Source organism: Bufo gargarizans, chromosome 2, assembly GCF_014858855.1.
Source record: "Bufo gargarizans isolate SCDJY-AF-19 chromosome 2, ASM1485885v1, whole genome shotgun sequence".
Lineage (NCBI taxonomy): Eukaryota > Metazoa > Chordata > Amphibia > Anura > Bufonidae > Bufo > Bufo gargarizans.
The window spans coordinates 580,994,198-581,098,081 of record NC_058081.1 but is presented as its reverse complement, the minus strand read 5'-3'; the positions used below and the strand labels follow the sequence as shown (position 1 = coordinate 581,098,081).

Genomic DNA, 103,884 nt, shown 5'->3' with positions numbered 1-103,884 from the left:
TACTGTTGAAACTCCACGCTCCATATGTTAGACCACCTATACGAGCAGAGGAAGGCAGTCAACGATTTCTTAATAATGCAGACGGACAGGTCTACTCCCCAGTAGGGTTGTCACGATAACAAAATTTTGATTCGATTTCGACATCATAAAAAAGTATTGTGATACTCAATACCATTCTATACCACGCAAAAAAAAAAAAAAAAACACCAAAAAAGCTGTGTACATTCCACATTTTATGGAACAGTTCTATCCTATTTTCTGGGGGGACAAGGTGACCAGAAAAATGGCGAATCGAGCGTCCTGGAGGGGATGGTGCTATACAGATACATTTTATTGAATAACTCAGTGGTTATACAGAATTTTTTATTACATGGAATTACAAAAGTTATCAGAATCAGATATTTTTTTCTTGGGACAACCCCTTTAAGTGATTTGGCTAAGATAGTCTAAATTAGATGGTAGCTGAAGTCTCAGCTTATGTTAAAGGGGTTCTGCAGTTTGTTTAAACTGATGATCTATCCTCTGGATAGACCATCAGCATCTGATCGGCTGGGGTCCATAATGTAGGTGAGCCTGTGATTTTGTCACGGACAGGGGTAGGGAAGTGTGCACCCCTGACTGCCACCCACGCCACTGGCCCTACCTACTTGCACGATCCGTCCTAGGTAACGGGGCGCAACTGGACAGCAGTCCCTAACTTAAGTAAGTGAAGGGGAAAACAAAAGACAGGACAAACAGAACACAAAGCAAGTCAAACTAGCCAAAGTCAAATACCAGGAAGTCAAATCAGTACAAGGGAGCAACAAGAGCGAGTCGAAACACAAGCCGGAAGTCAGTACCAGGAGATCACGACAAGCAACAGGGGATGAGGAATTCAGGATTCAGGAACACAATGCCAGGAATACAGGCGCGTATAAAGACCTTAAGCACAGGCAACCCTTGGCCTTCAGGCTGCCTGTTTAAATAGGCCTGGCTGGTGAGTCACACGACGTGGCCAGCATCACGTAACTCACAGCGGCCCAACTCAGTTGAGCACCGATCATCATTATCGGCACTCAGCTCCCCTGCTGCCATGGAGACGAGGACGCAGGATACATCCTTGCCTCTCGCCTTGCGCAAGTTGCCGGTGGTGCTGCGAAGGAAGCACGCAACACCTGCCCCTAGCCTTGGCGGGGTGCGCTGATGTGAAGGTTTAGCATTGTATTGTCGCGCCGCCTGCCCCTCGTTACAGTACCTCTCCTTCTACGAGGGGCCACTGGACCCAAAGTCATAGGATTGGGTTTCTCCGAATGAGCCAGATGAAACCTCTACACCAGTCTGGTGACCTCTCTTCTGGCCCGAAACCCTTCCAATGCACCAGATACTGGAAAGAATTCCGGACTTTTCTATCAATAATAATCCTTAAGATCTTGAATTCCAGTTGTCTGGCAACCTCCACTGGAGGCGGAGGTTCCTCTGAAGGACACATACTTCTTTAGTAAAGATTTGTGAAACACATTGTGGATGCGAAAGGAATCAGGTAGTTTTAGTTTAAATGATACAGGGTTAATAACTTTAATAATATCATAAGGACCAATAAATCGTGGAGCAAACTTATTAGATGGTACTTTAAGAGACCGATTTTTGGTAGATAGCCATACCTTCTCACCCACTACAAAATCCACCCCATGAGAGTGTCTATTATCAGCCTTGATTTTCTGAACCTCCAGAGCTTTCTTCAGGTTCGACTGAACCTGGGCCAAGACTGTGCACAGTTCTCTAACCAATTTATCTGCTTCCAGAACTTATGAAGAAGACGGTGACAATTAATTAAATCACGGATGGAACCCAAGATTACAGAAGAATGGTGACACTCCCGTGGATGAGTTCACCCGGTTATTGATAGCAAACTCAGCCAAGGGTAGATGTCGCACCCACAACAGTTGATTATCAGAAACATAACATCTTAAGAACTGTTCCATCCACTGGTTCAACCGTTCGGTTTGACCGTTAGTTTCAGGGTGAAAGGCGGAAGAAAAGGACAAATAAATATCACATTTATGACAGAAGGCTTTCCAGAACCTAGAAACAAATTGAACGCCTCTATCAGAGACAACATTCTCTGGAATCCCATGAAGAAGTACCACATGATCCACGAACAGAGAAGCCAGTTTTAGCATTAGGGAGCTTTGCCAGTGCACCATTTTACAAAGTCTATCGACCACTACCTACACCACCGACTTACCCTCGGAGACTGGCAAGTTGGTAATAAAATCCATGGAAATATGTGACCACGGTCTACTGGAAATGGGCACTTGTCATAACTCACCAGCCGGGCGAGTTCTGGGAGTTTTGGCTCTGGCACATACCTCACATGAAGACACATATACAAGTTCACATCTCTAGATAACGTGGGCCACCAGTAGGACCTGGAGATTAGTTCCTTGGTGGCATAAACACCGGGGTGTCCACATAACACTGAATTATGACACTCACCCAAAAGCCGGAGACATAAGTGAACCGGAACAAACTATTTATCATGGGAAGAATGTACCGGAGCTAGATGTTGTGCCGCCTCAATTTCGGTAGTAAGATCGGAGGACATTGAGGCCACAATGATACCAGCTGGCAAAATAGGTTCAGGAGGAGTGTCTGGAGGTTGAAAGGCATGAAAACTTTGGGACAAGGCATTGGCTTTTACAGTTTTACTTCCTGGCCTGAAAGTAATAGAAAAGTTAAAACTAATTCCAGAAACAATAGATTTTTATGATCAGTAAGAACAGTGATGCAATGCTGAGCCCCCTCCAAAAAATGTCACCATTCCTCAAAAGCCCATTTAATAACGAGCAGTTCTCAGTTCCCAATGTTGTAATTTCTCTCGGTAGGGGAGAACTTCCAGGAGAAAAACGCACATGGCCTTAAATTAGTAAGATTAGATGATCCCTGAAAGAGAACTGCTCTTACCCCATCCTCAGATGCATCGACCTCGACAATAAACAGCTTTTCTTGATCCGGCTGAACCAGGACCGGGGCATTACCGAAACATCTCTTGAGGGGTTCGAAGGCTTCTATCTCCTCAGATGACCAATTGACAAGATCTGCCCCCTTCCTGGTTAGGTCGGTCAGAGGTTTAGCGATTACCAAAAAGTTTTTTTTAAAATAAATTTTCGATAATTAGCAAACCCCAGAAAGCGTTAAGGGAAGAAGGTCTCATCCACTCTTTAATGGCTTGTACTTTCCCCAGATCCATCTTAAAAGATTTAGGGGTAGTATATAACCTAAAAGCAAAATCTTTTGGACCCCAAAAATACACTTTTCTTTCTTGACAAATAATTGATTTTCCCTAAGAACGTCCAGCACTTGCCTGGTATGGGTGACATGGGATTTCCAACTAGGTGAAAAGATCAGGATGTCATCCAAGTAAACTATCATAAATTTGCCAATAAAGTTCCTGAAAATGTCATTAACGAAGTTTTGAAATACTGCTGGCACAATACAGAGACCAAACGGCATGACCAAATTTTCGAAGTGATTCTCAGGAGTGTTAAAAGATGTATTCCACTCGTCCCCCTCCCTAATAAGAATCAAATTGTAGGCGCCTTTTAAATCAAGCTTAGAAAACCAACAGGCCCCAAGCACCTGATTGAACAGGTCTGGAATCAATGGTAGGGAATAGTGATTTTGTTTAATTCCCTATAATCAATACAGGGTCTCAAAGCTCCATCCTTTTTATCCACAAAAAAGAACCCTGCCCCCATAGGTGAAACAGAGGGTATGATATGACCTTTTAATAAACTTTCTTTGAGATACTCCTTCATATGGATTCGCTCAGGACCGGATAAATTATAAATACTGCCCTTTGGAAACTTACATCCTGCAATGAGATTAATGGCACAATCATATGGTCTGTGGGGTGACAGTTTCTCAACATCAGATGAGACTGCTGGTACCCGGGGGAAACCCAGGAATGGGGAGGGAAGGGGGAGAACCAGACCCTCAGGCTCTTTTGCTCATCAACTCGTCGAATAACCACACGGACATCTTTAACTTAATCAACTCTTTACTGGGTGATGATCGGCCACAGCTACAGATTACACGGCAATAATCGTCATACCATCCTCCCCCACCAATCATTTCTCTGCTGCGGTGTGCCAACCTCTGCTCCCAGAGTGCATGTACGCCCAATATCACTTCTTCCGATCCGTTTTGTTATAACCTTGCCGCCAGCTGTCACTTCAAAACCGCCCAAAGCCCTCGAACCTCAATAAAAGAAAGAGAACATGAACAACAAAGTACAACAACCACAATCCCGGTATACAAAGGGAGGGCGGGCGGGACCAGCACTTCCCACGCCGTCAAGAGGAAGTACCGAGGGAAGGAAGGGGTTTATAGCCACTACTTCCTCCTCCCCTTCCTGTCCCTCGGCCCTCCCTCCACTGCCTCTCTTCTGTCTCCCACTGCCTGCACTATTAACCCTTTAGCCCCCACTATCCACCTGCTGCCACAATAACCCTTCCTGCAACACGGAAACCCGGAAAAAAGGGGGCCCTAAACTACCCCATAAAAGAGAGGGGGGGACAAAAGGGGAGGGGGTGGGGGGAAACCATCAGTCCCTCATCCCCCTCCCTATACGGTCGGGGGCTCTCCAGGAAAAAACATCAATAAAGTCACTAATTTGCGGAGGGAGGCTTTTAGATTAAATCGTGATTCCAGCCCGTACAACCGGTAAACAATTGAAAAAAAACATTTAGGACTCAACTTCACCAGTAGCCCAATTAATGAAAGGGTTATAAAGGTGAAGCCATGGCATGCCCAAAAGCACTTCTACAGGTAAGTTCTCTAATACAAGAAAATAACAAATTTCGTTGTGACAAACCCCCACAGTTATAGTAACCTCAGGAGTACAAAATTTGACTGGCCCACCCACCAAAGGAGCAGAGTCAATGACAACTATGTGGATTGGGTTAGGAAGAGCCAACATAGGTATTCCCATAGAGAGAATAAATTTATAATCAACAAAAGGAGGAACACGAGTCAATAAAGGCCTCCCCAGTACCCTTACTAGAACTAAAAGAAATCATCACTGGTACTAATAGTTTTTTATTTACCACCTCTGGAAGTACTTTATCCTTGGAAACATCCAGTTTAGGTGACCTTCCGGAAGGAGGGACCTTGGGGCAATGTCGTCCCCAATGGCCGAAGTCGCCACAATAGAAGCATGTACCGAGCTGGCGACGTTGGTCTCTCCTCATCATGCCAAATTGCTTGGGCTCATCCAAAAGAGTTTCCGCCTGGACCCACACAGGAAAGAAGTCAGGTTTGGTCGTAGCCTGTGGAAAGAACAGATCCTCTGCCTGACGTTCCATAATGTGTCTGTCCATTCTCACAGCAAGAGTCATAATTTGTCCTAGAGTGTCAGGACAGGGGTAGCTAAGTAACATGTCTTTAAGACTTTCGGAGATTCCAGCCTGAGGGAACACACCACATCCGAAATTGACTGCAATATTCCAATACTGGTCGGTTTCCCTGGGTGAGAGATTTCAACTAGGACTCAGCCACGGTCACCCTATCCGGTTCATCATAGAGGATACCCAGAGCCTGAAAAAATGCTTCAACAGACATAAGACCGGGGAGTCAGTGAAAAGGGAGTATGCCCATTCCTGTGGGTCACCTTGTAACAGAGATAACAATCCCCACTTTTTGTTGTTCGGATCCAGAAGAATAGGGTCGTAAACGGAAGTACAACTTACAGCTCTCCCTAAATGCAAGGAAACATCTGCGGTCCCCTGAAATCCGATCCGGCAACTTGACATGGGGTTCCATCTGCTGTACGGCGGACCCGGTACAGGTACTGTAGGGTCTGAGCAGATTCCTGTTGCTGTAATCTTTCCCCTAATTCCTGTCCTGTAAGGTTATGGACCTGATCAGTGAGCACTTGCACAGGGTCCATAATGTAGGTGAGCCTGTGATTTTGTCACGGACAGGGGTAGGGAAGTGTGCACCCCTGACTGCCACCCACGCCACTGGCCCTACCTACTTGCACGATCCGTCCTAGGTAACGGGGCGCAACTGGACAGCAGTCCCTAACTTAAGTAAGTGAAGGGGAAAACAAAAGACAGGACAAACAGAACACAAAGCAAGTCAAACTAGCCAAAGTCAAATACCAGGAAGTCAAATCAGTACAAGGGAGCAACAAGAGCGAGTCGAAACACAAGCCGGAAGTCAGTACCAGGAGATCACGACAAGCAACAGGGGATGAGGAATTCAGGATTCAGGAACACAATGCCAGGAATACAGGCGCGTATAAAGACCTTAAGCACAGGCAACCCTTGGCCTTCAGGCTGCCTGTTTAAATAGGCCTGGCTGGTGAGTCACATGACATGGCCAGCGTCACATGACTCACAGCAGCCCAACTCAGCCGAGCACCGATCATCATTATCGGCGCTCAGCTCCCCTGCTGCCATGGAGACGAGGACGCAGGCTATGTCCTTACCCCTCTCCTTGCGCAGGCTGCCGGTGGTGCTGCGAAGGAGCACTCGACGCCTGCCCCCAGCCTTGGCGGGGTGCGCAGGCTCCGATATGTTCCTGACAGGAATATATTGGCTAAAATCTATTTTTTTTAACATCAGTGTGAGGGTTTAGCCTTGTATTGTCAGTAGCATATTAGTGTGTACTCTTATATTTTCATCCACACATTATTTCATCTTGCGTAGGATGTTTTGTGGTACATGTGGTCCGCTGCCGGCATCCTCCATTGTATGCATATGCTGGGGATTACCGTTAGCAACCGATCACATGTGGAGGATCTGCTCCCCCGGTTATAAATACGCTACAGTATTTGGGGTTTGAGCATTTCCTCCCAGTAAGGCCACTCTATTCTGTGATTTTTCTTCATATGTGATATGTATTGAATGTGCGGACACTTATCGTTGTTAACATTCTAGTGCACCTGGGAGCCTGTGTCACATGGCCTGCCATAGGTGGGGCTCGCAGCCTCCTCCCTCCTCCTATTGTATTAGTGATCCTACTTTGGAGGCATGTGGGAGTCTGGCTGTGAGTCGACCTTGGCACCTATCTGACAGTGTTCACACACTAGAGGAAGGTTAGCGGTACGTCCCGCGTTACACTGAAATACCTTGGCGGGGTACGCGGGCTCCGATATGTTCCTGACAGAAACATATTGGCTAAAATCTAATTTTTTTACATCAGTGTGAGGGTTTAGCCTTGTATTGTCAGTTGCATATTAGTGTGGTGCACCATTTGCAGTTATCTAATTTAGCGAATCAGCCAAATCTAATTTTCCATAACTTCGTTCATCTCTAAATCTTATAGACAGTCGAAAGTTGCTTTGACCGATGAACGCAGCATCTGAGGGGTTCAATGATGGGGGCAGCACAATCCCATTATTGCGCCCACTACATACAAATAATGCTCTTTGTAACAAAGTAATTAATCATGAAGCAAATTTATTTGTGAAATTCAGTGAAGCAGCTGAATCGAATTTTCCATAACTTTGCTCATCTCTAAATCTCATAGACAGTCGGAAGTTGCTCATAAGGCTGTGGTGGGTCTCCTTACCTACTACACATAAGGTATGTCCGCCCCTGACCAAGGGTGCAAAACAAAGGCTTTTTTTTTTTTGAGAACCCAACAAGTCTACAAAATGGTGACGGGTACTGTAACCAATACGACTGTCAAAGACATAAATGCCACTGTATGACAACAATGGTTTAAAAGGACTTGTTTCATTTTTCGTGACAAGCTCCTTTTCCACTTGATTCAGTAAGTTGATTTCATCTTTGCGGTACTGTCATTCTACATCCACACCCAAAAAAAAAAAAAGCTTAGTATTTCTGTAGGAAATACCTGACAGTCTTTGACTTGTAGAATTATTTCTACGTGTCACTCCATGCTGATAGCACAGACGGCTTTATACCTGCTCCTCACACGTAATGCTACGCTACAGTCCTCCGTGATTCAACCGCCGTCTTGGACTTAGTTTTCTCCTTCAGGTTCCGCAATCTAGCGTGGGGACGCTTCAGTGTAATTAACCCTGCACGTCTGGGTAGCACAGGGTTAATCTGATGTCCCTGACTTCTTTGTCAGTGTCTCCTCAGCCTCTCTCTCCCCTTTCACCCTGTCTACAAGTTCTATTCTTTCCTGAAACTGAGAAAGTCACTGCGTTTCCCTCCCCCCTCAGGTCATCTCCTTCTGCAGGAAAGAGAAACAAGCTTGAACTTAACAGGAAGCTCTCACCATTTCACACTACCGGTTTCTGAATTTTCTAGCATATTGTCTCTGTCCGGCTCCCCCTCTCCTCACAGTTGTGATTTGTAGAGGAAGGATGTGTGAGGCAATCCCACCTCTCCCCACATCTCCCACTTGCCTATGTGTCTATGAGGTTTCGCTGATCCTCAGAGCACGCTGACACCACTGTCCTGGTATGGGTTGCTGCAGTGTGACAGCGAGGGGTACCAAGGAGAATGGCGGCGATGGGCATGAGGAAGTTGAGTTGCTTCAAAGAGACGAAAGCAGGTAAGTATCCCTCTTTTTCAACCAGTTTTTTTTCCAGAGATTCACAGGCGCACGTAGAAGAGCTGTTTGTCATTTATCACAATTAATCATGCCATCACATAGGGTTGCAGGTAAACCTGTCTGAAGGCGGTTTTCTGGTTATTTTATATTGATGGTCTATAGTCAGGATAGGTCATCAATATCTGATTGGCTGCAGCTCGGGTTCTGGAACTCTGCGCTAGAACTTCACAACTCCATCCATTGTGTAGCGGACTGTAGTGGAGTCACTTCAATTGGACAGAAGTTGTCTAACTTGACTAATCTGATTAGCGGCTGTGGATGTAGTGTTCTTGGTTTTTGCAAAGGCTTTTAATAATGTCCCTCATAGATATTTAATAGGTAAAGTAAGGTCTATTGGCTTGGAAAGTATAGTCTGTAACTGGATTGAAAACTGGCTGAAGGACCGTGTCCAGAGAGTTGTGGTCAATGATTCCTATTCCGAATGGTCCCCAGTTATAAGTGGTGTACCCCAAGATTCAGTGCTGGGCCCTTTTATTATTTAATGTATTTATTAATGATATCGAGGACGGGATTAATAGCACTTTTTCTTTGTAGTATTGTGCAGTCTATGGACAATTTATATAAACTACAAGCTGACTTTGATAAAACTGGTGTAAAGTAGAACTGTCTTAGTTGCCCATAGCAACCAATCAGATTCCACCTTTCATTTTCCAAAGGAAGTGTCCAAAATTAAAGGTTCTACATTACACCAGTTTGATAAATGACCCCTGAGTATTTGGGCATTTACTTGGCTATAAGGGAAAATAATAGCATTCTGAATACAGAATGCATAGTCAAATAGCGCTGGAGGGGTTAAAAAAATAAATAAAAATTATTTAACTCACCTTAGTCCACTTGTTCGCATAGCCCGGCATCTCCTTCTGTCTCCTTTGCTGAACAGGACCTGGGGTGAGCATTAATTACATGAACAGGACCTGTGATGACGTCACTCCGGTCATCACATGTTCCATCACATGATCCATCACCATGGCAAAAGATCATGTGACGGACCATGTGATGACCGGAGTGACGTCATCACAGGTCCTTTTCATGTAATGAATGCTCACCCCAGGTCCTGTTCAGCAAAGGAGACAGAAGGAGATGCCGGCTACGCGAACAAGTGGACTGAGGTGAGTTAAATAATTTTTTTATTTTTTTAACCCCTCCAGCGCTATTTAACTATGCATTCTGTATTCAGAATGCTATTATTTTCCCTTATAACCATGTTATAAGGGAAAATAATACAATCTACAGAACACCGATCCCAAGCTCAAACTTCTGTGAAGAAGTTCCGGTTTGGGTACCAAACATGCACGATTTTTTTCACGCAAGTGCAAAACGCATTACAATGTTTTGCACTCGCACAGAAAAATCGCGGGTGTTCCCGTAACACACTCGCACATTTTCCCGCAACGCCCGTGTGAAAGAGGCCTAATAGAGATGTAGTTATGGCAGGAACCGAGCGGGCAATAACATCCACAAAAGAGGTTGCTAATACTATAAATCAGGCATGCTCAACCTGCAGCCCTGTTGCAAAACTACAAGTCCCAGCATGCCCGAACAGCCTACAGCTATCAGCCTACAGCAGGGCATTGTGGGAGTTGTAGTGCTATAAATGATATGCAATAATTGCGGAGGGGGCAGGTACTGACGTTTAGTGTTGAGCGAATCAAAGTCCACAAAGTGGACTTCGATCCAAATTTCAGGATAAATTCTGTTTGCCACAAAGCTGAATTTCCTTATGTTTTGTGGTAGCGAATCAGTTTTATTTGAAATGGTGTAAAAAAAATAATAAAAAAAATCATACTCACCTCATCCATTTACTTGCAATGGGCCAGTCGCCACCATCTTGCTTGAAGATCTCGCATGAAATCCTGTGCGCGGTGACGTGGCCAGTCACGGGCCATGTGGAATTTCGCACCAGATCTTTAAACGAGATGGCGGCAACCGACCCGTCACGAGTAAATGGATGAGGTAAGTATGATTGTTAAAGTTTTTTTAAAAAATTTAACACTCTGGTTTTACTATCAGAGGCCTCTGAGAGGTACAATTACGGGCGATGGCGCAATCGCCGCTCCCCATCATTGCACCCACTGCTTACAAAGAAATGCGCCTCGTGACAGTAATTTGTCACAAAGTGAATTTTATGTACTGTAAAATTCGGCAAATCAGCCGAATCGAATTTTGGAATACTTCGCTCATCACTACTGATATTACATCAGGTCTTAAATGGCCGCTAACTTTTCAGACAATTTATTCTTAATGATCACTTTAGGTGAATCGGAAATGTGCAAATTAAAAATGTTCATGTTATTTAACCTAGAACTCTTTTTGAAATCCCTGCCACTAGAGCTCTCCCTTCTAGAAATGTTACTGTACACTCACTGTTACTAAGTGAATGCCGTCCTTAACAGCGGAGAGACAGCTAGATGGACAGAAGTGAGTGCATCTTTCTTCTCTGGCTCACTCCTGAGCTCAGTGAAAGTCTAATTTCGTGCAGGGGCCCCTCCTCCATCCAGAGCTTAGGGCTGGAAGGCTGCCAACCTAATCATCTCAGACACTGGAGAGAAGAACTGAACTAATACACACAAACGTTGGGCTGATCCTAATATTGAAAGGCACACGAGAGAAGAAGTATACTTTATTTATGAATCTCAGCTCTCCTGAGGCTGGTTACAAGTTTGTCAAGGGAAGTCTAGACCAGTATAGTACTGGCAGACTGCCAAGCCCACCAGCTCTGAGAGGACAGCAGAATGTGCTCCTTAGAGCGAGTAGCAGCACCTGAGTGCTTGGGGAAGCTTGAATATAATCCAAATCATGTCCCCAGCCAGAACATGCATTTTTTAAAGGGTTAAAGTATGCAAGCTACAACTTTTAATATAGGTCCTAGAGTTTTGGGAATCATGCAGTTCACTAGTATATAGGCAGCTGGAAAGCTTGGATCCAGGGTACCAGGGACCCCAACAGTCACTCTCTATAACTATACTACTGGTTCTAATCCTTTACCTACTCATATAGGTTGAAGGCGCAGCCCTGCACATGGATGAACGTCCCTGCGCTATAATAAGAGAACACAGTTAAAGAGGTTGTCCAGGATTAGAATAACATGACTGCTTTCTTCCTAAAACAGCACCACCCTTGTCCATGGTGGCAATACCACACACAACCCATAGTGCTATTTTTGGAACTAAACACCCATGTTTTTCTAAGCTCGGAACACCTTTTTAAACAAATCTAAATGTAGTGCGTAATACAGAAACAAGAACATGCAACTGGGCATGTATCATGTAACTGAGGACCTTTATGATGTAAGCACAATAATCAGGATTTACGGATGGATTTTACTAGGGGCTCATTGTTGGTTTCAGCTGGCTGTACATAAGAGGAAACTAAGTTGTCGCTTGGGGACTATGCATTGCTCGAGAGAGGTATCTCTGTATATCTGGCCTGGCTATATTGCCTTGTCAAATCCCAAGGATTGTTAAACTGTCAGATCTTGACTCATAAGGAGCCAGCTCCAATAGGTGGTGCTGGTGAGATGGTTCTCTTCCTTGGGAGATACCTCTTTGCCTATTTATTTCCCATGCAGCTAATAAGTTTTAAGGAGATTCAGCACCTTGCCTAAGCCATGCTCCAGAAAGCCAAGGACCTCTTAGGGTACATATGGAGGATGCCACCCTAGAATATACATTCTGTAGGTATAATGACCATAAGGTCCTAGGAGTTGGCAAAAAAATACTTATGAGATGGTGCAGAAATATCCATCTGCAAAAGTTTTTCTCTAAATAATTTGCAATCTATAAGATGTTGATGCAACTTCGGAAACTAACTTGTTTTACTGAATAACCCAATGACACATTCTTGAATAAATATAACCTCACCGCATCTTACAGAGATAGGAAACAGTGGCAGCCCCGAACTTGTCACATGATTGAGTTAGAAGATATTTATCACCCATCATGTCACCATCAAGCTACAGTTCTTATAAAGTCCTAACAAATTGCCTTTCAGTGGTTAATCAGGGTTGAAAAAAAATACATACTGTGGGGTTTCGCTCTGGTAGACAGGATTAGCGGACGCAGTATATAGGCAACAACAAGTTCTTTGGCTCAAACAGTTCAGTGTTTTATTCACACTTTAGGCAAGTGACAAAACAAGCAGTCATATTCAAAAAAAAGTAATTTTGCGGTATCGGTAGTAATTCACACCATGCGGCAATTATGCCTCAAAGAGTCCTTGACCATAGCAGCACCAAACAGTTTTCACGCCAAACAGGTAGCAAGCCTTCATCCAGACACAAGGTTCCCAGATCCCAACACAGAGACATGGTTTCTGAGTCCAGCTGACTATTTAAGGACAGTCAGGTGCTGCCAAAACCCGGAGCAGTCGGTATTTGACCTCACCTGGCTGTAAATCAGCCCAGCAGCACATGCTGGGAGGAAGATACCTGTTTTCCCAGAGAAAACCTCTCACTGTGTCACAATACTCACCTCATCCATTTGCTCGCGTAGAGGCCATTGTGGCTATGTAGATTAAAGAAACCGTGCAAAATCTCGTGGTGTCTGATGATTTCACTGCGCCCAGCCAGCGTGCTGACGTGGTAATGTCACACGTCACGAATCAAGATGGCCACAACGGGCTCTACACGAGCAAATCGATGAGGTGAGTATGTATTTTTTTTGACCGCCATTTCAGGATAAATAGATTCATTACTATGAAGTGCAAGGAAAATTGGCTTTGTGGCAATTCAATTTTTTTTTCTGAAAGTCAATTCTTTTGACTTAGATTCACTCAACATTAGTTGTAATGAAGACTGAAAATGTTCCAAAGAGATGTTTATGGTGCTGGACCCACAAAATGACTTGTATTTTTGGACTGTCCTATTGAATTTCCCTTCCATCAACATTTTGTATCACCTATTAATAACCAATATGTGAATATTCTATGTATTATTTTTATATAAAGTGGTGGATGGTTTTATGGATGTAATTTTTTGAAGTCACTCCATGTTTTCTGCTTCTTGTCCAGAGCCTTTAAAGGTTTTTCTGTCACCTGAAAAATGCGTATTAAGGCTACTTTCACACTAGCAATCGATCGGATCCGTTCTGAACGGATCCGATCATAATAATGCAGACGGAGGCTCCGTTCAGAACGGATCCGTCTGCATTATATTAGCATATAACAGCTAAGTGTGAAAATAGCCTCGTACGGATCCGTCCAGACTTTCAATGTAAAGTCAATGGGGGACGGATCCGCTTGAAGATTGAGCCATATTGTGGCATCTTCAAACGGATCCGTCCCCATTGACTTACATTGTAAGTCTGGACGGATCCGCACGCCTCCGCACGGCCAGGCGGACACCCGAACGCTGCAAGCAGCGTTCAGCTGTCCGCCTGTCCGTGCAGAGGCGAGCGGAGCGGAGGCTGAACGCCGCCAGACTGATGCAGTCTGAGCGGATCCGCATCCATTCAGACTGCATCAGGGCTGGACGGAAGCGTTCGGGTCCGCTCGTGAGCTCCTTCAAGCTCCTTAAGCTGGCTGACATTAGCGATGTGCTAATGTCAGCTGAACATAACTATATTAGTGCCATCTCACTGCCTAACGCCTTTATTAAGAAAAACAAACTTTTATAATATGTTAATTAGCGTTGCACCTGCTCCTAGAGGCTTCATTTGCTCACCTCTTTTCACGCCCTTCTTCTCTTGATTGACAGGGCCAGGGCAGCGCTGCTCTCCTCCCGCCGGCCATCTCTGCAGTGTACCGTATTTTTCCCCCTATAAAACGCACCGGCCTATAAGACGCACCTAAGTTTTTGAGGAGGGAAATAAGAAATATTTTTTTTACCAAAAGGTGTGCTTTTGATGGGTTTTGAACTAATGGTGGTCTGTGCATGACACTATTATGGGGGATCTGTGGATGACGCACTGTCATGTGGGGGATCTGTGGATGGCACTGTTATGGGGGATCTGTGGATGGCACTGTTATGGGGGATCTGTGGATGGCACTGTTATGGGGAGGTGCATCTGTGGATGGCACTGCTATGGGGGGATCTGTGGATGGCATTGCTCACCGCAGAATTTCTAGATATTAATCCTTAACCTGTTAATAAGTTTAACTAAAGCTGCGCTCTCCCCTGTTCCCCTGTATCCGTACAGCACTTACTAACAAGCTTCCATAGCAGGCAGAGCGGACGGCAGCAGTAACGTCACTCACTGATGTCGCACGCCTGCTCCTCCTGCTTCGTTCATAAAGTGGGAGGCGGGGCCCGTTGTAAGAGTACAGTGACTGCACCGGGCCCCGCCCCTAGTTCCAGACTCTAGCCCCTCCTCTCTCCCCGCTCATACATCGCAGGCTGCGATGCTGCAGCATAGCAGACTGCGATGTAAAATGGAAGCATTCGCCCCATAAGACGCAAGGGTATTTCCCTTGCGTATTATGGGGCGAAAAATATGGTAAATCTAGCGCCATTCAGTATTCGGCGCAGTGAGGGAAGGACGCTCGGCGGCTGCTGACTTCCTCACTGCACCTGCGCCGAATACTGAACGACGCGAGATTTACACTGCAGACATGGCCGGCGGGAAGAGAGCAGCACTGCACTGGCCCTGGCAATCAAGAGAAGAAGGGCGTGAAAAGAGGTGGGCAAACGGAGCCTTTAGGAGCATATTATAAAAGTTAGTTTATCTCAATATAGGCTTTAGAGTACTTTCACACTTGCGTTTTTCTTTTCCGGCATAGAGTTCCGTCACAGGGGCTCTATAACGAAAAAGAACTGATCAGTTTTATCCCCATGCATTCTGAATGGAGAGTAATCCGTTCAGTTTGCATTAGGATGTCTTCAGTTCAGTCATTTTGACTGATCAGGCAAAAGAGAAAACCGCAGCATGCTACGGTTTTATCTCCGCCGAAAAAAACTGAAGACTTGCCTGAATGCCGGATCCGTAATTTTTTCCCATAGGAATGTATTAGAGCTGGATCCGGCATTCAGGTGAAAAAAATAAATGCCGGATCCGTTTTGCCGGATGACACCGGAAAGATGGATCTGGCATTTCAATGCTTTTTTTCGACTGATCAGGCATTTTTAAGACTGATAAGGATCCTGATCAGTCTTACTAATGCCATCAGTTAGCATACATTTTGCCTGATCCGGCAGGCAGTTTCGGCGACGGCACTGCTTGCCCGATCTCTCTGCCGCAAGTGTGAAAGTAGCCTTAGGCAGTGAAGTTGGCACTAATATGTTCAGTTGACATTAGCCCATCGCTAATGCCAGCCAGCTTAATACCCATTTTTCAGGTGACAGAAAGCCTTTAACTTCCTCTTTGTTTGGACTTTTAGCTCGGCAAACAACTTACCTCTCAGTCAGACCATTCGCTGTGACCAGAGAGCCTCCTGTAGGACTCAGTTGCACTGTGTGCACATTTGGTAGGCAAGTTATTATTTTTGAAGATTTATTTTATTATTGAACAACTACAGTGCCGTCAGTGTCTGTCAATCAAAAACATTAATAAACCTGAAGTAAAAGTGAGGATTGGTTTTCTCAGGAGAATATCTACTATATAACTAAATGAAAAAAGAAAATATTCTTATCTCACCTATTTATTTTCAGATGTTAAAATTAGAATAATAAACTAACATCTACTACAAAATCTGTCCTTAAAGAGATATCTCAGTGTTATCGGTAGTGTTACATAGGACTGCAGGTGACATCTACTACATTATCTGTTCTTGGAGAGTTATCACTGTGTTATCTGTGGTGTTACATAGGACTGCAGGTAACATGTATTACATTTTCTGTCCTTAGAGAGATGTCTCAGTGTTATTTGTGGTGTTACATAGGATTGCAGGTGACATCTACTACATTATCTGTTTTTGGAGAGTTATCACTGTGTTATCTGTGGTGTTACATAGGACTGCAGGTAACATGGATTACATTTTCTGTTCTTAGAGAGATGTCTCAGTGTTATTTTTGGTGTTACATAGGATTGCAGGTAATATCTGCTAAATTATCTGTCCTTAGAGATATATTTCAGTGTTATTTGTGGTGTTACATAGGACTGCAGGTGACATCTACTACATTATCTGTTCTTGGAGAGTTATCACTGTGTTATCTGGGGTGTTACATAAGACTGCAGGTGACATCTACTACATTATAGTTATAATCAATAAGTTCATTTATTAAACATCCATTAACAGTACATTAATAAAACACACAAAAATGCAGCAGTCAAGCACAGGCCGGACTTAAGGCTGCAAGACTGGGGGTAGGCCTGGCATGACAGGCGTTTGGAGGGAGTGAGTTGGGAGGCTTAGGGTTAAGGGGTATTGCAAGGATGGGGGGTGGGGGGACGTTAGGGGAGGAGTGTAGGGTTTAAAAAGGGCAGCGGGAGGCGGGATCAGGGTCATCTCGTGTGGGACAACAGTTTTTCAGCAGCCCCCTCCCACCCACCCGTTGGCTGCTGGTTGGGTGGGGAAGCTAGCGGCGGTCATGGTTGATGTGGTTTATGGGTGGATTTTGGTCAAGCAGGGACGGCATTGTCATAGCGGCCATGGCGGGGGTGGGTCCTTGGAGTTGGTGGTTATGGTGAGTCTGGCGTGGTGGGGAGGGAGCCAAAAGGGCTCTGGACTCCCCAGGTATTGGATGTTTGGGTGTGATATGGCGGGTATCTGCCCCACAGTTGTTGCCCATGGTTACCGGTTCTGCCTCCGACTTGGCGTTTATCGGCTGGAGGTAATTTAATTGAGGGCACGGGCTGTTACCCGTCAGGTTTTACGGGGCTCCAAGGACCCTCTCCGTGCTGGGCATGTTTCTCTGTGGTCTGGAAGTTTTTTCTTGGGCGGGGGGCCTTCAGGTGGGAAGGCCTTGGATTGGTTATGTTATATGTTATTTATGCTTAAATTATTAGTATTAATAAATAAATGGCTGCTGTGGCCAATAAAATCCACCAGTGGAGTTGTGTCTTTATTTGGGGAAGGAGGGGAGAGTGGGAGGTAAAACGACTGGACAATACGCTGGTCATGGGAACACGGCAGTGCTACAAACAAATGTATAAAAACAGAGAGAGCTCCAGACCATAAAGGACTAGTATCCCCCCCACACACAATGAAGGCAGTATCAGCTGAGTGGGGCTCGTATAGCAAGGTGCACCCAGAACATCAATAGCAATACACCGCAACCATATAAAGCGGTGTAGGCCTGCGTGCACCCCCACACAGCAGAAACTGCAAGAGGAGAAAAAAGTACAAAAATACACAGAGTGCAGCAAATCACATATCTTACTGACCCTGGTCTGAAGGAGCCGTCCGACGATCGTTTCGCTTTACGCTTCCTCTTGTAAAGCGAAACGATCGTCGGACGGCTCCTTCAGACCAGGGTCAGTAAGATATGTGATTTGCTGCACTCTGTGTATTTTTGTACTTTTTTCTCCTCTTGCAGTTTCTGCTGTGTGGGGGTGCACGCAGGCCTACACCGCTTTATATGGTTGCGGTGTATTGCTATTGATGTTCTGGGTGCACCTTGCTATACGAGCCCCACTCAGCTGATACTGCCTTCATTGTGTGTGTGTGTGTGTGTGTGGGGGGGGGGGGGGGGGTACTAGTCCCTTAATGTCTGGAGCTCTCTCTGTTTTTATACATTTGTTTGTAGCACTGCCGTGTTCCATGACTGCTGCTTTTTTGTATGTTTTTATTAATGTACTGTTAATGGATGTTTAATAAATGAACTTATTAATTATAACTATTTGTGTGGAAGCTTTTTGAGCATTTTAGGTGTTATACGAATAACTCCATGCAAGATATTTATGACAATTACTTTTTTGGTGTTTTACGAATTTTGCCTGATCTACTACATTATCTATCCTTAGAGCGATGTCTCACTGTTATTTGTGGTGTTACATAGGTCTGCATGTAACATCTACTACATTATCTATCCTTAGAGCGATGTTTCAGTGTTATCTGTGGTGTTACATAGGTCTGCATGTAACATCTACTACCATATGGGACTGCCCTTCCTAGGCGGCAGTGAGACATTGTGGCCCTCTCTGGCATCAGAACCCAGGTGTGACTGTTACCTGTGCACCCTATAGCAGTGCCCATACTTGATTGGTATTATATGGGCCTGTGCCATAAATTATGTTGTAGATATTATCACCCATTATGATGTGCTCCCAAATTATGCAAGTTCTATTAATCTAAAATCTCCAAAAGAGAAATAACATAAGGGTGAGGGGAGTCAGTACTACCTGCCATACTAATAACAGGACAATGCTAGTGGAAAATCCTCATTATGGGGGTGGAGAGGCCCAAGCGCTGCTCATGGAGGCAGCTCATTAGCCATATATAATTCTGATAACCACAGAAAGAGTTAAAAACTGTGACAGAGATTCATTGGCTAAGGACTCAACAAGAGTATGCATAAAGTGCCCAATAGCATTCAGTAGATGGCATGTGGTAGCGCCATGTTGGGTCCGGAATAAAGCAATGCAGATATGGTGAGGACCACACCCCGTTATTAGTCAGGAGGTCTTCTGGGCTTTGTAGAACTTCCACAGAAAATCATGTTCCCTTTCATTGTGGTCAACCTACGGAAAAGGAACCATAGATGGAAATCGTAATAGACAGCCTGGCCACGCCAATAATAACTATAGAGTGGAAAGACCTAAGGGTCTGGTTGAGCTGTGGCCGGCTATACGTGGAAGTCCAAGCCCACCCACTTCAGCTAATATTCACATGAAAAGTCAGTAGGTGCTGCCTGTACTGTGTGGTCGGACCATTTGACCTTAAAAGGGTTATCCAGGAATTAATAATGATGACCTATCCTCACATCGGTGGGGGTCCAAGTCCCGGCACCCCTACTGATCAGCTTTTTCAGGGAGCCGCAGACTTCACTGGAGCTCTGAAGGGCACAGCGGCTCACGGCATTTCTCCAAGCCCAGCGCCGTACATAGTATAGTGGCAGTGCTTGGCATTGCAGCTCGGTCCTATTCACTTTAATGAGATTGAGCTGCAAATGTGACCGATGTAAGGTGACGTCACTGGTCTAGGAAAAGGCCGCAGCGCTCATGGAGTGCCAGCCTCTTCTAACAGCTGATCGGCGGGGTCTAGGGGGTCCTGGATAGGTCATCAATATCAGTTCCCAGACGACCCCTTTAATCTAATAGTGAATGCAACCCCACGGCAGCCAACGAAAGCACGAGTTTGTGATTAGATTTAATCTGTAACGCCTATTGGTACACAGGGTAATAATTATGAAGACCTGGAGCCTCTTTGTAGATATCAAATTTGTTAATTTAGCATTTTTTTTTTTTTTTAATTGCCCCCACTGACTTATAATGGGGGTCTGTCATGGTTGTTTTGAGATCCTTGTAGTTTTCACAGCAAGAATCGCGTTGTATGCAAAGCTGTTTTTGCTGCCTATAGTAATATCAGGGCAGAATTAGGGGTCGTCCACCCAGGACGTAAATTGCTGCAGAGCAAATTCTTCTGCGGGATCTCTGACAAAATCTGCAAGGATTACACGTGGAATTGTCGCAGATTTTTTTGTGGATTTGCTTAGCGTTTTTCCACCTATGCATTGCACACTACTTTTTGCCCCCACAGTAGTAATAATCCCCTATGTGCGCCCAGACAATACTAGTGACTCTTCACACGAGTGGGGCTTTTCCCTTCCTGTGCCATCAGCACCTTAGAGCACAATGCTGTGACATAGCTGCACCATCTGCGCTAGGATATGACATGTCCTGAGGGCATGCGATCCAGGGCGTCAGGTCTATTATCCAGGCATGTGCCCAGTGTTAGTGATGCCCCTAATTATATTTCAGACCCAGAGATTGTTGCAGCCAGAGAAACGCTTGTGATCACGAGATGACCACATGATGCTCAAGCCTCCCACTCGTGCCTCACCAGTAGATCCTGCCGCACAGTTTGAGGAACACTGGTGTAAATCATGAATTAACAATGTGATAATGACATTTAAAGGGGTTCTCCGGCATTTTCATATTGATAGCCTATCCTCAGGATTGGTCATCAATATGAGATCAGCAGGGGTCCAACTCCTGGCACCCCTGCGGATCAGCTGTTTGAGAAAGCCACAGAGCTCAAAAAATATTAAATATACACTGAACAAAAATATAAACGCAACACTTTTGGTTTTGCTCCCATTTTGCATAAGCTGAACTCAAAGATCTGAAACATTTTCTACATACACAAAAGACCCATTACTCTCAAATATTGTTCACAAATCTGTCTAAATCTGTGTCAGTGAGCACTTCTCCTTTGCCGAGATAATCCATCCCACCTCACAGGTGTGGCATATCAAGGTGCTAATTAGACAGCATGAATATTGCACAGGTGTGCCTTAGACTGCCCACAATAAAATGCCACTCTGAAATTTGCACAGTTTTGCCTTACTGGGGGAGGTCAGAAAACCAGTCAGTATCTGGTGTGGCCACCATTTGCCTCACGCAGTGCAACACATCTCCGTCGCATAGAGTTGATGAGGTTGTTGATTGTGGCCTGTGGAATGTTGGTCCACTCCTCTTCAATAGCTGTGCGAAGTTGCAGAATATTGGCAGGAACTGGAACAAGCTGTCGTATACGCCGATCCAGAGCATCCCAAACATGCTCAATGGGTGACATGTCCGGTGAGTATGCTGGCCATGCAAGAACTGGGATGTTTTCAGCTTCCAGGAATTGTGTACAGATCCTTGCAATATGGGGCAGTGCATTATCATTCTGCAACATAAGGTGATGGTCGTGGATAGAGTTGAGCGAACACCTGGATGTTCGGGTTCGAGAAGTTCGTCCGAACATCCCGGAAATGTTCGGGTTCGGGATCCGAACCCGATCCGAACTTCGTCCCGAACCCCATTGAAGTCAATGGGGACCCGTACTTTTCGGCACTAAAAAGGCTGTAAAACAGCCCAGGAAAGAGCTAGAGGGCTGCAAAAGGCAGCAACATGTAGGTAAATCCCCTGCAAACAAATGTGGATAGGGAAATTAATAAAAATAAAAATAAAATAAATAAAAATTAACCAATATCAATTGGAGAGAGGTCCCATAGCAGAGAATCTGGCTTCACGTCACCCACCACTGTAACAGTCCATTGTCATAAATTTAGGCCCCGGCACCCAGGCAGAGGAGAGGGGTCCCATAACACAGAATCTGGCTTAATGTCAGCAGAGAATCAGTCTTCATATCATAGCAGAGAATCAGGCTTCACGTCACCCACCACTGTAACAGTCCATTGTCATAAATTTAGGCCTCGGCACCCAGGCAGAGGAGAGGGGTCCCATAACACAGAATCTGGCTTAATGTCAGCAGAGAATCAGTCTTCATATCATAGCAGAGAATCAGGCTTCACGTCACCCACCACTGTAACAGTCCATTGTCATAAATTTAGGCCCCGGCACCCAGGCAGAGGAGAGGGGTCCCATAACACATAATCTGGCTTCATGTCAGCAGAGAATCAGTCTTCATATCATAGCAGAGAATCAGGCTTCACGTCACCCACCACTGTAACAGTCCATTGTCATAAATTTAGGTCCTGGCACCCAGGCAGAGGAGAGGGGTCCCATAACACAGAATCTGGCTTCGTGTCAGCAGAGAATCAGTCTTCATATCATAGCAGAGAATCAGGCTTCACGTCACCCACCACTGTAACAGTCCATTGTCATAAATTTAGGCCCCGGCACCCAGGCAGAGGAGAGGGGTCCCATAACACAGAATCTGGCTTCATGTCAGCAGAGAATCAGTCTTCATATCATAGCAGAGAATAAGGCTTCACGTCACCCACCACTGTAACAGTCCATTGTCATAAATTTAGGCCCCGACACCAAGGCAGAGGAGAGGGGTCCCATAACACAGAATCTGGCTTCATGTCAGCAGAGAATCAGTCTTCATATCATAGCAGAGAATCAGGCTTCACGTCAGCCACCACTGTAACAGTCCATTGTCATAAATTTAGGCCCCGGCACCCAGGCAGAGGAGAGGGGTCCCATAACACAGAATCTGGCTTCATGTCAGCAGAGAATCAGTCTTCATATCATAGCAGAGAATCAGGCTTCACGTCACCCACCACTGTAACAGTCCATTGTCATAAATTTAGGTCCTGGCACCCAGGCAGAGGAGAGGGGTCCCATAACACAGAATCTGGCTTCATGTCAGCAGAGAATCAGTCTTCATATCATAGCAGAGAATCAGGCTTCACGTCACCCACCACTGTAACAGTCCATTGTCATAAATTTAGGTCCTGGCACCCAGGCAGAGGAGAAGGGTCCCATAACACAGAATCTGGCTTCATGTCAGCAGAGAATCAGTCTTCATATCATAGCAGAGAATCAGGCTTCACGTCACCCACCACTGTAACAGTCCATTGTCATAAATTTAGGCCCCGGCACCCAGGCAGAGGAGAGGGGTCCCATAACACAGAATCTGGCTTCATGTCAGCAGAGAATCAGTCTTCATATCATAGCAGAGAATCAGGCTTCACGTCAGCCACCACTGTAACAGTCCATTGTCATATATTTAGGCCCAGGCACCCAGGCAGAGGAGAGAGGTCCCGTAACAGAGAATCTGGCTTCATGTCAGCAGAGAATCAGTCTGCATGTCATAGCAGAGAATCAGGCAAGGCTTCACGTCACCCAACATTGGAACAGTCCATTGGCATATATTTAGGCCCCGGCACCCAGACAGAGGAGAGGTTCATTCAACTTTGGGTTGCCTCGCAATATAATGGTAAAATGAAAATAAAAATAGGATTGAATGAGGAAGTGCCCTGGAGTACAATAATATATGGTTACGGGGAGGTAGTTAATGTCCCTGTGGGATCCATGCCTGGTTCATTTTTATGAACGTCAGCTTGTCCACATTGGCTGTAGACAGGCGGCTGCGTTTGTCTGTAATGACGCCCCCTGCCGTGCTGAATACACGTTCAGACAAAACGCTGGCCGCCGGGCAGGCCAGCACCTCCAAGGCATAAAAGGCTAGCTCTGGCCACGTGGACAATTTAGAGACCCAGAAGTTGAATGGGGCCGAACCATCAGTCAGTACGTGGAGGGGTGTGCACACGTACTGTTCCACCATGTTAGTGAAATGCTGCCTCCTGCTAACACGTTGCGTATCAGGTGGTGGAGCAGTTAGCTGTGGCGTGTTGACAAAACTTTTCCACATCTCTGCCATGCTAACCCTGCCCTCAGAGGAGCTGGCCGTGACACAGCTGCCTTGACGACCTCTTGCTCCTCCTCTGCCTTGGGCTTCCACTTGTTCCCCTGTGACATTTGGAAATGCTCTCAGTAGCGCGTCTACCAACGTGCGCTTGTACTCGCGCATCTTCCTATCACGCTCCAGTGCAGGAAGTAAGGTGGGCACATTGTCTTTGTACCGTGGATCCAGCAGGGTGGCAACCCAGTAGTCCGCACACGTTAAAATGTGGGCAACTCTGCTGTCGTTGCGCAGGCACTGCAGCATGTAGTCGCTCATGTGTGCCAGGCTGCCCAGGGGTAAGGACAAGCTGTCCTCTGTGGGAGGCGTATCGTCATCGTCCTGCCTTTCCCCCCAGCCACGCACCAGTGATGGGCCCGAGCTGCGTTGGGTGCCACCCCGCTGTGACCATGCTTCATCCTCATCCTCCTCCACCTCCTCCTCATCCTCGTCCTCCTCGTCCTCCAGTAGTGGGCCCTGGCTGGCCACATTTGTACCTGGCCTCTGCTGTTGCAAAAAACCTCCCTCTGAGTCACTTCGAAGAGACTGGCCTGAAAGTGCTAAAAATGACCCCTCTTCCTCCTCCTCCTCCTGGGCTACCTCCTCTTCCATCATCGCCCTAAGTGTTTTCTCAAGGAGACATAGAAGTGGTATTGTAACGCTGATAACGGCGTCATCGCCACTGGCCATGTTGGTGGAGTACTCGAAACAGCGCAACAGGGCACACAGGTCTCGCATAGAGGCCCAGTCATTGGTGGTGAAGTGGTGCTGTTCCGCTGTGCGACTAACCCGTGCGTGCTGCAGCTGAAACTCCACTATGGCCTGCTGCTGCTCGCACAGTCTGTCCAGCATGTGCAAGGTGGAGTTCCACCTGGTGGGCACGTCGCATATGAGGCGGTGAGCGGGAAGGCCGAAGTTACGCTGTAGCGCAGACAGGCGAGCAGCGGCAGAATGTGAACGCCGGAAGCGCGAACAGACGGCCCGCACTTTATGCAGCAGCTCTGACATGTCGGGGTAGTTGTGAATGAACTTCTGCACCACCAAATTCAGCACATGCGCCAGGCAAGGGATGTGCGTCAAACCGGCTAGTCCCAGAGCTGCAACGAGATTTCGCCCATTATCGCACACCACCAGGCCGGGCTTGAGGCTCACTGGCAGCAACCACTCGTCGGTCTGTTGTTCTATACCACGCCACAACTCCTGTGCGGTGTGGGGCCTGTCCCCCAAACATATGAGTTTCAGAATGGCCTGCTGACGTTTACCCCGGGCTGTGCTGAAGTTGGTGGTGAAGGTGTGTGGCTGACTGGATGAGCAGGTGGAAGAAGAGGAGGAGGAAGCTGAGTAGGAGGAGGTGGCAACAGGAGGCAAAGAATGTTGCCCTACGATCCTTGGTGGCGGAAGGACGTGCGCCAAACAGCTCTCCGCCTGGGGCCCAGCTGCCACTACATTTACCCAGTGTGCAGTTAGGGAGATATAGCGTCCCTGGCCGTGCTTACTGGTCCACGTATCTGTGGTTAGGTGGACCTTGCTACAGATGGCGTTGCGCAGTGCACACTTGATTTTATCGGATACTTGGTTGTGCAGGGAAGGCACGGCTCTCTTGGAGAAGTAGTGGCGGCTGGGAACAACATACTGTGGGACAGCAAGCGACATGAGCTGTTTGAAGCTGTCTGTGTCCACCAGCCTAAATGACAGCATTTCATAGGCCAGTAGTTTAGAAATGCTGGCATTCAGGGCCAGGGATCGAGGGTGGCTAGGTGGGAATTTATGCTTTCTCTCAAATGTTTGTGAGATGGAGAGCTGAACGCTGCCGTGTGACATGGTTGAGATGCTTGGTGACGGAGGTGGTGGTGGTGTTGGTGGTACATCCCCTGTTTGCTGGGCGGCAGGTGCCAACGTTCCTCCAGAGGCGGAGGAAGAGGCCGAGGCGGCAGCAGCAGAAGAGGTAGCAGGGGGAGCCTGAGTGACTTCCTTGGTTTTAAGGTGTTTACTCCACTGCAGTTCATGCTTTGCATGCAGGTGCCTGGTCATGCAGGTTGTGCTAAGGTTCAGAACGTTAATGCCTCGCTTCAGGCTCTGATGGCACAGCGTGCAAACCACTCGGGTCTTGTCGTCAGCACATTGTTTAAAGAAGTGCCATGCCAGGGAACTCCTTGAAGCTGCCTTTGGGGTGCTCGGTCCCAGATGGCGGCGGTCAGTAGCAGGCGGAGTCTCTTGGCGGCGGGTGTTCTGCTTTTGCCCACTGCTCCCTCTTTTGCTACGCTGTTGGCTCGGTCTCACCACTGCCTCTTCCTCCGAACTGTGAAAGTCAGTGGCACGACCTTCATTCCATGTGGGGTCTAGGACCTCATCGTCCCCTGCATCGTCTTCCACCCAGTCTTGATCCCTGACCTCCTGTTCAGTCTGCACACTGCAGAAAGACGCAGCAGTTGGCACCTGTGTTTCGTCATCATCAGAGACATGCTGAGGTGGTATTCCCATGTCCTCATCATCAGGAAACATAAGTAGTTGTGCGTCAGTGCATTCTATGTCTTCCACTGCTGGGGAAGGGCTGGGTGGATGCCCTTGGGAAACCCTGTAGTATGACGCTTGTTGATTGGCTGCTTTGCAGCCTTTCAAAAAGCGCCAAGAAAGCAACGAACACCGAACCCGAACCCGGACTTATACGAAAATGTTCGGGTCCGTGTCACGGACACCCCAAAATTTGGTACGAACCCGAACTATACAGTTCAGGTTCGCTCATCCCTAGTCGTGGATGAATGGCACAACAATGGGCCTCAGGATCTCGTCTCGATATCTCTGTGCATTCAAAATGCCATCGATAAAATGCACCTGTGTTCGTTGTCCATAAAATACGCCTGACTTACCATACACCCACGGCCACCATGGGCCACTCGATCCACAACGTTGATGTCAGCAAACCGCTCACCCCCAAGACGCCACACATACTGTTCTGCCATCTACACTGAACAGTGAAAACCGAGACTCATTCTTGAACAGAACGCCTCTCCAATGTGCCAGACGCCATTGAATGTGAGCATTTGCCCACTCAAGTCGGTTACGACGACGAACTGCAGTCAGGTCCAGACCCCGATGAGGAAGACGAGCATGCAGATGAGCTTCCCTGAGACGGTTTCTGACAGTTTGTGCAGAAATTCTTTGGTTATGCAAACCGATTGTTGCTGCGGCTGTCCGGGTGGCTGGTCTCAGAACATGCTGGATATGGTAGTCCTGGGTTGGTGTGATTACACGTGGTCTGCGGTTGTGAGGCCGGTTGAATGTACTGCCAAATTTTCTGAAACGCCTTTGGAGACGGCTTATGGTAGAGAAATGAGCATTCATTGCACATGCAACAGCTCTGGTAGACATTCCTGCAGTCAGCATGCCAATTACACGCTTCCTCAAACGTTGCGACATCTGTGGCATTGTGCTGTGTGATCAAACTGCACATTTCAGAGTGGTCTTTTATTGTGGGCAGTCTAAGGCACACCTGTGCAATATTCATGCTGTCTAATCGGCACCTTGATATGCCACACCTGTGAGGTGGGATGGATTATCTCGGCAAAGGAGAAGTGCTCACTAACACAGATTTAGACAGATTTGTGAACATTATTTGAGAGTAATGGGTCTTTTGTGTATGTAGAAAAGGTTTCAGATCTTTCAGTTCAGCTCATGCAAAATGGGTGCAAAACCAAAAGTGTTGTGTTTATATTTTTGTTTAGTGTATATATTTGTTTACACCAGAAACACTAAAAATGGGTTTACACTACCTATTAACAGTCTTTGGTATGAAAATGATTTATGGAATAACCTTATTAAAGAGGTTGAGTCATGCGACATGCTCTACATTTTTCAAAAAAAGCACCTGGATCTGAATGCTTCTGTATTTGCATGTAATTAAAAAGTTGGTATAGCTAGTGAGCTATTCAATAAAATGTATGTGTATAGCGCCACCTGCTGTTTGTTATTTTCCTTATTTTTTGTCCTTCTCACTGAACTGGTCGCACATGCTCAGTTTAAATCTTCAACTGCCACCAGCCATATGTCCTGTTAGAAGCTGTGGCAGTTACAGGGAGAGAGCTGCAGCAGAAAGGACACACCCTCTCTGCTGCCAGCCTGAAGATAATCTAGCAGAGCAAATGGAGCAATTAATTGGGAGATCTCTGGACCCATGTGAGGTACAGGGCTACCTGTGGCTTTGTTAGAAAAGTATTGTCATGTCCTATATGATGTCTGATTTTCATTATTTTACATCAATCCGGGCATAACCCCTTTAAGTAGTACCGGAGAACGACTTTAAAGGCTTACAGTCATTAAAGGGAACCTGTCATCAACTTTGTCTAATGGTAGAATAAAGTAAATACAGGTGAGTTGATTTCAGCGGTCGGTCATTTAAAAGTAAGTGGTTTCCGAGAACCAACATCACAGTCATTGCAGACTGGGCCTGGAAAAGAGTCATGGCCACCTGAGAAGAGTCCTGCTCTCCTGCCCACCTGCTGATGGCTGACAGTCTTCTACTGAGTTTTCTCCCTTTCTCTCTAGGAGAGAACTGTCAATCATCAGCAGATGGGCGAGAGCAGGAGATTATGTATAACCAGGACTCTTCTCAGGTAGATTTGACTCTTTTCAAGGCCTGGGCTGCAATGATTATGATGCTGGTTCTCAGCAACCACTTACTTTTAGCTGATGAGTGACACACCGCTGACATCAGCATTTCTGTCACTACTTTATGCTGCCCTCAGTGAGATCTGCATAAAGTTGATGACAGGTTCCCATTAAAGGGATTATTCATCTCATACATTGGGGGCCTGTTGCTAGGTTATGACCCCAATGTCTGATAGTTGCGGATCCAACCTCCAGCACCTGCACCTATTTCTAAAACTGAGCCCTCAAAGAGGTGGAGAGCTGACCACGCATGGGTAGCCACCCTCTATTAATTTCTATGGGATTGCCGAAATAGCTGAGCTATTTCCATCAGCCCCATAGAAGTGAATGCCGCAGTGATCGCGATTACGCTGTGCGCTTCTCATTAATTTCTATGGAACTTCCGAAAATAACTGAGCGCGCTGCTTGGCTGTTTTCAGCACTCCCATAGAAATGAGTGGAGGGTGGATGCCGATGCCCATGGTCCTCTTTTCTTTACATTCCATTTTAGAGATAGATTCAGGTCCCAGAGGTGGGACCCGCACCTATCAGACATTGGGGGCATATCCTAGCAACATGCCCCCAATGAATGAGATAGGCCAACTCTTTTGAAAATGTGGTCATTGATAACAGGTCTACAGGATGGGGCAGGGGTTTAGTTTAAAAGGAGAAGTGTCCCTTTAAATTGATATCTCCAGGGGAAGCCTGGACAGAGGATCCTTATCTGGTTCAGTTGCTTTTCCTCCCTGTAGCTCTCAGTTATCTGTCATGTATGAAGCACAGTTGTCCTAGCTTTGATTTATGGCTCTTTATAGAAGCATTTTTCATACACGCCTAATAAAATGGTAATTAAGGTAATAAATGTAATACTAACCATCACAGCGCTCGCTCAGAAGTGATGGAAATGAAGACAGCGTTTTCTTTTTAAAATGAATTGTTATCTTTAGTGATAATTTATTTTCTTGTCCCCTCTGGGTGTTCCTGGAGTCACGGGGAAGAGCTGGAATCTCAAATTACAGACAGAAGCAAAAAGTTAACAAGAAAGATGTGGATTTTCACTTTAGTTATACAGCGTTAGAAATTTTTTGCTGATCATAACTCGAGATGAGCGAAGTTTTGAAAAATGTTATTCAGCAACTTCACCAAAGTCTGATAAGAAATATGATTCATTACTAATTAATTTGGCGCAAATATTCCTATAAATCAGCAATACCCAGGCCACCTTACCTTAGGCAGGGGTACACCTAGCCTTTCTGCTGCCTGAGGCAAAAACTGAAACAGCCCCCCCTCCCCAATGCCAATTTCTTAACCTAACCCCTTCCCTCCAGCCCTACTGGTAAAGACATACTTGGACAACATTACATACAGGATGATACAGCGCCACATACTGTGCCCACTGTGCTTCCCAATACTATACTGCAGAAAAAGATAATCCCTTTTCTGCTGCCCATCTTTTGCCCCTACGTGGTGCTGCCTGAGGCATTCGCCTCACCTCGCCTCAATGGTGGTGCATCCCTGGCTTTAGGGTACGGCCCCACATAGAGCGGCCGTGCTGTGGGGGGGGGGGGGGGGGGGGGGGGTTGTGGCCAATCTGTGGTGAGGAACTGCGCAGCCAGTGAGCCCACATCTGCCTTTTATTTAATAATGAAGACCGCACAGTACATTCCTTCTTCATTGATAATGGCTGTTGCTGGTATGGGGTTTGGCTGATAAGGTGGGGGGACAATATGCATATTATTGCTGTTCTTGCCTGCAATCTCCTGCATAACTTAGTTTATCGCTGATGTAGGAATAAGTAAATGTAGGAATCAATCAATAAATAAAACTGACACAGAATAAGTCTCCCTGCACTCTCCCTACGATCTCCCTGCACTCTCCAGGTACTCTCCCTGCACTCTCCCTGCACTCTCCCTACGATCTCCCTGCACTCTCCCTGCACTCTCCCTGTACTCTCCCTGTACTCTCCCTGCACTCTCCCTACAATCTCCCTACGATCTCCCTGCACTCTCCCTGCACTCTTTCTCTCCAATATTCTTCTATTAATCATTTTCAGCAACACTGCCCCAAGCACATGAACGCTTGCCTCTCCCTGTACTCAACTCACAGGACCAGAGGTCGCAATAACACCTGTACAAGCGTCATATACACCTGTTCAGGCCATTTGTCTAAGGCGTACCGATACGCCTTAGATTTTTCTCTGCCATTCATCAGTGCAGTGAGCGCTGCTGCCTGAAACAACTAATAACAAGGCTCCTTACAGTGAGGAGCTTTGTTATTGGTCAGTTTGAGCGATCTGCCCGAGCTTATGGCACACCGCTCTGAAGTGAGGAAGGAGGCGCGCGATCCTGACTGGCGGGGTAAGTGGCCTTGCTGTGAAATTTAGTGGGGGTCCCGGATCTGAGCGCCTCGTTTTTCTCTATAATGATGAGTCTGAAGCGCACAGCCGAGCGCTGTCTCTCCTCCCTGCTGAATGTGGTAGTGAATACGGCCTTAATAGAAGGTCTAGGGGACGGTCTTCACTACGGCGCTCAACAGTGAGGAAAAGTGGATGAGCGCTTCAGACTCCTGCTTATAGAAGTCAGTGGGGGTCCCAGCTCTGGACACGCCAACAGGAGACCTCCATACAACCTCCATAACGGACAGACCTGTCACCCGTAGACCTCTATGTCACCTGTCAGCTTTCCTATGAATCCATCAAGAATAATTTATTGAGCATGTTCCTTCAGACGCTGAACTAGAAATTGTCACGAGGGTATCGAGAACCACGCCTGACTCCGTTATACCCGGGGTCAGGAAGTCGCAGCGGTTGGCTGCACGCTCTATTTAAGATAGGGCTGTTTTCCTATGGTAGCTTTCTGGGTTTGCTTTGCAAACCCTTTTGGCTCACTCAGGGATCCGTAGCTCCTTCTCCTCAGCTGTTCCTTGTCCAGCACTCCCAAACCTCCTTATATTCCTCTCTCACACTTCTCTGGTTGCCAGAGATAGAGCTTCCTGCCTGGACATCTATTCTGACCCACTGGAGCTGTGTTGCTGCGTTCTCGGATGGTTGTTTCAGAACGCTACCCTCCGGATCCCTTTTGGACCTTTGTGGACTGCTGTGGTTGCCCACCTGGGTGTTTGTGTTTGTTTGTATTTGTCTGTCCTCTCCCTGGTGTTTCCCTCTTAGTGCAGTGGTGCGGACTAGCGATCCCACCGGCCCGTTCACTATCTAGGGCTCATTTCAGGGAAAGCCAGGGTTTAGGCACGTGATCGCCGCACGGGTGAGGAACCCGTCTAGGGACGTCAGGGCAGTCAGGTGCCAGCCGCAAGGTGAGTTAGGGGTCCCCACCTTTCCCTCTCCCTTGGGCAGGGCTTTCCCTGTTTTCCTCCCTGTGTGTGACGCCGGTCATTACAGAAATATTGTCTGCTATAAGGATTTTTTCTGTAATGCGGCGCTGCATGGCTGTACATGGTGCTACAAGGACTGCATGTGGCCATTTACAGCCTCCAAGACATATTGTACAGTCCCCCTGCCAGGCGCTGTAAGACTGTATAACCCAATAACCACAGCGGTGGTGGCAATATCTGGTGGCATGAGATAGGGCAACAGGGTCATGGAAGACAAACTCCCCTTTATAGCAACATCAAGCACAACACAAAATGGCAGCCTCTAGATCAGGGATCAGCAACCTCCAGCACTCCAGCTGTTCTAAAACTACAACTCCCAGTATCCTCCTTTCACTTCTTTAGGAGTTACAAGAACAGCTGAGCAAGTGTGCATGCTGGGTGTTGTAGTTTCACAGCAGCTGGAGTGCCGAAGGTTGCTGCACCCTAGATCTACAGGCGAGCCTGGTGGTTATCACTGTGTGATGTCATCATCCAGATCCACAACAAGTGGCACCAGAGGAATGTGCCTAGGTCTTTCGCTTGTGCCCTTGGCACCAGCATGCACCACCATCCATTGTGCCTGTGTCCTGCTCTGCCAGTGCCTCAGGTCTCTTCAGAGTCTACCAACAGCCCGGTGGCACGACATACCCACCTAAACGCTTATCTACAAGGACGGAACTTTGGTGGGCAGCAATGGCCACGTGATGGATGGCAAACCCCAGTGACCAGCGGCACAGAAACAGCAGCAACAATTTTAAGGATTGTCCCAAGATCAACACTATTTACCTATCCATACTTGACCCAGAGAATACTAGAACATGGTAATCAAGGTGGGACCCCAGCGATCATGTACTTGTTTTAGTAACGACTTGCATTTCCCATGCAATAACAATTCTGGGGAATAAATTTTTGTGACTCTATATTCTACCATTCCTCTATTATGCCTACTAGAACTTATGAACAAACTGCTAGTAGTCTGCAATAAAGGTCTAGCTGGGGGTTACCAGTTGACAGCACCGATTGAATAATATCAGGCTGTGTAGTGAAACCCCCATCTGGACCTTCACTGCAAACTGCTAGCAAGTCATTCATAACTAATAACAGGAATAACAGAGGAATTGTGCAACATAAGGTCATAAGAATAGATGCTCCAGGATTGGTATTACATGGGGGGTGCAAGCAGTTTCCAAAACAGACAAATCCGGAGAGGTGAGGGGTCCTCTTTAACGACAGGTGATAAATATTGATCTTAGGACAAACCCATTAAACCTCATAAAACCACTGCAACAGTGACCTCAGTGGTGCCGACCCCCTCAGAACAACAGTGACCTCAGTGGTGCTGACCCCCTCAGAGCAACAGTGACCTCAGTGGTGCTGACCCCCTCAGAACAACAGTGACCTCAGTGGTGCCGACCCCCTCAGAGCAACAGTGACCTCAGTGGTGCTATACAGATTCATTTTATTTAATAACTCACTGAATATACTAAATTTTTTATTGCATGAAATTACAGATACATTAAGATACAAGTGCAACGGCTGCCTCCCCCCAGGGCCCTTTAAGATGGTACAGAGACGTAGGAAATGCTGAGTGGTATAGTGCGGCCTAAAATGTCCCTTTATGTGTCACGGTGCTCCTACCTGGATACAGCTGGACCCCAGGCTTTGGCTCCTAAGCAAACAAATAGGGGGAATAATGGAGGGATTGAAGAAAGAATCGAGTCCAGACTATATAAAAAGATGAACAGCAGATTTACTTGAATAAATGTTCATCCAAGACAATCCTCAAGCATTATCTTGGTCCCAGCATGTTGCAGCATCAAAACTGGCAGGCAAACTCGTCTCTGCTACATATGTTTCTCTCTGGCTCTGCTGTACTGACAGGCTGGCTGTATGACTCTGCTTCTTCAGTAAGCTGCACAACACCTCCTGGCTCCTGAGGCTTCAAGATTTGGCCTCTATGGCCAGCAGAGCTTAGGGTGCTCTGGCTGGCGTGGCTTGGGCACGTCCAGCAGAGACGTGCCCAGCACACCCTCCCTTGGCAGAGGGTAAGCTGGAACTAACTAACTCTGGTCCCCGGCAGGAAGTAGGACTCGCTCACTCCTCCACTGAGGGGGTTTAGTATGGAAAGGAAAGCTCCATTCTACCTAACTGTAGCTCTGCCGTGTTTGCTGCCACCTGCTGGTGAACCAGGCACATTACATTTAAACACAACAGTTGCAAACATTAGAAATGCACAGTGTTTAGGACCTGAAATAAATGCACAAGATGACATACAGTAGCCCATTAAAGACAGTAGCGGGGTGAAGAAGTGGTAATACCACTCTGGGGCGTTACATAGCTGCTTGTTTGAAAAAGTAGAATTTGTTTTGTGACACAACCTCTTTAAGTGACGCTAGAGAATTTATCAGTGTATGTATGCCAGTTGGCTGGTGTATATACATACACATGTAGGATGAGCGCCATATTTTGGATGCAGCTGTTCCACGTTTTCTGACACAGAAGTCAGATACAGTGAGTGAGGCTGAGGGCAACTTTTTTTTATATTTTTAGTTTTTATTACAATTTCTTCTGTTTAATAAAAAAATTCTTCTGAAATCAGAGACGTGCTTTGCATTTCTCATTGCCTAGAAGTGTTTGGCGCACATGTATTGGGATACTGGTGTCGGAGTTGGGCGCATGCTATGTTTTGCTATGGGGCCCTATGAGATAAAAAAAATCAATCTGTATAAGCCCCTGTTATAAATGTATAACTCAATAAGACTTGACATATAATCATGAGAAATGCTAGGATCTTTTCCACCCCACTGCTAAGAAGTAAGGGATTCCACTGGAGTAGGCGTATGCGCAGAACCTGCTAGATTTCATTATGGCCTCATGCACAAGACCGTCGTTTGGGTCTGCTTCAAAAGATGAGAACAGCACTCCATGTGTTCTCTACATCCGCACGTCCGTTCCACAACGCCACAAAAAGAAACTGCATGGTGGCTCAGTGGTTAGCACTGGTGCCTTGCAGCGCTGGGGTCCTAGGTTCAAATCTGACCATGGGTAACATCTGCATGGAGTTTGTATGTCCTCTGTGGGTTCCCTCTGGGTACTCAGGAGCTTAGATTGTGAGCTCCTCTGGGGACAGTTGGATGCTAATGTCTGTAAAGCGCTGCAGAATATAGTAGCGCTATATAAGTGCAGGAAAATAAATAATAAAACATGTCATATTCTTGTCTGTATCGTGAACAAGGGCTGGATGATCCGTTCTGCAAAATGTGGAACGCACATGGCCGGTATCTGTGTTTTGTGGAGTCACAAAATGGAGATGGCCGTGTGCATGAGGCCTATTACAAGTGCAGAAAGGTTCAAATCTTGTTACATTGAAATTTAGTAGCATTTGCACATGTGTGATCCATCCAGGCAATTCTTTTCCTAACTGGTTCTTGGCGACAGTGAGCCAATATATACATTTATGGACGGAATACATCTCATTCTTGGGTGGGATAGCCACATGGGTTCATGAGAATAAGTCTTTCAAGTTCTTGTAATTATATCAATTACAATAAGGTTCTGTATGGCGCCTTGCAGACGAGAGATACGGATTAGGTCCGGATGCGTTCAGTTAAAAATGCGCGATTTCAAAAGCAAGTTCAGTCAGTTTTGTCTGCGATGTCTGCGCATTTACGCTTTTTTCACGTGCGTGATAAAAGGTTTACAAACAACATCTCTTAGCAACCATCCGTGAAAAACACATTGCATCTGCACTTGCTGGTAAACTCTTCACTTTTAACTCCAAAGGTCCTAAGGCGCGTATAGCGATGGCCGTAACCCTTTGGGTCTTTGTTTCTTTAGTGCTTTCTGGATTTATATATTTTCTGAGCTAAACTTCTAGCTGATGTCCACTAACTCTTAGCAGAGTTCTGAGCAAGATGTGGACCACTTCAGCTCAGGGCTGAAGACTCAAGATTGAGAACAACTACCCTAAAGACTGACACACCCACACTCTGCCTAACTAGGCCTGAGCTGGGCTATATATATGGGGTGTGTTGTCTCCCCCTAGTGGTGGGCTCAGCGTAATGCAATCTAACACACCTGTAGGCAGGGATCATGCATAAAGATGCACTGCAGCATAAAACAGGTTATATAAAGCATAATACTACAACTTTGCAGTACCCACGAGGGTAGTGGGACACTGCAACGCCAGTTGCATTTCAGCAGCGAGGGCATAGGGCCCCCTTTTAGTGATATGGTGGTTGGTGATAGGTACCCAGGATAGGAATGCCAGAGTGCTATAAGGGTTGCCTATAATGTCCCTTTAGGTGTGGCTTTGCACTTGTCACGGTGCTCCTACCTGAATATCCTGGAACCCCAGGAGTGGTCGTCCGCAGCAGTGCAAATGGGGTGAATGGTTGATGAAGGGGGTGATGAAAAGAATTGAGTCCAGACTTAACGTTGAACAGCAGCTTTACTTGAATAAACTTGCATCAGGGAACAATCGTCCAACTTTATCTTGGTCACCAGCAGGTTTTGGCTTTAAAACTGGCAGGCAAACACGTTTTGGCTCTGCTACATCTGTCGCTTTCTCTAGCTCTTCTGAGCTGATACGATTAAATAGAAACTTTTCCTTTCTGCTGAACTTTACTTTCTGTAGTCTGGTCTGTCTTTATCTTTATCCAGGGAACTTTGATCCTGGATTGTGAGGCATGCAGCTTGGGCCTCTATGCCCAGCAGAGATGAAGGTGTGCTCTCCTGGCTTGCACACACCCTTCCCCTTGCAGGGGGTACTCTAAACTAACTCTAACTAGCTGAACTCCTCCCTCTAAAGAGAGGGCTAGAATGGATAGAAGGTTCCATTCCAGACAAAGTATCTCTGCCATAACTACCGCCATCTGCTGGTGAACCAGGTACATTATACTTAAACAGTTAGAAAATCAGAAATACAGATTCACATTATGCAGGACCTGGCAATAAATACACATGACAACAATATATTAACAATAGCACATAGTAGAGGGGCACAAAAGGTGGTAATGCCACTCTGGGGCGCTACATATATACTTTGTAACATTGTGACTTCTTAATCATTGTTAATCAATTAAATTTTGTTACATTTCAAGTAACTTCTCCCCTCTCTCCGATGAAAGGACTTTTCCCTAAAACATGTAGTCACTTAGACTCAAAGTTATGTAGTTTTATTTTTAATGGTGGCACTCCTATCTGGAATACCTTTTAGTAGAGATGGCCTTACAGTTCGCCCGGCGGTCGTTTCGCAGCGAACTTTGCTTATTCGCCGAACATGCGAACATATGGCGATGTTCACATGCTCCATATTCTTTTGCATTGCACCCCCACCCTATAACAGATCTGGCAGCCATTTTACATTCTGTGTTTTGCCAGTGTAGGGAGAGGTTTCTGTGTGGAGCAGGGACAGGCTGTTAGGAACACTAAACGCTAGCTAATAGGGCCACAAGTCCTTTTAAGGACTGGTATAGGTGTGCTATCGATAGGTGTGATATACTGAGGGGTGTGATATACTTATAATATACTTTCTAACATAGAAAGTATATTATAGTGCATTTGTATTGTGCAGTAGTTGTGTGCGGTTCTGCTGCGATACTGCAGGTATAGAGAGGGACAAGCGTTATTGGAACAACTATTTGCAACTGGTGTGATATACCTGTTGTCCCAAAAAAACGTATTGAGGGGTGCGATATACCTGCTTCCACAAAATACTGAATGAGGGGTGTGATATACCTGCTTCCACCAAATATTGATTCAGGGGATCTATATACCTGTCTACACAAAATACTGATTAAGGGGATTGATATACCTGCTTCCACAAAATACTGATTGAGGGGTGCGATATACCTGCTTCAACAAATTCTGCTCTTCTCTTGGGACTTTGGCACAGGGTCATTTTGAAAATGACAGGCAGAGGAAGAGGCAGACCGTTTCGCAGGGGTGGTAGGTGTCGGGCAGGTGCACCAGACCAGAGCCTAAGTGTGAAGTTGGAGAAGGTGCATGCGATTACGTCAAAGGATGCACCAGGTTAGTTGAGTGGCTCACTCAGACTTCCGCTTATGCACCCTTCTCATCCTCTGTATCTGCACCCTCCTCACTCTCTGCTGTGTGCACCCCCAAAGACACCACCACCACTACTATAGCCCCTCCACTCGAGTCAGAGGAATTATTTTTCCATCCATTCCAAGACTTTACCGATGCGCAGCCTTTCTTGGCATTGGATGAGGAAGAGGAGGTAGCCATGGCCGCCACCCAGATGTCTGACGACAGTACCCAGATCAGCCCAAGGAAGGTGGTCTCCGCTGTTGCTGCGTACTCTGAGATCTCTAATGTCAGTGTTGGTGAAGGTGACGATGATGACGTGTCGATGGACTTCATGTGGGTGCCCACAAGAGAGGAAGAGGAGGGGAGTTCAGAGGGAGAGACAGAGCAGCAGATAGGGAGGAGAAGAAGGAGAAGCATGCAGAACTCGCAGTGGACAGGAGGCAAAAAGCAGACTACAAATGTATCTGGATCGAGCCATCCACCATGCACGGTCAAATCTTGCGCTCCCAGGACGCCGGCACATGGCTCCGCAGTGTGGGCTTTTTTTAATGTGTCAGCTGCTGACAATAGTGTTGCCATCTGCAGCCTGTGCTGTCAACGCATAAGTCGAGGTAAGCCCAACACTCACCTAGGGACGACCAGCTTAAAGGGAACCTGTCATGTGGATATTTGATTATAATCTAACTAATTATATACAATCATTAACTACTAAAAAGTGCCTTAGATGTATTCACTTACTGGTGTGACAGATTGTTACCTCATAATATACACACAAAGATGCCGCATGCTAATGAGCTGATTGGAGTCCAGCGTGATGTCATTGAGTCCAGCGTATATTTAATTCAGAGCTATAGCCACTCCCCTGCCCACCTGCTGCTGATTCCTACGGAAAAAAACTGTCATTCAGCAGCAGGTGGGTGGGGAGAGTCAGGAGCTCATGAATATTCAGGGGTCATCATTATCAGCTGGAGCTTTTCAATACAAGATGTTGGCAGATTGACTGGGTCAATTAAAGAAAGTGACCCAGCATTTTGCTTAGAGAATCAGTCACTTATTAATCTTGCCCTTAGTTAGGACACCATAAAACTGGTGACAGGTTCCATTTAAGAAGGCACCTGGCCATCCATCACCGAGCCCAGTGGGAGCAACGCCATCAGAACCGACAAAGCCACACTCCTGGTGCTCTACGCCCTGCCTCTTCTCCTTCTCCTCTCTCCTCCCATTTGTTCTCCACTCCACCTTCCAGCTTCGTGTTCATCTGGCACAGGGAAGGCTTCCATGGCCCAAATGCTCGATCGTAAAAAGTTGATTACGCCGGATAACCCTCTTGCCCAATGGCTGACCGCTGGCTTGTCGGAACTGCTAGCCTGCCAACTACTGCCATATAAACTGGTGGACACAGAGGCCTTTAGAAAAATGTTGTGGCCATTGGCACACCACAATGGAAGGTCCCCAGAAGGAAATATTTCTCCCAGAAGGGCATCCCAGAGCTATATGGTCCCGTTCAGCGGCAATTGAATATATCTCTGGCACACAGTGTCGGTGCCAAGATACAGCTTACAACAGACACGTGGTCTAGCAAGGTGAATGCCTAATTTTGGAGCCTGTACTCCACTAGCCTACAGTAAAATTGTTATTCAGTGACCGCCTAATATACCTCCAGGCACATAATCACTTGTACTTGTCAGGTGAATGCCTAATTTTTGGGGCCCGTACTCTCGTGGCCTAAAATACATTTTTTCTAGGCTCCAGCAGGGCACATTTGCCATTGATCCCCCTCTGGTATGTCACTGTTCATGTTGTGGGGCTATTTATGCACTTCTAGTAAGTATTTGGTGGCTGCAAATATGACCTGAAGAATTTTTAGGTTCACCTGCCATTAAAGTGAATGGGGCCCCCCACGAATGCGCGGTTTGCGAACATTTGATTGCGAACGCGCATTCACGAAACGTTCTGCCCGATGTTTGTCCATTACTACCTTTTAGTACTTCCAGTAAGAGTTGTATTTCATGGAGAATACTAGTACAGTATTTTCTAAGACAGACATGTCAAAAGAGCTAACAGATTGTCACTTTACTTTATAGGAAACCATCAGCAGTTTGCACACCTTGTACTCCATCTCCAAATGGGGGTCCTTGCTGCCTTCCTCAGGAGCTGGCTGTGAGTATTCTCACAATTATCATTTTTATTTCTTGGTTATATAGTGAATGCAGGAAAACAACCCATTTTTAAAAAGAACACGGCGGGCTAATCAACTGATTGCCAGGAGTCCAGCTTCACCTAACCACTGGTGATCAGCTATTATCACCAGGAGAAACCATGGCCAGTGCCTTTGCAGTTTAAATGTAGTATTACACGTCTGACGTTCAGATGAATGACTCACCCCATGTAATGAGTGAACTCTCCATGATGTCCAATAGGATCTTCCCTTTTATTTGTTGAAGCATCCCCTGGTGAGAATAACAGCAGTGAGCCACTTCCTGCAATTGTTAAGGGGAACCTGTCATGTTGAACATGGTTCTGAGCTGCAGACAGTATGTTATAGACCAGGAGGAGCTGAGCAGACTGTTATATAGTTGTATTGGGGGAAATGACTCAGTAAAACTTGTATTTTATTCATCTAAATGTATTTCCTTTTGATATAGCCAAGTGATATCTCCAAGTTTTAAATGGTGGGGGTCAGAGTGCTGAGACCCCCACCAATTTATAAAAATAGGAGATAGAGCGCTGAGATCAATAGAAAGTTCATGAGCCCATCTCCAATATGTCTCCAGCATTGGGGAGAGACGTTAGCTTTTATTTATCGTTCCTTCACTCCAGAATTTTGGCTTCCAAACTTTGCAAAATATGGCTCTTGTGACTTTCTTGGGGGCACTTGCACAAACATTTTGCAACTTTTTTGCATTTTTACACCAATCACTCCAGTTTAGGCCTAGTTTACATGAACGTATGGCTTTTATAGTTTTTTGTGGTCCGTTTTTCACAAATCCGTTGTTCCGTTTTTGAATTCCCTTGTGTTTCCGTTTCCTTTCCGTTTTTCCGTATGCCATGTACAGTATACAGTAATTACATAGAAAAAATTGGGCTAGCATAACATTTTCAATAGATGGTTCAGAAAAAACGGAACGTATACGGAAGACATACAGATGCATTTCCATATGTGTTCCGTTTTTTTTGGCGGACCCATTGACTTGAATGGAGCCACGGAACTTGATTTGCGGCCAAATATAGGACATGTTCTATCTTTCTTACGAAATGGAAAATCGGAAATACGGAAACGGAATGCATACGGATTACATTCCTTTTTTTTTGCGGAACCATTGAAATGAATAGTTCCGTATACGGACCGTATACGGAACACAAAAAAACGGCCTGTACACTCGCAAACAAATGTTCGTCTGAACTAGGCCTTAGAAATATGGGTGGGGAAAGTGAGCTTGTTTAGCTACGTTAATAAGCATCACTGCATTTATCACTCAGACTTTTTTTTGCATTTTTACACCACTCACTCCACCACTCACTGATTAGCTACGTTAATGAGCATCACTGCATTTATCACTGAGACTTTTTTTTGCATTTTTACACCACTCACTCCACCACTCACTGATTAGCTACGTTAATGAGCATCACTGCATTTATCACTGAGACTTTTTTTTAACAAAAAATGTATCAAACACGTGAAATTTGATAAATGTGGGTAAAAGTACGCCAACACAGACTCAAGCAAAACTTATTGCAAATATTCCCTTCATGTTAAATTCCCCTGATTGTTTCTGTCTCCTCATTTTAGTGATCAGTGGGGGTCTCAGCACTTAGATCAACAATCAAAAACCCATCAAAAGTTTTTTGTTTTTAAATACAGGTACAATTTAAATGAATACAATACAAGTGATGCTGAATCTTTTCCCACAAACCTATATATACACCCGCTGTATAACACGCTGCCTGAAAATCAGTTTCTTGAGGGGAGGAAATAACTGATGGTTTACTGTATGTATTGATACATAGCTAAACAGGTGGCCCATCCAGGGTTTAACAAGACTAAGATCTCAGATTTAGCGGAACATAAAAACACTATAGTGAATGTATTAATCCACAATGGGCTTGTGATCGTTCTCAAGCCTCGGTAATCTCACGCTTCCCCTCTTTGCTGGTCAGGAAATATAACTTGGATGGTAAACTATGGCACGATGTAAAACTTCCTTATTCCCAGTGTGACAGGCCCTCTGAGGATTACAATGCTGCGTCTGTCCCACGTCTGAATAGAGGCTTTTACACATATTTATCTAAGCCTCCTAAAGCCTAAACTTCATAAAGACCTTTGTGTAACGGGTAAACGTGTCCCGGACATAGAAAACTTCTGTTGGAGAGAAGGACACGTGGTAGCAGGAGTGATCATCATTCATCACCATTGTCCAGAGAGTGTAAACAAAGCCATTTCACCCTGATTCTAAAGTTATGTTTCTTGTAATCTTGTTCTGTTGCACAAACAGATTATTATAGTTATTTGGACTTTAGAGGGAACCAGTCACTTTTCCTCCCTAAAGTCCCACCATAGCTTTATACAGCTTATCACCATGCCCTCAGTAAACTCTTACCATTATGTAGAAAGTGATCATTTCATACTGCACATGCTATAACCAATAACACTGTCCTATCAGTGCGCTGATGGTGTCAGACTGTGTAGGGACACTGTAGATGGTTTAGAAGTGAGTTACAATGGTTTGGGGTGAGTTGTGTATCTGCAGTTATCTCCACAGTATATATATAGATATGTTATTTAGAAGTCTCTGGATGTACATGGCAATCAAGTAGTCTGAAATAATCCCATATGAGCTCTTAATAAGGTGATTTTCTTTGACATTAGGAGGCTTTAGGACCATTTAGTAAAATAACAGGATAACCTACAGTACAGACCAAAAGTTTGGACACACCTTCTCATTCAAAGAGTTTTCTTTATTTTCATGACTATGAAAATTGTAGATTCACACTGAAGGCATCAAAACTATGAATTAACACATGTGGAATTATATACATAACAAAGTGTGAAACAACTGAAAATATGTCATATTCTAGGTTCTTCAAAGTAGCCACCTTTTGCTTTGATTACTGCTTTGCACACTCTTGGCATTCTCTTGATGAGCTTCAAGAGGTAGTCACCTGAAATGGTTTTCACTTCACAGGTGTGCCCTGTCAGGTTTAATAAGTGGGATTTCTTGCCTTATAAATGGGGTTGGGATCATCAGTTGCGTTGTGGAGAAGTCAGGTGGATACACAGCTGATAGTCCTACTGAATAGACTGTTAGAATTTGTATTATGGCAAGAAAAAAGCAGCTAAGTAAAGAAAAATGAGTGGCCATCATTACTTTAAGAAATGAAGGTCAGTCAGTCCGAAAAATTGGGAAAACTTTGAAAGTAAGGGCTATTTGACCATGAAGGAGAGTGATGGGGTGCTGCGCCAGATGACCTGGCCTCCACAATAACCGGACCTGAACCCAATCGAGATGGTTTGGGGTGAGCTGGACCGCAGAGTGAAGGCAAAAGGGCCAACAAGTGCTAAGCATCTCTGGGAACTCCTTCAAGACTGTTGGAAGACCATTTCAGGTGACTACCTCTTGAAGCTCATCAAGAGAATGCCAAGAATGTGCAAAGCAGTAATCAAAGCAAAAGGTGACTACTTTAAAGAACCTAGAATATGACATATTTTCAGTTGTTTCACACGTTTTTGTTATGTATATAATACCACATATGTTAATTCATAGTTTTGATGCCTTCAGTGTGAATCTACAATTTTCATAGTCATGAAAATAAAGAAAACTCTTTGAATGAAAAGGTGTATCCAAAGTTTTGGTCTGTACTGTATATCTACAACCCAAGATGTCAATTCCTTAAATGGTCAGTCTCACTTTAGCAAGTGGCATTGATTATGTAGAGAAAGCTAATACAAGCCACTTACTAATGTATTGTGATTGTCCATATTGCTTCCTTTGCTGGCTGGATTCATTTTTCCATCACATTATGCACTGCTTGTTGCCATGGTTATGACCACACTGTAATCCATCAGTGGTGGTTATGCTTGCACACTATAAGAAAAAGCTCTGGCCTTTCCGGTGGCCGGGACCGTGGGAGTGCACATAGGCTGGTGCTTTTTCCTATAGTGTGCAAGCACAACCACGCTGCTGGATTACCGGGTGGTGGTAACCATGTAAATGAGCAGTGTATAATATTATGGAAAAATTAATCCAGGCAGCAAATGAAGCAATATGGACAATCATAATACATTAGTAAGTGCCTTCTATTAACTTTCTTTACATAATAAATGATATTTGCTGAAGTGAGACTGACCCTTTAATGTCAATCCTGGAAGGTCTTGCACTGCATTCTGCTGTAGACAGTGATGGACAGCTCTCATCTGAACCTTATCCTTCCATGCTATGTAGGAATTACTTTAAGGCCCCTTTCACCCTACCGTATGGCTATTTCAGTGTTTTGCAGTCTGTTTTTCACGGATCCGTTGTTCCGTTTTTTTTGTTTCCGTTGTGTTTCAGTTTCCTTTCCGTTTTTCTGTATGGCATATACAGTACACAGTAATTACATAGAAAAAATTGGTCTGGGCATAATATTTTTAATAAATGGTTCCGCAAAAACTGAACGGATGCATTTCCGTATGTGTTCCGTTTTTTTTGCGGACCCATTGACTTGAATGGAGCCACAGAACGTGATTTGCGGGCAATAATAGGACATGTTCTATCTTTCAACGGAACGGAAAAACGGAAATACGGAGTACATTCCGTTTTCTTTTTCGTAACCATTGAAATGAATGGTTCCGTATACAGACCGTGTACGGAAAGCAAAAAACGGCCCGCAAAACGGAAAAAATAAACGGTAGTGTGAAAGAGAACTAATAATCAGTGTTGAGCGAATCAAAGTCCACAAAGCGGACATTGATCCGAATTTTAGGAAAATTCGATTTGCCACGAAGCCTAATTTCCTTGTGCTTCGTGGTAGCGAATTGATTTTCCCTGAATGGCGGTAATAAAAAAGAATCATATTCACCTCATCCGTTTGAGTGCGAAGAGCAGTCCGCTGCCATCTTAATTGAAGATCTCTCACGAAATCCTGTGCATGGCAACGTATGACCTAATCATGCCGGGCGATGTGATGACATCATGATGGGCCGCGTGAGATTTTGTGCTAGATCTTCAATTAAGATGGCGTCACCCGGCTCTTCGCTATCAAATGGATGAGGTAAGTATGCTTTTATACATTTTTATTTTACACTGTAATATTAATGTCAGATGCCGCGATCAGCTATGAACGCGGCATCTGAGGGGTACAATGACAGGAGTGGTGTAATCGCCGCCCCCCTGTCATTGCACCAACTACTTACATGCACTTCGTGATGAAGTAATTCACCACAAAGCACATTTTTGGGTAAAATTCGGCGAAGTAGCCAAATCTAATTTTTCAATACTGCACTCATCACTATTAATAATAAATATCAGAATTTTCTTGATGAAAGATTATAATGTCTGATCATGATGCTCATCTCTCTGCAGATCCTAACCCCTGGCAAGGCCGGTATTCACACCGTGCACACACAGTTTGTGTCTAAGGTATGTTGTAATCATATAATTAGAGACTGATGTAAGAATCCATAATTAAAAGGCTTTCCAGGAGTATAATACTGATTGCCTGTCCTGAGGATAGATCAATGTAACAGGCAATGTTTCTCTATGAAAAACACAATAAGCGCACCATAGGGTAATATAGTCATATAAGAGGAATACAAATCACTCCAAAGGGAGGCTCACCTTGTTGGGTTGTGCATATCATAGGCACAACACTACTGTGGGCTTGAAAACAGGTATTGTAAACCCCAGGAATGGATGGTCATGCAGCCAGGGATACGAGCTCTTCCACGTAGGGATGCCTGGAGTCCCCAAGAAGGCAAAATGTATCCAAAATACAAAAGATAATCCCACGGCGCAAAGAGACAACCTTCGATGTCGACACAAGCTTGGTTTATTGATTGAGCAGATAGTAACATCTGCTAAATCAATAAACCAAGTTTGTGTCAACATCGATGGTTGGCTCTTTGTGCCGCGGGATTGTCCTGAGGATAGGTCATTAATATCAGATCAGTGGGGTCCAACTTCTGGATCCCCCACCAATCAGCTGTTTGAACGGCATGCAGCATTTAGACAAGTGTCCTTCAGGTCAAAAGAGGGCCAGTAGGAGCAGACTGGCCATAGACCCTACAGGGAAATTTCCCAGTGAGTCGATACCCATAGGGCAGTCTGAGCCCTCCTGACAGCCACCAGCTGGGTACATAATGCTAGGAGCACCAGGTACATATGCACCAGGCTGGTGGCCACAGGTACCACCTGAATTCAATTGTATCACAGTCCTCAGGACTGTTATACAGTTGGATACTGCAGCAGGGGCAGAAGTATCTTGTGCTGCACTGTGGTATTTGGTTCTGCTTGGGCGATATTTTGTGCTGCACTGTGGTATTTTGTTCTGCTGGGGCAGATACTGCTGGCCCCGCCTACTGCTGCTGTCCCTCCCTAATTGTGTTGCCCCACCTTCTGTCTACTATAAGTTTTTTTTTCTCCACGGCCACTTTAAGTTCCCAGTCCGCCCCTGAGAGCCCGACATCGCACCTGTCAAGCTTGCACCTGTACCATTGCCTCAGGCCAAAGTATATGCACAGAAGATCTGCTGCTTCTACCTGAGCAGTGCAAATACTCACTGCACTTCTCCAGACACCAATTTGCGGGGCTCCGTTCCCAATATATATGTGGGTCCCAGTAGTAGGACCCGCACCTATCAGACAATAGGGGCATATCCTAGCAATATGCCCCCATTGTCTGAGGTGAGACAACCCCTTTAAGCCACTAATGTCTTGGTACACCCAAAGATGGCACTTCTGCAACGGACGGGTCCAACGCTTGGGGGATCCCTTGCCCCTTATGAGGTTTCTACGAAATATTTTCCTCTTATAGAGCAAGTAAACATGACGCCAGTTGCAGTTAAGCAATGGGGACATGTAGTCCCCTTTTGTAGATGGTAATGTTGGTACCAAGTGTAGGAAGGCCAGAGTGGTGTTGATTAGGCCACAATATCTCTGGAGATGTTGTGTAGCACTTTGTCATGGTGCTCCTACCTGAAAACGGTTGGATCCCAGACGTGGTCGTCCGAAGCAGTGCAAAAGGGGATGAAGAACTTGGATAGGGTATAACAGAGTTGAGTCCAGACTTGAGTTAATGTTGAAAAGTTGCTTTTACTTGGCATAAACGGTAATCCATACAGTTTCCAGACTTTATCTTGGTTTCAAATAGGTTTCAGCCGGCAAATGGCAGACAAATACTTTCTCTGAAAAACAAACTCCTCTCTGCTGTATCCTTAGTGTCGCTCTCTCAGCTCTGCTATGTTAGCAATATTAGTCTGTCTCTTTCTGTAGGCAATCCTAGGAACTTCTTGTCCAGGCTTTGAGTACCTCAAGCTTCAGCTCAGCTTGGGTCAAGGCAATGCAAGCCCAGGTGGGGACATGCAGCCAAAATGCACTTTAGAGGCAGAGCCTCTGAGCCAACATACAACCTTTCCCCCAGGAGGGGGGTAGGCTAGACTACTCTGCAGGCTTGCCCAGGAGGGACAAGAACCTGCTGCTTCCCCATACAGGGGCTAAGCTAGACGGACTCACTGACACTAAACTCCTCCTCTCCTTCTCCCTCTAGAGGGAGAGAGAGAATGGACAATCCAGTCCATTCCCTGCAATTAGCCCTACCAAATGTTTGCTGCCACCTTGTGGTAACCAAGCACATTACATGAAACACAACAGTTACATGGAAAAAATATGCACATTATTAGAAGATAACATAAAATACATTTGATTACAGATTTTAGCACATAGGAAATAGTAAGGTGTCAAAAGGAGTGGTAATGGCAGTCTGGGTCATTACACTTCTCCATTCAAGCTGCCGCCTCCACTTCAGGGTGACATCAGTGGCGCACATTCAGTCGGTATCTGCACTGCTCAGATAGCAGCAGACACTCTGCACTTGCGCCGATGCCCAAAGCAATAGCACAGGTGCGAGATATTTAGGACTGGGCGAGATGTCTGGTCCTGTCAAGAAGGAGGGAAAGTCCCTTGACCAGCCGGGCCAGCACCTTGGAGCAGAGGCCCATCAGTGCTGATTTTGAAAACAAACTCAGCCTGTTAGAATCGATTCACTATAGATACCAGAGCTATTACTTACCTACTGTTTATCGGGAAATATGGAGTCTGCTGAAAAACATTACTTTTCCTGTTACCGCTATACAATCCTAGCAATAAACAAGTCGTAATCTCCTATGACTTTATCAAATAGATAAAAAACAAGAACCCACATTCCAATATCTGAGAGAAGATGTCACTTATCTGAAGCCATGAGGCAATGTACTTTGTAGACTGGGAAGCTCGTTTGGCCCATTAGCGTAATATGTGACAACATGATCAAAATGGTTGAAGACGACAAAGAAACTGGGAAAATCATAAATAAAATAATTGGCACCAGGAGGTATTAAATTAACTGATATGCAAATAAAGCTGTCATGACAGTGACACCAGCTTTCTTTGTAGCTTTTAGGGCTCTTCACAGGTGTTGTTCTGTGTGTTTTTCATAGATATTTTCCGAAAATAAATGAAAGAAATACACCTGTCAGTAAATCCCATCACACGAGTGACCTGTGTGTCCAGAGAAATAAGGGGTGGTGGTGATTAGCCTAGCGCCCATAAGCTGAGTTCCAGGGTTCTCCAATAAATATCTCCTGCTCTGTCACGGAGCGCCAAAGGCGCACTCGGTCTCCCATCAGCCACAGACCTGCTGCTTAGCTTTGGGAGTGAGGATCTGTGTTTGGCCTCGTTCCCAGGGTGGCTTTGCTAGCTGGGAGGCTCCCTGCTCCTAGGTCTGCCTTGAGCGCCGAGCTGATCACTCGGTGCTCGACTTGTCTGTCTGTCGGTCATGTGACGCTGGCCACGTCACATGACCCTCAAACCCCCCTATAAGTACAGGCAGCCTGCTAGCCACAGGTTGCCTGTTAATTCTAGGTTCCTGGCATTTTGTTGGACTACTGAATACTACCTGATCCTGTTCCCTGACGATCCTTTGCCTGCTCCTCCTGTACTGCGCATCTCTCCTGGTATCCTGACCCCGGCTTCCACCTGACGATTCTTTGCGGACTCCTGTTGTACTTCGTTTCTCTCCTGGTATTTTACCTCTGCTTTTCCTGACTATTTTCTGCTCATTCCTTAGTACTGCGTAGCTCTCTAGGAATTGACCCGGTCCGTTCACGTTCCGTTATTTGTCTTGTCTGTCTTCCCAGCACGTATCCTAAGTTAGGGACTGCCGTCTAGTTGTCCCCTGTCATTAGGACTTGGCAAGTAGGCAGGGGTGTGGGTGGAGCGCAGTGGTCACTATCCTTCCCCCTGTGTGTAGTGTACGTGACCTTCACATGCTCCTTGATGAGTTTGTGGCCTGCAGCCACCACTATATTACCTGGGGTGGCTACAGACAAACATCATTTTATGATTTCACTCTTTGGCTGTTTATCATTTACTATTTATTTAACTCCTTAAGGGCATGACCTAGTTTGGTAGCATAACTGTTTCAGACAATTTTTCAGAATAATCTGCCACGATGAATACCACTATTTCTGGCCATTATATAACTTGTATCTGGCATTTTTAACAGTTTTTTCCCTCTGTAAAAGATCTGAAATTCTAATTTGTTTCTGAGCTGTGTAGGGCTTTGCTCTGGTAGGCAGGGTAAGCGGATGCAATACAGAGGCAAGACCACTGTTGAAAAAACAAAAGTCCAGTGTTTATTCACACAGAAAAGGCAAAAAAGAAAAACAAAGCTTTACAGGGTCCTGGTGTTAGTTCACACAGCAAGAGTTCCCAAAATAACATAAATCACCTGGCAGACCACAGCAGGCTTTAGGGCGCCTGGCTCCCAGCAGGCGGCTCTCATGCAGCTCTCAGCCTTGCAGTATGGCGGATCTCCTCAGCTCCCAAAAAAACAGAGCTTCCACATCTCCACTATCACTTGGAGGATCATACCACACCCAGCTGAGCTGCTGGCTGGGTTTTTAAACCCCAGCCCAAAACCTGGCCTGGACATGGGGAACAGCCACCCACCCTGCTCTTTGGCTGCTCCCAATAAGAACCGGCCCGAATTGGCTTTACAGCCACACTAAGTAAAACAGTGTCAGCGAGAACCAGCTGCCTCTGACACACAAAATTACTGGTTCTTATCTCACTGAGGCCAGGAACCTCGGTGACACATACCTTCCGTAAATGACGGACCCTTGCGCATTCCTACAGCTGGTAGATGGAAACCAGCTGGTATCATGTCTCCCCATACACAGGACATGGAGAAACAGGAGAGTCTCCTCCCTAATTCTCTGTAGTACACCCTCAGAAGCAGCAGTGATGGAGGACATTACACTGTAGAACTAAGCAGTTAAAATGTGAATTGAGCAGTGAAGTTTGGTCCCTTTACATGGGTTGATATTACAATCTGCTACTCGCTGGTGGAGGAGACCAGTGCATTTACATACAGCCAGGCATGGGATTCAGCCAGTTCCCTCCAGTTCTCCAGATCTGGTTGTTAAAATTAGAACTGGATTAGAGAACTGTGTCACCGGCTGAGTCCTGATCCGTTGCTGTGACGGAAGCAGGGCAGCTGGAGATGTTTACTTCCATTGCTTCGGGCGCTGCTGATAGTTTAGCTCCTTAATTGGGTGGTATGTGTGTGTAGTGTTTACATTATATGGTGTATTTATGTATTTATGTGTACGTGTGTTAGACTTATATGCTGTATGTATATGTAAACATGTGTCGTGATGCTGCGTGTCCACTGTTGAGTAGGGAACCTGTTGTTAAAAATTTGAATCCCACTGCTGCATACAGCGATCTCCTCCAGAGTATGGGGAGGAGCGATCGATAATTTCATCTCTTAAGGACTCGTAGTTTGCCAGCAGTAGATCGTTATTAATTCGTATAATGTAGAGAGAATCTGAATCGCACATCCTCATTCCTATACTTATGACTAGAGTTGAGCGAACACCTGGATGTTCGGGTTCGAGAAGTTCGGCCGAACATCCCGGAAATGTTCGGGTTCGGGATCCGAACCCGATCCGAACTTCGTCCCGAACCCGAACCCCATTGAAGTCAATGGGGACCCGAACTTTTCGGCACTAAAACGGCTGTAAAACAGCCCAGGAAAGGGCTAGAGGGCTGCAAAAGGCAGCAACATGTAGGTAAATCCCCTGCAAACAAATGTGGATAGGGAAATTAATTAAAATAAAAATTAAATAAATAAAAATTAACCAAAATCAATTGGAGAGAGGTTCCATAGCAGAGAATCTGGCTTCCCGTCACCCACCACTGGAACAGTCCATTCTCAGATATTTAGGCCCCGGCACCCAGGCAGAGGAGAGAGGTCCCGTAACAGAGAATCTGTCTTCATGTCAGCAGAGAATTAGTCTGCATGTCATAGCAGAGAATGAGGCTTCACGTCAGCCACCACTGCAACAGTCCATTGGCATATATTTAGGCCTAGCACACAGGCAGAGGAGAGAGGTCCCGTAACAGAGAATCTGGCTTCATGTCAGCAGAGAATCAGTCTGCATGTCATAGCAGAGAATGAGGCTTCACGTCAGCCACCACTGCAACAGTCCATTGGCATATATTTAGGCCCAGCACACACACAGGCAGAGGAGAGAGGTCCCGTAACAGAGAATCTGGCTTCATGTCAGCAGAGAATCAGTCTGCATGTCATAGCAGAGAATGAGGCTTCACGTCAGCCACCACTGCAACAGTCCATTGGCATATATTTAGGCCCAGCACACACACAGGCAGAGGAGAGAGGTCCCGTAACAGAGAATCTGGCTTCATGTCAGCAGAGAATCAGTCTGCATGTCATAGCAGAGAATGAGGCTTCACGTCAGCCACCACTGCAACAGTCCATTGGCATATATTTAGGCCCAGCACACACACAGGCAGAGGAGAGAGGTCCCGTAACAGAGAATCTGGCTTCATGTCAGCAGAGAATCAGTCTGCATGTCATAGCAGAGAATGAGGCTTCACGTCAGCCACCACTGCAACAGTCCATTGGCATATATTTAGGCCTAGCACACAGGCAGAGCAGAGAGGTCCCGTAACAGACAATCTGGCTTCATGACAGCAGAGAATCAGTCTGCATGTCATAGCAGAGAATGAGGCTTCACGTCACCCACCACTGCAACAGTCCATTGGCATATATTTAGGCCTAGCACACAGGCAGAGCAGAGAGGTCCCGTAACAGACAATCTGGCTTCATGTCAGCAGAGAATCAGTCTGCATGTCATAGCAGAGAATGAGGCTTCACGTCACCCACCACTGCAACAGTCCATTGGCATATATTTAGGCCTAGCACACAGGCAGAGCAGAGAGGTCCCGTAACAGACGATCTGGCTTCATGTCAGCAGAGAATCAGTCTGCATGTCATAGCAGAGAATCAGGCTTCACGTCAGCCACCACTGCAACAGTCCATTGTCATAAATTTAGGCCCAGCACCCAGGCAGAGGAGAGAGGTCCCGTAACAGACAATCTGGCTTCATGTCAGCAGAGAATTAGTCTGCATGTCATAGCAGAGAATCAGGCTTCATGTCAGCCACCACTGCAACAGTCCATTGGCATATATTTAGGCCTAGCACACAGGCAGAGGAGAGGTTCATTCAACTTTGGGTAGCATCGCAATATAATGGTAAAATGAAAATAAAAATAGGATTGAATGAGGAAGTGCCCTGGAGTCCAATAATATATGGTTATGGGGAGGTAGTTAATGTCTAATCTGGACAAGGGACGGACAGGTCCTGTGGGATCCATGCCTGGTTCATTTTTATGAACGTCAGCTTGTCCACATTGGCTGTAGACAGGCGGCTGCGTTTGTCTGTAATGACGCCCCCTGCCGTGCTGAATACACGTTCAGACAAAACGCTGGCTGCCGGGCAGGCCAGCACCTCCAAGGCATAAAAGGCTAGCTCTGGCCACGTGGACAATTTAGAGACCCAGAAGTTGAATGGGGCCGAACCATCAGTCAGTACGTGGAGGGGTGTGCACACGTACTGTTCCACCATGTTAGTGAAATGTTGCCTCCTGCTAACACGTTGCGTATCAGGTGGTGGTGCAGTTAGCTGTGGCGTGTTGACAAAAGTTTTCCACATCTCTGCCATGCTAACCCTGCCCTCAGAGGAGCTGGCCGTGACACAGCTGCCTTGGCGACCTCTTGCTCCTCCTCTGCCTTGGCCTTGGGCTTCCACTTGTTCCCCTGTGACATTTGGGAATGCTCTCAGTAGCGCGTCTACCAACGTGCGCTTGTACTCGCGCATCTTCCTATCACGCTCCAGTGCAGGAAGTAAGGTGGGCACATTGTCTTTGTAGCGTGGATCCAGCAGGGTGGCAACCCAGTAGTCCGCACAGGTTAAAATGTGGGCAACTCTGCTGTCGTTGCGCAGGCACTGCAGCATGTAGTCGCTCATGTGTGCCAGGCTGCCCAGGGGTAAGGACAAGCTGTCCTCTGTGGGAGGCGTATCGTCATCGTCCTGCCTTTCCCCCCAGCCACGCACCAGTGATGGACCCGAGCTGCGTTGGGTGCCACCCCGCTGTGACCATGCTTCATCCTCATCCTCCTCCACCTCCTCCTCATCCTCGTCCTCCTCGTCCTCCAGTAGTGGGCCCTGGCTGGCCACATTTGTACCTGGCCTCTGCTGTTGCAAAAAACCTCCCTCTGAGTCACTTCGAAGAGACTGGCCTGAAAGTGCTAAAAATGACCCCTCTTCCTCATCCTCCTCCTCCTCCTCCTGGGCCACCTCCTGTTCCATCATCGCCCTAAGTGTTTTCTCAAGGAGACATAGAAGTGGTATTGTAACGCTGATAACGGTGTCATCGCCACTGGCCATGTTGGTGGAGTACTCGAAACAGCGCAACAGGGCACACAGGTCTCGCATGGAGGCCCAGTCATTGGTGGTGAAGTGGTGCTGTTCTGTAGTGCGACTGACCCGTGCGTGCTGCAGCTGAAACTCCACTATGGCCTGCTGCTGCTCGCACAGTCTGTCCAGCATGTGCAAGGTGGAGTTCCACCTGGTGGGCACGTCGCATATGAGGCGGTGAGCGGGAAGGCCGAAGTTACGCTGTAGCGCAGACAGGCGAGCAGCGGCAGGATGTGAACGCCGGAAGCGCGAACAGACGGCCCGCACTTTATGCAGCAGCTCTGACATGTCGGGGTAGTTGTGAATGAACTTCTGCACCACCAAATTCAGCACATGCGCCAAGCAAGGGATGTGCGTCAAATTGGCTAGTCCCAGAGCTGCAACGAGATTTCGCCCATTATCACACACCACCAGGCCGGGCTTGAGGCTCACCGGCAGCAACCACTCGTCGGTCTGTTGTTCAATACCCCGCCACAACTCCTGTGCGGTGTGGGGCCTGTCCCCCAAACATATGAGTTTCAGAATGGCCTGCTGACGTTTACCCCGGGCTGTGCTGAAGTTGGTGGTGAAGGTGTGTGGCTGACTGGATGAGCAGGTGGAAGAAGAGGAGGAGGAAGCCGAGAAGGAGGAGGTGGCAACAGGAGGCAAAGAATGTTGCCCTGCGATCCTTGGCGGCGGCAGGACGTGCGCCAAACAGCTCTCCGCCTGGGGCCCAGCTGCCACTACATTTACCCAGTGTGCAGTTAGGGAGATATAGCGTCCCTGGCCGTGCTTACTGGTCCACGTATCTGTGGTTAGGTGGACCTTGCTACAGATGGCGTTGCGCAGTGCACACTTGATTTTATCGGATACTTGGTTGTGCAGGGAAGGCACGGCTCTCTTGGAGAAGTAGTGCCGGCTGGGAACAACATACTGTGGGACAGCAAGCGACATGAGCTGTTTGAAGCTGTCTGTGTCCACCAGCCTAAATGACAGCATTTCATAGGCCAGTAGTTTAGAAATGCTGGCATTCAGGGCCAGGGATCGAGGGTGGCTAGGTGGGAATTTACGCTTTCTATCAAATGTTTGTGAGATGGAGAGCTGAACGCTGGCGTGTGACATGGTTGAGACGCTTGGTGACGGAGGTGGTGGTGGTGGTGTTGGTGGTACATCCCCTGTTTGCTGGGCGGCAGGTGCCAACGTTCCTCCAGAGGCGGAGGAAGAGGCCGAGGCGGCAGCAGCAGAATAGGCCGAGGCGGCAGCAGCAGAAGAGGTAGCAGGGGGAGCCTGAGTGACTTCCTTGGTTTTAAGGTGTTTACTCCACTGCAGTTCATGCTTTGCATGCAGGTGCCTGGTCATGCAGGTTGTGCTCAGGTTCAGAACGTTAATGCCTCGCTTCAGGCTCTGATGGCACAGCGTGCAAACCACTCGGGTCTTGTCGTCAGCACATTGTTTGAAGAAGTGCCATGCCAGGGAACTCCTTGAAGCTGCCTTTGGGGTGCTCGGTCCCAGATGGCGGCGGTCAGTAGCAGGCGGAGTCTCTTGGCGGCGGGTGTTCTGCTTTTGCCCACTGCTCCCTCTTTTGCTACGCTGTTGGCTCGGTCTCACCACTGCCTCTTCCTCCGAACTGTGAAAGTCAGTGGCACGACCTTCATTCCATGTGGGGTCTAGGACCTCATCGTCCCCTGCATCGTCTTCCACCCAGTCTTGATCCCTGACCTCCTGTTCAGTCTGCACACTGCAGAAAGACGCAGCAGTTGGCACCTGTGTTTCGTCATCATCAGAGACATGCTGAGGTGGTATTCCCATGTCCTCATCATCAGGAAACATAAGTGGTTGTGCGTCAGTGCATTCTATGTCTTTCACCGCTGGGGAAGGGCTAGGTGGATGCCCTTGGGAAACCCTGCCAGCGGAGTCTTCAAACAGCATAAGAGACTGCTGCATAACTTGAGGCTGAGACAGTTTCCCTGGTATGCATGGGGGTGATGTGACAGACTGATGGGGTTGGTTTTCAGGCGCCATCTGTGCGCTTTCTGCAGAAGACTGGGTGGGAGATAATGTGAACGTGCTGGATCCACTGTCGGCCACCCAATTGACTAATGCCTGTACCTGCTCAGGCCTTACCATCCTTAGAACGGCATTGGGCCCCACCATATATCGCTGTAAATTCTGGCGGCTACTGGGACCTGAGGTAGTTGGTACACTAGGACGTGTGGATGTGGCAGAACGGCCACGTCCTCTCCCAGCACCAGAGGGTCCACTAACACCACCACGACCATGTCCACGTCCGCGTCCCTTACTAGATGTTTTTCTCATTGTTATGGTTCACCACAACAACAAATATATTATTTGGCCCAATGTATTGTATTCAAATTCAGCGGGATATAAATTTGAGGCCTAGTATTTAGGCGCTGGGTGACCGGTATGGATTTAGTGACAGAATTAGACTTGGAAATGCACAGAAGCGTGTGTGTGAAGTTATTCTGAATGACCCAATGTGCACCTTGAATATTATATACCCTTTTGGGATAGATTTCAAATAGCTCTGATATAGCAGGAACCACTAAATTATGAAATTGCTAAATTGGGAATTGTACTTCAACCCAGAACAAAAAATGTGCTTTGACGGGCACTAAATAACTTTCCCAGCTACAACAGTACAGCGGTAACGAGAGATTTAGAGGGATTTAAATTTGAGGCCTAGTATTTAGGCGCTGGGTGACAGGTATGGGTTTAGTGACAGAATTAGACTTGGAAATACACAGTAGCGGGTGTGTGTGAAGTTATTCTGAATGACCCAATGTGCACCTTCAATATTATATACCCTTTTAGGGATAGATTTCAAATAGCTCTGATATAGCAGGAACCACTAAATTATGAAATTGCTAAATTGGGAATTGTACTTCAACCCAGAACAAAAAATGTGCTTTGACGGACACTAAATATCTTGCCCAGCAACAACAGTACAGCGGTGGGTAACGAGAGATTTAGAGGGATTTAAATTTGAGGCCTAGTATTTAGGCGCTGGGTCACCGGTATGGATTTAGTGACAGAATTAGACTTGGAAATGCACAGAAGCGTGTGTGTGAAGTTATTCTGAATGACCCTATGTGCACCTTCAATATTATATACCCTTTTAGGGATAGATTTCAAATAGCTCTGATATAGCAGAAACCACTAAATTATGAAATTGCTAAATTGGGAATTGTACTTCAACCCAGAACAAAAAATGTGCTTTGACGGACACTAAATATCTTGCCCAGCAACAACAGTACAGCGGTGGGTAACGAGAGATTTAGAGGGATTTAAATTTGAGGCCTAGTATTTAGGCGCTGGGTCACCGGTATGGATTTAGTGACAGAATTAGACTTGGAAATGCACAGTAGCGGTGTGTGTGAAGTTATTCTGAATGACCCTATGTGCACCTTCAATATTATATACCCTTTTAGGGATAGATTTCAAATAGCTCTGATATAGCAGAAACCACTAAATTATGAAATTGCTAAATTGGGAATTGTACTTCAACCCAGAACAAAAAATGTGCTTTGACGGACACTAAATATCTTGCCCAGCAACAACAGTACAGCGGTGGGTAACGAGAGATTTAGAGGGATTTAAATTTGAGGCCTAGTATTTAGGCGCTGGGTCACCGGTATGGATTTAGTGACAGAATTAGACTTGGAAATGCACAGAAGCGTGTGTGTGAAGTTATTCTGAATGACCCTATGTGCACCTTCAATATTATATACCCTTTTAGGGATAGATTTCAAATAGCTCTGATATAGCAGAAACCACTAAATTATGAAATTGCTAAATTGGGAATTGTACTTCAACCCAGAACAAAAAATGTGCTTTGACGGACACTAAATATCTTGCCCAGCAACAACAGTACAGCGGTGGGTAACGAGAGATTTAGAGGGATTTAAATTTGAGGCCTAGTATTTAGGCGCTGGGTCACCGGTATGGATTTAGTGACAGAATTAGACTTGGAAATGCACAGAAGCGTGTGTGTGAAGTTATTCTGAATGACCCTATGTGCACCTTCAATATTATATACCCTTTTAGGGATAGATTTCAAATAGCTCTGATATAGCAGAAACCACTAAATTATGAAATTGCTAAATTGGGAATTGTACTTCAACCCAGAACAAAAAATGTGCTTTGACGGACACTAAATATCTTGCCCAGCAACAACAGTACAGCGGTGGGTAACGAGAGATTTAGAGGGATTTAAATTTGAGGCCTAGTATTTAGGCGCTGGGTGCACAGGTATGGATTTAGTGACAGAATTAGACTTGGAAATAGCACAGTAAGCGGTGTGTGTGAAGTTATTCTGAATGACCCTATGTGCACCTTCAATATTATATACCCTTTTAGGGATAGATTTCAAATAGCTCTGATATAGCAGAAACCACTAAATTATGAAATTGCTAAATTGGGAATTGTACTTCAACCCAGAACAAAAAATGTGCTTTGACGGACACTAAATATCTTGCCCAGCAACAACAGTACAGCGGTGGGTAACGAGAGATTTAGAGGGATTTAAATTTGAGGCCTAGTATTTAGGCGCTGGGTCACCGGTATGGATTTAGTGACAGAATTAGACTTGGAAATGCACAGAAGCGTGTGTGTGAAGTTATTCTGAATGACCCTATGTGCACCTTCAATATTATATACCCTTTTAGGGATAGATTTCAAATAGCTCTGATATAGCAGAAACCACTAAATTATGAAATTGCTAAATTGGGAATTGTACTTCAACCCAGAACAAAAAATGTGCTTTGACGGACACTAAATATCTTGCCCAGCAACAACAGTACAGCGGTGGGTAACGAGAGATTTAGAGGGATTTAAATTTGAGGCCTAGTATTTAGGCGCTGGGTCACCGGTATGGATTTAGTGACAGAATTAGACTTGGAAATGCACAGAAGCGTGTGTGTGAAGTTATTCTGAATGACCCTATGTGCACCTTCAATATTATATACCCTTTTAGGGATAGATTTCAAATAGCTCTGATATAGCAGAAACCACTAAATTATGAAATTGCTAAATTGGGAATTGTACTTCAACCCAGAACAAAAAATGTGCTTTGACGGACACTAAATATCTTGCCCAGCAACAACAGTACAGCGGTGGGTAACGAGAGATTTAGAGGGATTTAAATTTGAGGCCTAGTATTTAGGCGCTGGGTCACCGGTATGGATTTAGTGACAGAATTAGACTTGGAAATGCACAGAAGCGTGTGTGTGAAGTTATTCTGAATGACCCTATGTGCACCTTCAATATTATATACCCTTTTAGGGATAGATTTCAAATAGCTCTGATATAGCAGAAACCACTAAATTATGAAATTGCTAAATTGGGAATTGTACTTCAACCCAGAACAAAAAATGTGCTTTGACGGACACTAAATATCTTGCCCAGCAACAACAGTACAGCGGTGGGTAACGAGAGATTTAGAGGGATTTAAATTTGAGGCCTAGTATTTAGGCGCTGGGTCACCGGTATGGATTTAGTGACAGAATTAGACTTGGAAATGCACAGAAGCGTGTGTGTGAAGTTATTCTGAATGACCCTATGTGCACCTTCAATATTATATACCCTTTTAGGGATAGATTTCAAATAGCTCTGATATAGCAGAAACCACTAAATTATGAAATTGCTAAATTGGGAATTGTACTTCAACCCAGAACAAAAAATGTGCTTTGACGGACACTAAATATCTTGCCCAGCAACAACAGTACAGCGGTGGGTAACGAGAGATTTAGAGGGATTTAAATTTGAGGCCTAGTATTTAGGCGCTGGGTGACAGGTATGGGTTTAGTGACAGAATTAGACTTGGAAATACACAGTAGCGGTGTGTGTGAAGTTATTCTGAATGACCCTATGTGCACCTTCAATATTATATACCCTTTTAGGGATAGATTTCAAATAGCTCTGATATAGCAGAAACCACTAAATTATGAAATTGCTAAATTGGGAATTGTACTTCAACCCAGAACAAAAAATGTGCTTTGACGGACACTAAATATCTTGCCCAGCAACAACAGTACAGCGGTGGGTAACGAGAGATTTAGAGGGATTTAAATTTGAGGCCTAGTATTTAGGCGCTGGGTCACCGGTATGGATTTAGTGACAGAATTAGACTTGGAAATGCACAGAAGCGGTGTGTGTGAAGTTATTCTGAATGACCCTATGTGCACCTTCAATATTATATACCCTTTTAGGGATAGATTTCAAATAGCTCTGATATAGCAGAAACCACTAAATTATGAAATTGCTAAATTGGGAATTGTACTTCAACCCAGAACAAAAAATGTGCTTTGACGGACACTAAATATCTTGCCCAGCAACAACAGTACAGCGGTGGGTAACGAGAGATTTAGAGGGATTTAAATTTGAGGCCTAGTATTTAGGCGCTGGGTCACCGGTATGGATTTAGTGACAGAATTAGACTTGGAAATGCACAGTAGCGGTGTGTGTGAAGTTATTCTGAATGACCCTATGTGCACCTTCAATATTATATACCCTTTTAGGGATAGATTTCAAATAGCTCTGATATAGCAGAAACCACTAAATTATGAAATTGCTAAATTGGGAATTGTACTTCAACCCAGAACAAAAAATGTGCTTTGACGGACACTAAATATCTTGCCCAGCAACAACAGTACAGCGGTGGGTAACGAGAGATTTAGAGGGATTTAAATTTGAGGCCTAGTATTTAGGCGCTGGGTGACAGGTATGGATTTAGTGACAGAATTAGACTTGGAAATACACAGTAGCGGGTGTGTGTGAAGTTATTCTGAATGACCCAATGTGCACCTTCAATATTATATACCCTTTTTGGGATAGATTTCAAATAGCTCTGATATAGCAGGAACCACTAAATTATGAAATTGCTAAATTGGGAATTGTATTTCAACCCAGAACAAGAAATGTGCTTGAACGGACACTAAATAACTCGCCCAGCTACAGCACTAGGGACAGATTTAGCTGGATATAAATTTGAGGCCTAGTATTTAGGCGCTGGGTGACCGGTATGGATTTAGTGACAGAATTAGACTGGGATATGGCCAAAAAATGAACAGACTATTGCTGGTTAAATGCACTTGGTGTGACAGCTTCACCCTGATGTAGGCTTTAGCCAAAAAACAACCACACCATTGAGGGTTAAATGCACTTGGTGACAGGCGCAGCTTGCCCCTGATTTTGTATATGGCCAAAAAATGAACAGACTATTGCTGGTTAAATGCACTTGGTGTGACAGCTTCACCCTGATGTAGGCTTTAGCCAAAAAACAACCACACCATTGAGGGTTAAATGCACTTGGTGACAGGCGCAGCTTGCCCCTGATTTTGTATATGGCCAAAAAATGAACAGACTATTGCTGGTTAAATGCACTTGGTGTGACAGCTTCACCCTGATGTAGGCTTTAGCCAAAAAACAACCACACCATTGAGGGTTAAATGCACTTGGTGACAGGCGCAGCTTGCCCCTGATTTTGTATATGGCCAAAAAATGAACAGACTATTGCTGGTTAAATGCACTTGGTGTGACAGCTTCACCCTGATGTAGGCTTTAGCCAAAAAACAACCACACCATTGAGGGTTAAATGCACTTGGTCGCAGCTTGTGCTGGCGCACCACAAGACACAAAATGGCCGCCGATCACCCCAGAAAAATGAGACTGACAAACGGTCTGTGCAGCCTAAAAACAGTGAGCAATTGAGGATCAGCAGCTCAATGATCCACAGCTGCAGATCGATCAGTTAATCAAGTCCTTTGGAGGAGTTAATCTGCCTAATCTCGCCCTACTGTCGCAGCCGCAACCTCTCCCTACGCTAATCAGAGCAGAGTGACGGGCGGCGCTATGTGACTCCAGCTTAAATAGAGGCTGGGTCACATGGTGCTCTGGCCAATCACAGCCATGCCAATAGTAGGCATGGCTGTGATGGCCTCTTGGGGCAAGTAGTATGACGCTTGTTGATTGGCTGCTTTGCAGCCTTTCAAAAAGCGCCAAGAAAGCGTCACAAAAGCGCGAAGAAAGCGACGAACACCGAACCCGAACCCGGACTTTTACGAAAATGTTCGGGTCCGTGTCACGGACACCCCAAAATTCGGTACGAACCCGAACTATACAGTTCGAGTTCGCTCATCCCTACTTATGACTACTGTACGTATTTTGCAGCATTTCTGTTGATAAAACATGGCTATACAGCACAAGTATCAAACATTTGCTGTGCACTAAAAGAGGCATTAGTATACAGTTTTATCAAAGAGCATAGGCCCACTTACCGCAACAAGGTTGCCTGTTGTTAAGTGGGAACCTACTCTAACCATAGTGCAGTGCCGTGCTGCGACCACCGCGCCTCCACACCAGCAGGCAATGGGATCCAGCAGCCACAATGCGGCCCCACCATGAGGCAGAGCCACCTAGGCCTCGGATCCCATCACTCCACCAGCACGGCACAGAAGCAGCGAGTGCCACCGTCCAGCGCCGCATGTGAACTGGTGCAAAGGGATCACCTGTTCACAGCTTCTCAGGAACTTCAACTGAGATGGGGTAGGAATTATTTGACTGCATGGTAAAACATTGACTGCATGGTAAAAAAGACATGTTATATTTATTATGCAGGTCAGTACGATTATAGCGATACCAAATGTATATGTGTAATTTTTTAAATGTTTTATTACATTCTTTATAAAGCCATTGCTTTGTGTCATCCTATTCTTCTGACACCCATAACTTTTTTATTTTAGTGTCAACAGAGTTGCGTGAGGGCTTTTTTTGCAGGCGATCTTTAGTTTTTATTGATACAATTTTGGGATACAAGCAACCTCTCATTGTCACGGCTGAGGATGGGGAAAACCCTCAGCCGTGCGATGCCAGAAGATGTAAACCACTGCTCGGCCAGGACGAGAGAATTAGGGAGCAGGTCACCTCCTAACGCATCCCTAATCCAACCCTAACTCCTAGCTGCATGAGCTGACCTTGAAGGTAGGAGGGCCCATGCTCAGGAACCTCGGATCCCTACTCACCCTCCGCCGGTCCCTGAACTAGGAGTGAAGGGTAAGACTACCTGTTCCTTCTGGACACGGAGGAACAGGAGTCTCACTGGCCAAGCCGCAGGGAAAAGGGGAACACAAACAGTCCTATGGATATGGCAGGTGAACTGCACTAGTTCCAGCCACCTGCCACAGCCTTGCTGACTGGATCCCTGTGCTGGCAAGCTAACGTCCACACAATACAAAATGAACTCAGCACACACACATCCACACACATCCACACACAGGAACACATAGCTGCACCAAATAACAAAGCAAAACATCACATAAACATATGACCACAAGGGTGGCCCCCACTGGCAGATGGAATACACAGGAGGATGCTCCAGCTAGCCATGGCTGAAGTACCCCATAGACAAGTGATCTTCACTGAGGCTTTATAGGCCCAAGTAGTCACACCCACACAGACACACCCAGTGTTCACACACAGAAGGGAATTAACCCTTCCAACACCAGGAAGTGTAGTGAGACCACATAAGGGGAAATACACACAAATACTCACTGCAGCTGTTACCGATGACAACGACATGTGTGGCAAACGTGTCCTGGGAGCCGGCCGAAAGGCCGAGACACTGCCACCACATGTACATCAAACCAAACGTTGCCACGGGCAGCTACAGTGAAAGGAAAATGTCAGAGTGCACACCAAACATAAAACAGAGTGCACACCAGACATTCAGAGTGCATAAATACACACACACAACTCAGGTGTAACGCATGCACTTGACAGTAAGCAACCTAGCACCAGCTCCGGCTGCTATACTGCCAAGTACAATCACATGTTGCCAGCGGCAACCACAAGTGAGGCAACAAACAAGCGGCCCTCACCTGTGGCTGAACAATAACACCCAAACCGCAGGCAACAGCATGCGGACACAGGAGTCACGACCATGACCATGGCCGTGACACTCATTGAAAAGCATTTTGTATTAATAGGCAGAATGTGGCAGGCCTGAGGGCCTTCAGAATGGCCTGACTAGCATGAAAACTACTTGGCACCCTGAAATTGCTTTTGTAGGATGCAATTTAGAGGACAGAGCGAGCTCTCTCCCCATGTATAACTGCTCAGATTCTGCATTCGCTATTGACTGCAGCATTTCAGAGATTGGAGTTATCTCCTATCCTGGAAGTGAGAGCTATACTATAATAATCCTGAATGTTAAAGCATACACTAAGTGACATCATAGTATGTCACTGAGTGAGAAGGCGTTAAGTCCTTAGATAGTGTCAACATGTTAAACAGCACTATGCAAACATAGTCATTACTCTCATCAGTTCCAGTCCCCAGTGGGGTTTATAATCTAATATTCCATCTCTTAAGTATACATCAGCACCAATTTCATAGGAAGTGTCGAAAGAAAACAGATGACTTGACAGAAACCTATACAAAGAGGAGAATATGCAAACTCTGAGCACATGTTGACCTTGGTCAGATTAAAATCCAGGACTACAGGACTGTAAAAAAAATTGCTGAGCTTTGGCATACTCAGATCTATTAGTGCCCCATGAAAATATTGCCCCTGCTGCCGCATCCAGTTTCCTGCTACACGTGCATCAATTACTCCCAAGCAACACAAGGTGCAATTCCCTAGATTTCTGATGATTTTTTTTTTATTAAGTTGAAGAATTTAAATAAATAAAGTTATAAAAAAGGATGCCTTCTATCTCACTCACCTTATCCGACTTCTATTTTGGAAAAAAAATTGTGCTTCGGAAATATTCTGAGAACCGTATTTCTCAATATATTTGCACCAAACAACTGGCATAAATGCATTGATAAATCTGCTTCCCTTCTATTACAAAGCTGTCACGGAAGGTGTACAGGAAACAAGACCATGCAAAATGAATATATGACTCACTGGATCCAAAACTAAGGAACAAAAGGGAGACCCCTGCATCAGACCTGGCTCTCTCCCTGTCTGCTCAGCCTATGCAAAAATCCCAATGGTGGATGATCGCATATCCACGTACCTCGACTATATACCACCTGAACACCCTACAATAGTGAAGGGGCACGACCACCGGCTCCCTGCACTAGACACGGAGGGAGTCAGGGGTCACCTGGGATCCAGCAAACAGAAAATCACAAATAAATGTACAGCACTTATCTTGTAGAAGGCTGGAAAATAGGATCAGCATGCACACACACTCCAGGAAGTTGTATAAGCCGCACACTAATGCATTATGGGGAGGAATTTAAAGGGATGCAATCAGTCCAACTACATGACAGCTGAGAGAGGCTAACGAGAGGAGGAACTGTAATGCAAAACAAAGAAAACTCAAGGAGGAGGTTCTGAAAGGCTTCTGTCAGAGCTTCTCAGCTGTCTGGTTGTGACAAAAGCTGGCTGCCTGCAGCCACCACTAGGGGGAGCTCACTACATAAGAATTTATACAATTATCATATGCTGGAATCTCTTGGCATTGAGCTTCCCCCAGTGACAGCTGCATCAGAAAATGCAGTGATTTATTTTCAGGAAAACCAGAAAGAGTTCAATGTCAGCCACCCCATCCCCTCGTTGCAGTTGCATGGTCTGCCTCCATTGAAGGGATGCCACTAGAGCTAAGCACCAATATGAAGGGAAGCAGGGGATCAGTGGATTTGGAACTCTTAGTCAGAAAAACCTGTACTCTGAATCCGATAAAATGAGACTTAAAATGAGACTCAAAAAATTTAGTTCTAAGGCCAAAAACCCCCACCAAATTAAAAAAAATTAAGACAACTAGCCTAATTGTAGGCTCAACTCAATCTGTGCTTGAAAACCAGAGAAAACCAGAGAAATGTTATATATATATTTTTTTTATACAAGTTAGGATGCCAGTGCACTCTGGGCAGGGCTGCGCCATCTGGAGCACTGCCACTCCCTCAGCATAAGGCAGTAACAAATAACAAAGTTATTCAGGTATGCGTCGCCATGGATGAAATTACAAAATTAAACACAATGCGACAGCACCGTGCAAACACAGAATAAATGAAATAATGCTATACCCACTATATAAATGAAGTTTGAGTTTGTATCCTCAGCCATGGTGACACGCAGCTGCGCATTCAAACTAACTTTGTCTTTTGTCTTCTGCTGTATGCATCTCGAGCTGTGGCTGTCTCCATTTTGGTCATGCACTCCTAACAAACCCATCTTTCTCACAGGCTGATTTTATATATCTATATATATATATATATATATATATATATATATATCTGAAGCCTGCTCTCTTTGAATTATTTGTCGGTTTAATGGCACTAGAAAAGGTATCAAATGGGGTAGGTTAAGTATGTATGTAGAACCTGCTTTCCTTGTGAGGCCAGTTGGCAGAAGAAGAGATATCAAATAGAGTGAGTTTCTCATTTAAAGAGGTCACCTTGCTGTGGTAGATGGGCAAAAATGATTTTGATCAGAATATATTTGCTAAGTACCTAATTTTTATTTACAGAGTGAATATAGCATTAGTTCATATATTCTGTGTTTGCAGAGTGCTTTTGCATAGTGTCTGACTTTTCTAAGGATAGGCCATCAATGTTATAAATCCTGAAGAACTTGTTTAAGCGTGTTATACTTTTTTGTCAATATCTAAATATTCATGTGATTTTATTTTTTCCCCCAGCCTATTCTGTTTTGGGGGAGAACCCGTGAAGAACTAAATAACATCATATTAATAGAGCCGATCCAAGGTTGGGAAGGGCAAAGCATCAGATCTTATGGAAACGTGGTCATGTCGTCATTGGCTGTCATGCAGATCAGTCACACTGAGGTAACCGAGTGTTTTAATTTAATTTTCTATTTAGATTTTTTTTATTTTAGCTGAATTAATGCAATTGGCTTGGTCTTACTCCCACACCCATTTGATCAGCTGTTCTGCAGTTGCGCTGGAGCCGGAAGTTAGTACTACACAGCTCTGTTCACTCTGTTCTGGATAGAGCTGGTTACTACAGCACTGCTCAATGACGTGCAGTACACCCAGAAGAGGGTACTTGCAAAATTATTCATTGTTATTTGGTTCTATTATCATCTATTGTATTGTGTCCATATACTTTTGTATATACAGTTGCAAGAAAAAGTATGTGAACCCTTTGGAATGATATGGATTTTTTGCACAAAAAATGTGATCTGATCTTCATCTAAGTCACAACAATAGACAAGCACAGTCTGCTTAAACTAACACACAAATAATTAAATGTTACCATGTTTTTATTGAACACACCATGTGTAACATTCACAGTGGAGGTGGAAAAAGTATGTGAACCCTTGGATTTAATAACTGGTTGAACCTCCTTTGGCAGCAATAACTTCAACCAAACGTTTCCTGTAGTTGCAGATCAGACGTGCACAACGGTCAGGAGTAATTCTTGACCATTCCTCTTTACAGATTTGTTTCAGTTCAGCAATATTCTTGGGATTTCTGGTGTGAATCGCTTTCTTGAGGTCATGCCACAGCATCTCAATCAGGTTGAGGTCAGGAATCTGACTGGCCCACTCCAGAAGGCGTATTTTCTTCTGTTTAAGCCATTCTGTTGTTGATTTACTTCTACTGTATGCTTTGGGTCGTTGTCCTGTTGCAATACCCATCTTCTGTTGAGCTCCAGCTGGTGGACAGATGGCCTTAAGTTCTCCTGCAAAATGTCTTAATAAACTTGGGAATTAATTTTTCCTTCGATGATAGCAATCCGTCCAGGCCCTGACGCAGCAAAGCAGCCCCAAACCATGATGCCCCCACCACCATACTTCACAGTTGGGATGAGGTTTTGATGTTGGTGTGCTGTGCCTCTTTTTCTCCACACATAGTGTTGTGTGTTTCTTCCAAACAACTCCTTTGGTTTAATCTGTCCACAGAATATTTTGCCAGTACTGCTGTGGAACATCCAGGTGCTCTTGTGCAAACTGTAAATGTGCAGCAATGTTTTTTTTTTGACAGCAGTGGCTTCCTCTGTGGTATACTCCCATGAAATCCATTCTGTTTTAGTGTTTTACGTATCGTAGATTCGGGATGTTAGCATATGCCAGAGACTTTTGTAAGTCTTTAGATGACACTCTAGGATTCTTCTTTACCTCATTGAGCAGTCTGCGTTGTGCTCTTGCAGTCATCTTTACAGGACTGCCACTCCTAGGGAGAGTAGCAGCAGTGCTGAACTTTCTCCATTTATAGACAATTTGCCTTACCGTGGACTGATGAACAGCAAGGTTTTTGGAGATACTTTTATAACCCTTTCCAGCTTTATGCAAGTCAACAATTCTTGATCATAGGTCTTCTTAGAGCTCTTTTGTGTGAGGTATCATTCACATCAGGCAATGCTTCTTGTGAAAAGCAAACCCAGAACTGGTGTGTGTTTTTATAGGGCAGGGCAGCTGTAACTAACACCTTCAATCTCATCTCATTGATTGGACTGCAGTTGGCGGACACCTCACTCCAATTAGCTCTTGGATATGTCATTAGTCTAGGGGTTCACATACTTTTTCCACCTGCACTGTGAATGTTTACAATAAAAACATGGTAACATTTAATTCTTTGTGTGTTATTAGTTTAAGCAGACTGTGATTGTCTATTGTTGTGACTTAGATGAAGATCAGATCACATTTAATGACCAATTTGTGCAGAAATCCATATAATTCCAAAGGGTTCACATACTTTTTCTTGCAACTGTATATGTCAGGTTAACTATCCTCACCTTGCCCCTGTAGGAGGCTAGGTGATGGGTCTAGGTACACCCCTGGTGTTTTTTTAAGTATTAGCTTAGGAAGAGAGAGGAGCTACATGTGGAAGGTCCTGGAAAAATTGGAAGGTCAAAAATCTTCATGGCCAAGCACTGAAGTCAGTCATTAAGCTATTTACTGCAGTGGGAGGGACATTGCTAATATACCCTTCTACATTTTGACCAGGTCCTGACCAGTTGTATCTTAATCCTGTACCTCACAGCTGGGAATTACAGACAGGCTTAACAAGAAACTTATTGCCAGCCTTAGATTCTGCATAAAGAAAGATAGAGGGAAGAAGTACTACAACCTCCATCATTGCTCATATCCATACATTGATAATAGGGAGATTTGCACTGTGAATTGTTTGGAACTGTGTTTCGATACCATTGATGTACTTCAACTACCATTGGCTATTTTCTATAGCTGACCTGGTTACTAACTCCAGCACCATTAGCCGGCCACAGCTTCTACATCTCCTGTGGTGCACCTGTACCGAACTCATAACACCAAGGGCACTCCAACTACCATCAGGCAGGAGCCGCAACATCAGGGTGTGTTCAGAGGAAAGAAAGGGTGCACAGTCCTAGGAAGCATCAGTGTGGGAATTGCCACTATGATTTATGCACATAAATGTTGCAGCCAGAGCCACTACAACTCTCATTCTCTGCTCTGCTCCTCCTGGTCAGAGACACTGCAGAAGGGAATTGGAACAGCGCTGCAGTAATCAACTCTGTCCTCTATGCAGTGGACAGAGCTGTGTAGTTCCAGTGCAGCTTCTGAGTCCAGAGCGACTGCAGAACAAGGGATCGTCAGGGATGTGGGATCCCCGCTGAACAGATATTGATGGCCTATCTTGAGGACAAACCCCTTTAAGCTAACACCTACTGTATATATGTATATCTTCTGTACAGGAGATGTCAGAATGCTTCATGGTTCTGTTTCCTCTGCACGTCTTAATTCTTTCCATGGATCACCAGGAGAGGAGATTTATTTATCAGGTAAAGAATAATTTAACAGATAAATGATCCTCGTGAACTGATTATGGTTTTATATTGGACTATTAATACTGGACTAAGACCAAGTAAAAGCCGTGTTCAAAAAGCTCAAGTTTTAGCAGCAAACAACATACAGATCTAAGCGATCTTTCAAGAACCCTGAATTGCATGTTTTTTCAGATATGCTTCCGCTGAACCATGGCCGCTACATCTAGCCTCACTTTTAGTGTCATTACTATTTAATGAAATCTTTGGTAGCAGCCAACTTCCTAGAACTTTGGAGACCCAGTAATATTTATTGATGCAGTAATACTAAGGCTATTTTCACACTTGCGGCAGTGTGATCTGGCGGGCAGTTCCGTTGTCGGAACTGCCCTCCGGACCCGTCGATTTGAATGTGACTGAAAGCATTTGTAAGACTCATTCGGATGCGTCTCACAAATGCATTGCAAGAACGGATCCGTCTCTCCGCTTGTCATGCGGATGGACGGATCCATCTTGCAGTCTTTTTCACAGTTTTCCCGGTCTGCGCATGTGCAGATTGGAAGGACGGATCCGGCATTCCGGTATTTTGAATAGTATTTCCTATGGGGAAAAATGCCAGATCAGGCATTCCGGCAAGTCTTCTGTTATTTTTCGCCGGAGATAAAACCGTAGCATGCTATGGTTTTATCTTTTGCCTGATCAGTCAAAATGACTGAACTGAAGACATCCTGATGCGTCCTGAACGGATTGCTCTCCATTCAGAATGCGTGGGGATATACCTGATCAGTTCTTTTCCGGTATAGAGCCCCTGTGATGGAACTCTATGCCGGAAAAGAAAAACGCTAATGTGAAAGTACCCTTAGCTGAACCTGCATGCTTCACTAATATTATAAATGATACTGTAGTACTAACGATTACACAACATTTAATGGGGTCTTGTTACAATAACAGCTCTTTCTGATACCAAAATCAGACAGTCAGAAACCCTTAGAAGTCAACACGTTCGGCTGCTTTTCATCGAAAGTTGGTACTGCCGCATGTTCTGTCTCAGAGGAAGCACTGTAAGGCTGGGTTCACACGGGCGTGACGGATTAGGTCCGGATGCGTCCCGTGTGTACTGCGGCGAACCCGCGCTAGTAGGTACCCAATTGCAGTCAGTTTTGACTGCGATTGCATTCCGTTGTTCAGTTTTTATTGCGCGGGTGCAATGCGTTTTGCACACACGTGATAAAAACCTGAATGAGGTACCCAGACGCGAACTTCTTCACTGAAGTTCAGGTTTGGGTTCGGTGTTGTGTAGATGTTATTATTTTCCCTTATAACATGGTTATAAGTGAAAATAATAGCATTCTTTAATACAGAATGCTTAGTAGAAGGTCAATTGAGGGTTAAAATATAGAATTAAATTAACTCACCTCCTTGAATTGATCGCGTAGCTGCCGGTCTCCTGTTCTTTATTCAGGACCTGGCAAAGGACCTGTGGTGACGTCACTGAGATCATCACATGGTCCATCACCACGGTGATGGACCATGTGATTGGACCATGTGATGTGACGTCACCACAGTTCCTTTAGCTGACAGCTCATGATTAAAGAAGTAAGAAGAGATCGGCAACTACGCGATCAAGAGGAGGAGGTGAGTTAATTATTTTTTTTTTTAACCCTCAATTGACCTTCTACTAAGCATTCTGTATTAACGAATGCTATTATTTTCCCTTATAACCATGTTATAAGGGAAAATAATACAGTGAATAGACTGTCATCTGAGCAACCATGCGTGAAAATCTAACCACATCCGCACTTGCTTGCCGATGCTTGCGATTTTCACTCAGCCCCATTCACTTCTATGGGGCCTGCTTGCGTGATAAACGCACTATATAGATCATACTGCGACTTTCACGCAACGCATAAGTGATCAACGCTCATGTGCACAGCCCCATAGAAATTAATGGGTCAGGATTCAGTGCGGGTGCAATACGTTCACCTCACACATTGCACCCGCACGGAAATCTCGCCCGTGTGAACTCAGCCTAAAAGGGTTTTCCCAGAATTAAATATTGAAGACCAATCCTCAGAAGGGATCCCAATCTAGTGTGTTCTGGAGTAACCTGGCACCGTGAATGGAGTTGTCTGCTACCGGCTAGAAACTTAACTTAATTCTGGTGGCTGTGGCTCCTGCAAAAAAATAAAATAGATTGGTGGGGTTGCCAGGTGTCAGACCCCGACCAAACTGATATTGATGACTTATCCAAAGAATAGGTCCTTAATATTGCACTCCTGGAAGCCCTGCTATGATGTGTCCTATTCAATTTTCAGGGTCTTCTTCCTCTATCGGGAATGAGTGTGGTCTGTGAACAGTCTAACACTGGATATACTTTTGAAATAAGTGGTAAGTATTTTATGCATATACATATATACGGTATATACATACATCAGGGCATGTGCGTAGAGGTTGTAAGGAAGGACACAGAGCACCTGGGGCTTCTTACTGTAGATCTGTAGTCACTCTTGTGTGCTGTCCTATGATGACGCTTTTTATGCTTGCCTAGAAGCAATCTTGCATACTGGTTATACAGTAGGTCCGATCAACCTCCCTAGCACCCAGCATCTAGGGCACATGCCCTGCCAGCCTCCATTTCCCTTCTCTCATATAAGCTATGTACGTGTGAAGGAGAGCAACATAAACACCTTTATCTGAAAATCCTCTTTAACACTTCTTCGTCTTTCCTTACATTGTGTGGAGGTCCAATGATAGAGCCACGCCAAGTGTCCTGTCTGAGCTCCAGCGAGAGGAGTCTTTGGATTTCAGCTTTACGTAAGCACATCCAGGAAGCAAATGCCCACTACTCTCCGGTCTCTCCACCCATCAGCATTTTATCATATCTGGTGAGTTCACAAATAAAGTGACTAATTAAAGTCAGCCTGTCACTGAACTGCATTAGGGTACGGCCACACAGTTAGGTTTCCTGATGCAGTTTTGGAAGCCAAGACCAGGAGTGGATAAAAACAAGGAGGAGAAGTTGTACTTGTCCTTTCTACTTTTTCTACTTTTATGATCAACCTGACAGTGTGGCCTTACCTTAAAGTGGCTGTGCAGTGATTTTTATTGATGACTTATCGTCAGGATAGGACATTAATATCTGATCGGCTCGAGTCCGACACCCGGCACTCCCGCCTTTCAGCTTGAATGGAGCGAGTGCTTGTGATTACACTACGACGCCGCTCCACAGGAGACAACTCGTGACGAAGAAGAACAATGGAAATCAATATCTCTTGTCTGAAAGCAGCCTTCGGTAAACCCTAATAATGTCTCTGTGTTTTGCCAATGAAATTCTGTATCATATTTTGTGATACAAGTGAGAACATAGGATAAACACCCTGTATTGTACTATCCAATAAATACTTAATAAGTACATGCTAATGCCACACAAATACCATAAAATCATCTATAGGTCACATGAAAGAGGGAGGCCACTACCTGTTTTAGTGATTTGCTATATAGTGGAACTATGGTGATTTTGAAGTAGTAGTTATATAGATGTGGTGTTGCGTGCTGGTCTTTCCTGTGCATGCAATGGGGATTTCTGTGGATTCTAGGTGCTGGCTCTTTGTTTTAGGCTACACTGCAGTAGCTACTGTAGTATGAGCCAAGCAATTCAAATGTTGTTCATGCAGTCCCAAGTGACTCCACTAGGTGGCAATGTTTCTCTACACTCAAATAGCCAAATTCCTGCAGACAAGATAGCCCAGGGGAAAGCTTGTAATAAACTTCAAGTGACTGATGCATCTAGTCTATAGCAAAAAAATTATTGGTTTTCTAAGAATAAAAATAATGGAATAAAAAAACGGAGTCTCCTTTATTCTTGGATAAACTTACCATTTACTATGAAGCTAATACTAGTGTCTTCCAACTAAAAAATTGCTGACAACAGCAAGTCTTAAAATGCTTTTGATACTGTATGTCATAGTGACATATCAAAGGTTTGGGTTGGTGGGGGGTCTCAGCACTTGGCCCCACTAAATCGAGAAGAAAGATGTGCTCCTCGCTGCTGGTGTCACACTCGAGACGGACTCATAGACTTCCTATTGAGCTCATCTTCAGCGACAAGGGGGGAGACATTGCTCTGTGCAAGATGATCCTCTTCTTTTAGGGAGGTCTAAGCACTCTGGTCCCCACCAAACAAAACCTTTTATATATCACTTGTTTTTTTTAAAGTAAGGGGGCACAAGGATTTATTTAGATGAACATTAGAGAACTCTGATTTTTATGGGTCAGCTTTCAGTGCTGGTGCTGTCGTGTCCAAACTCTTGTAAGGACGCCTGAAGGGCCAGTACACTACAGAGCAAATACGCGGCTGCTACCGAGCAAGCAAGGTGGATGAGCATGTCACCATGTCAATTTACATTGTGCAATGCAGTGTGAAACCTGTGGCAGGTTTGTGCCCAAGCCAGAGGATCCAAATACATGATCTTTTTTGCTTTTATTTAGCAGTGTAGCGTTTCGGGATTGAACTAGTCCTTTATTAGGCCTTGTGTTAGGCCTAATGAAGGGAATAGTCCAGTCCTGAAATACTGTGAATTGACATCTGGGTGTTACAAGTTGGGAATGTGTCCCTGAAATGTCCAATCTGTGCTACTAGCGTCAGTCTGTGTAGGGACTCACTTCTTTAACAGGAAAATGGCAACCCCTATTTATCAATGTATTTATACATTTCTAGGGGGAATAACGGATTCAATTCAGATGCATTAAAGGGGATGCAACTTAAATATAAAAAAAAGAATAAAGCCACAGATAACCTACCATTTTGTGTGTGTTTAATTTATATGCAGCAGCATCACAGTTCCCATGGAAAGCAATGATCTGTCCGTGCAGTGCATCAATGTGTTGGGACCTTCAGAGTACGGACCTTAGAGTATGTCTGCAATGGGCCCGATAAGCTATGCAGCAAATACAAATACGCACCGTAAATTGACCTGTGGTGTAGATTTGACTCTTTGGCTCTTTGTAGTCATTTTCCACTCAGGCTCACAGATAAAGATCCTGAATGGCAGATGCCCCCCCCCCCCCCATGACCTTTAAGGGGTTTTCTGATGATCTATCCTCTGGAAAACTACTTTTTGTAAACCAGAACAACTTCACATAATCAAGAATTATGCAGTCATTGTATTCACACAATTATTGTCTTCGGCCAGATTCCTTGTGATCAGTTTTGGAAGAAAAGAGAACTCATTAAGTATCTGACATCATGTCCCATCCAGAAATGGGAAGGGAAAGCCATCCAGCACATGGGCCACGTCGTCTACTTATCAGAAGTGCAAGCAGCTCATACAATAGATGGGGTAGGTACAATTTATTATGGCTGGAAGGATAGGTGCATGACACTGGATACAAAGAACTTCGAAGAAACAATACTTGAGTCACCCCTTCGGACACACACAAGAAAGAAAAAATGCTCCAGAATTGCTTAGGCTACTTTCACACTTGCGTTCGGGGGTCCGCTTGTGAGTTCCGTTTGAAGGCTCTCACAAGCGGCCCTGAACGCATCCGTACAGCCCCAATGCATTCTGAGTGGATGCGGATCCGCTCAGAATGCATCAGTCTGGCTCCGTTTTGCCTCCGTTCCGCTCAGCAGGCGGACACCCGAACGCAGCTTGCAGCGTTTTCGTGTTCGCCTGGTCGTGCGGAGCCAAACGGATCCGTCCAGACTTACAATGCAAGTCAATGGGGACGAATCCGTTTGACGTTGACACAATATGGTGCAATTGCAAACGGATCCGTCCCCCATTGACTTTCAATGTAAAGTCAGGAGTCCCTATTAATATACCATCGGATCGGAGTTTTCTCCAATCCGATGGTATATTTTAACTTGAAGCGTCCCCATCACCATGGGAACGCCTCTATGTTAGAATATACCATCGGATTTGAGTTTGATCGTGAAAAATCAGATACGGCAGTATATTCTAACACAGAGGCGTTCCCATAGTGATGGGGACGCTTCAAGTTAGAATATACTGAGAACTGTGTACATGACTGCCCCCTGCTGCCTGGCACCACCCGATCTCTTACAGGGGGCTGTGATCCTCACAATTAACCAACCCCTCAGGTGCCTGATCGGGGGCTGCCAGGCAGCAGGGGGCAGACCCCTCTCCCTCCCCAGTATTAAATTCATTGGTGGCCAGTGCGGCCCCCCTCTCCCCCCTTAATTAAAATCCCCCCCCCCCCAATCATTGGTGGCAGCGGAGAGTTCCAAATTATAGAAGCATTATACTTACCTGCGCTGTCTGTGACCGGCCGGGCGCTCCTCCTACTGGTAAGTGATAGGTCTGTGCTATAAGCAATGCGCCGCATAGACCTTTCACTTACCAGTAGGAGGAGCGCCCGGCCGGCCACAGACAGCGCAGGTAAGTATAATGCTTCTAAAATTGCTAAGTAACCATGGCAGCCATGCAAGCGTAAGCATTATAGGTGCGGATCCGTCTGTTCAGATACCAGACGGATCCGCACCGACCGCAAGTGTGAAAGTAGCCTTACATGTCAGGAGAAGTGATCCATGCTTTTTAACATAAGTATAAGAGCTTTCTGATTACATCCCATGTAATAATGTATATTATAATGTACTGTATTTCATAGGACTTTGAAAACCGCATTATGCTGTTATTCACTGAAGACTTAGTATTCCTCTCTGTTGATCCCCACAAAACATCAATAATACATCAGGTAACCCCCCTATAATCTATGACTATTATATATTATATGCCTTCACTCTTTTTATTCTCTTCAACAATTGAAGCATCCATGAGGAACCCATGGTGCAGGTTGGTGCTGTTCATTTAACTTCTCCAAGCTTTTTTCACTTGGAATACCAGTCTAAAAACGAATTCTGTACAAACATTACTGAATTTGTCAGATTCAGTTAAATCACTGTCAGATTAATTCTTGCACACATCATAAAGTAAATGTACAGTTTGTCGGTAGTTTAGTGTAAGTTTATGGAGCGGTCTTGCTCCATATGTACTAAGTGTCGGATATGTAATACAGCTGGCAACTGGCCGCAATGACAGGGATTGGAGATAACGCCAATCACGGTTGTTTAATGCTTCAGATGCTGCGATCAATAGCAACCGCTGCATCTGAATGGTTACACAGATAGAGAAGCTCAGTTGGAAAATCACGGGGCTCCAATCTGTTGCTGCCTGCAAAGCCATGTGAGAGGCACAGCCTGAAAGGCAGTCTGTGAAAATCCCATAGACTGCAATTGGACTGCCAACAGGAGATCACACATTCAAGTCCTATAAGTACTCAAGTACTAAAAATAATATAAAAAATTTAAAAAGTTTCTGAAAAATGTAAAAAAAATACAGGGAAAGATGTTTCTTTGTACTAGGAAACAGGGTGCAAAGAGTTTTCTTAGCGAAGCTCTAATTGAGCATTGCTAAGGAGAGTCTGTCTTAAGTCCTCAAATTCGAGCGCTGATGGAACCCATTTGTAATGTACAAATACTTCCAGCCTGTGTATTGTCACTACCTCAGTCCTTGACTATGTATATGTGCCCTTACTATCACTGCCCATCACCCTGCCTATCTGACTTGTTATACACAGGTGACATCAGTGCTCAGTAGAACGATTAAGACTGAAGACAGATTGTCCTAGCTCAGCTAGACCATTCCTAAGAAGACTCTTTACACCCTATTTTCTATTACAAAGAAACATCTTTTTCTAATAAAAGTGCTTTATATTACACAGTGTTTTACATCCCTACCCCTACACTAAATTAGAAACAAACTGAAACAACAGTTACACTTTAAATTTAGTCCAGATATGTCCTGGAAAGATATGTATGACACTATAGAATCTCCCATCTAGCCGCATTCAAGCTCTTTAAAGCCAATACAGCTTTAGTAATGTCAACTTTGACCTATCTAGCAAGGGGTAAATGGATGGGAGTCGGTGGTAACAAACAACCTGTTTATTGACGCCACTGCATTAGATTTAAAATTGGACCAAAAAACATCTTTTTTTGGTGGCAGATGCCGTCTTCTCTGTCTTCTGATCTGTAAAATGGTGGCTGCCATTTTGAGCAATTCTTATGGGAAGAATCACAAAACTTCTGGATTTGCTGAAATTAGAATCTTTTGGGAAATTCATAACAAATTATATTTGTCTAGAATTTATTTGCTCATCTCTAATTCTGTATTCTGTGCATTTTGGCCATCAACATCATCATGAGAGTAATTTAAAAAAAATGTTGTAGGATACCTACATAATGCAAAATACTCAAAATACCTTGATGATGAGACTATCTCTTGTCCACAGGAACTATTGTTAGAAAACAAGGGCTTAGACTCAAGAGTCATGACAGTGGGAAACAAACACAAGGATCTTTTTCTCTTGGTTCCAAAAAACAAACAAACTCAGTGACCATAACAGAGTCCAGCTTGACCTTCGCCATAGGGTCCCCCCTCTTCTATGTTTACTCCTGCATAACCCAGTATGGGCATTGCTTTCAAATGCATGTTACATATTACAATATAGGCCACCATTGTCTGGATCTTGATTTTTTTTTTTTCCTGCTGTCTATAAGCTTGGAATTATTTTTATGTCTCAAATACTTTTTTTCTTCTTAAAAGATTAAGATGATATATTATTATGTCACAGGGTACTCTGCCATTAAATGCTATTCACATTGAGGAAAGCCTAAATTGGAATGGGCACCTGGAGTTCCAGATCACAGGTAAGCTGAAGTTGACTAAGTAAAAATTCCTAAGTGCGGTTTATAGTGAAGTATCATTAGAAATAATCACAAGGAGTATTATTTATGTGGGATGCAGGGTGCCTTGGTTGGTTCTGGTCAAACAGCTTGTCCCTGCAGTGGTCCCTTAAGGCAATAAGCTCGATGTTCACTCAGTGTGAATGCCAATGGAGGAAGAGGTTACATTTTCTTTACACAAAAGACCTATTATTCCAGAAGCTTGTATTTGGTTTCAGATTCAATATAGTGATGGATAAGACTGGCCGTGGGTTTATATGTCTATTTCTTAAAGTTTTTGTCTATAGGTTATTGAGTTCATTGGAAGTAAAGGGGAACAAGATAATGTCCTCTTAATGAGCTATATTTCCAGCAAATACTTTAACAGAGAGCCCATTTTCAACTTCTCTCTTTGCTTATACAGGATATAGGTCCATGATAGAAAATTGTCCATCTGTCGCTGCAGGGGACCTGTATTATCTTACATGTGTTTCACAGATTGCTGTTTCTATTAGAAAAGGGACAGCAATGCTATAAAACATCCAGTTTGCCTATCATGAGCCCTCCATGGTTGCATAGATACAGCGAAAAAGAGGAAATACAATTTCATAGCTCTTATTAACATTAACATTACTCACGCGTTTCAGGCAACCATGTCCCTTAGTCATAGCAAGTCAGTATTACAATCCTAAAGTGGGTGCTGAAATTTCCTCTTTCATATCTTCTTATTTCCTATTTTATACATTCTTTATGTTTGTTATCTTGTAGTCTATAACAAGGTTTAATCTTAGAGTCAAGTTCAAAAGTCCTTCTAGAAGTAACCAAATATAACAAGAATTTTAAAATCTCCTTTTAGGTGACCTTATGGAACCCATATTAATTGTATGCATGACTCCTGAAGACTACACCAAATGGGTTTTCCATTTACAAAAGGTTTGTCTTTTGCATTTGTCAATACATTTTTGTATTCTCACTATGACAACAATTTATTTATTTTTTATGAGAAGCAAACGCACTGTACACTGGACCCACCCAAAATGAGTTCATGTGGCCTACATCCATAATTCCATTTATATGCAACAATATAAATTTTTATCATTGATATGTGCGGATTTTAAATGGGTTTTGCAGTAGACTCTGGCTGCAGTGGTGACCTGCTACAACCAGTAATTGACTGAAGTGGTCACAGTGCCTTTTTGTCAGAACATGTTCACTGGACCAGAATGCAGAGGGTGGTGGAGATTAGGGCAGCATTGTCATGGGAGCAGCGAGGGATCCATGAAGTACAGTATGATTGGAGTCGGGAAGGAATTTTTATTCCCCTAAAGTGAGGGAAAATTGGCTTCTACCTCACAGGGGTTTTTTGCCTTCCTCTGGATCAACTTGCAGGATGACAGGCCGAACTGGATGGACAAATATCTTTTTTCGGCCTTATATACTATGTTACTGCACAAAACCCTCAGCTGTTTAGCCCATATTTTTAAACATACATTATCTATATTTTTTTAGTACTTTGAATTTCAATTTTGGTATGCTAATTCTAACTAAACTACTGTTGTCTTGCAGCCTCATCATAACCACTGTGGTGTTACTCTGCACCCACTTCCTTTTGAGCCACCTAAATATGGAAGATAGGAAAATGTTAAAGTTTTGAAAAGTACCAAGCAGCAGATGAGGATGTCTGTGCTAAATGTCAGCATGTGGTAATACTATAGGATGAGGAACCTATAAATTCATCATACACATGAGTCATCTGGACACTGGATGTTTTGGTGGAACTTGTCTATTATGTCATTGATCAAGAACGAAATGCAAGTAATAGAACAATCCAAAAAAAGGCAAATGTGATAGAAGACTGAGTGGGAAGATGTGGAACAAAAAACAGCCCAAGAAGATCATTCATAGATTCGAACCTTGATCATGGTCATGTTCATTACTTACCATTAGTGTTGTGCGAAATTTTGAAAAATTTGATTCAGCTGCTTTGCCGAATTTTACAAAGAAATTTGCTTTCTGATAAATTACATTGTCACGAAGTACATTTCTTTGTAAGTAACGTGTACAATGACGGGGAACAGTAATTGCGCCACCTTCCATAATTGAAACCTTTAGATGCTGCGCTCATTGCCGAGCATGGCATCTGAGAATAATAGTGAGGGCTTTCAGGGGTTAATTTGGCAAAATAAAATACTCACCGTCAGTGATGGCCAGTTCGCATTGTTCGCCCGCGAACATATGCGGGCTGCCATCTTTTTTTTTCACAAGTCCAGCGAGGCACAGGTAAGTCCTTGCCTGTGCCGCGAGCTGGTCTGAAAACAAATGCGGTCACCGGGAGCAGGCAGTTCCGAGAACAGCCCGATGAAGGCCCCCGGTGGCTGTTCTTGGAACTGCCTGCTCCCGCTTACCGCACTTGTTTTCAGACCGGCTCGTGCACAGGTAAGGGATTACCTGTGCCTCGCCGGACTTGTGAAAAAAGATGGCAGCCCGCATGTGTTCGCAGGCGAATAATGCGAGCTGGCCATCACTGCTCACCGTATCCTTTTGAGCGTGAAGAGGCCGCTGCGGCCATGTTGATTGAAGACAACATGCAAAATCTCTCACGGTGCGTGATGACGTCATCTTGCTGGCCCGTGCGGTAACGTCATATGTCACCGTGCGAGATTTTGTGCAGGATCTTCAATCACGATGGCCTAGCATTCAAATGGATGAGGTTAGTTTTTTTTGGTTTTATCTCCATTTCAGGGAGAATTGATTCATAGCAAATCACATTTTTCCTGAAATTCAGATCAAAGTCCACTTCAGATATTTTGATTCACTCAACCCTACTGGTAGAAAATGAGAACCATATACATGTATGTATGAGATTTATGAACCTACTGGATGGAGGTCATATTGAAAGACTCTTCTGACTTACCTATCTACTCAAATTCATTGCAACGGAAAATTGATTTTCTTTCTAGGATGCACGGAATTTTACTGTTTTTGCTATATATCTAAATCAGGGTTGATCACTGCAATACTTTATGGGATACTCAGTGCTATCTCTGTCTTCCATCTGGGCAAAACAGAAGTTGCACACAGAGTGTCAAGCTACCCCCCAACTCCATAAGTCTTATACAACAAAGGTCACATCTGAAAGGGAGGAGCATGACAAACAAGGAATATATCCATATGCAAGTAGAGTTCTAAGACATTCTGGGCACCTGATCAACATCTCATAACACCCAGGAACATTTTATGGTGTACACCATTCTGAGTACATCTTTAAGTTGAAGAAAGAGACTCAGGGAATAAAGCTAACATTTTCCATGGGATCATCATCAGTGGAATGATGCATTATTCTTACCAAAATATCTATTCTCAGTCATTTCCTGACTCGCCTCTGACACATGATGTTAGGGAGAGAAACACTGGGCAAAGTGAATATTTTCTCCTAGTTCTTTTTGTCTTCCAGGGGATAAATCACTGCGGAAGGTGTCTGGAAGCAGAGTTCTCTTCTTCCACGAATGAATACACGTTCAGCCGAAACAAATGCGTATTATGGAGTCGGGAGGGAATCAGGAGAGATAGCTGTCAGCCAAAAGCTATTGAATGTGCCTTCAAACAAAAGGTGTTCATGCTCTTGACTTTGAAGGATTAAAGGGAACCTGTGAGGAAATTCATGATACCAGAACCATGGGCATGTTGAAATCCCAACAGGCTCACTGGCAATAAACAGCTATATTTTACTCTAAAACGATAGTGTCATACAAAACATAGTTTTACACTGAGCTGAAAATGGGCACAAAAGTCGTCTGTGTGGTTCTCTGCCTGGCTCAGCTATATTGAAAGGTCTGTCCTGTATAGAAACGGTATCAACAGATGCTAAGGAAACTGTGTATTGCCTGAAGAAGGGACAGATCCTGTCCTGAACCGCATTGCAGTTTTACATGTTGTAATTTTACACAAATAAACAGATTTACCAAGATTCCACATCCAGAAGTTCAGTTCCATCAAACAAGCAGTGCCCACAAGCAAGGCCCTTTTTCCTTTGCTTCTATTGATACTTTAATCCTGATTGGTCCGGCAGAGCAGAGCGGTCGAGTTGTTGTGTGCCTAGCACAACACCTCAAGGTGACTGCTTCTTGTACCCTGCCCCTGTTTTTTCTTTTTTTTTTTTTATCTCAGGTGGTGCTCTATTCTCCCCTTTGTGTATTTTTTTAAGACAAATTGAAGTCTGTACAGAAACAGGAAGAAACCTATTAATCAAGCCATGCCAGAATTGGGATGGGGGGGGGGGGGGCTGAGGGTGCAGTGTGGTCTTATCAGCTGGTAGCAATTTCATGCTCCTCATGATTCAGACAGCATGGAACTCTTGATAGGTTCCCACCTTTTTTGATAATTAGAGTCCTTTAAAGCGGTTGTCTGGGTTCAGAGCTGGTCTTGCATGTGTGCTGCTGTTCAAATCATCTCTATGGAACTCTATGTCCCATATAGTTGAATGGAGTTGCAGACAGAGCACATGCTTGATTTTTGTCTCTGTACATATAGGGGGCTCTTCAGGGTACAGAGCCCTGTTCTCATGATTTGTGGGGGTCCCAATGGTAGGACTCTATTAATCTAATAGTGATCCCATTGGGAAAACTTTTAATTATCAGAATACATTTTTAGGAAATAAGTAAAACGCTACTAGACCTATACTTTACCAGTGCCCTGTGATAACTGAATGACCAAACACATTAGACTGTTGACCGAATCCATTGTTCTCGGCTGGTTCGAACAACGATACACTAAGTATGGGAGCTTTTAGGTTAGACACCAGTGATCCAGATCAACAAACCATTAGAATAATGAGAATGTATTTCATCGTTTCAATCCTTTAGCTAAGAATATTTATTTACAGACACATCTTTTATTTTTGTACTTCTGTCAGAAGTGAACTTGTTTTTGCTGTTTTCTATGTTAATAGTGTTTACTTAACAGTTTATAAAATGTATATTTTTCTCATGTTTACTACTCTTTGAACACTGTGATGTATACCTGAAGCTTGTTGTATGTGATTTAGACATCTGATCCAATATTCTATGATTGGACTGTAAGAAATATTGAGTTTGATCAGTTCTTTAGGCAAAATGGAAATATTGACACCCTGTTTGCCACTAGAATGTATATCGTTAACCACAAGAGTTGGGGAGATGCCATGAGATGCCAGAATAAGTTTGTGTGCTATCATTGTACCTTGCACTTTAAAAAGTTGGCTTCCAACATCAAGATGAAATGGATAAAGATGCAGCATTTTATGTCTTAATCCAAAAGTCCATCTCGTTGGCTTGTCATGTAGCTCCAACCTTAAAGGAACAGTAAACTCATAATGTTCATTGATTATTTATGTTGTAGGGAGAAAAGTGCAGTGACCAGGAAAGGGTTAGCTGACACCACTTTTAGTGCAGTGGTCAGGTAAGGTGGATAATGCACGTCCCAGATTAGGAATGCCAGATTGGTGTAATGGCCTATAATGTCTCTGTAGTTTGCTGGTAGTTGTGTCACGGTGTCTCCTACCTGAGTACAGCCGGACTCCTGGCTCCTAGCTCACTTGCAATAAATTTGAGTGTAGTGATAGTAGCATTAATAGAGGAACTTGGCAGAATAATTGATGTCCAGACCTCTAGATGAAATTCAAATGTTGCTTTAGGGCTCTTTCACACTTGCGTTCTTTTGTTCCGGCATAGAGTTCCGTAGTCGGGGCTCTATGCCGGAACAATCCTGATCAGGATTATCCCCATGCATTCTGAATAGAGAGAAATCTGTTCAGGATGCATCAGGATGTCTTCAGTTCAGGACCGGAACGTTTTTTGGCCGTAGAAAATAACGCAGCATGCTGCACTTTTTGCTCCGGCCCAAAATCCTGAACACTTGCTGCAAGGCCGGATCCGGAATTAATGCCCATTGAAAGGCATTGATCCGGATCCGTCCTTAAGCTAAACGTCGTTTCGGCGCATTGCCGGATCCGACGTTTAGCTTTTTCTGAATGGTTACCATGGCTAAAGTGTAGTGGGGAGCGGGGGAGCAGTATACTTACCGTCCGTGCGGCTCCCGGGGCGCTCCAGAGTGACGTCAGGGCGCCCCACGCGCATGGATAACGTGATCGCGTGGACACGTCATCCATGCGCATGGGGCGCTCTGACGTCATTCTGGAGCGCCCCGGGAGCCGCACGGACGGTAAGTATACTGCTCCCCCGCTCCCCACTACTACTACTATGGCAACCAGGACTTTAATAGCGTCCTGGCTGCCATAGTAACACTGAACGCATTTTGAAGACGGATCCGTCTTCAAATGCTTTCAGTTCACTTGCGTTTTTCCGGATCCGGCGTGTAATTCCGGCAAATGGAGTACACGACGGATCCGGACAACGCAAACAGCATACAGCATTGGTCTCTTGGTCCCAGCAGGTTTTGGCAATCATTGGCAGGAATAAGTACTTCTGCTTTAAATGTGGAGCTTGCAGGTAGCTCTGTAACTGTGGCAGGATTAGCTTCTGCACTTATCTGGTACCGTCTGCTGTGTGGGGACAGGCTAGCTGAGGAGGAAATAGCTTCTCCTAGGCACTAGACTTATCTCACAGATGGATTCTCAGTGTTAATGCTTTCTTCCTGGAACTCTGGAGGTTGTCTGTAGTTTCTGCTTTCCTCATCCAGCAGAGCTGAAGGTGCTCAGACTGGGTATATGGCCAAGTCTCAGCCGAGACTAGGTCCTTGCTGTCTTTCCTATGCAGGGGAACTCCTCACACACACTATACCCCTAGCAGGGGGTGGGCTACACTCCTCTCTAACTTCCTTCTCCAACCATGCTGCAGGATGTGGGACCAGCCCACCTCTCCACAGAGGGGTAGCTAAGCTTGAATAATCAATTCCAGCTCATATACACTGAACTGTAACTTGTTTCTGCCAATGTGTTGCTGACACCTACTGGTAACAAGGCAAATTACATGAACAATTGATTTTAACATGGTTTTGTATGCACATTTGTGGAGGACATAATATAAATTACATCAGATGACAGTATAAAGGCTCTTAGAAGATAAGGATAGTAGCGGGATAGAGGCATGTTGTAACACAACTCTGGGGTGTTACAAAAGTAACTGTGAGTATATGTTTTATGTTCTATGCAGAATATCAAAAGTTTGCATAATAAATGGTGACTCATATGTCTAGTCTTGGAATGGATTTTTTCTCACATAGGAATCATCCTTCACTTTCAAAGTCTTCTGCTATGTAGGAGGGTTAGAAACAAGTGTAGGACATAAGTGAGGTGCATGTAACATTATATGAATACAACTGGGTTACTTGATTTGGACCATTGGCTGCAGCATGTGGTCATTATATGGTCAAAGTCATCATGCACTGAATGGTCCTGCCTTGGTGGATCATCAACAAGGTTTTATTGTGTGAACTGTGCTTGGGTAATTCAAAGGAAGTAAGTAGTGCGGCACCAGTATATGAATAGTGCTAGCTCAATAGATTGAGTGTAAGAAAGAACATCACATGGAACGCCTACCACAGGACTAATTTATCAGCATTGTACTGTCTGGGCTAATGTATTCTATTGTCCTATGCCAGGGATCATCCAATGGGAGAAATTAGCATTATATGAGCAGCACCCACAGCAACAGCTGTGTACTACACCTTTCCTGGTAGGTGGGACAGTATATAGGCTGCATTAGCTCAAATTAAGGTTAATCCACCATGAGAAAGCAGTATGATGACTTATGTAAATAGCATTGAGCTGTGTGACAAGGCCAATCTCAGGTTTGTATGGAGCATGTACGGTACTTGTAACATTGGCAGTGCCAGCCCGATTTGACAGCATGACACAGTTCAGCTCTTAACCCAGACCAATTGTCCTCAAGACTATGGGTCTCCAGGATGCCACTCTCTACCATAGCCCGCCCAGCCTAAATGCAACATGTGAGGTTTCACCAGTCACTTAGCATAAGACTCATTCTACTCAAGAGTCAAGAGTCTTCTTGTGGCTACTACATCAGTACCTTACTTGGACCTCGAATACTGTTGTCTGCAGTAATTACTTGGCATTTAATTATGTGCAACATAGGAGTAAAGCTCCAAGCAACAAAGTTGCTATTTACAGCAGTCCCATAGAGATGAATTGTACAGCTCCATTCTTGTGATTGATCTGGATCCCAGCTGTTGGACCCCCATCAATTCAATACAATGAATATAAAATGTCTTCACATCCCTTTTTGACATGCTAGGTGTTTGTCATGTAAAAAAAATTATTGCAGATTTTTTTCAACCTTTAATGTGACCAATAATCTGTTCAATTCCAATGAAAAAACAAACTGAAATTATTTAGAGCGGGGGAATAAAAATAACAAAACTAAAATAATGTGACTGCATAAGTGTGAACAGCCCCTTAAAATTGGGGATGTGGCTGTGTTTAGAATGAGCCAAACACATTTGAACTCATGGTAAATGGTCAGTCAGTACACAGCTGCCATCATTTAAAGTGATTCTGATTAACCCCATGTGAAGTTTAGCTGTTCTAGTATGATTTTCCTGACATCTTCTTAGTTGCATTTTTTAGCAAAGGTAATAAACAGCTTACAACGCATAAAGCGATCTTATTGTTAAAAGGTATCAGTCAGGAGCAGGGTACCAAAAATGTACAAGGCATTAGATATACCATGGAACACAGTGAAGACAGTCATCATAAAGTGGATAAAACTTGGCTTAACAGTGACATGACCAAGAACTTAATGTCCCTCAAAAATTCATGAAAAGACAAGAAAAAAATCAGTCTTGGAGACTACCATTAGGCCTATAGCAACATTAAAGGAACTGCATGAATTTCTGGCAAGTACTGGTTGTGTACTGCATGTGACAACAATCTCTTGCATTCTTCATATGTCTGGGCTATGGGGTAGGGAACTGAATATCCCTCAAAAATTTATGAAAAGACAAGAAAAAATCAGTCTTGGAAACTACCATTAGGCCTATAGCAACATTAAAGGAACTGCATGAATTTCTGGCAAGTACTGGTTGTGTACTGCACGTGACAACAATCTCTCGTATTCTTCAAATGTCTGGGCTGTGGGGTAGGGTGGTAAAACGGAAGCGTTTTCTTACCAAGAAAAACATCCAAGCCTGGCTGTATTTTGCTAAAACCTACATTAAGTCTACCAAGAGCATGTGGCTAAACCTGTAATAGTCTGATTAGACTAAGGTTTAACTTTTTGGCCATAATTCCAAAAAGTATGTTTGGCACAAAGCCAGCACACTGCACATCACCATAAAAACATATACCTACAATGAAGCATGGTGGAGGCAGCATTCTGCTTTGGGGCTGTTTTTCTGCTGCTGGAACTGAAGCTTTAGTCAAGGTGGAGGGAATTATGAACAGTTTCTATCAGTTAATTTAGGCGCAAAAGGCCTCTTGTAAAAAGTTGAAGATGAAGAGGTACTTCACCTTTCGGTGCGACAAAAACCCAAAGCATACCCCCACATCAACAAAACAATGGCTTCGCCATAAAGTTTTACAATGGCCCAGCCAGAGCCCTGACCTGAATCCAATTGAAGATGTGTGGATTGACCCAAAGAAGACTGTAGACAGGAGATGCCCTTGCAATTTTCCAGATTTGGAGTGCTTTTGCAAGGAAAAGTAGGCAAAGATTGCCATTTTAGAATGTAACATGCTGATAGACTCCTACTCAAAAAGACTGAATGCTGTGATAAATTCAGAGGGTACTTCAACAAATTATTAGTTCAAAGGTGTGCATATTTATGCAATGAAATTATTTCCCCAAACATATTGAGGTATCACCATGTGTTGCTGCTTTCTGAGAGGATGGGAAAACATGGTGCTCCCTTATGGGAAATAAGTCCAGAGAGTCATGGCATGCAGTAAACCAGTCTGCTTCTTCACTGGTAGAACTTGAGCGCAAACCAATACAGGCAAGTGACTGAGCTGGCTTCTCCAGTCTCCACCCTGGCAGAAGAAGGTTTGGTGCTGAGAAAAGACCTGAGCTAGCTGTCCCTCTCATTCTCAGACATCTGGTACCCGGATACTCAAATACTAGTGATACTTGTCTCAGCGTCTTTTTCTAGTCACTCAAGTAGTTTGGAAGAGTCTCTTCTTCTAAGCACTGATCCCTAACTGCAGAAGACTAGGGACTCTGGGTACTCTCCTTATATACAGTTTCTATCTGAACTAGAACTTTCTAGTGAGAGGGGTGGAGTGGATAAACACAGCCCAAACAGACACAATGTTACAATTTTTATCTGTCATAGACTTGCATTAGAAATTCAATAATAGTCAGAGGGAATGATGAATGACGGTTGGGAAAGGGTTAAAGAGGTTGGCCCATCTAACACATATGCCACCAATTTCAGATAGATGCAGGTCCAACCTCTGGTACCTGGACTTATCTGCTGAACAGGGAGCCTAAATGGAACAGGGGCACACTAAGGGCTCTATGCTATTGCTGAGCCTAGTTCTCTGCCCTTTTACTCCTTCTCAGTACTGTCCTCTGGTAATCAATAATGACAGGCTGCTGAGGCTGGACATGCTCTGCTATACTATCCATCAGTACTGTCCTCTGGTAATCAATAATGACAGCCTGGACATGCTGAGCCTTGTAGTTCTCTGCCATACTCTCTACCAGTACAGCCCTGTGGTAATCAAAATGAGAGGCAGGCATAAGGATTGATTCACATTAGTGTTGATTGAGCACCAAAGTGCTCAGGTGCTTGAGTAGAACACTTTGGCCTCTTTCACACGGGCGTCGCGTGTGAGGGCCGGATAGGATGCGGGTGCGTCGTGGGAAAATGTGCAATTTTTCCACACGAGTGCAAAGCGTTTTAATGCGTTTTGCATGCAAAAAATCAGCATGTTTGGTACCCAGACCCGAAACCGGACATCTTCACAGAAGTTCGGGTTTGGGATCGGTGTTGTGTAAATTTTATTATTTCCCTTATAACATGGGAAAAAGACCTTTGGTGATGTCACTGCACACATCACATGGTCATCACCATGGTGATGGATCATGTGATGGACCATGTGGTGAGCACAGTGACTTCACCAAAGGTCCTTTTTCTCCCAGGTCATCAAAGAAGAAGAAAGAAGAGAAGCCGGGCAGCGCGAACAAGTGGATGAGGTGAGTTTAATAAAAAAATATATTTAACCCCTCCATCCCTAATTTACTTAGCATTCTGTATTAAGAATGCTATTATTTTCCCTTATAACCATGTTATAAGGGAAAATAATAAAGATCGGGTCCCCACCCCGATCGTCTCCTAGCAACCATGCGTGAAAATTGCACCGCATTCGCACTTGCTTGCGGATGACTGTGATGTTCATGCAGCCCATTCACTTCTGAAGGGCCTGAAAAACGCACAATATTGAGCATGCTGCGATTTTCACACAACACACAAGTGATGCGTGAAAATCACCACTCATGTGCACAGCCCCATAGAAATGAATGGGTCCGGATTCAGTGAGGGTGCAATGCGTTCACCTCACGCATTGCACCCGCGCGAAAAACTCGCCTGTGTGAAAGAGCACCAGAGCACAATGGAAGTCAAAGGGAGAACCTGAGCATTAAACCAGGCAGCCCCCTGCTTTGAAGAGGGGAGGGTGTCTGGTTCACAGGAAAAGGTCATAATTTGATGGAAACACCACTGAAATGGTTTGGGAACAGCATGGGGAGGATGTCTGGATGCATCTTGGACTACCAGGTCGCTGCTGGGAACGATGTTGTCCGAGTAGTACACCACTTTTACTGACATTAATACGCACAAAACCGAAGATACAAAATTTTTATTTTAGAGGAAAAATTGTTAGGAAACATTCTGTCCTGTATATTTACCTGTATATAAAGTGCAAGTGCTGCCAAAAATTACAAGGAAGAGGCACTCCGATACAACCTGTATATCACATAAAGGAGGGCCTCATTCACATTGTGGTACAATTGTTAAGATAGTGGGACTCCTACACTCATAAAGCCTATGCACTAAGTGAAATGGCTGCCAAAAATTGCAAGGAACCGGCACTCCAATACACCCTTTATTACATATAAAGGAGGGCATCATACACACCCTTGAAAAATTATGATTGATGGCCTGCTGGTGACCCTCAAAAACATTAGAATCAAGGGCCTGCTGGTGACCCTCTAAAACATTAGAGGCGAGGGCCTGCTGCTGATCTGACCATTTAAAACATTAGGGGTGAGGGTCTGCTGCTGAGCTGACCATTTAAAACATTAGGGGTGAGGGTCTGCTGCTGAGCTGACCTTCTAAAGCATTAAGGCCGAAAGCCTGCTGCTGATCTGACCCTCTAAAACATTAGGGGCTAGTGCCTGCTGCTGATCTGACCATCTTAAACATTAGGGGCGAGTGCCTGCTGGTGACCCTCTAAAACATTAGGGATGAGGGTCTGCTGCTGAGCTGACCATCTAAAACATTAGGAGCAAGGGCAGACTAATAAGCATGTGGATATGATGGAGGAGAAGGACGAGAAAAGGAAGACTGAACCATATACCCTTTTTTGTGGTGGAAGTGGTGCATGGGAATACAGTGTATTCAATACACCATACAAGCCACATTTAAAGTGCCTTTATGTTAAGCCGCTTTCCTCTGGTGGAGTAGAGAAGTCAGGAGCAATCCAGGCTTTGTTCATTTTGATAAGAATCAACCTGTCAGCATTTTTAGTTGATAGACGGATGCGCTTATCAGTTATTATACCCCCAGCAGCACTAAATACCCGCTCTGATAAAACGCTGGAGGCAGGACAGGCAAGCAACTCCAAGGCGTAGAGCGCCAGTCTGTGCCACGTGTCCAGCTTGGACACCCAATAGTTGTAAGGCACAGAGGACGCTGACACGGTCTTCTACGTACTCTTTCACCATCTTCCAAAACTTTTCCCTCCTTGTGACACTAGTCCGCGCATCAAGGTGAGGGTGCTGGTGGGGTGTCATGAAACCCAGGCCTTGGAGAGTGATGACCTGCTTCTGTTGGAACTGCTGTGTGTTCCCCTTGTCTCCCCTCCTCGGTTGCCCAAGGAACTACATACTCTGCCGCCAGCGTTGTCAGCTGGAAGTTTTTGGATAAATTTTTCCACAAGGACCTTCTGGTATTGCACCATTTTTCTAGTCCTCTCCACCACACCAATAATCAGTGGTGGCCAAAATGCATAGGGTGTTGACCAAAATGTGTATAACATGAGGGTCACAGGAAAGGCAGCATAGCATGTGCCAAAGTCCCAACAGACAAGACTTTAAAGTCATCCTCCTGATGAGGACAGCAATCTCCTCATCCTCTTCCTCCTCTTCGGCCGATCCACGCTGAACAGATGGAATAAACCTGCTATGGGTACTACCCTCTGTAGCGGAGGCAACTGTCTCCTTCTCCTCCTCATCATCATCCAATTTACGCTGAGAAGACGAACTGAGGGTGTAACGGATCTCCTGGCACCCCGACCGGGTACCTCTGTTGATGGATGCTCCTAGTGCTTCCCGAGGGCTCCAAGCACTCAACTTGACACCATAACCACCACAGGAACAAGGAACAGGAACAGCTCTTACAAGAGCTAGTAGTTATAGCCAGGGGAGTATAGCAAATAGTCAGCGTATAGCAATCCCCAGCGTCGATCAGTTACCAAAACACCAGCCTCAACATGATGAAGGATAAAAACAGAAACTACACATTTTACAACAAGGGTACCGCCCCCGTGGACCTGGTTGGGAACTGAGGACATAACATAGCAGCCAATCCTTACAGTTTACACACAAACTATACATTCAACAAACACAATGGCATTGTCTGTGACACACTCAATAACAGAATAGGCATTGTCTTTGACGCAATCAACAAAATACAATTACCAAAACACAATGGGCTCTGCCTGTGATACAATTACCAAACATAATGGGCTAACTTAATCAATCACAGGCACATTTTTCCCCAAAACACAAAAAACACCTCAAAACCCCACATATCTGTCACGCCGGTGACAGGTTTGAGAAGGTCTGAAAGAATATCTGCACATTAGTTATCTGACAGCCTCTTTTGGTTTCACTTTGTCTGTGTGTTGCTGGTATGTCCACACCCCCTGTTCAGGTGTGGATCATGTGACCTTCACCTCCCCCTATTTAGTCTGACTTTACCCATCACTTCTTGCTCTGGATAGCATTATTTGGTTTTTGGAAGAGCTGGAGTGTGGTTCGTGGTGAAGTCCTGTTTGTCCATCATCCATCAGCCTCAGAAGTTAAGTGTTCCGCTTGTTGTGTTTTGTATTCCCCCCCACCTTTGTTGTTTACTAGGCCTCAGCGAGACGCTGGTTCCTTCACCTGGGAAGGAGCGGGTTGTCTCTGCCCGGTCATTACTATTAGGGCAACTGAGGGCCACCAGGGTTTTCTAGGTTCCTGTGTATGGGCATCTCTACCATCGAGAGGTGCCCATACGGATAGGAGTTAGGGCCAGGAGCAGGGTTTTATAGGTGGTGACCCTTTTCCTTCCCTAGCAGTGAGGCCTAGTGTCTTTTCCCTTCCTTCTTGGTGTCTTTTGGTTTTATCCCCTACAACATCCGTGACAATATCCCCATAATTTATACATCCATGGATAGCTCTGATCTGGGTGAACAAGATAAGGGATGAGCGCGAATATTCGAATAGCGAAATATTCGTACGAATATTACAACTTCGTAAATTTGCTAATATTTTGAATATATTAAAATATATACGTTATAACAAATATTTTTTTTCCATCTGAACCCATTAGTCATATTAGTAATTTACTTTACTATCACTAAATTAGTGCTAGTAATTAGGATCACAAATTTTGTGATAGTAAAAATTACTTCTATCACTAATGGGTTGGCTTGCTAGAATTGTCGAATATAGCGCTATATTCTCTATCTTCGTCTATTCGACCAAGCCAACCCATTAGCATACAGTATTATGCGACCCGATTCACTTGTATATTTAATTGCCGATTTATCGCATAACATAAACTATCTTACATAAAGAGGAAAATTATAAATCAGTAATGATTCTCATTACTGATTTATAATTTTCTTCTTTATGTGAGATAGTTTCTGTTATGCGATAAATCGGCAATTAAATATGCGAGTGAATCGCATAGCATAAGGGCTGTATGCTATTGGGTTAGCTTGGTCAAATAGACGAAGATAGAGAATATAGCGCTTTATTCGCTATATTCGACATTCAACAATTCTACCAAGCCAACAGTTACTTACGGTTGGCTTGGTAGAATTGTTGAATATAGCGAATATAGCGCTATATTCTCTATCTTCATCTATTCGACCAAGCCAACCCAAAACAGTTTCACAGATTTAGGCTGTGCGGCCGGTCTACCTTCTCCTTCAAAGTTAGTATATTGGCCATAATCCTGAGGCAAGAGGCTTGGCAAACAGGCCCCTCCAAAACCCAGTGGCGAGGTTTTTTTCGCCACACATCTCCCCCTCCCAGGGAAGACTAACTAGATACCTGACCTCACGCCGGTCGGTACCTGGTACTCCCGGTCTCTGTGTTGCTCCCTGGCTTGGAGTGGAGGTTGCTTTGTGGGCAGGGATCAGCGGTACTCTGCCCTGGTGCCAGCGCATCAGCTAAGCTAGTCTGTGGGGAGTCAGCCTATGGACAAGAGGATAGAGGAGGGCAGAGGCCAACTGTTCTCTGCCCAGATGCCAGCTCTTCCACTGAGGTAGCCTGTGGGGAGTCAGCCTCTGGACAAGAGGATAGGGGAGGGCAGAGGCCAACTGAGCTCTGACCAGATGCCAGCTCTTCCGCTGGGGTAGCCTGTGGAGAGTCAGCCTCTGGACAAGAGGATAGGGGAGGACAGAGGCCGACTGCGCTCTGCCCAGATGAAAGCTCTTCTGCTAGGATGGGGTCAGGCAATCCTACCCCCAGGACCTTGTTGCGGATCGGCTGTGGAGAGGAGGGATTGCTTAAATCCTCCTCCTGGCATTCCTGCGGGGTTGGTGGGGGATCTGTACCGGCTGCCCAGCATCCCGGTAGGCCTGGTGCAGATCGGAGTTAGGGGTGCTGTACCCCTGTGGTTGGGGAGAGAGACCAGTTGTCTCCTCTCCCTTCAAGGTACACTGCCGCTGGGGAATGGAGATGATGCTCTTCTCTTTGCTGCAAAACCTACTGCCGATGGGGAGCAGAACCGACTGTCCCTACTCCCTGAAAATCCGGCTGCCGTTGGGGATATGGGCCGACTGCCCAACATCCCTTTAGGGCCGGTGGAGAGACCTCGGTCCCATCTCCACCTGCCATATGGGGTTCCCCCCAGGACCAGTCTATGAGGTCCCCTACCTCCGCAGCTGGTACTGAAGCAGGGGATACTTTAGTCGGGTCTTCCCAGCTGTAAGGTTGTAGGTTTGGGACTGCCACCCAGCTCTCTGGCAGTGTATATTGGGGCCGAATTGAGCTGAAGAAGTATTGGTAATCCTGCACCAGCTCCCACTCCATTGTCACTAGAGATGCCAGGTCTGGTCTCACCTCTCTCGCTGTAGCCCAATCATGCATAACCTCCCTGTAGTCATAGATATCCCAGAACCGGGACTCTCCAGCATCTCCGAACTCCGGTTCTGTGAAGGACTCAAACAACAGGCCAGGGCCATCATAATCCTCACCCTCGGGTCTGTCGTACTCAGCCATCCAGGGGGAATGCCGAATCACATACCACCAGAGTGCCTGGTAGGCGTCATCTAGCCAAAGCTCCTTCTATACCAGTCTCTCAAGTTCTGTCACCCACTCATCCAGGGGCTGCTCTCCCAGAAGGGGCATTCGCAGGGCCACTCGCATCCGCAACTGCTGCTCCTCACTGGGGAGACTCTCGCCCCATCGACGCTGTACATCTTCCAGGGCCTCATGCCAGACACCTTTCCATACTGCATCCCTCCAGTCCAGGTCATCCTCCTCCTTGTAGTGGAACGCTGTCCGAAGACTAGCCGATTCCATCCTGCTGTAGCCAGGGGTGCTGTACGGATACTAGCGTTTCCCTCAATATGCACCACGAACGGTGTCTCCAAGCTGCTTCTCCTCACACTAGAACGCCATGCCACTGCTGCCACCACTGTAACGGATCTCCTGGCACCCCAACAGGGTACCTCCGTTGATGAATGCTACTAGTGCTTCCCAAGGGCTCCAAGCACTCAACTTGACACCATAACCACCACAGGAACAAGGAACAGGAACAGCTCTTACAAGAGCTAGTAGTTATAGCCAGGGGAGTATAGCAAATATTCAGCGTATAGCAATCCCCAGTGTTGATCAGTTACCCAAACACCAGCCTCAACATGATGAAGAGTAAAGCAGGAACTCTTTATTGAACACACAAGCATTGACTTATATACACATTTCCCAACAAGGGAACCACCTCCATGGAACTGGTTGGGAACTGAGGACATAGCATAGCAGCCAATCCTTACAGTTTAAACACAAAAACGATACATTCAACAAACACAATGGCATTGTCTGTGACGCAATTAACAAATACAAATGCATTGCCTGTGATGCACTAAATAACAGAATAGGCATTGTCTTTTACGCAATCAACAAAATACAATTACCAAAACACAATGGGCTCTGCCTGTGATACAATTACCAAAAATAATGGGCTAACCTAATCACTTACAGGCAGAAAACACAAATGTTTTCCCCCAAACACAGAAAACACCTCAAAACCCCACATATCCACATAATTTATACATCCATGGATAGCTCTGATCTGGGTGAACAACATATCCAAAAATCACCCAGATCCGATTAGGGGTTCCCGAATTCCATGGAAGTCACATTTGGCCGACCGCAAGCATGGCTTTCCTGCCTAACACAGTTCCACAGATTTAGGCTGTGCGGCCGGTCTACCTTCTCCTTCAAAGTTAGTATATGGGCCATAATCCTGAGGCAAGAGGCTGGGAAACAGGCCCCTCCAAAACCCAGCGGCGAGGTTATTTTCGCCACAGAGGGTGGTCTGACTATCAACCTGTGTACTGTCTTCCCCCATTTCCACCTCTTCCACATGCAAAGCGTCCGCCTTCATTGTGAGCAGCAAGCGTTTCAGTAGACACAGAAGTGGGATGGCTACGCTGATAATAACGGCATTGCCGCTCACCATCTGTGTTGATTCCTCAAAGTTGCGTAAAACCTCACAGAGGTCAGACATCCATGCCCACTCGTCGCTTATGAAGAGTGAAAGCTGACTGGAAAGACGACGACCATGTTGTAGATGGTATTCCACTACTGCAAATGGTCCAGCGGAATAAGCAAACTCTTAAAATCATAAAGTTTAATTGATCTATTTAAAATGGGATGAAATCCCGACAATTGATATACACATTGGCCAAAAATAATCCTAAAGACCAGACATACAAACATATATCATGGGATCTACCAGGCATAGGTAAAAGGAGGATAGGGGAGGGAGTAACTATCCAACCCTACACTGACCCTGTCTAACCCTCTGCCCAGGGACGACCCCGTGTGGTAGGAACTCCCTGTCCTCGTACCTAGGCTATATGTGCCCTGGTTGTCCCTATATTACACAAATAGCACTAACTTAACCCAATAATGACCTTATTGTTAATGGTGTCCCCACTAGACCAGACAGGGGCTATCCAGTACATGAAGGTAATACCCCAACGTGTTTCTCCCTATAATACGGGTTCCTCAGGAGGTAATTCTATTATTATTCACTATTATATGACAGAAAAGTTGATATCAAAGGATAATGTTAACTGCGGCTGTGGCAGTCATGGATCTTATACATGTCTTCCAGAATTTACTCAAAACATACAAACTTCCATGCAATGTCAGATGAAAGACACTGTGTTAACCCGACAGATACCAGTTCCACAGTATTACAATCACTACCCACAATGTGGTTTAGTATAAATTGTGGCAGTGCCAGTAAGGGATCCGCAGTCAGTGGAGCACGTCATGCCCTGAATCTCCACTCTCGCACTCATCAATGATATTCACTGCAGCAGTGGTAGTCAAGCGTCTTAAACACGTCCTCCAAAGAGATACACCAAAGACACGCACTTCCTTGCAATATCAGACGAGAAACACTTTGATGGCCCGTCAGGTAGCAGTTCCCAAATATTGCAATCACTATCCACAATATGATTTCCTGTAGGTTTGTGATGATGTTGGTAAGGAACCTGCTGTCAATGGAAGATGTCATGTCCTGTGTGTCCACTCTGCCGCAATGGACTATTTCACTACTGCTCTCTGCTGCTCACAAAGACTGGCCAAGATGTGAAATGTCGAGTTCCAGCGAGTGCTCACGTCGCACAACAGTCGGTGAGCTGGCAATTGCAAGCGCTGCTGCAGCTTTGCAAGACCAGAGGCATCTGTAGATGACTTTTCAGAAATGGGCACACACGCGGTGCACCTTCACCAGTAGCTCAGGCAAATTTGGGTAGGTTTTGATAAACCACTGAACCACTAAGTTTAACACGTCGGCTAGGCATGGTATGGTGTGTGAGCTTGCCGAGCTCCAAAGCCGCCACCAAGTTACGGCCATTATCAGACACAACCATGCCCGTTGTAGGTTGAGTGGCGAGAGCCACAGCTCAGTTTGGTCCCTTAAACCCTGCCACAGCTCTGTGGCAGTGTGCTGTTTGTCACCTAAGCAAATAAGTTTCAGCTCGGCCTGTTGCCGCTTCCCCACTGCAGTGCTAAACTGCTCCCAGCTACTGACCGATGGCTGACTGGTGCTGCAAGATGACAATTCAGAGGTGGAAGTGGAGGAGGAGGTGGAGAAGGGGGGGGGGGGTAGCAGCCACTAATATAGGTGGTGGCGGAAATCCTGTTGGAAGTAGGGCCCGCAATCCTTGGCGTCGGTAACACCTGTGCCATCCCAGGGTATGACTTGCTCCCGACCTCCACAACATTCACCCAGTGTGCCGTCAGGGAAACGTAGCGTCCCTGGCCACAAGCACTTGTCCATGTGTCAGTCGTTAAGTGGAACTTCCCAATAACTGCGTTGGTCAGGGAACGGGTGATGTTACGGGACACATGTTGGTGTAAGACAGGGATGGCACACTGAGAAAGATAGTGGCGGCTTGGGACTGAATAACGAGGGACGGCCGCCGCCTTCAGGGATGCGGAAAGCCTCAGTGTCCACAAGCCTAAATGGCAACATTTCCAGGGCCAGCAATTTGGAAAAGTGTTCATTTAGTGCTATGGCCTGTGGGTGGATGGCTGGTAGTGATGGACGAACATTGTCCGGGACGATTCACGGACACGAACGCGATCAAATGTTTTCGAAACCGTAAGTTTGTGGCAGGCCTCATTCACTTTAATGGCAGGTGAATATGAAAAACAATCAGGTCATATTTTCAGCCACAAAATACTTACTAGAAGTGCACAAATAGTCCCACAACATGGACAATGACATACTAGAGGGGGATCAATGACAAAAATTCCCACAAAAAATATGTATTTTTATCATGGCCATTTTTGTGCGTCTTAAAGGGAAATTCACAAAATTGTGCCCTGCTGGAGCCTAGAAATATTTTATTTCAGGTCACGGGAGTAGGCCATGGGAGTAAGGTCCCTAAAAATTAGGCATTCACCTGAAATAAAAGAAATTGTGATTATGTGGCTCAAGGTACATTATGCATATTACACAATTTTACTGTAGCCCACTGGAGTACATGCCCCAAACATTAGGCATTCACCGTACAGAAAACTTCAGGTGATTATGTGGCTGGAGGTATATTAGACGGTCATTGGATATTAAATAATGGAGGTATACAGCTCACCCGTGTTTTGTGATGAGATAATACCAACCATACCCTATCATGGTTTTTGGTCGCTTGGTATTATGCTATTTGTGAGGCAAGGTGACCAAAAAATGGCAGTTCTGGCACAGTAATTTTTTATTTATTTTTAAAGCATTCACCTTACGGGGTAGATCATGTGATATTTTTATAAAGCGGGTTGTTACAGATTTGGCAATACCAAATGTGTCTATTTTTTAGATCCTATTATTTCCAACTATGATAAGGTGTTACATTCTAAAATCAACGCAAGTAAGACACAATTCTTGGGAATTCATATTACCGCCGCACTCCAACAATGCATTCTGAAAGAATTTTCCTTTCAGTGAGAGTCTAGCTCAATTCCATATTCCAATTTCAAAAATAGCTAGAGCCAACTATACTCCACCATTTGAGGAACTGAAAATAGAATAAACTTTGGTAAGACAGAACATCCTGGTTAGGTAGAATAATTATCTGCAAGATGATGATCATTCCGCAGCTCCTTTTTTATTTTTGAACTTTAAAGGTTCCTCTTTCAAAATCCCTCACAGATAAATTCTGAAATCACGTGCTAGAATTTATTTAGGGAGAGTGTAAACCACGGGTGGCTGCTTCGATTTTATGCTCCAACAGGAGGAGGGGATATGGGGGTCCCCATTTTACATTGCTATTATTAATCGGCAATCTTAAATCAATCATGATCTCCGAGCTCCATTTCAAGGATCTAGCTGGCCTCATATTGAACAGAACCTTAATGGGGTGACTCCCCTTCAGATACTTAACTATTAGTCTATACACTTGACCCGAAGTTGCTTCTGTCCTCACCCTTAACACTGAAGGTCACTGTTTACGGTTGGTTAGCACTGTTGAATAAATCACATCTTTTGGGGGCTTATAGATCTTTCCCTGTTTCCCTAGATGTTCTAGAGTATTTTATCCTGGATTTTAAGGCCTAAGACTTATTATTAAAGTAATTAAATTTGTTGATGACCATCTCTGGAATAAACAGCCTGGACACAGAAGGATCAAACATCTTATTCTCCCTAGACCCACCGTTGACATTTAACTTCCACAAAAGAAGTGCATAAACCTAAGCTGTCTACCATCAGATCCACACAAAATATCTATAATGCTATTCTAGGGGATGTTGAAATTTCCAAGAGTACTTGTTTTATAAATTGGAAAAAAAAAGACTTTAATCTCCTCTTTGCTCCATTACAGTGGTGCATTGTACATGGATTGCAGGATAAAACTAACCAGGAAAGATTAAAAGACCTTAACATGTATAGTTTGGAAGAAAGATGAGACAGAGGGGATATGATAGAACTTTTAAATACATAAAGGGAATCAACAAGGTAAAAGAGAGAATATTTAAAAGAAGAAAAACTGCTACAAGAGGACATAGTTTTAAATTAGAGGGGCAAAGGTTTAAAAGTAATATCAGGAAGTATTACTTTACTGAGAGAGTAGTGGATGCATGGAATAGCCTTCCTGCAGAAGTGGTAGCTGCAAATACAGTGGAGGAGTTTAAAGGGAACCTCTCACCAGTTTTATGGTGTCCTAACTAAGGGCAACATAAATAAGTGACTGATTTGCTTAGCAAAATGCTGGGTCACTTTCTTTAATTGACCCAGTCAATCTGCCAACATCTTGTAATGAAAAGCTCCAGCTGATAATGATGAGTCATGAATATTCATGAGCTCCTGACTCTCCCCGCCCACCTGCTGTTGAGTGACAGTTATTTTCCATATAAATCAGCAGCAGGTGGGCAGGGGAGTGGCTATAGCTCTGAATTAAATATACGCTGGACTCAATGACATCACGCTGGACTCCAATCAGCTCATTAGCATGCGGCATGTGGCATCTTTGTGTGTATATTATAAGGTAACCATCTGTCACACCAGTAAGTGAATACATCTAAGGCACTTTTTAGTAGTTAATGATTGTATATGATTAGTTAGATTAGAATCAAATATCCACATGACAGGTTCCCTTTAAGAATGCATGGGATAGGCATAGGGCCAGCCTTCATATAAGATGGGGCCAAGGGCTAAATCATAGTATTCAGTATACTGGGCAGACTAGATGGGCCAAATGGTTCTTATCTGCCGACACATTTTATGTTTCTATGAATTTATTAGAATTCCACTGTAAACTTTTCACACTATAGTATTACACCCAGATACACTTGCCATACATATTCCCAACAACTTTGAATTTATATTGGAGGTTATGTGGTGGTAGAGGCTCTTTATATCATATTTTTTAGGAATATCCCATGATTTCTTAATTTTGGCAAGAGATTTTCAAACATATACATGATTTGATGGACTTGTCTTCCATGTTTCTCCAAAGCTAGCCCTCCTTTCTCTGGGAACAGCAAAAAAGTGCCAGCCCTTTTTCATTAATCCTTTCTTAAGTTATGTTGTGACTCAGTAAAAAGTTATAAAAAATAATAATAATCAAATAAATACTGCTGAAGCCACCCACAGCCCAGCACTCTGACTCTCATGAGTATTTAGACAGCTTTCATGTTCTGTCCAAGCACATGATTGCTATGGACAGTCAATAGTCTCAGTGGTGATATACTGCTTGTTCAATCATTAGAATCAAAGGAGATACTGCTGAGATTGGTGACTGCCAGTAGCTGTAAAATGCGTAGACTGAACCTGATCGCAGACCAGAAGTGAGCATGAGACAGTTACTGGTCTCAGCTGTATCACTGATGTGACCAGTTAATGGCTGCAACAGTCATGTGCTTACACAGAATGTGACCAATGACAGGAAGTAAATGAAGACTGGTGGGAAGCAGCACCAATGCTGAATCAGCAGCTTAAGTGAATAATTTTTTTTTTTTCATTATTTTTAAGGAAAAAAAATGACAAACCCTTTTAAGACACAATCTGATCTGGGCATCTTCTCCAAAGTAAAAAAAAAAAAAACTAATTATCTAATTAAATCTAATTTAAAAAAAATATAATTAAGCATCTTCTCATATGGTTATTTTCCCAGTACTAAAATCACGATACCAAATCAAAACCTGAGACACTGAAGCATTGTAGAGTTTATTTCACATTTCTCTGATACATAACATGACATCTTGCAAGTGTCTGCCCTTTATAGGCTGGGTATATTTACACATATATGTATGGATTAGCTTTTACATGACTATACACATTAATACACAAAAACAATAAATAATAGTGCAGTAAACCTAAAGTACAGTCAACCTAAAGCTTATAATAGTAAAGCCTAGAAAAGGTTTTATTAATATCATATGTACTAATGTGTCCATAGATTTCTGTTTCCCAGAAATGGATATATGGGGCATTCTCCTGGGAATGGAGCTGAGCTGCGATACCAAGCACAGCCGCTATACAATGTACTGCGCAGTGCATGATGAGCACAGCGAAGGCTGTGGCGCTCAGAGGAGTGCTGATGCCTTCTCAAACATCTGATCATCGGGGTCCCAGGTGTTCGATCAGATACTGATAACCTATCCAGAGGTAGGGCATCAGTATTAATGTCCTGGAAAACCCTTTTAATATCAATTACATTCTCGTGAGATAAGAAGGAGGGCAAGTACTGTGATCTATGCCGATAAAAGCACAACCATGGTGGCTCTGTCTAATTACTTTTCAAGCTACTTTTTTAAAACCTTAAATCATATTTGTATAGTCTTCCCATGCTATTTATGATTCGACATATTGTGTTTGGATCACAGTTTTTGTATTTTTTTTTTAATCATTTATACCACCACCAGACACTTACAGTATTTTTACCTGTTCTAGCCATTCTTAGCCGTTGTACATGAGGCCTAGCAATATGGCAAGGACCATGACCAATAAAGAAGCCAGTGAATAAAATTTTGGAAAAATCTCAAATAGAAATGTAGTTTCCACATGATTATTTGTATCACATTATTTGTAAAGAAATCAATAAATGACAAAAAGAAGGCATATAAATCACATGTAAAAAACAAATAAAAGCGGCCAAACTAGAGACCGAGAGATTATTTGCCAAAGAGAGTAAAACTAACCCTAAAATGTTCTTCAATTATATAACTTTTAAAAAGTATAAATCTCAAGGTGTCGGCCTTTTAAAGAGTAATGAGGGGGGAGTCGCAGAGAGCGACGAGGAGAAAGCAAAGCTGTTAAATATTTTTTTCCAATGTATTCACTGAGGAAAATAAACTGTCCGATGACATGCAGAATGCAAAAATAAATTCCCCATTATAAGTGTCCTGTCTGACCCAGGAAGAAGTACATCAGCGACTTAGAAAGATTAAAATAGATAAATCGCCAGGACCGGATGGCATACACCCCCGTATCCTAAGGGAATTAAGTAATGCCATAGCCAGACCCTTATTTCTGATATTTGCAGACTCTATACTGACAGGGAATGTCCCACAGGATTGGCGCATAGCAAATGTGGTGCCAATATTCAAAAAGGGTCCAAAAACAGAGCCTGGAAACTATAGGCCGGTAAGTTTAACATCTGTTGTGGGTAAACTGTTTGAAGGTTTTCTGAGAGATGCTATCTTGGAGTACCTCAACGGAAATAAGCAAATAACGCCATATCAGCATGGCTTCATGAGGGATCGGTCATGCCAAACTAATTTAATCAGTTTCTATGAGGAGGTAAGTTGTAGACTTGACAGCGGCGAATCAATGGATGTCGTATATCTAGACTTCTTCAAAGCATTTGACTCTGTACCACGTAAAAGGTTAGTATATAAAATGAGAATGATTGGACTGGGATAAAATGTCTGTAGGTGGGTAAGTAACTGGCTGAGTGATAGAAAACAGAGGGTGGTTAT

The 103,884-nt window shown here is 44.7% G+C and overlaps 1 protein-coding gene across 1 annotated transcript; it reads left to right on the top strand.

The window, feature by feature from the left end:
• The first annotated feature begins 8,239 nt into the window (after window positions 1–8,239).
• Window positions 8,240–80,148, top strand: LOC122926752 (probable pleckstrin homology domain-containing family N member 1). The gene is made up of 12 exons (XM_044278230.1): window positions 8,240–8,514; window positions 39,891–39,966; window positions 45,366–45,422; window positions 66,468–66,614; window positions 69,466–69,552; window positions 71,850–71,922; window positions 72,277–72,419; window positions 74,727–74,873; window positions 76,165–76,251; window positions 78,190–78,265; window positions 79,137–79,213; window positions 79,847–80,148. Exons 1-12 carry the CDS (start codon window positions 8,423–8,425, stop codon window positions 79,913–79,915), a joined length of 1,131 nt encoding a protein of 376 aa, XP_044134165.1. The 5' UTR covers window positions 8,240–8,422; the 3' UTR covers window positions 79,916–80,148.
• Window positions 80,149–103,884: the final 23,736 nt, after the last annotated feature.

Coding starts and splice junctions, on each gene's coding strand:
- LOC122926752 (XM_044278230.1), top strand. CDS start 8,423: ATGGGTTGCTGCAGTGTGACAGCGAGGGGTACCAAGGAGAATGGCGGC. Junction 45,423..66,467: donor ACACACAGTTTGTGTCTAAG/GTATGTTGTAAT, acceptor TTTTTCCCCCAG/CCTATTCTGTTTTGGGGGAG. Junction 66,615..69,465: donor TGCAGATCAGTCACACTGAG/GTAACCGAGTGT, acceptor TCTTCTGTACAG/GAGATGTCAGAATGCTTCAT.